The 104,226-nt window shown below is 33.3% G+C and overlaps 8 protein-coding genes across 22 annotated transcripts; 5 read left to right on the top strand and 3 right to left on the bottom strand.

Annotated features, from left to right (window-relative positions):
* Positions 1-1,617: 1,617 nt before the first annotated feature.
* On the bottom strand, positions 1,618-3,824 carry LOC133815825 (GDSL esterase/lipase At5g14450-like). The gene is made up of 5 exons (XM_062248622.1): positions 3,362-3,824; positions 3,065-3,274; positions 2,790-2,962; positions 2,295-2,568; positions 1,618-2,206 (listed from the first exon to the last, which is right to left on the bottom strand). Exons 1-5 carry the CDS (start codon positions 3,606-3,608, stop codon positions 1,959-1,961), a joined length of 1,152 nt encoding a protein of 383 aa, XP_062104606.1. The 5' UTR covers positions 3,609-3,824; the 3' UTR covers positions 1,618-1,958.
* A 4,761-nt stretch (positions 3,825-8,585) lies between these two features.
* On the top strand, positions 8,586-28,785 carry LOC133817195 (ATP-dependent RNA helicase drs1-like). Of its 4 annotated transcripts, XM_062249628.1 has the most exons (6): positions 8,586-8,798; positions 8,901-9,038; positions 15,047-15,406; positions 27,523-27,852; positions 28,474-28,534; positions 28,653-28,785. In XM_062249628.1, the coding sequence occupies exons 3-6, from the start codon at positions 15,199-15,201 to the stop codon at positions 28,732-28,734; spliced, it is 681 nt and encodes a 226-aa protein (XP_062105612.1). In that variant the 5' UTR covers positions 8,586-8,798; positions 8,901-9,038; positions 15,047-15,198; the 3' UTR covers positions 28,735-28,785. The 4 variants fall into 4 exon arrangements, with proteins under 4 accessions (XP_062105612.1, XP_062105615.1, XP_062105614.1 ...); XM_062249631.1 differs by lacking the exon at positions 15,047-15,406 and having other exon boundaries at positions 8,590-8,798; positions 8,937-9,038; XM_062249630.1 differs by lacking the exon at positions 15,047-15,406 and having other exon boundaries at positions 8,590-8,798.
* Positions 10,255-12,632, top strand: LOC133813893 (uncharacterized). The gene is made up of 5 exons (XM_062246926.1): positions 10,255-10,342; positions 10,435-11,663; positions 11,739-11,985; positions 12,097-12,192; positions 12,382-12,632. Exons 1-5 carry the CDS (start codon positions 10,255-10,257, stop codon positions 12,630-12,632), a joined length of 1,911 nt encoding a protein of 636 aa, XP_062102910.1.
* Positions 28,786-35,911: 7,126 nt separating the features above from the next.
* Positions 35,912-37,249, top strand: LOC133815824 (uncharacterized). Of its 3 annotated transcripts, none has more exons than XM_062248620.1 (2): positions 35,912-36,306; positions 36,977-37,249. In XM_062248620.1, the coding sequence occupies exons 1-2, from the start codon at positions 36,092-36,094 to the stop codon at positions 37,056-37,058; spliced, it is 297 nt and encodes a 98-aa protein (XP_062104604.1). In that variant the 5' UTR covers positions 35,912-36,091; the 3' UTR covers positions 37,059-37,249. The 3 variants fall into 3 exon arrangements, with proteins under 3 accessions (XP_062104604.1, XP_062104603.1, XP_062104605.1); XM_062248619.1 differs by lacking the exon at positions 36,977-37,249 and adding an exon at positions 36,455-36,970 and having other exon boundaries at positions 35,918-36,306; XM_062248621.1 differs by having other exon boundaries at positions 35,986-36,306; positions 37,008-37,249.
* Positions 37,250-45,999: 8,750 nt separating this feature from the next.
* On the top strand, positions 46,000-53,753 carry LOC133817194 (uncharacterized). 8 transcript variants are annotated; one of them, XM_062249621.1, is made up of 9 exons: positions 46,000-46,105; positions 46,225-46,326; positions 48,468-48,571; positions 48,710-48,788; positions 51,564-51,936; positions 52,085-52,182; positions 52,389-52,718; positions 53,340-53,400; positions 53,519-53,753. In XM_062249621.1, exons 5-9 carry the CDS (start codon positions 51,719-51,721, stop codon positions 53,598-53,600), a joined length of 789 nt encoding a protein of 262 aa, XP_062105605.1. In that variant the 5' UTR covers positions 46,000-46,105; positions 46,225-46,326; positions 48,468-48,571; positions 48,710-48,788; positions 51,564-51,718; the 3' UTR covers positions 53,601-53,753. The 8 variants fall into 8 exon arrangements, with proteins under 8 accessions (XP_062105605.1, XP_062105608.1, XP_062105611.1 ...); XM_062249624.1 differs by having other exon boundaries at positions 48,464-48,571; XM_062249619.1 differs by having other exon boundaries at positions 46,006-46,105; positions 46,189-46,326.
* LOC133813892 (uncharacterized) lies at positions 46,322-48,845 on the bottom strand. Its single transcript, XM_062246925.1, has 3 exons — positions 48,642-48,845; positions 46,872-47,107; positions 46,322-46,755 (listed from the first exon to the last, which is right to left on the bottom strand). Exons 1-3 carry the CDS (start codon positions 48,843-48,845, stop codon positions 46,458-46,460), a joined length of 738 nt encoding a protein of 245 aa, XP_062102909.1. The 3' UTR covers positions 46,322-46,457.
* Positions 53,754-56,138: 2,385 nt separating the features above from the next.
* LOC133817192 (probable methyltransferase PMT9) lies at positions 56,139-60,310 on the bottom strand. 2 transcript variants are annotated; one of them, XM_062249618.1, is made up of 8 exons: positions 59,910-60,310; positions 59,463-59,627; positions 59,191-59,373; positions 58,326-58,920; positions 57,927-58,039; positions 57,605-57,825; positions 56,655-56,987; positions 56,139-56,499 (listed from the first exon to the last, which is right to left on the bottom strand). In XM_062249618.1, the coding sequence occupies exons 1-7, from the start codon at positions 60,159-60,161 to the stop codon at positions 56,672-56,674; spliced, it is 1,845 nt and encodes a 614-aa protein (XP_062105602.1). In that variant the 5' UTR covers positions 60,162-60,310; the 3' UTR covers positions 56,139-56,499; positions 56,655-56,671. The 2 variants fall into 2 exon arrangements, with proteins under 2 accessions (XP_062105602.1, XP_062105601.1); XM_062249617.1 differs by having other exon boundaries at positions 56,139-56,454; positions 59,910-60,308.
* Positions 60,311-78,856: 18,546 nt separating this feature from the next.
* On the top strand, positions 78,857-82,989 carry LOC133817191 (E3 ubiquitin-protein ligase RGLG2-like). 2 transcript variants are annotated; one of them, XM_062249615.1, is made up of 12 exons: positions 78,857-79,063; positions 79,778-80,159; positions 80,605-80,689; positions 80,779-80,919; positions 80,998-81,111; positions 81,220-81,317; positions 81,427-81,506; positions 81,581-81,686; positions 81,789-81,916; positions 82,024-82,216; positions 82,370-82,426; positions 82,533-82,989. In XM_062249615.1, the coding sequence occupies exons 2-12, from the start codon at positions 79,845-79,847 to the stop codon at positions 82,611-82,613; spliced, it is 1,398 nt and encodes a 465-aa protein (XP_062105599.1). In that variant the 5' UTR covers positions 78,857-79,063; positions 79,778-79,844; the 3' UTR covers positions 82,614-82,989. The 2 variants fall into 2 exon arrangements, with proteins under 2 accessions (XP_062105599.1, XP_062105600.1); XM_062249616.1 differs by lacking the exon at positions 78,857-79,063 and having other exon boundaries at positions 79,190-80,159.
* Positions 82,990-104,226: the final 21,237 nt, after the last annotated feature.

Raw genomic sequence — 104,226 nt, 5'->3', positions numbered from 1 at the left:
TGTTGACCACGTCTCTTATGGACAACATTTGAAGATGTTCAAGGTTATTATCACATATCTCCAATGCCTTATTCTCTCAGGTCTCACATCTACTTTCGAGTTAATGACATCTCCCGAGGTCACATGGATTTCGAGATCGTACTCGCATCAGGCTCGGAACCCCTGATACGAGGTTATCCCTGAGGATAGATGCATCTCGGGTGCTACCCTTCGAGATCGTGTGGATTTCGAGGTCACCATATTCGAAGTCGTCTCAGCTTTGCAGGCTCGACGTCTAGCCTTGGAACATACTTCAGACTACGAGTTCATTCGCTGCGAATCCAGCTTTCGAGGTCACACTTCTCATAGCTCGAAATCTGGGTATAACAGTTTTTGCTTCAAAATCTTGAGAAATTATAGAGTAAGAAAATAATGTTTAGTAGGACAATAATCGTGTGCATTTTATTTTGTATTTTTTATTTTGTAGTATTTATAAGTTTTTACCGTCAAATTTTTTCTATTAATTGTATCCAAAAACTATGGTATTTATAAACATAGCTTTTATGGTCCATTTTCTACTGTGATGTTTCTTGGTTGGATACTTAATGAGATTTTTTTCTACTGATTAGTATCTAAAGCACATAATTCACCTTTTAGTCTAATTGTTTACTCTTTTGGTATACTTTTTGGTGTTAAAATTTTCTACTATTCAGTATTCAAAACATACTATTGATTGGTTTTTGTCTATTTTTTACTAACTTGCTTTTTAGTATTTTTTATATAAATGAATTTTTGTTGTTCTATTAATTATAAAATCTATTTTATACTCTTTGAATTTATTGTTCTATTGTGTATATATCCCTAATTACAATGGTGATATATTGATAATAGTCAAACCATTTAATGGCAATCTCTTGCTATTCACGTTTAGGACCTGTAAATTTCGTAATAAAATAATTTGTTAATATGTCATTTAAGTATGATAAAAAAAACCATTTAAGGAATTAGATTAAAAAAAATATATTTAAGGAAAGTTGTTATAGTAAATTAAATAATTTGGAAAAAGTAAATTATTTATTAAATTAAATAAAATCAGTTATATATAATATTAATTAATATGTTGTGGGTATATTATTTTATTCAAAGAAAAGTTGTTATTATTTACTTATATTAGTATAGATGTGTAAATTGCCATTTTAAAAATTACTTTAATTTGAAATAATACCAGTATCGAAGCGGCAAGGGATATATTATTCTATTATGAAGTAATATGATACAACACTATCAATACAATGTATTCCTAAATTACTTCAAGATTACTATAAATTATTTCCAAATGGAACCATAAGACTATTGGATGTATTGTGAAACACGCTCATTTCAGTAAAAATTTGCAAGAAACATGTTCATTTTGTTTAGAACTCAAGGAATTTGAATTGATGAAAAAGCTATAGACGGCCCAAAATCCTACTTCTTGACCTATTGGACCCGTCCCTGGCTCCTCTAAATGGGCTACACTCTGATCCATGGCATTGTCGGGCCCATGTCGGGCCCAAAAGTTGCAAATGTCGTTTTCGCCGATATCCATCGTTTATCAACAAAAACCAAGTTAAGAGTTGACTTGGCAAAGACGCAAAGTGTATCATATTCATTGTATATATACTATAGTTTACTAAAATTAGCACAAATGGGTTTAAAGATAAAGAGTGCAACACTTTTAGTGAGGTTTGCTTGGAGAGATTAGTACACATTTTCCTTGTTTGGCAGCTAAGAAAACCGAGGAAAACAACAATAGGGTAATAATGCTTATCAATTTACACTAAACAAAACTAAAACTTTCCTCTCAAAACCAAAAGCAGCCATTTAACACTTTCTTTCTAGGCATGTTAAAAAATTTCGTTTATTGCTATGATTTTGGTGTGTAAAGCTTTATAAACATCATACATAGATGATGATCATGTTCATGAATTAGAGGTCAGTCAATGCTTGTAACAAGCATGTGTGATTGGAACCTGAGGATCAGAGAATGAGCCATTTAAGATATGATTAGCAATCCAATAATTTGCAGCCTCAGTATAGTGTACACCATCCCAGCTTATATTCAAAGAAGGGTCTTCACAAGAATCAGCATAAACTTCACTACCATTATATTTTCCCTTATTCCCACACCACACTTGATCTTTATCTTTATGATATCCACAGCAGATTGAGGCCTTGTCTAAGAACCCTGCAAAATCATACAAGTCACACTTAGTTTAAAAAAAAAAAGTTAGAAAAACCAATTGTTAAATCACTATTACACATGATTTTTTCACCTAACTTCTCTGCATTAGCTATGAGTTTATACTTGGCAGAGAATAGATCAACATATGTTAATGCAGCATCAGGGAGTTTTTCCCTTAACTTAGTGACTTTCTTCTTGAGTTGTCTGTTGAACTCTTTTGACATGTCGTTTTGAGCCTTGTCACAACCAATGGGATCATAGGTGTTAGGGTCTGGACTAGGGCTGTAATTAAGGGTCACTGCCAAGCAGCCAAGGGGACCTGTGTTGTGTATCCAGAATGACCTGGCCCCTTCTTGGTATAGATTCTGCCAGGTAACAAAATCAATGAGTTCATTGCTAAGGTTAAACACTTTGATTAATACAATACAAAGTTCTTAAACAGGGCACCAAACATACCTAAAAGTGTACCAAACTGAGAATATTACTAATACAATCCTATCCCATTTTCCAAACAAGACAATACAGTGCACCAAACATCAGAATATTACTCAATGAGTTTAAACCAGATAAGTAATATGCTACTTACTTTGACTGCTTCAGCAAACTGGTTGATTATATCAGGTATTTGTTTTTTGAACTGTTCAATAGTCATTGACCTGAACCCAGCAGCAATATCATTTTGGCCAATATCAAATGTGTAAAGAGCCTTTGAGAAGTCCTCTGCTCTTGGGAGATTTCTTCTGTGTGAGGCTTTCTTGTCTATATACATATATATATATATGCATACATATCAAATCATTCATCAAAAGGGTATATTATTAAACAGTAATCTTATCACTATCCTTCAATTTTTTTTTTTACCTTTTTTGAAAAACCAACCGGTCCGGGACTTGAACTGGCTAAACTGCACAACTTGGATATCAAGTGGAAAAGGGCTGACCCCATTGAGGAAAACAGACTCATTTTGACGCCTAATGGTTGCTCCTCCTGTGGCAAAGTTAGCACCATGCTTGAAATTTGCACCAATTGAGTTCAAGTATGCACTCAAGTAAGGCAATCCAAGTTGTTTTGCTGCATAAAAACAACTTTTTCTGATTAGTTTTTCCTTTATAAACTCATGAAAGTGGTAACTTTTGAAGAGTAGTAGTGAGTTTGTACCAATAAAATCAATGATTAAACGACCATCACAGCCTCTTCCAGATGGTCTATGGAAGAAAGTTTCTCCACATTGAGGAGCCATTTGGTAAAAGGCAGCTGCTATACCACCAGTATCTGAATTAGAATCCCCAAAGTTGTAAATTGCAGGAAACTTACACCCCAATTCATCTCTCATTTCTTTACCTCCCACACTCAAAACCCATGTAAGTAAAAAGCTAGTGAACAACAATCTTGCTCTAAACTCCATTTTACTTGATCAAGGTTATATTTAGTTTTGGCTACTCATTTATATACACATGTTTTGGAGAGTATATAAAATAAAATAAACTATACCTCTCAATAAAGACTACACTCCTTTCAAAAAGCAACAATAAATCTCAAATTATATATATAAATTAAAAAAAAAAAACCCATTTGACTATAATTAAATAATTGTTTGTTCAACTTAAATTTGTCGGTGTACAACTTAGATAGCTGTCTTTATTTGCTAAATACAACCTAGCTTGCTGCAGTTACTTGGTTCTTTTCACTCATCTGTTTTTGTGTTTGTAACCATCCACACTACCTACTAGATAAGGCAAATAATAATCTTCAAAATTAACAAGTTATTTAGTGCAGATTGAGTCATGTAAATTTGTATAGTTCTTTCACTTTTTTGTATGTTGATTCCTGTGATGGTGCCTCACTTTATGGCTTAGAAAAAATTGGTCCCATATTTCATGGTTTTCTTAATGAGACAAACACTCTTTAGTGGAAAGTGCAACTAATAAGTCTTAAGCATTATTTAATTGAATCTATTTTGACTTAAGTTCTCATTTTAGACCCCCAAAAGATGGAGCCTTTTTCTCAATGGTTGAAAACATAATCATGTATAATGTACACTAAATGAGGATACTAGCACTTGAGTTGTTCACCATGTATTCAAAAGTATATAATATATATAGGGTATTTTTATGATCCACCCTTTTTTGTGTTTGCACCCCGCAAACAGTTTTCAGTGCAATTTCTTTTTATAATCATTTATATGTAGTTATTTATATTATTTTGCAAATTGTCAGAAAATTTCAAATAATTTAGAGTGCCGAAACAAGGTTCAAACAGGTTGTTGCACGGTTAACTGTTTTTTTTTATGCGGTAGAAAATAACTTATTTGGACTTAATTTTCGACATTGTAAATTATTTGAAATTTTCTGAAAATTTGAAGATGCTCTAAATAATTACAATATACAAGATCATAACAAAATAAAACAAATCGCGCCTTTTTTCTAGCCCCTACCATAGAAATACCCAATATATATAGGAGAATTCTCCTATAGGCGCTTTACTTTAAGCCCTATCGGTGGGGCTCTAAGTATTCTCGACCCGTGAATAGTTTTCGGCGCAATTTTTTTTATGACCGTGTATATTGTAGCTATTTAGAGTATTCTGCAAATTTTCAGAAAATTCCGAATAGTTTACAGTACCGAAAACTAAGTTCAAACATGTTGCACGCGTGACTAATTTTTTTTACGCTTGTGGAAAGCAACATGTTTGAACCTAGTTTTTGGTACTGTAAACTATTCAGAATTTTCTGAAAATTTGCAGGATGCTCTAAATAGCTACAATATAAATGATCATAAAAAAAATCGCGCTGAAAACTGTTCAGGGGTTGAGAAACACTAAGAGTCCCACCGGTAGGGCTTAAACGCGTGGAAAGCAACATGTTTGAACCTAGTTTTCGGTACTGTAAACTATTCGAAATTTTCTGAAAATTTGCATGATACTCTAAATAGCTACAACATATACCGTCATAAAAAAAAAATCGCGCCAAAAACTATTCAGGGGTCGAGAAACACTGAAAACCCCACCAGTAAATGAAGCCATGTAGAAAAATGGTCTATAAATATAAATATAAATATACAAATGCCCATGGTTTTAGGTGAGATTGCTAGCTAGGGAAAAAAATGCATGTAATTAGATAACATGTGATAAGTGCTTTCATATTAAACAATTTTAAGGCATAAACTTTTTTTAGTCAATGAATTGAAGTATGGAATCAAGAGAATGATTGTCTTGGCATGAACACCAGTCAGAAGAAAACAAATAAAACCATAATATATATACATTGTATATATAGAATCAACCAAAACCATAATATTGCCATAAATATATAAATTATTAATTTATTATATGATTATGCTTATGCTTATACATATGGGTTTCTCTCATCTTGACTGACAAATCAAGTTAATCTCGTGATTATCAGAGTCTGATTCACGTGTGATACTTTTTTCTCATATGGAAAGAAAAAAAATCTGAATTTATTATTAATATACAAATTACTGTTTGATTCTCTTTAGCCTATACTTATTGGATGATATTTGCATTTTTTTTGTATGGAAATAAATTAACAATAATGGTGATAATAGTCCAGCCATTGGGCTCAGGGCACGTACCTAAGGCACTTATACTCAATTATTTTTAGAAATATTATATTTTTTCATGTACAAAGGTGCCAAAAAAATTTGAAAAATATCATTTTATATATAAGGGTAACTAAAATTTATAATTTATTCAATTCTACACGCATTTAATATAAATTAGATACAAGCAACGTGCAATATGCACGTTTTGCTTAGTTTTATTTGTAGAATTTGCTAATTATTTTTATTAAATTTATATTAATGTCATATAAATTTCAAATAAATATCTTATTTTAATTAAATAATTTATTTACTTTTGTTTAAGTTTATGTTTGTTCTAGTTTTTTAATTTGAGTCACAACAAGAGATTATATATTATATATTTAATGTAATATTAAATATTATAAGTGAATTTTAAATTTAAGTTTCTTACTAATTTTTTTTAAAAAAGTAATTTGTTGTTAATTGACAGCAGATAATATTATATTTTTAATATGATATTATTCTAATAAGTAAGTTTAAGTTTAATTAAATTTTATTTAAGTTATAAAACATATGATTTTATTATTTTTAAATAATTATCATTGTAAAATATCTCAAAAATATCATATTTTAATTTGTTTAATTATTTATTATTTTTATCATTGTAAAATATCTCAAAAATATCTTATTTTAATTTGTTTCATTATTTATTATTTTTAAATGATTATTATTTTAAAATATCTCAAAAATATCATATTTTAAAATTTGTAATTATTTATTTTATTTTATTTAAATTTAAGTATTTACAAACTACCGTTAAATATAATAATATTCCGTTAAAGTTAACATTAAAAAAAATAAAAAATCGTTAAAACCAAAAATTTTCGTTATCTATACACTTATTATATAGAAGAGATATATGTTTAATTGCTAATGTGTGAATAATTTGGTAAAAAAATCTAATTTAGAGTAAAAAAATTAATATACAAAGACAATGGTAAGATAATTAAAAAAAAATCATTTATAAGAGTATAGACAATTTGGTCAAAAAAATAATAATTATATTCCATTTCTATTGCAATTACCATTACCATTTCATTTAGAGGAAATTGCATTTTATATGAGATTTTTAATAAAGTTTGAAAAAATGTGGCTTTTTTTTAAGAATTTTCACTTTCATGGGTTTATTTTTCCATATTTTTGTATAAAAGTTGATTTATTTTTTCCATATTTTTGTATAAAAGTTGGTTTATGACATAGTTTTACTCTTAGTCAAGTTTTATTAATTTGGAAGGGTGTGTTTGTAATTTGATTATTATTTTTTTAGTTTATTTAATTTTTTTATATTAATTTTATATAACTATTTTTATATTAAATATTTTCTTTGGTTGTTTTGCAATTTTTTTAATATGAATTGTGTTTATCATTTTTGTTATTTATTATATACATTTTTTTTTCTTTTTTTAGATTGTACGTTTTTTTTTTAAAGTATGGGTAAGGTAACCAATTACTTGATTGATTTTTCACAATTATGTAAAAAAAAAAAAATCCTAGAACTAGGTTAAACAACATGTATCAAGAGGGGTAACCAGTTACCCTAAAAGGAGTAACATTCTGTCATAAGAGGGGTAACCAGTTACCATTGAGGGGTGACGAGTTACTTATATTAAATATGAAAAGAAACATTAAATTTGAAGGAAAAAAAAGACATCATCTGATCTTATAACCCATAAATATACACATATATCAGAACGTGGAGGTAATCGGTTACCATAAAGAACCCATAAATATACACCTACACCAGAACGTGAAGGTTCGGATCCCATAAAGAACCCAGAAATATAGACACATATCAGAATGTGAAGGTAACCAATTATCTATTGCAAACCTGAAGATAGAAAAAAAATCAAATCCAAAGAAAATAAACAAGTTTTGATTTGTAACTTAAGAAGATGAAAGCATATCTGTAATAATATGAGCAATTATTTACCTAAACTTAAAAAAAATTACAAGTTAGTTCCAAATCTTAAAAAAAAAAAAGTTTAGACCTAGAAAAAAAAAGATTTGAAAATTGAGAAGAAGAGTAAGAATAGTTGGTCGAAGATGGAAAATATTGCTGCAGAACACGACTGGAATTGATTTGAGTTCTGGAGAAGAGGATCACGAATTTTCTTGCCGGAAGGGAGGTCGTGGCTGAGTTGTGGTTAATCAGATCTTGAGATGGCGCTGGAGCTGGAACGGATTTGTGCCGGAGCTGGAGGAGATTTGTGCCGGCCGGAGGTGGAGGGGATTTGCTGACTGGGTTTTGAGAGAGAAGAGGGTTTGTGCATGGGTTTTGAGAGAGAAAATGAGTTTGAGAGAGAGAATAGTGGAATGCTAATTTACAACAGTACTCATGTTTGGCTCATGTGTTTTTGTTTTAAATTTAGCTCCCACATTTAGTTAACTAGTAATTGTGTTTCACATACTTTATTTTTTATTTAATAAATATTCCCATAAAATTAGGAAAAATATAATTCCCATATTTTTGCACAGTGATGGCATAAAGTCATATTTTTGAAAAATTCCCTTCCATTTACCATTATATGAGTGAATTTGCAAAATGACATTTTTTTGGAATCTAAACAAGGTGTTGAGAATTTCCAACAGGGTGTTGGAGGTATTTGGAAGGTCATTTTGGAAAGAAAAAAATGTCAAAACAAAATTATTATGCAAAATGACAATAAAAAAAGACTATTTTTGCCAAACACCTCTAGAATTTATGATTTTTATTCCTCTTACCCTTCTTAGGGCCCGTTTGGTTGATGGTAATAGGCCAGAAAGGAAAGGAATAGAATGTTAATGGGCCGGATTCTTTTGTTTGGTTGGAAATAACAAGTTTGGAATAGAATTCCATTGTAATGCTTATTCCCCAAAACTAACGGAATAACTTTTCCAATTTTGAGTCAGTGGAATTATAATTCCATTCCACTGCTTATCATCATCTCTCTCCATCATCTGGGTCTTCGTCTTCTTCTCCAACTCGCTCCTTTGTCACCGACTGAGTTCCTCAGGTACGGCTTTTCTCATGCCTGCAATTTATTTATTTATTACTTATTTGCTTTATTTATTTTGATATCTCACTCTCCTCTTGCTCAACCCCTGAAAACCACAAGCAATCCGACACAACCATCTCTCATTCTCACTCTCAGCAAGCAACACACCCAGTCGAAGGTAGCTGCTCGTCCTAGTCGGAGGTCCGTGTCAGAGACACTCTTCTCTTCTTCCTCCTGCTTTTCTAATCTGTTGCAGAGGTACTCTCTCTTTATCTCTCTTTCTATGAATTCAGTAAGAGCACCAAATGTTTGATGGAATGCCTATTTGCATAATTTTTTCTTTTTTTTTTTCGTGTAAAACAAAATGGATCGAATCTATATCACGAGTTTAAGACTTAAACATGTAATTTGCCTGGAGTGGCGTTTTGAGCCATGTATTTTCCATTCTAATGAAAAAAGCATTTGATATTAATGATTATATATGGGCATAACTTGTTAGGTTGTCTGTTACCAGTGGACAAGAACGTGACCATATAATAGCCCATGTCAAATTTTGAAGGTTTGTGTATACACATCAGAAATTTGCTAAAATTTACCAAACAAAATCTAAATTGCTAAAGCATACACACATCAGAAATTTTCCCTCCCTTGCTTTTAATAACTTGTACATAGTAATTTTCTTCACTTCCATCTTCAGCCAGTTGAAAGCATCCTAATATGATGCTATCTGGACGAACCCACCTGATGTCAAAAACATGGTTTTAAAAAATGGTTGAGGCGTACGCCTCGAGGCGCGCCTTGAGGCGAGGCGGTAAAAAAATGCATCTGAGGCGCCGCCTCATAGGGTGGCAGTGAGGTGGACCGAGGTGACCGTGTCTGAGGCGAGGCGGGCTGAGGCGGACTGAGGCGTATGCCTCATGGTTTTGCTCTTTTTTGGCTGTTTTATTGCCTCACACGTGAGGCTTTTTTTATAATAGTGTTTTGGGCTTTTTTTTAAACTAAATGGGCTTAAAATTTGGTCTTATTTTATTAGATTTTAAGTTAAAAAAAACCCTAAGTTTCTTCTCTTTTCCTTCTATTTTCTGATTTCACAGCAATCCCACGGCAGCATCTCCCCTCTCTCTCTCTTTTCTTTCTCCTTCACGGCAGCATCTCCCCTATCTCTAACTTCACAGCAGCCTCTCTCCATCATCCCAGCTCTCCCTCACACTCTTCATTTCTCTCCTTTTCAAGCAAGAAGCTCTCTCCTCTCACTCATCATCTTTTTTTTTTTCACCTCTTTTTCGCAAAGTCAAGGCAACTACCAGCCTTCAATAGTTCAATCTTTTTCTCAAAGTTGATTGTTTTAGAGAGGTAAATAATTTCTTTAATCTTCTCTGTTTTTTGTTTTTCAATTTCCTTAGTTTTTGTTTTAAAGTTGCTGAATTTTTAATTTTATTTTATGCTTTTAGTTGCTGAATATAAGTTGGGAAGGATGAGTAGAAAAGATCCTGCTTGGAAGTATAGTGTTGAAATAGAAGTGCCGGAAAAAGGTGGAAAAAAAGGATACAAGTATTTAAAGTGTAATTTTTGTAGTAAGATATTAAGGGAGGGGTGAAGAGAGTGAAAGAACATCTTGCTTGCACACACAAAGATGTAAAACCATGTCCTAAAGTACCTAAAGAAGTCAAGGATGAGATAAGTCAATGTTTGAAAGACTATGAAAATACAAAATTTATTTCTCAACGAAAGTTTGATGAGGCGGTGGATTGTGGATCCTACTTTGGTGATGGACCTAGTGGTTTTGGTAGTGGCAATCCTTTGGAGGGCGTGAATTCTTGTCCTAGCGGTAGTTCTAGAGGTGTTAGAGGGCCTATGGATCAATTTATGGAGAATAAAGGAGATGATGAAAATGAAAAAAATACCGCTGCCACAAAAATGACTCCAACGAGTGCTAAAGAGCATCGAAATCAAGTATGTTTAGATATTGGGAGATTCTTTTTTGAGAATGGGATCCCATTTAATTGTGCAAGAAGCCCATCATATTTCAATATGTTGCGTTCGATTGGGAATTATGGTCGAGAATTGAAAGCTCCAACAATGCATGAAATAAGGACTTGGATACTAAAAGAAGAAGAGAAGACAACATCCGAAATTGTGAATGAGATCAAAGCAACATGGAAACGAACATCGGTTTCATTATTATCAGATGGTTGGTCAGATATGAGAAATAGGAGTCTGATCAATTTTCTAGTTAACAATCCCTATGGGACTGTTTTTTTGAAAACTATTGATGCATCAGATTGTGTAAAAGATGCACAAAAATTGTTTGAATTGCTTGATGATGTTGTTGAAGAAATTGGTGAAGATATTGTCATTCAGGTGATCACAGATAATGCAAGTGCATACAAGGCAGCTGGAAGATTATTAATGGAGAAGAGAAAAAGTTTGTATTGGACTCCGTGTGCTGCTCATTGTATTGATTTGATGCTTGAGAAAATTGGAGAATTGCTACAACATAAAAATGCTTTGCTTAAAGTAAAGAGAGTTAGAAATTTCATCCATAACCATCCATGGGTGTTGAGTTTAACAAGAAAATTTGCAAAGAAAGATCTTCTTCGACCAGCTGTCACACGATTCTCCACTGCCTTTCTAACTTTAGAAAGTATGCATCAATTGAAGCAACCACTACAAATGATGTTTGTTTCAAAAGAATGGTCAAGTTGTGCATGGGCAAAGAAACCTGAAGGGAAAGCTATGAAGAAAATCATAATGAATGATAATACATTTTGGCCTAGTGTGGTTTATTCCATAAAAACCACAAAGCCCCTTGTGAATGTTTTAAGAATAGTTGATGGTGAGAGGACACCAGCAATGGGATTTATTTATGGTGCTATGGATGAGGCAAAATAAAAGATAGCAAAGAACTTAGATGGAGACGTGTCTTCATATAAGGAGATTTGGGATATCATTGATCAGAAGTGGGAGTTTCAATTGCATCGCGACTTGCATGCAACTGCATATTACTTGAATCCTCGATTCAGATGGAGTCCCAATGTTTCCGAGCATCCAGAGATTAAAACTGGTTTGTATAAGTGCATGGATAGACTCATCAAGGACCAAGAAACATATGTGAAGGTCGATGCCCAACTTGATGAGTATAAATACAAGCGAGGATTGTTTGGCTTCAGATCATCCTTAACATCATACTTAACACGTCCGCCTGGTGAATACTTAAACTTTTATCTCATTTTTTGCTTTATTATAGTTTATATTAATATTATAAAATAAATTATTCATTACTTTGCTTCTTTTTTCATGTCTTTAATTTGTATAGTTGAATGGTGGGACAACTTTGGAGATGAAGTTCCAGAACTCAAGTCATTTGCAACAAGAGTTCTAGGTCTTACTTGTTCAGCATCGGCATGTGAACGTAATTGGAGTACGTTCAAGCAAGTGCACACAAAGAGAAGAAATCGTCTGAGCACAAAAAAGATGAATAGTTTGGTGTACATTATGTACAACAAAAAGTTGAAGCACAAATTTCTTAAGAAATAATCACGAAGAGAGGAAGATGATCCTTTGATTGTTGAAAATGTGTCTTCTGATGATGAATGGGTAGCCAATCCAAATGATGAAGAGGATGGTGATAGTAGAGCAATCAAAGTTGGTGGGGAAATTGAGATTGAGGATGAGGGTGGAAGTTTAGCACCGAGGAAGAGGAAAAGAAATCAAGCACCAATTGAAGTGAATTTGGATGAGGAAGATGAATTTGAAGGAGGAGAAAATGATAGTGAAGATGGAGATGATGGTCGAGCTATACAATTTCATGAGAGTGATGATGAAGAAAGTGAAGAGTTCTTGGAGATTTAATGCATTTATTTATGATTTTAAGACTTATAACTAGAACTTTTATGACTTTGATATGGACTTATGTGTTGTTTGTTATGAATTCTATGAATTTTATGAAATTTCATGAATTTTAGGATATTTTATGAATTTTATTATATTTTAAAAATTTTATTTGTTCTTATAGTTGAGGCGTACGCCTCGTTGCGCCTCGAGGCTTACGCCTCGCGATTTCGCCTTTCAAAACCTTGTTATTCATATTACAAGAGTGAGTGTTTTCTTGAGAGAGTAAGCAAAAGTTTTGTAAGAGAAGAACATTGTTCTTCTTGGGTGTTCTTGCTATATGTATATATATATATCTTTTACTTCTAGCTAGTCTGTCACTTAATAAGGTGTTCTTCTAGTTTATAGCCATGGTGTATGTTGGATCAAATTTCTTCTGGTTTGGACATCGATTATGATATATAATGAGTGTTCTTGCAGGGGAGTATATATATATATATTTATATCTTTTCTTTTCTTTTTTCTAGTCTATTACTTAATATAGAGAAACCAATGGTTGATTAATATAATGGGTTTGACTTGGATTTGATTTTAATAATACTTGTCTTTTTTATATGCCTTCATTTTCTTGACTACTTTATTAATATTTACTTTACTTCAATTTCCTGCAGCTTCCAACACTCATATAAATATGCATTGATTGAATTGAGTGATATATTAGAGTAACAATAAGTTTCAAGGGTGTTGACAGGTGAGACTCTTGACATCTATAGTTTATTGTTATTTATAAGAAATTGCTAGTTGAATATTAAATGGCAACTCATTCTTACATTATATTTGGCTGGGAGGAGAGCAAAACTTGATTAAGTAAAATTATAATACAATGATAGGGACACATTTTTTTCTTACTCATTGAATTATAATTTTTTTTTGGTTAACCGTGAGACTTGTTCTTGAATAATAAGAATATTGTTGGTTTAATTAGTGTTTTGAGTCATCCAATATGTCTAATTTTCTCTGAAGTAGTGGCTATTTCATATTGAGTTTTACAATTAGTTAAGAATATTGGTTATGCAAAATAGTGAATAAATTGACTTTGAAGTCTAAAGATGTGTTCTTTGCTCCTGTTTTAAATATTTATTGTTTAAATTGTTCTTAATATATCCTCAATTAATTACTATAAGAATTTCTTTAGATGACCAAAAAACTCTATTTTTTTCCAAAATAGTGGAGAGAGAGAGAATCAAAACGAAGATAGAGTATTATATACAATCTGTTTATTGTTTAAATATATTTCTTTGTATATATATTTATTTAATAGGGCTTTGCCTTGCAAATAGCATTATTATATACACTATATGATCTTTAAAATGGATTGTTATTTGTTTTGCCTCATGCTCTTGACATTGACACTCGGTGGGACATTTTGAAACAGAGGATTGGGGAGTTTTCTTCTTGTTGTTTTCTGGCTTTTTCTAAATTTTGTTTGACCAAAAGTTTTGATATCTTTCTTTTTTATTTAGGTTTCTTATTTATTTGTATGTGATGATTTATTTGCAATAAGTTGTTTGATTTAGTTATGAAAGTTAGCTTTCTTAGCATTAATTTAGTTATGAGTATATACATGCACTCTTGTATCTATTGGGTTCTCTTTTTATGATGCAAATCAGGTATTTGTGATATTGGATTTTGAAGTGTGATGTGTGAAATTTATGCAAGTTTCCCTTACTACAGTAGCTAGTGACGGCTTGGGGAAGATTAGAAAAGTGTGAACTGGATAATTATGGGTAGAGTTATAGTCAACAAAAAAATGAAAGTCGGATATTTTTATGGTCTCTGTAACTCAACTAAGTTGAATTTTATTTATTGTATTTTTGGATAGGCTTTTGGGTCATAGCAGTATCTAATAGAGCAAAAAAGTGCGTCTGTATAAAGGAAGTTGAAGAGCTATGGAAGCAGGTATAAGTATAACTTAGTACTCTTTTCATGTTAACCTTTTCATCTTTTTTTTTTTTTATCTTTAAGAAGTTGTTCAGGGAAATGTTTTTCAAATAAATGAGGTGTTGCTTTCTATTAGACAATTTTTTTCCATTAAGGATTTTTGAAACCATTTCAATAAAAATTGACCCCTAGTCTAGTTCCTCATCCATGATTTATGAGTTACATGGCATTATATCAAAATATTTATTCAAATCTAACGTAGCGCTTGATATCTATTTTTAAACTTAGTGGATAATGTCTTATTCTGAGTTTGTCTCTTAGCAATAGAACTAGTAATTGATTTGATAATTATGTTTTCCATACCTATTTGAAACTCACCTATTTGAAACTTCCTTACTCGTTATTTTGAAATCTCGTGTTTTGTATATATAAGTCATTTCAACAAATAACAAAAAATATTGACATTCTAACATATAGAGAATAAAAATTGACAGTATAACCTGGACCAGTCCAAAAGAGGCCCAACAATACAAGGACGGCCTTCGGGGCCCTAGCCCACCTGCTCCTTTCGCCAATTGTTGTCTTCTCTCTCTAACAGCGGCACGGGTTCTCAGAGTGAAAGCTCGAGTAGAAGCAAAAATGGCTGATGAGAAAGAAGGGACCGACCTACTGGGTTCTCCAACTTTCAAAGTTCTCGATAATGGCCGCTTCAAGTGTGTTGAGACAGGCCATGAAGTTTTGGACAAAGACAAGGATTACTCCAGCAGCAAACAGTGTCGTTTGGGCCTTATCGACTATGCCGTCTCCCATAATAAGCCTCCTCTTAACGTTTTCAAGCAAGACCCTCTTTCCCGGTATCTGATTTTTCTTTGCCCTGGTTCATCAAGTTCAATTTTTTATTTTTTATGATGCTTCTTTTGGGGTTAGGAAGTGAGAAATCATAAAGCTATTTCATTCGATTTTGCTTTTAATTAAACTTATTGTTAGGAAAATAATATTGCCTCAATGGAAATGGTAAGATAATATTACAACTCTAGACAATATATTACAAATAAATATTGATTGATTAAAAGTGTTACAACTCTATGACAAAAGTTACATGTAAATATAGAGAAAGAGGTAGAAGATGATAGAAATAGAAAATACAACTCTAAGACAAAATATACAAATAAACTAGAAGTAGTATAATGAAAAGATATAGATGAGATTACAACTCTAAAACAAAAGATACATGTAAAAGAGTGAATAATAGAAGAAAAGAAAAGCAATATAATAAAAGAACAAGAATAAGAACAATGAACAAAGAACTCTCACTCACACAACCAAAGTGAAGAGTATTGGGGATCACCAACTTGAACAAGGTTTGAAACCTTTGTCCAAAAGCTTATTTCCCCCTAACTCAAGCACTAAGGGATCTCTCACAGATTTTGGAAATGCTTTCTGGAATAATCAAGCCTCAAGGTGTTTCTAGCCAAGTGCTCTAGCGGATAGAAATTGTGTGTCTTACAAGTGAGCATTAGGCTCCTATTTATAGAGTTTAGAGACACCCTTTGAATTTCAAATTCCACCAACCCCCATGGTTGTTACCAATGATTAATTGGGTGTTTTATGGAATTAAAATAGAGATTTGGGAGTTACTTGGCTGTTGGAAACGTTCAAAATTGGAAAAAACCGAAGTATGGAAAATGGTGTCAGCCGCTCAGGCCGCGGCCTGAAAAACACGAGCCGCGGCCCACGGTTTATTTTTTGCCTATTTTGCCTCTTGAGCCGCGGCCTAAGATGTTTTTTCAGCAACCAATTTTCCAACTTTTCCAAAACGTTCCAAATTCATTCCCACTTGATTTTGTAACTTCCATACACATTATGGGAGTTAAAATCACATCTCTATCAGTCATTTCTCATATGGCTTTAAGAAATTCATCTCAATATTGTGTAACAACAAATCTACACAATAATGGGTGATATTTAGGAGTTACAAATTTGTGATGAATTTGTAACACCAAATATGTTACATGTTTGGATATTTCACATATATCCAAATAATGTAACTCTCTATTATATGTTACAATATGTGACACTCTATGTCACATTTATTTAATCTAAAACATTATATTATAATATAATATAATTTTACATTATATTATAAAATAATATAACACTTATGTGTTTGGAATTTTCTTAGTTCGAAGCTAGTGTGAAATATAACTGGAAACACAGTCAATAAATCCGAGGAACGTATCTGGAAACATATAAATGGAAAACGCTTCCTCAATAAAATAGTTTTGTAAATTGTAACTATCTTTTTGTTTGTATTTATTGAAAATAAATTCAAAGTTCAGAGTTTTGGATTTGGAGTCTGTTGACGCCGTTTTTCGTCAACAGATAAAAGAAGAGAGCACGCAAACAATTAAAGACAATGGCCAAAAGAAACAAACGAATCAAACACACGGTTTTTTACGTGGTTCAGCAGTTGTAATGACCCACTAATCTAGACTAATTGGACCATTATCGAAACTATACATAAAAACTTACATTTTACGAAAATACCATAATTTATTGAGTAACTTGAAAATAAGAGTTATTTACAAAGAAACAGAATACTAAGAAGGATTTTGGGATCCCATTGTCTTTAAAACCAAAACATGATTTAAAAATAAAAGACATTACATAATAATGCGGAAAATACATGTAAAACCATAAAAAAACATAAAAGGAGACTACATCCTCGAATCGATAACGCTCGGCCCCTTGACTCCATTCATCATCGATACACATCCTCCCAAGCATCACGAATCTTACCGCCTCTAAGCTTATTTTCCTGCACATAAACAGAAAGGAGTGAGCCTAATGCCCAGCAAGGAAAAACCTAACACATAGTCATATACACAATTTCATAAGAAAACATAAAGACTTAACATAATACATATAACATACACTTATTATAATGGCCATTATTACTTGGGGTCCCATAGACTAAACAAGCATATGCCCATGGGGTTAATGGGGTCCTACTAGCTAAGTAGGTCATATGCCCATAACCCATTTGGGGTCTTGTTAGTCATATGGGTCATATGCCCAAGCCTACATACACATATACATATCATAACACTTTTAATAACATAAACATATAGATAACATAAGCACATAACATATTAATTCTAGCCTATTTTCCTTACCAAAGTTACCGGGATAAAATGGACTGAGTTAGGACTTTTGGAACACTCCTAAAACCACAATGAACAAGGGTGAGTCTAAAGAAAGGAGATGAAATGAAAGAGAATAGGAAGACTAAACCATTAAACGAAAATATGCTTACCACCACTTAAGTGCTTAAGAACTTGGATTCCCTAACCAAAATAAGAATAAGGTTAGGGGACTGAGTAGAAGGTTTTGAGAAAAGAAATAACATAGAATACAGAAAGGACTAGAGTTTTGGGTTTACCTCAAAGATTGCAAGATCAATCTAACATCTACCGAAATACTATAGCACTCACTTACTTCCCAAGTGTTTGATAAGCTTATGATGTTTAAGCTTATAGTTTTTCCCCAAACCAAGTGTTTACACTCTCTCACTCACTTAACACTAGCAGCCTCTGAACTTAGAGCAAATGGTGAATAATGGCTGGGTACTAGGTCCTATTTATAGAGTTTGGGAATGAAAATATCTTGATTTTACTTGAATAAAAATAATGGCTTTTTAGGTGAAAATCATTTGAATAATCGTTCAGCAGAGGCTGAAGACTCGTTCAGAAGATGCTGGACTGTTGAAGGAGTTTGAATGGCTGAAGGGAAAAGAATTCAAATGTATTTGAATTCATCCTGGTGGAGGCGATATATCGCCCCCTATAGGCGATATATCGCCTGGACCTTTGTTCCCGAGGCGACCGTGCATCGATTCGTGTTTTCCGTATCTACGTGCTGCGACATATCGCCCCCTATAGCTGCGATATATCGGCATACGCTGAATATTTAAACACGAATTTACACATTTTTAGCTGAGTTTGAATGGAGTAAACAGCCTTGACTAAGCCCTCAACGTGCTCAAAGCTGTTGACTGACCCTATACATTCAAACTTTTACCCTTATTTAATTTAATCCTCAAAAATACTAAATCCTTAATTACCATTCAAAACATGTGCTTAAAATCCTATTGGTTGATGTCTAAACCTTATAATATAATAATATATTCCTTAATATCAGACACATTAATCAAACCTTAGGTTATACTTAATATTCTTAAACTATAGGTTAAACTTAGAAAATCTATAAGTACTACTATGAGTGTCCAAATAACTCCCGGTCTGAACCAAAAATCCAAAGTAACAATGATAACACTCAACATACTATAATACTACTAAACAATTAGGTAAGTAAAGTTCTTGGACTCTACAATTCTCCCCTACTAAAAAGAATTTCGTCCTCGAAATTTACTTACCAAATAATTCCGGATACCGGCTCTGCATGTCCTCTTCCAACTCCCACGTTGCCTCGCGTTCAGAACTATTGCTCCATAGGACTTTAACTATAGGAAAGCTCTTGGACCGTAACTGCTTCATCCCCCTATCTAGGATGCTAACCGGTCGTTCCTCGTAACTTAAGTCTTTCTGGAGTGCTATGGTATCGTACTTGAGGACGTGAGATGGGTCTGACACATACTTGCGTAACATCGAGATGTGGAAGACGTTGTGACTATCGGCTAGTGCTGGCGGTAGGGCTAGTCTATACGCAACTGGTCCCACTTTGTCCAATATCTCAAAAGGACCTAAGAATCGGGGACTGAGCTTGCCTTTCTTCCCGAACCGCTTGACACCCTTCATAGGAGATATCTTCAGGAAGACTTGATCTCCAACTTGGAACTCCACATCGCGTCTCTTGGTATCTGCATAGCTTTTCTGTCGGCTTTGAGCAGCAAGCATACGCTGTCTAATAAGCGTTACTGCTTCTTGAGCTTGCCTAACAGCTTCGGGCCCTAGAAGCTGCCTTTCTCCTACCTCGTCCCAGTGCAACGGTGATCGGCACCTTCTTCCATATAGCAACTCATAAGGTGCCATCTCGATCGTCGACTGGTAGCTATTGTTGTACGAGAACTCGATCAGCGGTAAGTACTTGTTCCACGATCCTCCGAAGTCAAGTACACATGCGCGTAGCATATCCTCTAAAATCTGAATCGTACGCTCTGACTGCCCATCTGTCTGAGGATGGAAAGCTGTACTAAGACTTAACTTAGTACCCATGGCTTTCTGTAAGCTTCTCCAAAATCTTGACGTAAACACTGATCCTCTATCTGATACTATCGTCTTGGGGATTCCATGCAATCGTACAATCTCTTGGATGTAGATGTCTGCATATTGGTCTGCCGTATAAGAAGTCTTAACAGGCAGAAAATGAGCCGACTTGGTTAGTCTATCTATGACTATCCAAGCAGAATCATGCTGCTTATTTGTCTTTGGCAGACCCGTCACGAAGTCCATGGCTATATCGTCCCACTTCCACTCCGGTATGCTAAGCGGTTGCAATAATCCTGCAGGCCGCTGATGCTCCGCCTTCACTTGCTGGCATACCAGACACTTAGATACATATTCTGCTATGTCCTTCTTCATCCCTGGCCACCAATAGACTGCCTTGATGTCATGAGTCATCTTGGTAGACCCTGGATGAACCGAGTATGGGGTGTTGTGCTCTTCTTCTAGGATCGTCTTCTTAATACTTTGATCGTCTGGCACGCATACCCGATCCTTATATCTCAATAAACCTTGACTGGATATTGAGAAATCTGTAGTCTTGCCTTCTCTGACTGCATCCATGTGCGTTGCTAGTGAATCATCATGTCTCTGACCATTCCGTATGTCTTCTAGCATATTCGATTGGATAGACAAGTTAGCCAACTTGCCTACAACCACTTCTATTCCGGCACTGATAAGCTCCTGCTGTAGTGGCTTTTCTATTCCGGATAAGGCTGCTAAGTTCCCATAACTTTTTCGGCTAAGTGCATCGGCAACTACGTTTGCCTTCCCCGGGTGGTATAGGATTTCGCAGTCGTAATCCTTTACTAATTCCAACCACCGGCGCTGCCTCATGTTAAGCTCCTTCTGAGTGAAGAAGTATTTTAAACTTTTGTGGTCCGTATAAATCTCGCACCGTTCTCCGTAAAGATAATGGCGCCAGATTTTTAACGCAAAGACCACCGCTGCCAACTCCATATCGTGAGTTGGATAGCGTTGTTCATACTCCTTTAACTGACGTGACGCGTAGGCTATCACCTTGTCATTTTGCATCAGTACGCATCCCAATCCTAACTTTGATGCATCACAGTAGACAACGAACTTGTCGTTGGGTGTTGGGACACTAAGTACTGGTGTTGAGCAAAGCTTATCCTTAAGCAACTGGAAGCTTTCCTCACACTTATCATTCCAGTTAAACTTTTGTTGCTTCCGGGTCAGGTTGGTGAGTGGAGTGGCTATTTTAGAAAAGCCCTCTACAAACTTTCTATAGTAACCTGCTAGCCCTAAGAAGCTTCTTACTTCCGACGCGTTCTTTGGTCTAGGCCAATCTTTCACGGCCTCTACCTTCGATGGATCTACTGCAACTCCGTCTTTCGATATGATGTGCCCGAGGAACGCCACTTGTGAGAGCCAAAACTCGCATTTCTTGAACTTCGCGTAGAGTTGGTGCTCCTTCAATCGCGTCAAAATTATCCTCAAGTGTTCCTCGTGGTCCACTTCATCCTTGGAGTAAATTAAAATGTCGTCGATGAACACAACGACGAATTTATCCAAGTAGTCCTTGAAGACCCTATTCATTAAGTCCATAAACGCGGCTGGCGCGTTAGTAAGACCAAAAGACATAACCAAGAACTCGTAATGTCCATAACGAGTCCTAAAGGCTGTCTTAGGAATATCTTCCCCCTTTACCTTGAGCTGATGATACCCGGACCGTAAATCGATCTTAGAGAATACAGTCGCGCCTCGGAGTTGATCAAACAAATCATCAATCCGAGGTAGTGGGTATTTGTTCTTAATCGTTACTTTATTCAGCTCACGGTAGTCTATGCACATGCGCATACTTCCGTCCTTCTTTTTCACGAATAGTACCGGAGCTCCCCATGGTGAATGGCTTGGCCTAATGAAACCCAAGTCTAGGAGTTCTTGTAGCTGCGTCTTTAACTCCTTGAGTTCCGTAGGTGCCATCCGGTATGGTGCCTTAGAGATAGGCTCGGTGCCCGGTACTAATTCTATCGTGAAGTCTATTTCTCTAGTTGGCGGCAATCCTGGCAAGTCATCGGGGAAAACTTCTGGAAATTCTTGTATGACTCGAACATCTCCAACTTTGAGTGATGTCTCCTTCTCCACATTCGTGATGTTGGCTAAGAATGCTTGACATCCTTTCTCCATCATTCTCTGAGCTTTGAGAGATGATACTAACGGTGTGCGTAGTCCTGAAGCTTGTCCCATGAAGCACAGTTTCTGGCCGTCAGGAGTATCGAATGTCACCTTCTTGCGTCTGCAGTCGATCGTTGCGCCATGCCGTGCTAGCCAATCCATGCCTAGTATGACGTCGAAGTCTTTGATCACCAGCTCTATCAGGTCTCCTTCTAGTTCCTTGTCCTCAATCTTGATTGGTACGCCTCGTACAATTCGTGATGATAGAACTACTTTGCCCGAAGGCAACTCGGTTGCAAACCTAGTTCTAAATCTTTCACTAGGTTTGTCTAGTTTATCTATCATTCCTAACGAAATATACGAATGGGTGGCTCCCGAATCAAATAATACATGACATAATTTATTGAGGATGGAAACCTGACCTGTGACCACCTTGTTGCTAGCATCCGCCTCTCCTTGGGTTAAAGCAAAAACCCGAGCAGGAACCATCTTTTCGTCCTTCTTTCCTTCCGGCTTTTGCTGAGGACAGTCTCTTTTACGATGCCCTTCTTGACCACAGTTGAAACACTCCTTGGTGTTGGCACGGCATTCTCCAGGATGCTTCTTCTGACATTTGGCACATGGCGGGTATTCCACGTAGCCCGACCTATTTCCCCCATTACTTGGTCGTGCCCTTTTATTGTTGTCGGCTTGCTTGTTGTCAGGATGCCTTCTCTTCTGTCCGTTACCGTTGTTGTTGGACTGACTGTTGCTGGACTGATTTTTGTTCCGACTGGCCTGAGGTTGGCTCTGCTGCCTAGGTTCCGGCTTGCTGGCTTCTTCTTTGCTCACGTTGGCTTGCAACCTTTCTACTTCAATTGCCGTCTCAAGAACGTCGGCATATGAAGTGTTTCCCGGGTTTGCTAGTTTAACCCCCATCTCGATCTTCGGGCGAAGTCCTCTAACAAACTTGTTCACCCTTAGATAGTCGGTTGGAACCAACTCTGCTGCGAACTTTGCTAAGCGATCGAACTGACGAGCATATTCCGCCACTGTTAAGTTCCCTTGCTTCAGATTGGTGAACTCCTCAACTCTCGTAGCAAGCACTGCTGAATTGTAGTACTTCTTGTGGAAGAGCTCCACAAATCGGGTCCACGTCATAGTGGCAGCATCGTGGGATTGCTGGACCAAATCCCACCATATCCTGGCATCTTTCTTGAGTAAAGATGAGACGCAGGATATGCGGTCTGCATTACTAAGGTTCATGTGAGCTAGGATCGGCTCCACATTCCTTAGCCATTCTTCTGCTTCAAAGGGGTCCGTAGTCCCTTCGAAGTTCGGAGCGTGCTGCTTGCGGAACCTCTCGTACACTGGCTCCATGTGCTGAACAGGATAAGGAGCGTAGTTCGTCATAGGCCATCCCCCATACGGACCAACTTGTTGGGGTGCTGGGGCCATTGGCTGTGGCTGCGGCTGCGGCTGTGGCGGAGGCTGAGGCTGAGATTGAGCCTGTTGGCGTTGTTGCTGCAGAAGTTCCTTGACTTGCTGTCGTAGTCTGGCAATCTCTGCAGTGTTGTCAGCTGGCTGTGCCGGTGCGTTGCGGCGAGCAGTAACACGTACTCTCCTTCGGCGAACGGTAGGGACCGCATTGGTCGCTGGAACATCGTTGGAAGCGTTCCCGTTGGTGCGAGCAGATCTTCGGAGAGACATCGTAGCAGAGTTCTAACAGTTAAAAGAAACATGTTAGAACTTTTTCCTAATAGGCTCTAAGGCAAAAACTTATTCTAAAACAAACATATCTCGGACCTATTTATTATGACTTTTTATGAAAAATTATATAGGTCTTTATTTATTATTAGAGTGGGTTTCTATACTTAGAAAAACAAGTCATATTTATTTTCTAAGTGTGTTTCTAATCATCCTATATGACTTAATTCTCAGGCTCGAAACTTATCTTTGTTCCAAAGTTAACCATATTGAGGGAGGGCTGGGATCAGTAAAATCGTTCCCACTACTAAGGCCCCCTAACTCTCAACAAGGAAACCAGGTTCATTGATTCGTATCCACCCTCACCGAACTCAGTCATTATTCATTTTATTTAGTATTTATTATGATTGTGAAAAAAATTTCAAACTCACACATGATATTCAAATAGCATGTTTATTCATTTGGAAAACAATTTCACTTATTACAATCATAACATAAAAGTAAATAAAACAAATAAAAACTACTAATCTAAAAATCGGGATCTTCTACATCCGATCCGTCATCTAACATATCATCATCTATAGCCTCATAGTCATCATTATCATGAGCATCAAAATGCCCTCTAGGAAGGTTTGTGAGAATCCTATTCTTTTGCTCCTTGGTGAATTGAAATTCAAATTTTGCGGTGAACCTAACTAAGAGGAAATAGTATCTCATTGCTAATGGTGATTCATCCTCATCATTCATTTCTTCCCATATTTCTTCTAAGGCTGCTATTACAGGATGGAAATCTTTAAACAACCTAATCACTAATACATATTGTTCTGTTGATCTTAGCATTATTTGTTTAGCCTCTTGAAGGCCACCTATTGCTTGGTGAAACAAAAGCAACCTTCGTGTAATCCTTTCTAAGGCTCCTACGGTGTTTCTTGGTTCCCTTATTCTTTTTAAGGCCTTAATGGCTCGGATATCTTGGTAGGTTAAAGCTCCATTCATTTTTAACTGAAACATAAACACTAAAGTTGTTAGCTATACACATAGACAAAGTAACTTGTAACTTGTAACTTAAACACTTACTTGGCGGTCCGATTCGGAGCTTTGAGCATGTGTATCGAGGAGAACTTCATGCGAAGGAACCGTTTTCTCTGATACCAACTGTAATGACCCACTAATCTAGACTAATTGGACCATTATCGAAACTATACATAAAAACTTACATTTTACGAAAATACCATAATTTATTGAGTAACTTGAAAATAAGAGTTATTTACAAAGAAACAGAATACTAAGAAGGATTTTGGGATCCCATTGTCTTTAAAACCAAAACATGATTTAAAAATAAAAGACATTACATAATAATGCGGAAAATACATGTAAAACCATAAAAAAACATAAAAGGAGACTACATCCTCGAATCGATAACGCTCGGCCCCTTGACTCCATTCATCATCGATACACATCCTCCCAAGCATCACGAATCTTACCGCCTCTAAGCTTATTTTCCTGCACATAAACAGAAAGGAGTGAGCCTAATGCCCAGCAAGGAAAAACCTAACACATAGTCATATACACAATTTCATAAGAAAACATAAAGACTTAACATAATACATATAACATACACTTATTATAATGGCCATTATTACTTGGGGTCCCATAGACTAAACAAGCATATGCCCATGGGGTTAATGGGGTCCTACTAGCTAAGTAGGTCATATGCCCATAACCCATTTGGGGTCTTGTTAGTCATATGGGTCATATGCCCAAGCCTACATACACATATACATATCATAACACTTTTAATAACATAAACATATAGATAACATAAGCACATAACATATTAATTCTAGCCTATTTTCCTTACCAAAGTTACCGGGATAAAATGGACTGAGTTAGGACTTTTGGAACACTCCTAAAACCACAATGAACAAGGGTGAGTCTAAAGAAAGGAGATGAAATGAAAGAGAATAGGAAGACTAAACCATTAAACGAAAATATGCTTACCACCACTTAAGTGCTTAAGAACTTGGATTCCCTAACCAAAATAAGAATAAGGTTAGGGGACTGAGTAGAAGGTTTTGAGAAAAGAAATAACATAGAATACAGAAAGGACTAGAGTTTTGGGTTTACCTCAAAGATTGCAAGATCAATCTAACATCTACCGAAATACTATAGCACTCACTTACTTCCCAAGTGTTTGATAAGCTTATGATGTTTAAGCTTATAGTTTTTCCCCAAACCAAGTGTTTACACTCTCTCACTCACTTAACACTAGCAGCCTCTGAACTTAGAGCAAATGGTGAATAATGGCTGGGTACTAGGTCCTATTTATAGAGTTTGGGAATGAAAATATCTTGATTTTACTTGAATAAAAATAATGGCTTTTTAGGTGAAAATCATTTGAATAATCGTTCAGCAGAGGCTGAAGACTCGTTCAGAAGATGCTGGACTGTTGAAGGAGTTTGAATGGCTGAAGGGAAAAGAATTCAAATGTATTTGAATTCATCCTGGTGGAGGCGATATATCGCCCCCTATAGGCGATATATCGCCTGGACCTTTGTTCCCGAGGCGACCGTGCATCGATTCGTGTTTTCCGTATCTACGTGCTGCGACATATCGCCCCCTATAGCTGCGATATATCGGCATACGCTGAATATTTAAACACGAATTTACACATTTTTAGCTGAGTTTGAATGGAGTAAACAGCCTTGACTAAGCCCTCAACGTGCTCAAAGCTGTTGACTGACCCTATACATTCAAACTTTTACCCTTATTTAATTTAATCCTCAAAAATACTAAATCCTTAATTACCATTCAAAACATGTGCTTAAAATCCTATTGGTTGATGTCTAAACCTTATAATATAATAATATATTCCTTAATATCAGACACATTAATCAAACCTTAGGTTATACTTAATATTCTTAAACTATAGGTTAAACTTAGAAAATCTATAAGTACTACTATGAGTGTCCAAATAACTCCCGGTCTGAACCAAAAATCCAAAGTAACAATGATAACACTCAACATACTATAATACTACTAAACAATTAGGTAAGTAAAGTTCTTGGACTCTACAGCAGTTAAATCTGCCTAGTCCACGAGTCTCTGTTATTAATCTCAAGATTATCTCTGAACAATTCTTTAGCATGAATTCTCCAGAGTTTCTCTCAAGGATCAGAATTTTCGGTCCTTTACAATGGTTCATGACTTCTCTATTTATAGAGAAGGATGCAGAATACTATCCCACATATTTTGGGTAGTTACTCTTTTGTGAATAAAAATAAATGGCTTTAAATGCCAATAATCAGATATAAAAGGAAACGTCCCCCAAAGATCAGGAAACGCATAACTGACTAAATAATATCCCACGATTCTTGGGGATTTATATCAATAAATGAGGATTACTTCTCATGCTTACAATACTTGTAGATATTCAAGGTGGTCATAGCGTATCTCCATGGCTTCAGCATCTCAGGTTTCACGTCATTGTGCGAGCCACTGACATCTCCCGAGCTAACATTGCTTTCGAGATAGTACATCGAGCTCGATATCCCTGCTCTGAAGTTGTTCCTGAAGATGAGGGGCTCTCAGAGCTACCTTTCGAGATCGAGATCATTTCGAGGTCACTACATTCGAGGTCATGTATCATACTTTGCAGGCTTCGATTTACAATCGTAGAGCATACCCTAACCCTCACGAAACCATTTAACGCGAACTCAGCTTTCGAGGTCATATTTACTATGGCTCGAAATCTGGGTATAACAGAGTCAGTTTTATTGATATTCTTTTGGCATTTGAGTGTGAATTATGTATAGTAACTCCTTTTGTGCGTGTGAGTTTATGAAATTTGATGTTGCCCAAAATGTGTATAATTAAGATATATGTTATGAATTTTGTATAAACAGAGGAAATGGAAACACAAAAGCTAAAACCCAATGGCATGGTTGAAGAAGTGGGTGAGGAAATTACCCCAGAAGGGTCTAAGCATGGCAAAGATGTTGAGAAAAAAAAGAACAAGAAGAAGAAGAAGAAAAAGAAAAACAAGAAGGACAAGCCTGTTGAGGAGATTATATCTGAAATCAGAGAGTCTTCTGGTGTAGAAAGTGATTTAGAAGAGGCTGACTTTTGGATGCCTCCTTTGGGAGAACGTTGGGACTTCGATGATGGCGGCAACCGGTGGGGTTCAGATTCAGAGTCAGAGTCAGAGCATGAAGGTGATGTCGTTGATGAAAATGGTAAGATTCACATTCATTTGAATTGATGGTTTGAAAGCTTTGTATACTTTGTTTTGTTATCTGCTTGGAAATATTGTTCAGCTACCAAAATGTAAGTACCTTGTATTCTAATGTGTCTACTTGATGTAACTTCTTTGGTAATTGCATCAGATGAGGCTTGTGCTATAAATCCATTTGTAATTGGTTCAAGTTCAATTGAGATTTTAAATTATGTCAAACCCCTTGTGCTGTTCCTATATATCCATGTTTTTAATGCATCTATTATTTGAAGACAGAGATAACCTTTACATCACATGGCTTTTGGAGCCAACTCCATTCTTTAATTAGTTTCCCTTCCCTGCATACATTTGATGTTCATCAAGGATTTTAGGATGATTGAATAGGGAAAAGTGGGTCTTTGTAAACTGTTGATATGTTAGAATGACCCAACCAATCTGGAAAAATACGGTACTTTGGTCTGCATGGTTTTTGGAGGTGATTTGATCTTACTTTTGTGGGCTGACTCGTGAGAGAACTGTTTTCAATTCTATTACCCATCAAATATTATTTTGCACAAAGTATGAAGTTTCGTCCCTTATCCTGAAAATGCATTTTCCTTCTGATGGTAACTTCCTTCTCCAGGTGATGCAGTTGAAGATGATGATGATGATGATTGTAAGGAGTCGGAAGAAATTTCGACGCGGTATGTTGCCTCATAATCTGTGTTGTTTTATACCTTCAGTATTGCTTCTCGATTGTAGTTTAAGTTGATGCATAAAACTCTTTTGTTCAATCTATTAATTTATTATCATGTTCTGCAGAACCAAAAGAATGTCCATAGAGATTGGACCGAGCAACTTTGCCTCAAGAAAGAAGAAGATTAAGAAGAATACTGAGAGTTGATATTCTGTATTTTCATAGCTTAAATTATTTAATTTCTGGTGTAAAACTTTTTCTTATTGACAGAAGGAATCAGAAAATTGTATTGTATTCCTTAGACCAAAAGGGTACACGGTACAGGGTATTTATAATACAAGGAAAACAGGTACAAAAGGGACCCTTGTCCATACAACAGCCAATAGAAATAAAGGACTAAAACAGAGAAATAATAAGGAAAAAGGCAGTAGTAAATTCTATTGTTTAACAGCCCCCCGCAAACACACGGTGCTAGGAAGAACCGTGAGTTTGGTTCGCAATTCTTGAAACCGAGACGTGACTAAAGGTTTGGTGAGGCAGTCGGCAACCTGGTTGTCTAAAGGAGTGAAGCAGAGTTGAAGGTGCCCAGTTTTCACCTTTTCCCGAACAAAGTGATAGTCAATTTCGACGTGCTTTGTGCGAGCGTGAAGTACAGGATTTGAGGCAAGATGTAGGGTGCTCATATTATCACAGTGAAGGGTCGGTGATGCCTTGAGGGGGAAGCCGAGTTCAGTCAGAAGAGATTGAATCCAAAATAATTTAGCTGCGCCATTTGCTAAGGCACGATATTCAGACTCGGTACTGGACCGAGAAACAACTTTCTGCTTCGCGGAGGACCAGGAAATAAGATTCAGACCAAAGAAGACACAGTAAGCACTTGTACTACGTCGATCATCGGGGCAAGAGGCCCAATCTGTGTCCGTAAAACAGTGGAGCTCAGGGTGCATATCCGGTTGCAAGAGTGTACCAAGGTGAGGAGTACCTTTGAGGTAACGAAGGACTCTCTTGGCTGCTTGAAAGTGAACATCAGTGGGAGCATGAAGAAATTGACATAACTTGTTGACTGTAAAGGAGATATCTGGGCGAGTGAGAGTACAGTATTGCAAAGCGCCAACCAAACTGCGAAACAGTGTAGGATCCGAAAGCAACTGACCATCATACAGAGATATGGGAGCTAAAGCCATTGGAGTGGCCACTGGTTTTGAATCCAGCAGCTGAGTCTTCGTGAGGAGGTCCCGTATGTACTTGGTCTGTGATAAATGAAGGCCTCGAGGAGAGTGGTGAACCTGAATACCAAGAAAAAAATGAAGAGGTCCAAGATCCTTAACCGCAAACTTGGTGTTCAGGAAAGATAATAAGTTGGCAAGAACCACATCAGAGGAGCCTGTAAGGATAATGTCGTCGACATAAATGAGCAGGATGAGGATGGCTCCGTTTTTCCTGTAAATAAACAGGGATGCATCGGCTTGAGAAGCAACAAAACCCCATTCAAGTACAGCAGTGCTTAACTTGAGAAACCAAGCGCGGGGCGATTGTTTTAACCCATAAAGGGACTTTGACAGCTTGCAAACATGAAGAGGAGAAGAAGAATCCACAAATCCCGACGGCTGTTTCATGTATACGGTTTCAGCGAGATCACCATGGAGGAACGCATTTTGAATATCAAGTTGCTTGATGGACCAGCTGAAAGACACGGCCAGAGAGAGCACAAGCCGAATGGAATTCGGTTTTATCACGGGACTGAATGTTTCATGGTAGTCGATGCCTTGTGTTTGATGGAATCCCTTGGCCACCAAGCGAGCCTTGTATCGTTCCACAGAACCATCTGCACGAAGTTTAATACGGCACACCCATTTGCAACCAATAATTCGGGTACCAGTTGGAGGGGGAACAAGTGTCCAAGTGCCCTGTGATTGTAGAGCAGTAATCTCAGTAGTCATCGCCTCAATCCAGCGAGGATCCTTACTTGCTTCAGCGAAAGTAGAGGGCTCAACTGGGGTACCTGCAGCCACACTAACAAATAAACGGGGCTTATGGATGCCCGATTTAGCTCTAGTAACCATAGGGTGCAAATTAGTATGAGCAATGGGAAGTGGATGTGGGTTAGGCATATCAACAACCAGTGGATTCATGGGGGGTGAGCGAGAGGTAGAGGCTAGCGGGCAAGGACTCGAAGACGGGGGAGAATGAGGGGAAGGAAAGTTGTTGGGCGTTGGGACGGGTGAAGGAGAATGAGTGACGAGTGGAGATGGTTGTCGGGTGGGGGTTGGTGACATGGGGGCCGTGGAAGGAGAGGAATGAGTAAGTGGTGAGACGAAGCTGCTTGGTGGAACCGAGAAGGGGAGACATGGGACAAGGGAATGAGGTGGTTGAGGAGGTGGAGGTGAGCTCGGTAAAGAAGAGAACGGAAAATTAGACTCATTAAAAATAACATGACGAGTGATAAAAATTCTACCAGAAGATGGATGAAGGCACAAGTAGCCTTTGTGTTTGCTACTGTAACCAAGAAAAATGCAAGGATGAGAGCGGAATTGGAGTTTATGTTGATTAAATGGACGGAGAAAGGGGAAACATTGACATCCGAAGACTCTAAGCAGGGAGTAGTTGGGAACTTTCTGGTAAAGACGTGCATAGGGGCTTGAGTATTGGAGAACCCGAGTAGGAAGGCGATTGATGAGGTAAGTAGCTGTGGAGAAGGCATACAGCCAATAGGACAAAGGCAAGTGAGCATGAGCAAGCATAGTGAGACCGGTTTCAACTATATGGCGATTTTTGCGTTCGACTCGACCATTTTGTTGGGGGGTGTGGGGACAAGAGAGTTCATGTTTAATCCCATGGGTAGTGAAAAAATGAGAAAGGGGTCGGTATTCACCGCCCCAATCTGTGCGAACAGTGGAAATAGTGGATTGAAACTGTGTAAAAATAAGTTGTTTAAAAGTGAGAAAAGTAGAGAAAACTTCATCGCGATTAGTGAGCAAATAAAACCAGGTGAACCGAGTAAAATCATCAATAAACAGAAGAAAATATTTGACACCAGTAATAGATGAAACCAGGGCCGGACCCCAAACGTCTGAATGTATTAATTCAAAAGGCTTGGTAGCCTGAGATACAGAGTTAGGAAAGCTCAGCCTATGAGATTTGCCTAATTGACAGGAAGTACAAAAGGATAGACAATCTTTTCTTGGAAAGGAAAAATTACAAACAGCAGAAACATGAGAAATAACATCAGAACTAGGGTGACCAAGCCGAGAGTGCCACAGGTCGACGGAGGACTTTGCGGAAAAGAGTAAACTGGGTGAGGTCGAGCAAGGGGAGGTGGTAGAAGAAGCGACTCGATAGATGCCTTGATCAAGCAGACCGGTGAGAACTACTTGATGACTGACCTGGTTTTTAACAAGAAAATGAGTAGGGTGAAATTCAACATAGGCATTATTATCTTGACAAAGCTGAGAAACACTAAGAAGATTTTTAGACAGTGAGGGAGAATAGTAAAGACGACAAAGCTTAAGAGAGGGAAAAGATAAGGACGGAAGATATGCAGAACCCACATGAGAGATAGGAGCGGACTTACCATTGCCCATAGTAATTTGGTCATTACCCGTATATGGAGCGGCTGATTCCAGGAGGTTAATGTCAGGAGTGAAATGATGGGAGGCCCCCGAGTCCATATACCAAGCTGGATCCGTGAGTGAGGAGGGAGGAGGAGGGGTAGGCAGTAGGGGAGGTGCGGGTTGGGAGGAGGAAGGATAAGTGGCAGGTCTTTGTTGGGTGAAATAAGCATTAAATGGTCGGGGAGAGGGTTGGGGTTGGAAGGTTAGGTTGGCACGGTGATAACAGTTGAAGGCAGTATGACCAACTTTGAAACAAATCTGGCATTTAGGTGGGCGATGGGAGGGGCGTGGTGGAGTAGAAAGCCAAGGGGATGGTGGTCGGGAGGGTCCTCGATGGGAATTATATTGAGGTGGAAAATGGGTATTATTATTTGGGTTAAATGTTGGACGTGAGGGATGAGAAACTGGTGGGGATTTAGGCGATGGTTTGGGAAATGGAAGTTTGGCGAAATTGGCTTGAAGGGAGCTAAGAGATGCGGCAGCAGTTTGACGTTCTAAACGAGCTTCATAACTGAGAAGTAAGGCATGAACCTCTTCAATCGTAGGAGGAATAGGCCGAGCTAAAATGGGCGTAACAAACGCATTATATTCAGGACCCAGGCCATTAAGGAGGTAAGAGAGATGTTCCTGTTGTGAGATCGGTTCTCCGACAGAGGCCAAAGTGTTGCAAAGAGACTTCATCTTCTGTAAATAGGCTGAAGCAGAGAGGCCGTCCTTGCGAAGGGTCTGCAAGGTGGTGCGAAAATCAGAGCTGCGAGCAAAGGAGGCAGTCGTGTATGTGCGTTCCAGAGAGACCCAAATGTCAGCTGCTGTGTTGAAGCTAACAATCTGACCAAGCAGAGAATCTGAGAGAGATGCATACAACTAGCTCATGAGAAGACGATTGCAGCGATGCCAAGTTTGAAAAGCTGGGTTTGGTGTGGTAGAATCGGCACCAAGAAACTGAGATGGACAAGTCACCGAGCCATCAATATACCCTTCAAGGCCATTAGCAATAATGATATTCTGCATCTGCATACGCCAGACTAAATAGTTGGAATCATCCAACTTCACTGAAATGGAATGAGTGAAGGTGGGAAGGGAGGAAGAAGAAGAAGGAGAGTAGGGAGAAAAAGAAGAAGAGGGGGCGGCGGCTGTAGAGACATTTTCTGGGTTGATGATAGTAGGGTTTAGAGGGGGGTTTGGGGTATTTTCGTCCTCCATGGGTGGGGTAGAGCTAAGACGCCCTTCGGATGCCATTTGTTTGGCCTGATACCATGACAGAAGGAATCAGAAAATTATATTGTATTCCTTAGACCAAAAGGGTACACGGTACAGGGTATTTATAATACAAGGAAAACAGGTACAAAATGGACCCTTGTCCATACAACAACCAATAGAAATAAAGGACTAAAACAGAGAAATAATAAGGAAAAAGGCAGTAGTAAATTCTATTGTTTAACACTTATACATGTGGCTTGCAAACAGTTCTTTTTAATCAAACACATTCAATACCCAATTATGAGCAAATTTTTAACAAGTACAATAGATCTGTTGAATTAAAAGTGTTTTCATTGTCAGGCTTTTGTGTTATGTACACTAAAAAGACAGGTAAGAAAATTGGTAGAATTTTGTACTAAATGTAATCAACAATTTCATACAAGGCAATTCCCGTTAAGTTCATATCAACCACATATTTCAAGAGTTGATTATCACCTTTGTGGTATACCACAAATCACACCAAACTAATACTTTAACAACACCAATTTTAGTTTTAAAATGGGGAACTATGCCTAATGAGTCCACCAATTACATGAGAACTTAATTGAAAATAATACCTTTCCCATTTGGAGGTTAAAGATCTAGTTCTAAAGCAGGTTATCTTGAAGAATATCACCCCCATCAGTTTAGAGAGAGAGTAACTAGTATGCTAAAATATTTTAGCTATGGATTAAAATTATTTTAAGCTAGGTAATGTCTTGCTTACGTATCTCAAGGTTTTTCTGTTGATTATTAATTTATAATCGAGTACAGTCAATACCTATCTTATGAAATAATCCGCACCATAGATTGAACAAGAGCAGCATAATGACTGGTTCAATCTTAGTTTGTTTTTGTTAATCATGGCTTCTTAACAAATTAAGTTAATTCAACTTCTTAAACACTATCATTATTATGCATGTTTCAATGTGACATTTTCCCTAAGACTAGAAGTGATCAATCTTTATCATTGTCTAGTTACACGTAACTTTTCCATGCACACAAAAGAAATATATGAATATTGATTTTGAGCATCAGATACCTTAGAACACAAGTAACTTCTGTTATAAAGCAGAAAACATCATCAAGTACAGTAGACAAAATCTCTAGGAAAAACGTGAAATTGTTCTTTAGAACAACTATACAACATATTGAAAGGAAAACAAAGAAATTTGACAGGGAAAATCCCAGATATAATTTATAATAGAAGGTTTATCTCTTATGATGACACATCCATTTGGCCGTACAATCCGGTCCATTTTTGTTATTGTGCGAGCACATTCAACAATATATAAGAACGTGAGTTAATCCACTTGTCACGAAAATATTTTGAGATGAAATCTCATGTTACTTAGACATTTCACCCCTATGCTTGTATTTTCTATAATTACTATCCACATCTATTGTCTATACACTTTCACCTGTTATGTGTTGGAACATACTCAACACATTACAGGTGAACTTCAAATTCAGAGTCAGAGCATGAAAGTGATGTAGTTGATTGAAATGGTAACATTCACACTCATCTGAATTGAGGGTTTGAAAATTTTGTATGGTAAATTCAATAGGGAAAAGTTGGTCTTAGTAGACTCATGATATTGAGGATAACTCGACCAATCAGGCAAAATACAGTAGTTTGGTCTGCATGGTTTTTTGGTGGTGATTTTATTTAATTTTGTGGGGTGACTAAGACTTGTGAGAGAACTGTTTCTCAATTATACTACCCATCAAATATTTTATTTCATGAAGTATGAAGTTTCTGTCCTTTATCCTTAAAATGCATTTTCAAGATGACAACAATGTTTTTGAGCAAAAAAAATAGATGACAACAACGATAGTAAGGAGTTGAAGAACTTTCTACGTCGTATGTTGCTTCATGATCTAAATTGTTTTATAGCTTCAGTATTAATTTTCGATCATGCATAAAACTCTTTTATTCAATCTATTTATCCATACTTATGTTCCCCAAAAAGAATTCCATAGAAATTGGGCCAAATAACTTTGCCCAAGAAAGAAGAATATTGAGTGTTGATATGTTGTGATTTCATAACTTTAATTATTTCATTTCTGGTGTAAGCTCGCTTTAGTCAAACACATTCAGTACACAAATGGGGCAAAGTTTTGATCCAAAAACGATAGTGACTTTCGATCTTAGCAAATGAAAAATGAGAATTTTGAATATACTGAATATACCTCTATAATTGTATTGCTCAACTTAAGGATTACAAAGGTACCGAGTACCATATATATAAACAGAAAGAATTGTACTGAATGAAATGCTATTGGATAAAGAATAACAAAAAAAATATTCATAAGGGGACCTCTGTCTTGATATTGTGGAGTGGCAAATCATTTTGATGATTGTATAGTGGAGTGGCAAACATTAAATCAATGTTTTCAACAATTCTAAACCATCCATAAAAAATAAATAAAAAAACTCACGTATTTGAAACTTCCTTACTCGATATTTTGAAATCTCGTGTTTTGTATATATAAGTCATTTCAACAAATAACAAAAAATATTGACATTCTAACATATAGAGAAAAAAAATTAACAGTATAACCTGGACCTGTCCAAAAGAGGCCCAATCTAGGCCCAACAATATAAGGACGGCCTTCGGGGCCCTAACCCACCTGCTCCTTTTGCCAATTGTTGTCTTCTCTCTCTAACAGTGGCGCGGGTTCTCAGAGTGAAAGCTCGAGTAGAAGCAGAAATGGCTAATGAGAAAGAAGGGACCGACCTACTGGGTTCTCCAACTTTCAAAGTTCTCGATAATGGCCGCTTCAAGTGTGTTGAGACAGGCCATGAAGTTTTGGAAAAAGACAAGGATTACTCCAGCAGCAAACAGTTCCGTTTGGGCCTTATCGACTATGCCGTCTCCCATAATAAGCCTCCTCTTAACGTTTTCAAGCAAGACCCTCTTTCCCGGTATCTGATTTTTCTTTGCCCTGGTTCATCAAGTTCAGTTTTTTATATTTGATGATGCTTTTTTTTTGGGGTTAGGAAGTGAGAACCCATAAAGTTATTTCATTCGATTTTGCTTTTAATTAAACTTATGTGTTTGGAATTTTCTTAGTTCGAAGCTAGTGTGCAATATAACTGGACACACAGTCAATAAGTCCGAGGAACACATCTGGAAACATATAAAGGATTGTATAGTACAGATATTCTAACAGTAGAATATTCTTAGCTGTCAAAATATTCTTCATCTTCTAAGATGATTCCAATCCTTTCATTTCAACATGCCCCCTTAAGTTGTGCTGTGATGAGTGTGAAACAGTAAGTTTGTTCTTGGGTTTATGAAAGATTGGAATAGGCAGAGACTTTGTTAGATTGGGTTTATTATATCTGATTTGTTATTTTTAGTTATGATTATGATATATGATCTATAGTTATGATTATGAGTTATGAACTATGATGTATGATTTATGACCTATGACTTTTGACTTAGAGTATGACCGATTTATAGATTATGATTTAGAATTATGTCTTAAGATATGATATGATCTAGATGTTTGTGTTTGTATGACTTTGGTGAATATATGTTATGTTTGATTATATGACTAACCATTGTTTGTATTTTTCTTACTGGGCTTAGAAGCTCCCTCCTTATGATGTTGTTATTTCAGGAAATTAAGGATAGAAAGGCCGGTAGCGAGTGGGATCTAAGAGCTTCGTGATGTATTCGTTGGGGACCATATAGTCGAGCAAGATCAAGCAGACCAAATTATTTATTTATTTATTTTAAAGTTTGTTTTATTTAAATGTTGCTCATTTTTATGTTAAATACAAGTATTTTATTTTTATAAAACCATGGATCCATATATTTTTTTTAAGTTTTTATTAAATAAAATAGCAATATTTACGATTATGACCCAACGCTGTGTTCTCGGTAGTCTATGAGAAATTAGGGCATTACAATTTAATGTTTCTAAAATTTAAAGTATGTAAATTTTTTTATTAAAAACAATAAACTAATAGAAAATAATAATTTTTAAAGTGATATTAAATATTTTAGAAGTATAATAGAAAATAAATTTTTAATACTTGATAAGAATATTTAAGTAAGTTTACCAAATTAATATATTTAGCAATAATTAATTAATTAATTTGGTTAAAAGAAAAAACAAATGGATGCTACATTTTTTTTGGTTAAAAATATAACTTTACTCTTATAAATTAGGTTTTATTCAATAAAATATGACATTGAGACCTATGTGAACCAAAATATAAAAATTGAGATCTAGTTACTACAAAAAAAAAAAAATTGAGAACTTAAGTATTACAAGTAGTAAAGCTTTGAGAGCCAGGAAATATTTACCCTAAAACATATCCAAAATTGGGTGCTTTGGGTCTAAACATAACACTTATTAGATAATATTTGGTTGATTGGACTGGTTAAGAAAGGAATGAAAATGAAAGAATTTTTTGTCCTTCCTTTGTTTGGTTCATAAAGTCCCAACGAAAAAGTGATTCGGAAGGAAACATTATTCATTTATAGTCATTCAATTTTATTACAGTAAAACCTCTATATAAGTATAATATCTATTTTATTATAAAAATAATTGGTCTCAATTGGAGTCAGTTATAAATAAGAATAATCTCTAAAATATAATTAGTTATACATTTTTTAAGTCCCGCATAAAGAAAGTATACCTCTATATAGTAATAATTATAGGGTTTATATTTTTTTGGACCCTGTATTTTTTCTCATTACCTAATTGGACTCTGTGTTTTGACAAATTACTTTTTGGACCCTATATTTTGTAAAATAGTTAAAATAGAACAGTAAATCTAATTTTGGTCAATGTTTTCTCAACTAAAATTACAAATAATTTATCAAACTAACAATTCAAAACAAAAATAAAATCATTCTGCTTAAAAACTGTGTTGTTATATTCAATTTTTTCTTCATCAAAATTGAGTTTAGAGTTCTATTTTAACCATTTTACAAAACATAGGGTCTAAAAAATAATTGTCAAAATACAGGATCCAAACAGGTAATAGAAAAAAACACATAGTCTAAAAATGTATTAACCCATAATTATATATACAGTCAAATATATATGGAAAAATTCTCAATAATTATTACTCATAGATGGTTACCATAAATTACTAAACAAGTTTTTGATGAGGAATTATTATAATGATAATGAAAATAAATAAATAAATAAAGTATATAAAATTAATAATTTCGATTTTTTTAGATTAATTAAACAATAAACATTAGTTGGAAAGATAATTGTCACATTAATTATTCTCATTAATTCAAAAATGATTTTTTTTAATCATGGAATTGATAAAATGAATGAATAAAGATCAAGAAAGAATGGAGAATGAATATTAAATAAGATTTTTTTTTATTTTTTAATTAATAAATATATGACCGTCATGTCATTAGGTACTCATTCCAAAAATTTATTTTTAGAAATATTAATTACTAATTATAAATATGAATCATTAGTCTTAATCTAATAATTAATATTAAAGTAATCATTTATATGTAGTAACCATTAAGAGTCTCATATATATATTATGTAATTTATTTGTGAACAAGTAAGAAAATCAAACATTTATTCTATATTTGAATTACTTAAGTTTTATTATTATTGTTGTTAAAGTTGATACTTTTTTGTGTTTGAAATTTTTTTATACTAATAAATCTAATAAGTTATATCCTCAAAGTTATTCTTATATAAAAGTTTTACTGTATTTACATTTTTGTTCAATATCCCTTTTTATTTCTCTTTGAATTTTTTTTTCTACTGCCCTTTTTTTTATTAAAAAAAGAACCAGATAGCTTTTTTTTTGTCTCTACCATCAATATTTCTTAACAAATTTTGTCAAATAATTAATGTTTTTTTATTTAAAAATTCACTAACTATTATAAATTAAATAATAACTTTAATATTTTACTAAATATTTCTTCTTTGAAATTTATTGTCGTAGTTTATGTATATTGTTATCATTATTTAGTTTTATAAATATGATTATAACATATAATTTAATTATAATTTTTAAGTATTAATGATATTTTATTGTACAACTTCTTTCTACAAAATATTTATGTATAATATATATAGTTTATTTATTTAATTTTCCCATAAGGATAATTTAATAATAATAAAAACGATAATTATAATTTAGAATAAAAATAATAATTTGGTATATAATAAAAAGTAACATTAAATAATAATAATAATAATTTAATTTTAAAAAAACATTGAAAAAAGTAGAATAAAAGTATTTTAGTCAAAATAATATAAATTCTATTACATTATTCTATGTTATACCAAACTTAACAAAAAAATCAAAATTCAACTTTATTTCATTCGATTTTTGTTTTGCAAACAAATGTGACCTTAATTTGTGCAAGTTTATAGCAAATGGCATCAAATCAAAGCAAAACAAAATAAATATACACACCCTTAAAGTAAGTGTCAATGGAGAGTGTGAACTCTGAAAGTGCTGCCAAGTTGCACTAGTATGTTCGGTCATTAGCATCTACTTGTTCAAATATGGCACATCTCAAAAGCAAGGACCACCCAAGACTTCAATGCCTCCTATGAAAAAGATAAGATATATTTCTCATTCATTAGACCATGAAAATTTCTAATTATCATGCTTCTAGTATCGTTGACATTGCAAGTTGACTAAATACAGACTAAAGTTTAAGGAAAACTAAATCAGTATTAATACATTAAAAACAATTTTTAACTGCTTGCACAGCCTCATTTATATTCACACCAAAAATAAAAATTACACAAGAAATGCTAAATACACTCTATATTACATTATTTTTTTGTACTTTCTTAAATCAATTAATGACATGTAGATTCCATTAATGATTTGAAAAAAATATTAAAATATAAATAAATGAATAATATTGACATGTCATGTATGAACGAATGAGAATGTTAAAGAAAGTGCAATAAAAAATTTCCTTAGCAGTTTCAAAACAACATTAGAGTATGAAAAATGATACATACAAAACGCTAGCTCGAAGTAAAAATGGTGTGTTATAATATATTAGGGGTACACATTCTCTAGGTTCATCCCACATTACTTTAGTAGTATGATGCAAACTTTATTGAATGCTCTTCAAACTTATGCTTCAACCTCTCCTCGTATAATCTTCACAAAATGCATTAATAACTATAGATTAGAGCATTCATTGGCTTCCAATTTTAAAAGAATGTTCTAAAGCTAGCCAAATTAGCCTTTAAATGAATAATACATTTATTAGACAAATGCTATTCGATCATATATCAAAGACATATTGACAAGAATTATGTGACTCCATTTAGAAATAAATTAGTGATTAGTGGAGTTACTCATCTTCTTATTATTGGGTTAATATTCTTACACTTATTCTATGTGGCTTAGCTCACTTTTGGATCCATGTGGATCGAATACCCGCAAATGAATTAACTCATGATATCATGACAAGAATTATAGGACTCCATCTAAAAATTATTTGGTTATTAGTGAAGTTACCAATATTTTTATTAATGACTCAATATTATTACACTTGTTCTAGGTGTGATATCATGCTCCAATTAATACATACAAATTTAAGATGTTTCTAATCATGCCATTGAGACTCCTCCACATTGATTTTAGCTCAAATTCCTCGACTATCGTTTCATTTGCAAAGAACAAAACACAGCATAAACCACTTTTACTCTTTACACAAATTTACATACAAAAGTCTTAACTATACGAAATGCTATCAACTAGTTCCATAATACCAAAATAATATGAATGGGACGCGTGACAACAACGTATAATTGCTTGAGTTCATACCAAAAGAGATCAATCGTTTCTCTTTTCTCTCTCCATTTTCACAATTAATTATTAGGTTCCAATACAAACTTCTTGTAGAATAGATATGGCTCATGTCTTGGAACCTAAAATCAACTCCCATGGCAATAGTCTGTGATTTGACTCATTGTAAGATCTTGCACCTCATCAATATAAACCAAATCCATTTCTTTCATACTTAGTCGAGATTAGAAATCATATCAGGATCAAAATTAGAAATCATTCAATCACAATCATCGACTTGGGAAAATATTGATAAGTTTCATATCCATCCACACCCTATGGTTTCATTCAAATCCCACTATACTTATAATTCGAGTATGTCAACATACATATATAGACAGATGTGTTATAACCATTGTTGTTTCACAATCTCAATAAGAGCACTCACAATAGATTTGTTATTTATTTTTCTCATTTTACATCACTAAAATTCTAAGTTTTGTAGTTTACCTCCCATGCATACATAAATTACCTCCCAATCACACTACTATATGATAAATTATAGTTATAGTCAACCTCCCATACATTTTCATAAAATTTTAAATAATAAATCATGCTGAAATTATGGTTCAAACAACTTATTGTATGTGTACATGTTTCAATTTTTATGTGCGCGTGAAAACATAATGTTTGTACCATAATTTCAACACAATAAATTATTCAAAAAAATTTGAAAACATACATGAGGTTCGCTATAATTATAATGTACACTATCATATTAAAGTTTTTGGATTATAACTTCTCCACGTGTCAAAAATAAAACAAAAAAAAAACCTAATGCAATCATGTCCTAAAATCATAAATTAAAAATAATAGAAATAATTATATATATAAATACTCATAAATCAATTTAAATTATTAAGAGTGGTTCTAACTAGATTGTATTTGTGCAACAATGCACAAAATACACTTCAATCGGATTATTATTCTATTCAAAAAAATAAATAAGATTCGTATTTGAAAATATTTTTATAAATTTAAAAATATTAAACATTTGAGACTTTAAAAAAAATAATCGACTATCTATTTTTAAAAATATTAAAAACCAATTTTTTTTAAAAATATAATAAAATGAAAAACAACATTTAATAAAAAGACTAAGGTCCGGTTTTGGAGTATTTGGATAAAAAATAAAAAGTCGTATTTTAATTTAAAATATTTTTTTGAAAAGTTAGGATTTGTAGCTTGTTTTTAAAAGACCTTTTTTAGAAGTTATTTTTTAAACTAAAATAATTTTATTATTTATAATTTACTTATAAAAGATTTTTTTATTCATATCCTGAAAAGAATTTTTCATTTAAAGAAATCTTTAAAAATAAATTAAAACTTTTACTTATACTATGCTTTTAGCTATAAGTGAATGAAAAAGCTTTGCCAAACGACAGCATTTGATAATGTTTTTGTTTTATATTTTTTTAAATACAAAAACAAAAATATTTATCATATTTTTATATTTTGACTATATTACAAACAAAAACGTGTTTGGTAACTTACATTTTTATTTTTTGTTTAATAAAATAAGAAACTTTAACATAATTGGTAATTCATATTACAAAAACATATTTGGTAACCATAATTTATTATTTTCAAAATAAATATAAAAAAAATTGATAAGAAATTCAAATTAAAAGATTATTTTGAGAGTTTGAATAGAAATGTTAATATAATTGGAGACATTAAAAAAATCTAATATTATGAAATATATTAATAATTTCCAAATGATTCTTAATCTTTAAACACATTATTGATCTACTAGACTAACATAAAATTAATAAATTCTTATAAGATTAGAACATATAAACTAATAACTGTCCAAAATTAAAAAAAAAAAAAAGTAATTTAAAGATAACAAATGTTTGAGGTACTGATCAGGCTGCATTGTTCATATCTTCATGAATACATTCAATAGCATACATCAATTTTTAGTAGTTCAAGTGTTTAGTCAACAAGTACTAGTTCCAACAATTTTTTCTTAAGAAGGATAAATATAATTTTGGTCATAAATAAAGGGCCCGTTTGGTTGATGGTAATGGGCCGAATTCCATTGTAATGCTTAGGAAGATTTACACTGGGAAGTAAAGGGAAAAGTTGAAAACTACCCAATTTTAGAAGTAGTTAACTAAAATTAGACACTAAATATATTTAGTTGAACTTTACCCATTATTATCATGAGACTTCCAAAATTACCATTATTTGAGCACATAGTTTTAAGTGTTATTGTAATTTGTACTATATGTGTCATATTATAGTTAAATTAGAAATACATTCTAATTGTAGCGTATTTAAGGAAAGAAAAAAAAAACATGTAATTGAAGGGGTATAATGGGTACATTAATTGAAATTTTGGGTACTAAAATAAGAATTAAAAATAGTGGGTAAAAATTAAAGTAGATCATTTAAAATGGATACCGGGTCTAATTTTCACGGAAGTAAGTTATAGAAATTAATTACACTTTTGTTAACCACATTTTAATATACCTAATTACTAGCATTATTATTATAAATAGCAAAATTTTGTAATATATTATCAAATTAATGATACCGATTGATTGTAAAATATATTTTTAAAAATAACAAATTAAAGTTTATTCTATTTCCTTTTTTATATTTTCTTTATTTATGAAGGTGTATTTTGAATTTCAAAGAACTAAATCCCATATTTCTTGGTTGTGATTGAACATTTTGTGATCAAAGTTTGGACAGCCAATAATAATGGTTGAAATTAAAATGTTAGTTTTTTTGGTTTCCTTTTAGTAGAGTTTTATTTTAATGTTGTTGTTTTTTTTTTGTAGCCATGACTTGTATTTGATATTATGTACACCATTGTTTTCATTTAAATATATAAATTTGATAATATTTATTTGTACCAGTATCCAAAAGCTGCCTTGAAAATTGGTATGTATGATCATGATCATATACAATACAAGGCGTATATTCTTAGTAGTAGTAGTAGCTAAATTTATGAGTTATTTTGGATACTTAAATGTATCAATCTAGTAGCTAAATGTGACATATTTGGCTTTTAAAAATTTCAGTTTGAAATTCTTTGTAGTAGCTAAAATTTACTGTCAATTTAGTAGTTAAATATTATATCTTTTCATTTTTTGGAATTGAAGATATTTCAATGTGATTACTAGTTTTGTGCACCTCTATGTGATTATAGCATCACCTTGTTTATTCCGTTGCTAGTTGATTCATATAAATGGACAATTTTGAGTCCATCATTAGAAGTAATTTAATTTTGCACCATGTCGAGGAGTTGTGTTTTCATTTTTGTATATTCGAATAATTATATACTTTCTGGTTAGCAAATTTGAACAATAAATTTATTAACTCTCTTTTATTTTTTAAAGTTATTAGTTTGATATGTCACCAATTAATCAGTTTTAAATTAAAAATGTTGGATACTAATAATATTTGGTATATCTTTTTATATATCTTAGTTTTTATTTGTTTATGATTATTGGATACTATTAAGTAGTTCATTCTTACACATTAATTATAATTTAAATTTTGGATACTATTTGGTATATTTTTTTATATATAGTTTTTATTTGTTATGTTTGTTATAGGACACTATTTTGTAGTTACTAATGTTGTATGTATGTTGACTCTTCAATATTCAAAATCAATCAATTTGAATACCTTTTGATATAATCTTCTTTTATTATTAATTATTATCTGGATTTATTATATTCCTTTAAAATAACAAAAAAAATTATATTCTTTTGTTTAGTTTTATTTTTCAAGCTAGAGGAGTACTGGGAGCTCAAATTTTAAGTTCAATGGGTGCTTGGACTGGTGTATCAGCACTTACATTGATGGTGAATATCTACTTTATGTGTTTAGGGTTGTTAGAATATAAAAAGAGGTCTAGAAGTAGAATAAGTTGCATGGTAAGAAACATAAATAGCTACTTGTAGAAAACCCAAAATAGATGCAAATTGGATACTATTTCGTATATCCTTCTCTAATTGTTATAATATATATTTATATTGGATACAACTAAATAGTTTATTTTTATTTAAAACTATTTAACCATGTTATTTACTTCGATTTTCAAAATTATTTATTTGGATACTACTTGGTATCTTATTTTTCATGTTGTTACTATTTATTATTTTTAGTGTTGGATATATATGCATTATTGTAAGTTGTATCTACACATATTTCAAGATAATCATCACTAGATTTTAATTAGATATAGATATTGTAGTTTCAATCTAGTTTGAATATGAAATTATATTTCAAATTTATATGATCTAGAATCAATTCCAAAACATAATCAATTGAGCTTTTAAAAAATCAAATGAGCTACCAAATGACATCAAAATCCACTACTCATTTCATAATCATTATAGTTGATAATCTATCTGTTCAATTCTTGAGAACATAATGACATAATTAATAAAATGATACTATATAATAATCCATATAGTTTGATACTTGTTGGTATTCTATAGAATCTGTTATTATATAATATATTATCTAATAATGTATTCTACCATATATTTAAACTTAACTACTTAATAGTAACCTATATGAGCTAGTATATTTTCCGAAACAAAATAAAAGAAAATCTTTATTATTAATAATTATTTTATTGAGGGTTCGATATTTTAGGAAAGTTATTATTAATATTTAGGATATACAATTAGTTATATGAGATATTTACTTTGAATATAGAATTCGTTATATATAATATTATTATAATCAATTTGGGTATATTTTTTTATCATTAACAAAACTGTTATTATTTATACATATTAGTATAGATATGTAAACTCAATTTTGAGTCAGTCGAATTATAATTCATTCCACTGCTTATCATCACCTCTCTCCATCTAGGTCTTCCTCTTCTTCTCCAACTCCCTCCTTTGTCACCGACTGAGTTCCTCAGGTATGCCTGCAATTTATTTACTTTTTTGCTTTATTTATTTTGATATCTCACTCTCCTCTTGCTCAACCCCTGAAAACCACAAGCAATCCGACACAACCATCTCTCATTCTCACTCTCAGCAAGCAACACACCCAGTCGAAGGTAGCTGCTCGTCCCAGTCGGAGGTCCGTGTCAGAGACACTCTTCTCTTCTTCCTCCTGCTTTTCTAATCTGTTGCAGAGGTACTCTCTCTCTCTATCTCTCTTTCTATGAATTCAGTAAGAGCACCAAATGTTTGATGGAATGCCTATTTGCATATTTTAGATTTTTTTTTTTCGTGTAAAACAAAATGGATCGAATCTATATCATGAGTTTAAGACTTAAACATGTAAAAAACATATGGTATATGAGATGAATTATAGGAAACCTGTTCTTTGGTGTATCCGAATTTGGAGAGGTAGTCCATGGCATTGAGTACTGCACGCTTGTAAGCCACAGTTGCGTCAAGAAAATGCTGTCTCCCACTCTCATCAACGCTTATACCCTCAAAGACAAGCCATTCTGAGAATCTTGGTTCAACAGGGCCTATCTCAAATATTGGGTTTACATGAAGTGAAGTTGGCCCCATTGGTGTCAGATACTCTTTCATTCCACCCCTTATCATTTCACACCTGATAAAGAAAACCAGTGAGGAATAAAAGATATCTAGTTTTGATACATCTCCATTGTTTACTCAATTTTGATGCTTACAGAAATGGTAAAAGATTAAGGTATTGGAATATAGTACTTGAGATCGAGAAAGCCGCTCATCTCAATTGCCCCACAGAATGAGACTTCACCATCTCCCTTAGAAAAGTGCATGTCACCAGTACTTAGATTTGCTCCCTCTACGAATACAGGAAGGTAGATCTTTGATCCTGTACTTAGGTGTTTAATGTCACAGTTCCCACCATTTTCTCTTCCTGGTATGGTCCTTGCAGCCTCCCTAGCTATCTTCTCCCACTCTGGAGTCCCCTCTTGGATCTTTATATGCATGAAAACTGTGTTAGATGTTAGATTGTAGAAGCTACAAACCTATGCATATATTTTTATCTTCCCAATAGTTCTGTTCTACTACTCAACTTTGAAAAGTCTTTTCACTTTTCAATTTAACTCGGATTCTCATGTTCTTGTCACACCAATGATTTATTTACTTTATTTTTTAAAAAGGGTATGTGTTGAAAATAAATGAAACTCATCAATGTTGTGAATGAATTATCTAATCCTTGTTTTAATTTTGTTTAGGTTAATAATAGCTAAAACCGTTTTTGATATACATTAATGATATAGATAGTTTATGAAATTTAAACTCAGCTCAGTAAGTACAGTTTTTCCCTTTTGAAAAAAATGAACACAGAATTTTTTTTGAAAAACAACATTCAAAGGTGGATTTGTAATGTTTCCACATAAAACAAAACAAGGAAATATAGTACTAATATATAATAGTTACAAAAAACAAAGGATCATCACATAATACAATTTTGTACCAGTTTTTCTTCTAAATTGTTACCGTATGAGGCTTCTTTGAGTTAAATTTTGTGCAGTAACCAATACTTATTTTTGTCTTCTTTTACTATCGAAGCTGGAAAACTGTGCTTGCTTGTCATCTTGGAAACATATAATGCAGCTTCTGTATTTGAGTTATATTTATATAAATATGGTAACCATGACAGTATTCCATTATTTTTGAATCATATATATATATATATATATATATTGTCATGGTCAAAAATCTAAATCAAATTTCAGACCATGTATGGTTACACTTACATGTCAGACTTATCATATCTACTACATTGTTTAATAATCTACAACTGTTTTTAAATACATTGATTCATTGTAAATTTTCTTGATTTCAACTATACCCGACCTAAAATTATGTTCATATACATATTATACTGTTATATATGTGTGTGTGCATGGAACTCTGTGTATGTTTTGATCCTTGAAATAGGGATGTCATTTTTTGCAATCCACAATTAAAAAGAACATAATTAATGCAACTCATTAGGTTTAATTGTTCAATGAAGCATGTCTGTCAGTATGATTTGAAAAATTAACATAAAATAAACAAATTTCTTATCGATAATCTGATAATTTTGGCATTGAGAAACTGACCCATCTGAGTAGTACAAAGAAATTTGGTTAATAGGATAAAAGAGAGGATTCATGGTTTATATATTAGGGTCTGTTTGGTTGATGGTAATGGGCCAGAAAGGAAAGGAATGGAATGTTAATGGGCCGGATTCTTTTGTTTGGTTGGAAATAACAAGTTTGGAATAGAATTCCATTGTAATGCTTATTCCCCAAAACTAACGGAATAACTTTTCCAATTTTGAGTCAGTGGAATTATAATTCCATTCCACTGCTTATCATCATCTCTCTCCATCATTTGGGTCTTCGTCTTCTTCTCCAACTCGCTCCTTTGTCACCGACTGAGTTCCTCAGGTACGGCTTTTCTCATGCCTGCAATTTATTTATTTATTACTTATTGGCTTTATTTATTTTGATATCTCACTCTCCTCTTGCTCAACCCCTGAAAACCACAAGCAATCTGACACAACCATCTCTCATTCTCACTCTCAGCAAGCAACACACCCAGTCGAAGGTCCGTGTCAGAGACACTCTTCTCTTCTTCCTCCTGCTTTTCTAATCTGTTGCAGAGGTACTCTCTCTCTATCTCTCTTTCTATGAATTCAGTTGATGGAATGCCTATTTGCATATTTTTTCTTTTTTTTTTTCGTTTAAAACAAAATGGATCGAATCTATATCATGAGTTTAAGACTTAAACATGTAATTTGCCTGGAGTGGCGTTTTGAGCCATGTATTTTCCATTCTAATGAAAAAAACATTTGGTATTAATGATTATATATGGGCATAACTCGTTAGGTTGTCTGTTACCAGTGGACAAGAACATGACCATATAATAGCCCATGTCAAATTTGAAGGTTTGTGTATACACATCAGAAATTTGCTAAAATTTACCAAACAAAATCTAAATTGCTAAAGCATGCATACATCAGAAATTTTCCCTCCCTTGCTTTTAATAACTTGTACATAGTAACTTTCTTCACTTCCATCTTCAGCCTGTTGAAAGCATCCTAATATGATGCTATCTGGACGAACCCACCTGATAGAATCCACTGATGATTACAGAAATATTTCAGTGCCATAGGCGCCTTCCCCTTTATATCTTGAAAACAATTTAACAACCGTATGCTATACATCAATAGTGTAACAAATATAACAACTAACTAGAGTTATACAGCTGAAAATCATAAAATAATTATGATTTAACATAGACAAATAATTAATGATTGCTTAATAAAATTTGACAAAATATTAGTATAGATCAAACTTGTTCAAACAAGTGAGAATACTAAAATGTTGAGGAACCATATAAAATACAATTAGAAAACAATCAACTCCACTCATTTCATATCATTTTCCCAACTTCAGGTTCTTAAGCTTATATCAAAATCAAATATCCTTAATATACTCAAAGTATTACAAAAGTGCATATGCTATACAAAATCTATTGAAAGACACGCTGAAAATCGGTCATTTTTCATGAGTCGAGTCATGCATATTCTTTATCAAGAACAACTACTTTTTAATTGGAAACATGTCAAAAATTAATCTCATACTAGACATTTATCAAACAAAAGGAATAAAACATTTTAGGAACCATAACCCATGGTGAAATTCTAAGAGTTAGATTCCCCCTCCTAGTACGTTCAACTCATCTCCAGAAGTTTAATATCATCATCCACATAAACCCTTTCTAACAATATACCAAGAAAACTCACAAAATAAAATAATGCAGTAGTTCTGTCAAGTGACTGATTGAAAAAAAGAGAAAATTATGGCACAATCAATAATAAAGGAAACCACTTTTGAATGCATATCAATGATCACATATGAAAGTTAAGTACAAAGAAAAAATAAATATGCACCTTTCACATTGCAATCCGCATCAGAGTCACCAATCCAAGACTTGAATGGAAGTACCACGTGTGATTTTTCCTTAAACTTAGATGACAAGATGTTAAGCATATCCTTTCTTGCCAAAGCAATATAATTTCCTTTCGCATTCCACTCAACTACAGGCAAACATATATTAGAGCTAGCATTAGAAAACCTCTGTAAGGAATAAAAAAGGAGTAAACATATATTACAACAATTTTTTTTAATTGTAAATTCAAACTTTCAGTCAGAACAGCTACTTCTCAATTCATATCGGTGTTAGTTTTCTCGCTATACTAATTTTTTCTGCAAATTTGGATATCCCAGCTATGCCCACTGATAAATAACATATCATAGAGATAATATTCTACACTTAGATTCTGACTATGCATAGAGGTCCCAAATATGAGTTCCAGAAGATAATGAACCATTCATATCAAACAATGAATAAAAAAAAATAGCTTGACTCGTCCACCGAGCACGAGAAAGCTAAAGGGTGGCTTTGTATTGATTTCTTCTCTGATTGTTAGGTTGTCTGTAAGTCTGTCGTGAACAAACATTGCCCAGTTTGGCAATTAACCAGCCTGTTTGATACTCTGTTTTCCTTTTTTCTTGATGTTAAGTATAGTCTATTTTGGATTCCTAGAAGGTAGAATGATGTTGCCAATAGCTTATCTAAATGGGGTAATGGTACTGGTACTACTTTGTATGGACAACTATCTTTCTGGGAGATAGCCCCCATTGTGGTTATCAAACTCTCTACTTTAATTTAAATTTTCTCTTGTTTCGGATTAAAAAACACACTTAATATGCTTAGCCTAATTTCAATGCATAAAAGAAACAAGGAGCCCACCTTTCCCACTTTCTCCATCTTCTAAATAACTCAACAAACTTTCAATTTATTACAAATTAGATAGGAAAACATAATCTCTGTCTGTGTTTCTTCTAATATGGGAGGCAAATTTCTGATGTAGCGAAAAACTTGTGGTTTTTTTTTTATTGTAGCTACCATTTAGCTTGGCTTTTGTCGTTTTGGGACTGTATAACTGTAATAGAAGTTTCTGTACTGAGCTGCTGCTCTTCAATTCCAAGGTTACTGCGTCAATTTTTAATACTACCTCTCAGTGATTAACAATGGCCATCCCCTAACCTCTAAAATCTGATACACCCACACACACTTACACACCTATACCTACATAAATAATATATATATACTATCCAGAATAGGAATAGGAATAGGAATAGGAAGGAATTGGAGTTGGAGTTGGAGTTGGAGTTGGAGTTGGAGTTGGAATTGTTGAAAACATTGATTTAATGTTTCAACAATTCTAAACCATCCATAAAAATAAAAAACTCACCTATTTGAAACTTCCTTACTCGTTATTTTGAAATCTCGTGTTTTGTATATATAAGTCATTTCAACAAATAACAAAAAATATTGACATTCTAACATATAGAGAATAAAAATTGACAGTATAACCTGGACCAGTCCAAAAGAGGCCCAATCTAGGCCCAACAATACAAGGACGGCTTCGGGGCCCTAGCCCACCTCCTCCTTTCGCCAATTGTTGTCTTCTCTCTCTAACAGCGGCGCGGGTTCTCAGAGTGAAAGCTCGAGTAGAAGCAGAAATGGCTGATGAGAAAGAAGGGACCGACCTACTGGGTTCTCCAACTTTCAAAGTTCTCGATAATGGCCGCTTCAAGTGTGTTGAGACAGGCCATGAAGTTTTGGACAAAGACAAGGATTCCTACTCCAGCAGCAAACGGTGCCGTTTGGGCCTTATCGACTATGCCGTCTCCCATAATAAGCCTCCTCTTAACGTTTTCAAGCAAGACCTTCTTTCCCGGTATCTGATTTTTCTTTGCCCTGGTTCATCAAGTTCAGTTTTTTATTTTTGATGATGCTTTTTTTTTGGGGTTAGGAAGTGAGAACCCATAAAGCTATTTCATTCGATTTTGCTTTTAATTAAACTTATGTGTTTGGAATTTTCTTAGTTCGAAGCTAGTGTGCAATATAACTGGACACACAGTCAATAAGTCCGAGGAACATATCTGGAAACATATAAATGGGAAACGCTTCCTCAATAAACTAGGTTTGTAAATTGTAACTATCTTCTTGTTTGTATTTATTGAAAATAAATTCAGAGTTTTGGATTTGGAGTCAGTTTTATTGATATTCTTTTGGCATTTGAGTGTGAATTATGTATAGTAACTCCTTTTGTGCGTGTGAGTTTATGAAATTTGATGTTGCCCAAAATGTGTATAATTAAGATATATGTTATGAATTTGGTATAAACAGAGGAAATGGAAACACAAAAGCTAAAACCCAATGGCATGGTTGAAGAAGTGGGTGAGGAAATTACCCCAGAAGGGTCTAAGCATGGCAAAGATATTGAGAAGAAAAAGAACAAGAAGAAGAAGAAGAAAAAGAAAAACAAGAAGGACAAGCCTGTTGAGGAGATTATATCTGAAATCAGAGAGTCTTCTGGTGTAGAAAGTGATTTAGAAGAGGCTGACTTTTGGATGCCTCCTTTGGGAGAACGTTGGGACTTCGATGATGGCGGAGACCGGTGGGGTTCAGATTCAGAGTCAGAGTCAGAGCATGAAGGTGATGTCGTCGATGAAAATGGTAAGATTCACATTCATTTGAATTGATGGTTTGAAAGCTTTGTATACTTTGTTTTGTTATCTGCTTTGAAATATTGTTCAGCTACCAAAATGTAAGTACCTTGTATTCTAATGTGTCTACTTGATGTAACTTCTTTGGTAATTGCATCAGATGAGGCTTGTGCTATAAATCCATTTGTAATTGGTTCAAGTTCAATTGAGATTTTATATTATGTCAAACCCCTTGTGCTGTTCCTATATATCCATGTTTTTAATGCATCTATTATATGAAGGCAGAGATAACCTTTACATCACATGGCTTTTGGAGCCAACTCCATTCTTTAATTAGTTTCCCTTCCCTGCATACATTTGATGCTCATCAAGGATTTTAGGATGATTGAATAGGGAAAAGTGGGTCTTTGTAAACTGTTGATATGTTAGGATGACCCAACCAATCTGGAAAAATACAGTACTTTGATCTGCATGGTTTTTGGAGGTGATTTTATCTTACTTTTGTGGGCTGACTCGTGAGAGAACTGTTTTCAATTCTATTACCCATCAAATATTATTTTGCACAAAGTATGAAGTTTCGTCCCTTATCCTGAAAATGCATTTTCCTTCCGATGGTAACTTCCTTCTCCAGGTGATGCAGTTGAAGATGATGATGATGATGATTGTAAGGAGTCGGAAGAAATTTCGACGCGGTATGTTGCCTCATAATCTGTGTTGTTTTATACCTTCAGTATTGCTTCTCGATTGTAGTTTAAGTTGATGCATAAAACTCTTTTGTTCAATCTATTAATTTATTATCATGTTCTGCAGAACCAAAAGAATGTCCATAGAGATTGGACCGAGCAACTTTGCCTCAAGAAAGAAGAAGATTAAGAAGAATACTGAGAGTTGATATTTTGTATTTTCATAGCTTAAATTGTTTAATTTCTGGTGTAAAACTGTTTCTTATACATGTGACTTGCAAACAGTTCTTTTTAATCAAACATGTTCAATACCCAATTATGGGCAAATTTTTAACAAGTATGATAGATCTGTTGAATTAAAAGTGTTGTCATTGTCAGGCTTTTGTGTTATGCACACTAAAAAGACAGGTAAGAAAATTGGTAGAATTTTGTACTAAATGTAATCAACAATTTCACACAAGGCAATTCCCGTTAAGTTCATATCAACCACATCATTCAAGAGTTGATTATCACCTTTGTGGTATACCACAAATCACACCAAACTAATACTTTAACAACACCAATTTTAGTTTTAAAATGGGGAACTATGCCTAATGAGTCCACCAATTACATGAGAACTTAATTGAAAATAATACCTTTCCCATTTGGAGGTTAAAGATCTAGTTCTAAAGCAGGTTATCTTGAAGAATATCACCCCCATCAGTTTAGAGAGAGAGTAACTAGTATGCTAAAATATTTTAGCTATGGATTAAAATTATTTTAAGCTAGGTAATGTCTTGCTTACGTATCTCAAGGTTTTTCTGCTGATTATTAATTTATAATCGAGTACAGTCAATACCTATCTTATGAAAGAATCCGTACCATAGATTGAACAAGAGCAGCATAATGACTGGTTCAATCTTAGTTTGTTTTTGTTAATCATGGCTTCTTAACAAATTAAGTTAATTCAGCTTCTTAAACACTATCATTATTATGCCTGTTTCAATGTGACATTTTCCCTAAGACTAGAAGTGATCAATCTTTATCATTGTCTAGTTACACGTAACTTTGCCATGCACACAAAAGAAATATATGAATATTGATTTTGAGCATCAGATACCTTAGAACACAAGTAACTTCTGTTATAAAGCAGAAAACATCATCAAGTACAGTAGAAAAAATCTCTAGGAAAAACGTGAAATTGTTCTTTAGAACAACTATACAACATATTGAAAGGAAAACAAAGAAATTTGACAGGGAAAATCCCAGATATAATTTATAATAGAAGGTTTATCTCTTATGATGACACATCCATTTGGCCGTACAATCCGGTCCATTTTTGTTAGTGTGTGAGCACATTCAACAATATATAGGAACGTGAGTTAATCCACTTGTCACGAAAATATTTTGAGATGAAATCTCATGTTACTTAGACATTTCTCCCCTATGCTTGTATTTTCTATAATTACTATCCACATCTATTGTCTATACACTTTCACCTGTTATGTGTTGGAACATACTCAACACATTACAGGTGAACTTCATATTCAGAGTCAGAGCATGAAAGTGATGTAGTTGATTGAAATGGTAACATTCACACTCATCTGAATTGAGGGTTTGAAAATTTTGTATGGTAAATTCAATAGGGAAAAGTTGGTCTTAGTAGACTCATGATATTGAGGATAACTCGACCAATCAGGCAAAATACAGTAGTTTGGTCTGCATGGTTTTTTGGAGGTGATTTTATTTAATTTTGTGGGGTGACTAAGACTTGTGAGAGAACTGTTTCTCAATTATACTACCCATCAAATATTTTATTTCATGAAGTATGAAGTTTCTGTCCTTTATCCTTAAAATGCATTTTCAAGATGACAACAATGTTTTTGAGCAAAAAAAATAGATGACAACAACGATAGTAAGGAGTTGAAGAACTTTCTACGCCATATGTTGCTTCACGATCTAAATTGTTTTATAGCTTCAGTATTGATTTTCGATCATGCATAAAACTCTTTTATTCAATCTATTTATCCATTCTTATGTTCCCCAAAAAGAATGTCCATAGAAATTGGGCCAAATAACTTTGCCCAAGAAAGAAGAATATTGAGTTTTGATATGCTGTGATTTCATAACTATAATTATTTCATTTCTGGTGTAAGCTCGCTTTAGTCAAACACATTCAGTACACAAATGGGGCAAAGTTTTGATCCAAAAACGATAGTGACTTTCGATCTTAGCAGATGAAAAATGAGAATTTTGAATATACTAAATATACCTCTATAATTGTATTGCTCAACTCAAGGATTACAAAGGTACCGAGTACCATACATATACACAGAAAGAATTGTACCGAAAGAAATGCTATTGGATAAAGAATAACAAAAAAATATTCATAAGGGGATATTGTGGAGTGGCAAATCATTTTGATGATTGTATATTACAGATATTCTAACGGTAGAATATTCTTAGCTGTCAAAATATTCTTCATCTGAGTTTCCAATCCTTTCATTTCAACATTAGCTTATTTTTTTAATCATGATTTCTTGTTGGATCGAGTTAATTCAGCTTCTTAAGCACTGTCATTATGATACCTGTAACAATGTGACGTTTTCCCTAAGACTAGAAGTAATAAACTTTCAAATGATGAGCATTTGTCTAGTCACGTGAGTTTGCTATGTACACTAGAATACATACGAATATTGATTCTGAGCTGTTTATCACGAGTCACCATGGTTTTGGGCCCTTTGGCCATTAACAGGTGAAAAATCCCATGAAAAAAGTAGCTTAAATTATAAATTAAGCACTGCCAGACAAGAAATTACAAGATTAACCATAAATTTATGCATACATTTCCCAATTACTTATGATTTAGGCTAGTTAAAAAATAATGCAACCCATATACAAAACCAGAAAACCACAAAAGAATCCCTAGTTTATGCAATAGCTAATAGGTATAATTCATTCCTTGTTTGATGTATACACAGCTGCATCTCTAACTGGTCGCATATAATCCATAAGCGTTTCCATCTCTTAGTCTCTATAAGTTGTCTAGTCTCCTCTACCAGATAAAAACACGACACGCCGAACCTAAGCATCATTTATGAGAAAAACACCTTAGAACACAAGTAACATCTGTAATAAAGCAGCAAACACCATCATGTACAGTAGACAAAATCTCTAGGGAAAAGGCAAAGTTTAGAAGGGGAGGGGTTGAAGATTTCCACAGGTCAGCCCAATTTATGTACAACATATTGAAAACAAAGAAACTTGACAGGGAATGTATTTACCTGAGAACCAATGTAGATCACATAAGCATCAGGTCCTCATCCCACAACTTTTTTCTAGCAATCAAAACTCTTTCTTCACTCGAGGACAGAGCATCAATACTTGGTTCTACTTCGGATATCCAACCATCCCACCTTAGTGCAGTAACAAATTTCCGAATATAATTTATAATAGAAGGTTTATCTCTTATGATGACAAACCCATTTGGCCGTAGAATCCGATCCATTTCTATTAATAAATCCTCCATACTACATCCACGCTCACTAATCTCTGAAAAGACCGCCCATGCATGTAGAAGATCATATGTACGTGGGTACGTGGAAAATGATTCACACCTATTACGTGTTTGAACATAATCAGATCTCAGAAACAGGAAAAACTATAATAACATATGACATAACAAAAACAAACAAAATGTATTCTCATTTAGGAAAATAAAATAAAGTAGCACTTACCTATATGACAAATTTGGGCCCAAGTTTGAGGAAAAATCTAAAGCTGAAACTAGCTAAGCTAATATTAGTGGATGGGTGGTTTACTGCCTAGCATCACTTTTTTAACTTTTACACATGGCTAACAACCTTTTCGGGTACTGGTCTCCATAATGAACGTACCATTATCTCAGAGAAAACCGCATGGCGTGACAATTTGAGCAATGCCTCAGGTTTATAATAGAAGAAAGGAGTTAGAGAGGAATAGCTATAGGCTATAGCAAGTTCTTTTCGTAGTCCTAAAATGTGGATAAACCATAAAAACATAACAGTGTTCCAAATCCATCAAATTTCATACATAAAAGTGCAATGACTTACACTAGGTTTGACTTATTGATGTCCACTACATTTATCAGTGAAAACTCAAGTAGCTAAGACAGAGCTGGTTCATAATTATGTAACTTATTCTACATGATTAAATTTTAGACTTTATTCTCACATCACTAAGTTAAAATGCATACCAGTCGTGTACAGTTCCAATTAAGCCTCGGTCATATATAATCTTCAATTTTGCAGATGCACGGACAGGAGCAACATTCATCACCCAGACATCTCTATCACTTAGGCCAGCAGCAAACCCACCAAGGTTTGAGTTCATATCCATAACATTTCTAATGGAGTTCCTCTGCATCACTGACTTCATTTGCTTCCAGTACTCAATGACTCGAAAATGCCATATGCTCTAGGCCAAAAAAATTCTTGAGTAGTTAGAAACGGAGAAAGGTTAAACATCGTAACTTCACATTTGTCTAATAAGACTGCATCTGCAAATTAAAAACTTACAGTGTCTTCTGAGAATTCTTCAGGACTGACACCTAAATCTTCCAGGCGAGGAGGTGCTGCAGTAAGCCTTTGAGGCCAAGGAACTAGTCCACTCCCTTTTACCTTGTGCATTTCTGATTTTTAGTGTAAACAGTAGAAAAGTTTAGAATGACAGATCCAGCAACACTAAAGCAACCAACATTATATTACTATAACAAATGACAAGAGACCAACAATACCAACTAGCCTTTTCCAAACAAAATAAGAATAGCAACGTATTCATAACCTTGCTTCTTAGTTAAACATAATACATGATTCAAAAGCAATAGCTTCGTCAATTGCAAGAAAAGATTTCTTCATTGGGGAACTAAAAAAAATTCAAACAAGAAAAAATGCACGATAAGAATGAGTAAGACTTACTTTTAGAGTATCTAGAAATACAAGGCTTCATGCTCACATTCCAGGTTACATCTGGATCATCATCTGCACCACACAATGGGGGATAGGTTCCAGGATCTCTCTTTAAATAACAACTATTTGAAACTGGCTTAGCCCATATAACACTCTGCTCTTTCTTTGTAACAACTCTCCAGCACATTCTCTTCAAAAGATCATACATAGCATTCCAAATCCTCCGATTTTCAGGATCAGTTGCATATGCTTCAGGAGAAGAATACACGAAATAACCTCCCGGTCTTAGTAACCTATCAAGTTCTAATAAAAGGATTCCCCCTCTTTGCAGCCAATCAATACGGCATCGGGAACAATGAGCCAGTTCAAATGACCTGCTTGGATACGGAAGCCTTTTTGTAGCCAAGATCCCTAGAGTTGCTGGAATCCCCCTCTCTAGTGCAAACTGAATTTGATTCTCATGCACATCATTAGGCGCAAGAGACATAGCTATGATGTTGTGAGAAAGTAGATAGGCCCCAAAACTTGCAACTCCACAACCCACATCAAAAACATTTCTGATATTTCCGGCATTGTTGAGTTTATCACCAGGAAATTTTAGCATCTACACCAATACGTAATAATAATGTTTTCAGAATAACAACAAACTAGTAATGGCATGATGCATTATTTATTGGCAGGAAGGGAAAAAGAAACATTTATACTGAAAAAGCAAGTCATCTGCAACAGTTTTCTCATATGAACACCATGTTGCTGATTGTTAGTTTTCCCAACTTCTTCTCTACTAGATTTAACATACATAATCTCTTTCATTAATTATTTTTCCCAAAAAGAAAAACAGACATGGAAAGAAAGAGGATTTAGTGTATCATACCCTAGCAAGAGAAACAATGTATTTATCAGCTCCGTCGTGGAAATGAGTCCCTCCACCTGGAAAATTAATCTTGTCCCCATTGACAACCATCCAATTCTGATCTGACTTCTCCTGTGCAAGGTGTGTGTGGGGGATGTTGGCCTTCCACACTTCATCTCTACTTGCTGGCCACCTTATAGGTATCTGAAGTTTTAGCATTAATTTTGTCGGAATCAAAATCAACTGAAGCCAAAATATAATAAAGTTTCAGGCAAGCTGTAACTGCTACCAACCTTATAACCCAGTGGAGGTGGTATCAAGCAATTGTAACGACGTTCTGGTGGCGGACAATGTCGTTCATAGTGCTCCATTACAGCTAAATTGGGCTTCAATTTCAATTGGTATATAAGGTTTCTATCTAAACAAGGTATCAACTCCGAAAACTTCATATCACATATCTGTAAATTACCAAGAGCCAATGCCACCAGTTTAGTAAAAGAGCATATATATAAACAAGCAAAATCTCCATAAACACATTCTATAAGTACAATAACTTCATGGACATTATATCATTTCATAAAAATTTCAAAGGTAGTAACAATTCACTCAGTTCATTACCATTAAGAACACATATTCGTTAACCCTTTAACTAAATTGTGTTCAACCCAAATTAACGTATGGAATTATATACGTGTATACAAATGAAAAATATATAATAGCTAAGACAATGCGTCACCAACCGGTATACTTTTGGGAATTTCAGGATTATGCTCTTGATCTTCATGCAACTCATCGAAATCCCTACTCCGAGCGAATCCGCCATAAACCGGGTCGGTCCCATCGGAGGCAGAGGATTCCTCGTCGGATCTCCGAGAGCCCGGAGCAAAAGACGAACCGTAGTATAAACAGACCAATCCCAAGCACGCAATCAAAGCGATCAAGAAGTACTTCACTTGCTTAGCCGAGGGACTGAGCTCGTTCCTGTGCTTCATCTCTCTCTCCCTCACCTTGAATCGGATACTGGATGACCCGACCCGAATATATTCTATTCCGGAGCATAAAAACCTAAAACCCTAATCGAAGCTGAGCCGTGGTGGTAGAGGTAGTGGTGGTGATATAGTTTTAGATTGCACGGACAGTCACGGCAATCTTGTCTTGTCCCTACGCGGGAGGAAGATAGCAAAGTTTAATCAGCTGTGGTCCAGCCTAGATACATACGCCGACTTTGACTGATTTAGTCCATTTTTATTATGCCACGTGTATATGTTGAGATTATGAGTAATGTTGGGATTTGGACATAATTTAATACTAAGAAGTGTAAGAGTTCTTCTAGTTAATTATACGCGCACATTGAGAAAATGTAAAGCACGCGCTTATGGCATGGGAACAAATAATGTTGATGGCGCCTCACGCGAGCAGTTTTTGGTGACTTTGTTTCAAAGTTGTTGATTCCAAAACTCGAGGGGGTACGTGTGGCGGTGGGACTTTCCTATCTTGGACGATTTGGTTACGGGAATTGAACTGGGCTTGTTGGCTCACGGACCCGGCCCAGGGGACTGTGCCCTGACTTAAGTCTGCAACCATACTTTCTGAAAAGTTTATGAGGAAATTACACAATTTATTGGGTTAAGTGAATAAATTAAAAAAAAATATACAATTATACAGTTAATTATTTTGAGATTTTAACAATAATATTTTATATTATGATGATATTAATTTCATTTTTATATACAAATTTTAATATTTTTTTATATTTTAATTGATAAATTTTTTTTTATTTATAATTTTATTTTATTTTTTTAAAATACAATTTATTGTTAAAAGGGAAATTTGAGATTTGTAATTATAACTTCTTATTTTAATAATCATTCCACATTTGCATTTATTAAAAAAAAAACAACACATACATGTCAAAAACTAAATCAAAATTGTGACCCTTTCTCTCGTTGTTATTCATTATTTTATGATGTGAGTTTATTTTAAAATTATATTTTCGTTGTTATAAACAAATATGGTTTTTTTAATTAAATAAATATATTTATTAATATTTTTAATATTACCATTTGTTTATTTTTCTAAACTGAATAATATTATTTTATTTTAAATTTAATGTCTTGGTTATTGTTGATAACAATTTTGTTATTTTTATGTTTGTGCTCGTGATGTCATTTTTAATTTTTTGGATTGTTTTGTGGGTTAATTTTTTTTTCCTTTTTATGAAAATATTGTTATGTTTATATTTATTTTTATGAATATTTCTTGCTATGAATATACATATAAGTTTATGTTTATTTTTTATAAAACAATGTTATTTTGTCAATGTTGAATGAATATATTGTACTTTGTGGTTTTTAAATGTTGTTGATATCAACCTTCATTATAAATTGTTATGTTTATGTTTACTTTACTTTTTCGGGTTTTTTCCTAATATACTCATATACTGCCAAAAAATAACAAAAATACTGCTATACGGAAAAAATAACTTACAATTTTTTTCCAACACAAATACGTTTTGTTCCTCATCACTCTCTCAGAGACGGATGAAGTTTCTCCTTCCCGTATCACCCAAGACACCGATCTCAAAGCAACAGAAAATCACCGTAGGTGCCAACGATCTCCATCTTACAGCAACAACAACAAGTTCTAGATCCATAAATAAATAAAAACAACATTCAATTTCAAGTGAAATTGAAAAGAAACAAAAAATGGGTAAGAAAATTCCCAAATGACAATATGTTATTCAAATCATCATAAACGCCGACGAACAACAATGCGAAATCTACCACAACTTGGAAATCACCAGTAATCAGCAACAAAAAATCACAATCATCAGCCACCATCAAGCTATCAATGAAAAATCAACAAACAAACAAAACCACTTTCAGTAATATTTAGAAGCAAAGATAGAAAAAAAAAAAACAGGAAACAACTTCAAATAAACGAGATAAGATATAAAATATAGTGAAAATAAGAATATTATTTTGAAATTTATATTCATCCAAATATTTTATGTGGTGTTGTTTTCAGATTATTTTTGTATTTATATCACTAAACCTGAGATATAAAATGTATAATTGTTACTGAAAATATTGTAATATATGCATATATTTAAAAAAAAAACTAAGATTATTTACTTTTCAGATAATTGAATCTAATACCGATTCTAGTACAAAGCAATGAACATTGGATGATTAAAAAAACGTTGATTTCAAAGCAAGTGAAGAATTTTATACCAAATGATTGTAAATATGAAAACCTTGTTGAGAAACTATATCTGCATCGACACCGCAACCCAGAAACAACGACCATTCAACTATAGTATAAAGTGTGTACGCCCTAAATATCCACAGGTTATTAGCGAGCTGGAAAATGGCATAATTTTATCCGCCACGTGGAAGCCACCTACCCGGAGCTGCTGTTACAAGTCTCTATCTCTTTAGCTCGAGATGGCCAAAGGTTTAGTGAGATTACTAAGGCATCGGATCAGCAGTGTGGACACCACGAGTTGAGACTACATCAAGCTCAGGGTGCGAGCTAGAGCTGACACCTCCGACCCTTTATAAAGTCAACCACGCAATATAAACGTGCATATATCAGGCATCACGTGTCTGGTCCATTCATGAATTCTCGGACACGCAACATAAACGTGCGTGTTCAGGCACCCCACGACTGGTTTGGGCCATGCGACCCATTATCCCCCTTACCTATTGATTAGACCACACTTCAGTATCAGGTTTTAGGAATTAATCATGAACATCACAGGAGTGGCATGATGGGTAAGAAGGTCACGGGATGACCTCCAAGTGTCCTCTCCCAATAAATATGGAGACCCTGGGAGTTGCAAAAGGTTGACTTATAATTTGTAAAGAAATACCCTGTAAGGAATATCAGAGATATATCAATAATATTGACTGGTGGACTAGAAGGATTTTAACCTTCAAACCACCTAAAAAAGTATTCGAGTTATAATCTTCCTTTGATATCATTCATCTATTTCGGTTCATCATTTAGCACTAATCCATCTTCTTATTCATATAATTATCTGTTGTCGAATAACCGCGTCAACAAAGTGAAATAATGTTATCCCGTCTATTTTTCACCTCTAGATAGTCAATCGCAAAACAATAACATGGCACACAAAATGAATTAATTCATGAATATGAACAACAACAGAAGATCGATATCAAATAAACACCATAACAACTACAGCATAATCCAAAACATATATAGTGAGTGCAAGAGCAACACCAAAGCAACAACAAGTCAATGTTGTTGTAAATATTAGAAGAAGAAGAAGAATGAATATAGAAAAAGATGGAGAGATAGGTGTCACGCTCGATAAAAAAAAAAAAAAAAAACAGATAAATGAGTACTTTATCATTTTGATCTCTGAAAAAAAATGGAAAATGAAGAAGATGAAAAGAAAGTGAAATGAAAAGGAAAAAAATAATTAATAAGTGTAGAAAGAATAAATAGGTAACTTGTCATATCACATGCTAGTTGTTAACTATTTCTACGCATCATATTATAATAATAATAATAATAATAATAAGTGTATAGTGCATCAATCTCCAAATGTCCTAAACATGCACTTTATAATAATAATAATGATAACTCTAGAAATTAGAGTTATTTTACCACACTTTTTAAGCTAAAAATGATTTAGTTCTTAAGTTTTTAATTAAATTATTAAGTTTTAATTACTTTTTGAATTTATTAGCTTTATTTTAATTTTATAGATTTTTGTGTGTTTTTATAGTTATTTTGTTGTAAAATGTTGTAGTTAATTATTTCAATTATTATTGTTTAGTTTGAGGTAAAAAAATGTTGTATTTTTTAATTTAAATGTTAAATATAAATTAAGTTACAATTAACATTTTCAAAAAATTAACTTGATTTATTTTATAGTGGAAATATTTTATTATGATTTAGTTTATGTTTATTTTGTTAGGAAATTTGGTGTATTTGTAGAGGGGATTTCCTACAATTGATTAGATGGGCACCAGCAACCTGTCAATAACAAAGAGAAGAGAGACGAGAGTTCAATTGGGAGCACCGGTGGGGTGTCAGCCAAAGGGACTTCGACGCTCAAGTCAGTCGGGTTGTAATGAGAGATAATAGAAAACAATAAAATTACGATATGAATAATCGAAATAATGATGGATGGAAGAGTCGTAAAATGGTCAGAGTGACGGTGGCGATGACGGAGGGGCCGAGCGACTAGGTCAGGTCCAATTAGACTGACTAACTAGTCTTGCTTGACTGGATCGCTCAGAAATAGAGTAGCCTTTTTTCAATTAGAGAGTCTAGAAAGTCCAGTGATTATCTGATGCCTTTTCTCAACCTCTGATGGTCTTATTTATTGTCCTCCTTTTCGTTCCGTCCTCCTCCGTCTTTCTGATTCGTTAGACTCGCTCCAAGTGGTTTCGTTCCGAGATTCTTGGCGAACGTGATGGGAGCCTTGACTGTTTCAAGGTCCCTGGCTGACTGAGTGTATCCAAATTCGGGTCCGGGTATGGTTTTGGGTATTTGGATGGTACTTTGTATATGCGAGTCTATTTTACATGGGCTTGGGCCTTATTGGCTAGTTAGATAGCTTATTGGGCTGACTGACTGCTTGTTGGACTATTATTTATCAAGTATACAGATTTTGTCCACTACAGTATTTTCGCTATTGAAAAGTAAGAATAATGAAGGAGAAGAAATGACATTTTAAAAGAAAAGAAAGTAAAAATTGGCATTTTCCTTCAGTCAAGCCCGAAGCTGCTGAAATTCTCCACCAGGCCCGTTACAGCCCTCAGCCCCAAGGCCCATCATCTTGCCAAGGCCCAATGCCCTTTCTAGCTTCACCATTCCACTTCCCCAGCCAAGCACTTCTTTCCATCTCCAACGAAATCACAAGCTGCCCCACTCCTGCAGCAAATCACCAAGCCAACGTGGGCCAGCCTCCTCAGCAAAGGCCCAATAACTGCCTCCACCAGCCACGCCAGACCCATCTGCCAGCCACCAAATAGCCAAAAATTACATTTTTCTTCTCAATATTTTTTTCTTTTCACTCAAATATCAATTCATTATTCCCTATTTTTTTCTTACCTAAATAAACATTCATAATTCATTTTTTTTACCTTAGTTTTTCACTACTCTTCCATCCAACCAAATATTTCATCTTTCCAATGCCCTTGCACTTACTCTTTTTATCCTACCACTTTCCAACACAATTAAATTAATCAATTTATTTATTTTAATTTTATTAATTTAATCTCCATATTTTGCCTATAAACAGAGTCTTGTAAGACCATTTTGGTAGCTCTTCTTCATATCTTCAACATCTTCTACACTTCATTTTTTCTCTCTATTTTTTTTCACTATTTTCTCTCTACCATTTTCATCTTTTGAAGAGCATGTCAAATATGTTATTTTGTAATTTTTATTTCAATCTAGTTATGAGCTTCTAATATTTTTCAAGATTATTAAGATGATGATGAAGCAAAATGTAACTAGATAGTATTTTTTATTGTATGTTGATTTCCCATTTGTGCAACTTTGTTTATGGATTTTTCTATCAAAGATATGCATTTTTCATCTATTGTTGATTGTTAAAGCATATTACACTTAGTTCTTCATTATGCAAAAATATGATATTTTTTGATTAAATATTTTTCATTAAATTGTTCACATATAATTCTTAGAGCATAAGTATCATATTTTGCCTAAACATAATCTCTTTGATTTTTTGTAGTTTCATTAGGTTGTAACACAACTAATGCCTATAAATTATATCTTATATAAGTGAAGAAATTTTTTACATTTTTTAAAGTAACTTGTGCTTGAATAGAAAATGTATTTTGAAAAAAATATAGTGTGATTTATTTCAACTATATCTAAACTTGGGAATCAATATACTTATAAATATTATTGAACTTGCATTTTGTGGATTATAATATCTTAATAATCTTATTTTACATATCTCATTTGAAAACCATTTTTCTATTTAATCTTAAATCTTTTTATTACTTGTCTTTTATTTTTCTATAGTTTCTTTTGATGTTAGTCAACTCCTATGGGTTCGACCTCGTACTTACATGAACATTATATTCCGAAATGATTCGTGCACTTGCAAGTATAAATATTAAAACACTCTCTTTTGGGCTCAACAAATAATAATAGAGGTACCACATGTGATCGGATAAAAGAAACAAATAGAAAGAAAACTAGTAGGAAAATAAGTGGAGATAGAGTGTTAAGAAATAAGAAATAAAAAAATTGGACTAAAAATTTAATTAAAAATAACATCTGACTCATGACTGCAACATTAAAACAACTAATTAACAATATTAAATTGAACAACAACAAACCAAAAACTAATAAACAAAAATTGTTCTATGACAAAATCATCCTTTTTCTTTAACCACAAAAATATTGTTCAACTCTACTCTCCCCTCCCCCTGAACAACATTCTCAAAAAATAACACATATAAACATTAAAACAACAAAAAAAAAATAAAAAGAGAAGAAAATAACAAGTAAACAATATCAAAAAATAAAACACATTGAACAACACAAAAATAATATGGATAACAATAACAATAATACAACTAATAAACAACACATCAGAAACTGAAAAACAATAAAACAGATACTAAAAGTAAATAATTCACCATTACAAATTTGAAAAAATGGGCATAAAAAAATTCAATAATCAAAAGGGTATGTAATACAATTTAGTGCATTTTCCTCACAATAAAAAAACATAGAATTTAGAAACATATATTATTCTCACCTTTGGATTAGAGAATCGAACCCCATTTATTTTAATTTTTTACAAAAAAAATCACACATTTTTTAGTCTCTCACACACATACCTACAACAAAGATAAAATAATATCCACAAAAACAATCAAACAATAACTCCAAAACATCTAACAAAATGACACAAAGATAATATGGATAACAACAACATTAAAACAACAAACGAAAAACACAACATAAACTCAAAACCTATAAGACGACACCATCCTCTTTCAGAAACACTTTAACCATGTACACCCCCATACAAGAGAATAGTCTTATGGGGCCATTTTAGGAGTTGCATTGTAGAATTCTCTTATATTTTTATACTTTTATACTAATTTCTTAAATTTATGGTAGTATTTTGATATTTATCAAATAAAATGCATATAAGTTGGTGTTTAAATATTTGAATCTCTCTTTCCCCCAATATCATAAAGAAAAAGAGAAGGAGAATAGGAAAGTGATGTCTTCACCAAACTGAATTCAAAATTTGTCAGTGTGTCCCACTCACAGATAAAATATATAAGAATAAGATGCATAAAGTACAAATTGTCTATTATTATTTAAAATTAGATGACAACAATTTATGGAACCTTTATTTTTTATCGAATAATGTATCTTTTGAAATTTGAACATATGTATGTTGAAAGGCATCTACCTTTACCAGCCCTTTTTGACTATTGGATTGTTTATTTATTTTAGTGCTAAAAATATGTATTTTGTTCTTAATTTGTATTACTTAATAAAAATAGGAATAAAGGTTCCTAAATTTTATTCTATTTTATAACCTCCATTCTGTGCTACATATTACTCTTCAAAAGTACTTTTATGTTTTTCTAATAAAATTAAATTACTATGATTTACCAATGGTCCAAATGATAGTGCACATAAAGGTGAAATTTTATCAATAAAATGGAGAATCATAATATTTAAATAAAAATATATTATTTTCTTAATTTTTTTAACTATACATATAATTTTATTTATCCATAGAGTAATTTGTGGCAAAAATTATAAAGTAGTCTAAATAGTTGCACTTAAATTATTGAATAGTTTTTTTTTTACGAAAAATATATTTTACTCCAATTTTATCTTAATTTTAATTCATTAATAAAAACAAAAAATATAGAATTATATATTTTAAAGTTTTTATTAATTAATTAAAATGAAGATAAAATTTGTGTAAAATATAGCTTTTGCAACCAAAAAACTATCTAGTGACTTAAGTGAAACAATACTACTTACTAACTTTTGCCGCAAAAAAAAAAAAAACTAATTAGTAACTTAAGTGTAACATTTTAGATTACTTACTAATTTTTATTGTAAAAAAATACTTATTGATTTATGTGTAACTTTTTAGACTACATGCTAATTTTTGTATCAAATTTCTTATTATAACGTTATTTTTATTAAAGAATAATGTTGGAGGAAATAATCGAAAAGTAAGTTTATTATATATTTTATTTTAAATATTTTTATATTGCTAAATTAAAAATTAATAAGGTGCACATGTAAATGTTTAATTCAAGAATTATAAACAATGTAAATATAAATAAATAACTTTTAAATTTTTTGAAATTGAATAACTTTATTTTTGGAATATAAAATATTTTTATATGAATATATATATATCATAAAGTTATCCTGCTTTATTTTTTGAATTACATATGCTATTTCTTGACTTTTTAATAATTGAGAAATGCTAAATTGAAAATGACATTACATAAGAAACTTCTAAGAAATCATTAACTTTGTGATATGTTCATCTGGTGTGTTTGTCATTATATATTAATTTATTAGTCACAAATTGTTATTTTACCTATTAAAAAATTGTTATACTAGATTTGATCCTTGATTATTTCTTGAATAAAGTTCTAATCTTACATTTTTTTTAGAAAATAACAATAAAATAAAATAATTGACTATTTGGAAAGAAAAAAACAATATAAACAATATTATTGGTCACGATCACATGGGTGCCATTAAACAGTATCTAATCTAGCGAAGTCATAATCATAAAAATAAAAATAAACTGATATGAGTCGATCCAATCACATGAGAAGTTGATATCAATAAATAATAATAACATTTTGTTACCATTGAATTGAAGCATCAATCAATGTCTTTGACAAATTCAACATTTTAAACACACGTTATTCTTTATTTTATCAGTCCCAATCTTAGATTATTATATCCACAAACTTCACTATCCCAACATGATAAACAAAATTTTGCACCAACGATTAATGAACACTAGTCAAATATTCTGTCACCAAATTTTAGGCAAGGTGGCCTAACAAAATTTATTGGGTAGGTAATTATTTTTTTTTTTTTGAAAAACTGACGGGGCAGCAGCACCCCAAGCAAACCAACCCAGAAACTAAAACCAGTTACAAACAAAGAGAGGCTCTCTCTGCCTCAAGGACAGAATGAGCAGCAAGGGGAATGACCCCTCTCCAACAAGCTTCCACACCCATGTTTACGGTGTATTTGGCAACACAATGAGCAAGCAAATTTGCTTCTCTACACACAAAACCCACTCCTTTACACAGAGAATTCTGCATCAGCAGCTTGATCTCCATAATGATACCCTCACTGTCATTGCACCAAATCTCCTCCCTGTTCACAGCACAAACAGCGTTCAAACAGTCAGCTTCAATAATAAAAGCCGACCCCCCCAAATCGATGCCCAAGCTCAGCCCCTCTTTAATGGCCATCAGTTCTGCGACCACAGGGGCTAAGGGACGCCTCACCAGCCTCGATCTAGCACGCACGAATAGTCCCTCCTGGTTCCTGGCCACCGCCGCACACCCCCAGCAGTCCTTAGTTGAAGACAAGCCAGCATCAACATTGATTTTGACAACATTCAGATCTGGCGGCTTCCACTTGATCTCCTTCCTCTTGGGTAGGTAATTATTTGGTACCCTGTATTTTTGCAAAATATCATTTTGGTACCATTTGTTTTCAATAATGCTTATATGGTATCCTGTATTTTAAAATCGTACATATTTTGTATCTTAAACGCAAATTTAATTAATAAAATTTTACCAATTTAATCAAACTGCTGTCAATTATGTAAGTTTCAAATTTAAATTTAATCACTTAATTACATATAACTGATGACAGTTTGATCATATTGACAAAATTTTATCAATCAAATCTGAGTCTAGGGTATCAAATATGTATAATTTTAAAATACAGGGTATCATATGAGCATTATTGAAAACAGAGGGTACCAAAATGATATTTTGCAAAATTATAAGGTACCAAATAAGTAAATTCCCTTATATATATATAAAAAAAAATCTGAATCTTAACATCATTTTTTTAGTTTAACGAATTTTGTTATAATTATGTTAAAAAAACACTTTTACCATAATTAACTAATTATTTTAAAATTTTATTTTGCTAAATAATATAAATTAAATTATTTATATTATTGATAATATTATAATTTTTCATTAGATTTGAAATGTTTTTTAGATAAATAATTAAAATATTTAAATTAAATTATTTATTTCATTGTTTATATTAATAATTTTTTATTAGATAAAAAATGAGATAAATAATTAAAATATAGTTTGATAGAGAGATTGATTAAAGACTCCGACCTATATTTTTTTAGGTGGAGATTGACTATGAGATTGAAAAATGAAATTGATCGTAGCACTCTTCTAACTCAAAATATTAAATTCATAATTTTATATTTTGAATTTTTATTTATTTAAAATTTATAGACACTTTTCAATATAATACAAAATATTTAATTAATTTAAAATTTTAAAAAATTATATATTATATGAGTTACAATAGAAAAATTATACAAATTATGCAAATAAAATTGAAATAAATAAAAATAAACTGTAGCTTTTAAAAAAATATAAATAAATAAATTATAACACATGTTTTGCATGTATTTTATCTTTATAAACTAAAAGAAGTAAAGAAATAAAAAACAAGTGGTGCCCTTATTTCTTCTTAGTTCACGATTGTCATAGGTGAAAGAAATCCAAAGCATGACTTTACTTTTTTTTTTTTTCTTTCAATAAAAATTAATTATAACCAAAACGTATGTAAGAGAATATCTGGTTGTGCCAGATTTCCATACTAAGAGCACTTACATTAGATTGGATGATTTAAAAGAGTAAAATATATAAAATTTACATAAGAAATGCTAAAACATTGCTCCATTGGGTGATGTATATTAACTTTTTTTTTACCTCCAACTACAATGCATAGTTAAATATAATGAGTACTGTTTTTCCTTCAAAATATTATTTTATTAATTAATCAACTATCTCTCCCCCTTTCTTTGCATATACAAAGAATGTATATATATATATATGTCTTGGTAACTATTATTCTATTTACCAACTATTAATAAATAACTATTATTATAATAATAAGTATCAACTATTTTTATATTTAATTTTTTAATATATTTAATTTTTATTTTAGCACAACATTATATATACTTAATATAAAATATAAGATATTTATAAGTTGATCATATAAATTGATCATATAAAATATACTTAATATAAGTTGATCATATATTTTATAATATTAATAATTAAAATAAAAAATTATAAATTGGTATTGGAAAATATATAAATTAATAGTTATAAAAAATATTTGAAATGAATAAAAAATGTTTGAAAATATAATATTTAAAAGATATAGAAAAACAAATAGAGAAGCTGATGTATGGTATAATATAAAATTTAGAGGTAAAATCGAAAAATGTGCGTTTTGAAGAGGTATTTTAAAGGATGGAGCAGAGCACCCAATGAGAGTGCTCTAAGAGCACTTATAATGAATGAGTTATAATAGCTAAAATTATAAAATTTAACTCAAAATCATTAAAATTATGTTCTATTGGATGAGCTAAATAACTCTTCTATTTTAGCTCACCATAATTTACTTCACATATAGCTAACATTTACCTCTCCTTTAAATATTTTTTATTATTATTTTTCTATTATTCTAAATTAATTATTTGTTTATTCTTTATCTCATTTTTTTATTATTTTAATTAATAAAGATGTTTAAAAATATAATATTTGAATAATGTAGAAAGAAAATATAGAAAAACTGATATATGATGTAATGTAAAAGTTTGAGGTAAAATAGAAAAAATGAGGTTTTAGTGAGGTAATTTGAATGATATAAAAGTAATGTATAACTATTTTTTAATTCATCTTCATAAAATTGAACTCCAATGATTTAAATTATTTGACAAATTTGTCACATACTAAAAGTTGTACCAAAATAACATGAGTCAAATTTAGCCCACAATAAATATCACATTTTTTTAATTATTTATTTGCCACTCATTAATACAAATTTTTAATTTTTAATTTATATTTTAATAAAAAACATTAATTATTTTTGTATATTTTCAATAAATATTAATATTTGTATTGACTTTTTTTTAATTAGTTTGCGCCTTGTGCATTATAATAAAAATACAAGAAATGGCCCAAATAAATTATTGACATAAATTATACACCATCCATTAGAGATGGTCTAATATTATATTTAATAATTGGAAGAAAAAAAATCTTCTCTACGTTATAAAAAATTACGAGAAATTCAACATAAATTAAAAATTAAGTCAAATTTAACATTAAATATAGTATATACTAAATTTGAAAAGTAATAAATGCTAAATTTTAATAAAACTTCATTCAACATCTTCAATGAACGTTACTATGTGTTTCTTAAATTTTATTATTTTTAAATAGTATTGTATATAATATGACAGTTTCATTGTTATTTTTAATTTCTCTATTAGAATAAAATACTATATATTATTTCAAATTGTAAAAAATATAAAATATTATGCAATTAATTAAAGTATGCCTTATTTTAATAGTCATTAAGCATGAAATAAATATATGATATGGCAGAAACATTACCTTATAAAAAAATCGGCATGGTTGGCAATATATATCGATATAATCATCTTGCATAATACCTTTTTTTTTGATATATAACTCTACACCTTTTTAACACTAAAAAAAATATCTATTTTCACCCATTACTAAAAAAAAAAATTATTGAACATTATTATAATATTTAATTATTTTGGGTTTAATAAAGTTGACATTATCACTTAACATTAATTGTAACAATAATGCATAAAAACTACTACTAAAAAATAATTGGTCAATTTAATATGGAAAAATAAATAAAAAAGACCTATTCGATTATTTGAAAATGCCAAATTAAATAGCTTTAAATAGGAATTAAAATGAAAAAAATAAATATTTAACCATTTCTAAATACAATTACAAAAAAAATATGCAAGATAAAAAAGGAGTATTAAAATATTAAAGAGAAAATCTCCAAATTAATTGAATTTGTCTAGAAAAAAAAAATATAAAAGTAATTGTACGTAATGAGAAATAAATTGCTTCATAAAAACATATGGAGAATAATTATGGAGAAAAGATTCTTTCCATAATCAATACACAAGTAATAAAAACTAAGACACAATTGTTATAATCTTTGATTCAAAACGAACAAAACCAAAATAAAATAAACCAAAACGTCTAGAAATCAATACACCAACTAAAATAAACAAATTATTGTTATAATCTATTTTTTTTTCATCGAGAACAAATAAAATGAAAGGAATGTAAATGAATTTACCAATAACCAAATAACAAAATACTAAGGGGTTGTTTGGTAACACTTTAAAAAAATACTAATAACAAATATGATGGCAAAATGTATCTATAATCAAATGAAGAAATAACAAAAAATGAAAGTAAAATTATAAAATTAAAATCCATCAACAAATCTAATGAAAATCAAATTAAAAATTCTCAAGTTAAATCAATAAAAAAAATCAAAATTTTAATCAAAGCAAATCAAAATTCGATAAAGACAAACTAGGAAAAATACAGGAAAAAACCAACTCTAGAAATCTATGGGTACAAAGAAAATTGAGTAGGATTAATAGAATAGAAGTGACTTGTGACTTATGAGAGAGTGATCTTTATCTAGAAAAAATAAATAAACAAAAGTGCTGAAGAGGAATTGGTTAACGCTCAAACGTGACTTCCATCAACGGTAGTCGTAATATAAATGGACGGTCGATTCTACAAGGAGTTAAATAACTAATGAGACAAATAATCAGTTAATGAGATAAGTAATGTGATGACAGTAACAAGAATAATATTTTTGTGTTTTTGAGGGATAAAAATAACAAGAAAATAAATGATAAAATGCTTGGTGAGGCATCGGGGTTCCACAATATATTTTGGTCACCTATTTACTTTGATAATTTACATATGTATTTGAGTAATAAAATCTCTTAGTTGAAGTACATGCATAGTTATTGTTACGAGAAACCTAGAATCGACATAATATTGTTGACAATTATGCAGTAAAAGACTACTCACAAAATAATAAATTAATTTCTCTCTCATACTAATATTATTGTTATGAGAAATCATAAATCGACATTATATTATTTTGGCGATAATGCAGTAAATGATTACTCACAAAATAATAAAATTAATATAAATTATTTTTGTATTACATAGAAAAAACTTGATTGAATCTATATAAAATTAATAATAAATATTATTTACATAAACAAAATAATGGAAGAAATTATAAAACTCAAACATTTAGGAATAAATAGATATTACAAAATACAAAATACAAAATTTCACCCCTAACCTCACCAAAATTACCCTAGCCTATGTAAATAGTCATTCTCACAATTTTGCTATAAAAATTTGAAATAACCATTTTTCCAAACTTAGAGAGAGAAACTAAAGAAGAGTGAGGGAGGTGTGAGAGAAAAGAGTGTTTTACAAATGAAAATTACATTCTATTTATATGTGTAGAATACAAATAAACTATGGTAGAAATGACATGCGGTAAACTATCATTGGTTAAGAAGGAAGCACATGAATTGCTAATTTTTGTTTAAAATAAGACACTCTTATTAGTTGAAAATGAAACACATAGATTGTCAATGTTTGTTTGAATGTGTTGTAATTGACATCTTTTATTAGTGGAGAAGAAATTGCATGAATTGGTGTCATGTCATCTTCATGAATTGGTTTGAGTTTTTTCAATTTTGGATTGACTTATTCAAAATGCTAATTTTCTTCATTTTCTTCCACTTTTATTTTTTTTACTTTTTGCTTTATTTTATTCAACAAAAAATGTATCATTTTCATATAAAATGAAAACAAATTAAATATTTTTATTTATAAAATATATCACATTAATTTCATGAAAATATTAATTAAAGCTTAATTTATTTTGACAATTAAAATAAATAAATATATATTTTTGACCCTTAATCACAACCACAACTAGTTTATTGCTAGTCCCTAGCAATTCTACTTAACAAGCAAATCTATTTAACAAATTGAAATTATTTAACTATTAAAGCTGATAAAAATTATTACCAAATTGAAATAATGAATGAAATCATGCAAAACTACTTAACAAAATCTTTAGTGAGAACTTAGAAAATGTTATTTAAAATCATCAAAGTTGTAATCAATAATTTTGTGTGTGTGTGCACCAGACAATATCAATCTTTTCACAATCAATAATGATATGTGAACCAAAATTATGTACCAACACATTACACTAACTGATATGACACTGTCTTTAAAACAATGGGTCCCGTCTGAAATAAATGTAAGTGGTTAAAAGAAACTGCCACGTTAGTTGGTGTAATATTTTTGTACATAAATTTGGTACACATATCATTACTCTTTCATAATTCATAACACAAACAGTTTTGAAAAATCATCAAAAAATAAAGTCTTAACTCCAAATCCTTACAAATATATTGAAAATATTTTTAGGGATTGAGTTGACACTTTTGAAGTTTGAAATATACCAATGAACACTCAAAATGGATATTATTATTTTAGAACAAGCAATTCAAACAAATATTGATCAAAATATATGTTAATTAATTATTTAGAATCTAACTGATATTAATACTTTCAGGATTACTCAAAAAAAAAAAAAAACTTTTTTGGATTTTTTTACAAAATAATACAAAGAGCCAAAAATGGAAAATAAATAAAATACACAACATTTTTTTTTCTTTGGGATAACATAAATTGAAAACAAATGTAGTAATATTGATTTTAATTTTTTTTTATTTCAATAAAACTATAAAACATGGAAAATGAGAAATGTTGCTCTTGTTTTTTTTTGTATATTTTATTTTATATAATTTTTTTTTGACAAGAGACAACATAAAAATAAAAATAAAGAAAAATACAATAGATTAAAGAAAATTACAACAAAACTTTTTTAAACAAAAACATTGGATTGATAATCATGTAATAGTATTCTATGAGACAAAGTAATTAATAAAGTTTCAAATTTGAGCATAAACCATTATGTAGTATTTAAGTTCACATTTTTATACTTGATTTAGCGACTAATTAATACAAATGAGAGTTTTTGTCTTAGTTATTTATCCTTTTTATCTTTACTTTTTTACTTTAATTTTAATCTTGTCTTATCATTGCACTCTTATTTGGGTTGGCTTGGACTAATTTTATGCATTTTGAGGTTAACGATACCATCTTCATATTAAAGGACTTCAAAAATAAGTTTTTATTTTATTATAATAATATTTAATTTTTACACTTTCAATTTTGAAGACTTCATATATAAGTTTTAGTTTGTTCAAAAAATTATTTTGAAAGGTGATTATTCCAATATGAAAATTTTCATACCTTTCATATTCTTATTATCATTATTCAAGATTTGATACTAATTTTTTTTTTAGGTATTCTTTTAATGGGACAAATTGAGCTTATCTTTTTTTTTTCTTTATTTACACGCATTTATTTATCATGTTTTGATTACAATTTATATATTGCGACTCATGAATTAACTTAACAAATTTTAGGCTTTACAATAAATTTTCTTGTATGAAATAAACTCTCCTTCGGATTGCTCATTTAGAGTACTCCCAATGGATAAGCTAAAATATGTTATTCTTTATAATATAGAGAAAAAAATAGTTAAGTAGTCTTCTAATGAGTGATATAAAATTATATATTTTTTATCTCAATGAATAGTATTTATCTATATATTGTGAAACACTATGCATCAAGCTATAAATATTTTATTATTTTTTTTATAAACTTTTGTATATATATATGAGTGTGATACTGTTATATTTAATTATTTTATATCTTAAAATGAATAAAATATTTTAAAAAATATAATATATAAATGATGTAGAGAAAAAATAGAGAAGCAGATATATGATATAATATAAAAGTTTGAGGTAAATTATAAAATTGTATGTTTTGGTGATATATTTTGTAATAGACTTTCTCTATAATATTTAGCTAAAACTCATAAAAACATATTCCATCAACTCCTTTATATATATATTTATAATAGCTATGCACAAACTCTAATTAATCCATATCTACATTTACATATCATTTATATAATATTTTAATATTATTATTTTTTTATAAGATTTTTCTCTCTCATTTAGTATATATTTATTATTTCTTTTTTCTTTATCAATTATTTTATTTTACTTTAATTAATAAAATGTGTTTAAAGATATAATATTTAAATGATGTAGAAAAATATATAGAGAAGTTAATGTATGGTATAATGTAAAATTTAGAGGTAAAATAAAAAAAAAAGTATATTTTTGAAAAATATTTTAAAAAATTGAGTATATCATCCATCGGAATCACAAATTTATATATCTTATATAAAAAAAATTGTACAACAATATAAATAACAAAAGCATAGATTAAAATAAATAAAAATAGAGGCGTGCTGGCCGGCCCAACAATACAATCCACTTATTTTTTTTTAAAATAGATAAAATGTATTTTTCATTAAAATAATAATACCACAAAAGTATATATCACTTTTTCTAATGAATGAGTAGATAGACGTATATTCCTTCTTGGTCCATACCCCACCAAAATTATGGAGCATATCCAATTAGTGGTTACTCCACCAAATAACGTGAGCCCAAATCAACCCCACTAATTTTCAAAACGGTGGGGACCATCTCTCACCAAAAAAAAAAAAAAAAGATTACACCTACCACGGTAAATTTAAAAAAATTTGAAAAGTACGAAATTTTATAAAAATTGTAAAAATACAAATAATAATTTTCCATGGTTTTTAGTTAATCTATAAATATTATTTATAAAATTATAACATTCGGTTAAAAACTTGTAAATTTTTGTTAAAAAAAATAAATTTGTAAACTTTTTTTATAAAAAATAGATATATTTGCGGCATAAGTACCTAATATTTGGGTTTTGTACGCGGCATAGACTTAATATTTATTTTTAGTGGCAATAGTACCCAAAGTCACTAAAAATGTAATTCAGTCTGCCTTCTTCGTTAGGTCTCCGTTTCGTGATGACTGGACCAACACGTGTCACTTCGTGATTGGTCCAGCTCAATAATATTTTAAAAACAATTATGATTTGGACCAATAAAAACGTGACACGTGCCTGCCTAACGGAGGAAACTGACGGAATTACACTTTTATTGACTTTGGGTACTATTGCCATTAAAAATAAACATTGGGTCTAAGCCGCGTACAAAACCCAAATATTGGGTACTTATGCCGCAATTATCACTAATTTTTTTTTCTTATTTAAGTTGATGCCACTCCACATTTTTTGTAATTTTTTACCAATTCTATATTTTTAGTATTTTTTTTAAAACTTTAGTTATTTTTGTGAATTTCTCAAAAAAAAAAAAAAAAAATTGGACAAAAATGTGAAGGACAAAAATGTGAAGGATAATATTACATTTCTTTCTTGTGTATTCTTGAATCAACTAATGATTTAAAATGGATAAGAGAATAAAATAAATCACATTACATGGTTTCATTATCATTCCTGTTCTCTCATTAGGTCCCATGTGATGTGCTACCTCGTGAAAGCACAAACCCCTTAAGTCAAGCCAAAGCGTACACTACTCATCAAAGTCTATGTTCTTTTAACACTAATTTAATAGTGTTTCATAATTTTAGATCCAAAAATAAAAGTGAAACTCACCGGAGAACTGTTTCAGTTACTATCATCATCGTCGCCGTTTAAAGGTTCGATCTTTTGTCCTACTGCTACCTTATTTTCCAATATCAATTCTTGTTTTTCTTCATTAAACACAAAAAAATGATATATTATAATATTAATTTCGTTTACTTTGAATGAATGGTGTAAAGTCCTATTTGACTTTTTATCTGGTTTGAAAGTTTTATGATTTTATCCATTAGTTTTGTAGTTCGAGATTTGTGTTTCATTTTCTAGTAGGGCCTACAAGTTTTGATCTTTCCAATTTGTAGATTTGTTTGGCGGCAAAATTAGCCGTTGCAGGTGTTTTCTGTTTTAATTTTGTTTTTCTAGGGTTTTTGGTTGAGTTCTGCTGTTCTGCACTTTTCTTATTGTGAAGTTTATTGAAAAAAACGAGTTTTGGGTTTTTCTCATATATTTTAATTTTTACATCTATTTTGGCTTTGTTGTCGGCAATCTTGGCAATTGGAGTCGCCCTTTGTAGAAGAAAAGTGTCCATATTCATATGGGGAAGGTTAACCAAACAAGTAAAACTTTGAGGCGGTTACGGCATACAGTCGTGTTTGAACCCATCTCTTTGGTCTTTGTTTGTTTAGAAAGATAATATTTATTTTTGGCTTTCCAGGACACAGAAGAAGAAAGCCACCTTTACCTATACATATTTTTCTTTCTTTCCTTTGTAACTGCCATTGAACGAAAGATATAAGTTTTATTTTCTGGGTTTACTGGCATTTGTCTTGTAGGGTTCGATTTGTATAGATTTGCTTGATTTTTGTGGGTTCCCAATATTGATCAAGAGAAACTGGTTTGATGGGTGGCAAGAGTTCGAAAGACGATAGTACTAGACAGAGGTCATTGCGTTCGAGTGGGAGTTCATCTTGGAGTGGGTATCCTCAATCCCCTTATGATCAAGGGATTGAGACCTACGCATCTCAACAACCATACTACGCACCCCAACCCCAACCCCAACAATCTTACGCTCCGCCAGAATCCTATGCACAACCAGAGTATTATGCTCCCCCACCGCAGGACGTCAGTGTTGGCCATGCGGCTGCCTCCGCTGGTGTTAGGAGGTTGGACAGGAGATATTCAAGAATTGCTGATAACTACAATTCTCTAGATGAAGTGAGTATAATAATATCCAATATCTATGCTCTGTTTTGTATATTTTAGTTGATATAAGGTGTTGAATGTCTAAAGAACATCCCACAAAAAAGTATTTAAAAGACTTAGAATTCATAACATGTTGAGTAATCTTCGGCCCACTTGCGACAGGATTACTATTATTATTATTATTATTATAATTTTTTGTGGTGGGCAATGTTTGCTAGTTTGCTTTAGTAGGTAACATTTTGTAGTGGTAATGGATCGGGTGGGGTGGAAAAGTAAGTTGAAATTTTGTCAGCTAAAAAATATGGGGTCTCAATATTTTCTAGCGATTGGCTGATAATATGCATATGATATAATTTTTTATTATGCTGGCTGCTGTTGCTGCTCAATGATTGACTCGAAAGCAGTAATTTTCTTGAAGAAGCTGTTGGTATCAACTAAAGTTTATTTATATTTGCAGGTGAGTGCGGCTCTTGCCAATGCTGGCCTTGAGTCTTCTAATCTTATTGTTGGCATTGATTTTACAAAAAGCAATGAGTGGACAGGTTAGTCTGGAACTTATTAAATACATACAATATGTTTTATGCCTTGTACTTGTCGTGGAACATTCTGAGTCTTGTTTTGGGAATAATAGGTGCGAAGTCGTTCAACAGAAAAAGCTTGCATCACATTGGAGATACTTTGAATCCCTACGAACAAGCAATATCCATTATTGGGAAAACCTTGGCTGCATTTGATGAAGATAATTTGATTCCTTGCTATGGATTTGGAGATGGTATTTTAAAGCACTTCTTGCTCTTTTATCTCCTTAAAGATTTTTTTTTTTGAATTATAACATTGTTTCTTTTGGCAGCATCTACGCATGATCAAGATGTGTTTAGTTTTTATCCTGATGAGAGATTTTGCAATGGCTTTGAGGAAGTTTTGAGTCGTTACAGAGAAATTGTTCCCCATTTACGACTTGCAGGTTTGGTCATTACTCTTTTACTTCGGTATCATCTCTCTTTTTTTTTTGGAGATACTTTTAATATTTATCTAAACCTCTGTTGTACACGCTTCCTATCATTTATGCCAGGCCCTACTTCATTTGCACCAGTAGTTGAGATGGCCATGACCATTGTAGAGCAGAGTGGTGGCCAGTACCATGTTCTAGTAATAATTGCAGATGGCCAGGTACTCTTTTCTCCATGTGGATATTTAGTCTGGTTTTACAGATATGGCGTTGGCAGACATGTGCTAGTGACTTTTAATCTTCAATTACTAATTAAGAATGGTTTGTTAGGTGACTAGAAGTGTTAATACTGAGCACGGCCAGCTAAGTCCGCAGGAGCGGAAGACTGTTGAAGCCATTGTTGAAGCTAGGTGAGCATGGTTGATTTGTTGCTGCATCATGATTGTTGATTACATCAGTTTTCTGACTGGTTTTTTCATTGCAGCAAATTACCTCTTTCAATAATTTTAGTTGGTGTTGGAGATGGGCCGTGGGACATGATGAAGGAATTTGATGATAATATCCCTTCTCGGGCTTTTGATAATTTTCAAGTGTGTGCTCTGAATTCTTGTCTTTTATGTTTGTAGCTTCTGTATATAATCAATAAACGCATTAAAATGACACTATTTCCTTTTTTCTTTTATGCTCTTCAGTTTGTGAATTTCACAGAAATAATGTCGAAGAATGTTGCCCCATTACGAAAAGAGACTGAATTTGCTCTGGCAGCATTAATGGAAATTCCTTCTCAGTATAAAGCAACAATGGAGCTCAACATATTGGGGTAACTGTTGTTTCTCCCAGTTTTTCTTCATTCTCTTTCATAATACAATTGTAAGGGATTTTGATTCGTTCATAACATAATATTAATTACACTATTTTGCCTTGCAGGAATTTATCGGGTAAATCACCCCAAAGGGTTTCTCTGCCTCCTCCTGTATATGGCGCGTCGTCTTTTACTAGCTCCAAACCCTCCCACGATACTATCTTTAAGCCTACCGAGCCAAGTTTTCCATCTTATCCCGAAAAAAGCACCCCTGTTAGCTCAGCTCCGCCTGCTCCCAGTTCATCTTATGATAACCAGGTGCGTTTAAACGTGAAACTTTCAATAAGGATCGTGAGTTTTGTGATTTGATATGTTCAAGTTGTTTTAATTCTGTTAAAAGAGCCAACCTAAGGTTATTTTAGATGTTTTAACTTTAGTCTGTAGTGATCTTACCTGTTTTTAATTTAACAGGTTTGCCCCATCTGCTTAACTGATCCAAAGGACATGGCCTTCGGTTGTGGGCATCAGGTACGTACTCGTGTTCATTTTCATTTGTGTAATAATCTTTGAAGAAGAAGAATGAAAAAAGTACTAACTGTAGAACTTTGTTGTGTGAATTTTCTTGGTATGACAGACATGTTGCGAATGCGGAAAAGATCTTGAGACATGCCCAATATGTCGAAGCGCGATCAGTACAAGAATAAAACTCTACTAATCAGCTTCAAGTCGAGTTTCTCGTTTGAGTTTTTAGTCTTGTCTACTACCAACATTCTTTTAATTCTTTATTTAATTTTTGTTCAAAATGTTAGTATTAGGTAAGGTTGTCCCTGTAAATCTGGTTTTATGTGATTATTAGTAGGCTGCTGTGGTGGTGCCAAATGTTTAGTTGTACAAAGGTGTTTGCTCTGTTCAATTAATTTGACACCTAGGCTAGTTTTTTGTTGGTACGATCCAGATACAGCTGAATCTAAAATTCCATTTATGTGTTTTATTTTTATTTTTTTATTTTGCCTGGATTCCATTTATGTAAAAATGGTGTTGATAAGTCAGTTTTTGACAACATTATTACTAAAATTTCAACTTGCCTAGTATGAATGAATGGACTTTTGACATAATTGCCAAAGCAGAAAACTTCATTTATTTACAAACCCTTTTTTGGAATGTTTGACCTGTATTTATTCCAGATCATGAAAATTTTCAATGACAAGCTTGATTGAATCTTTTTTCAAACACATTACGCGTATCGTGTAAATGTAAAAGAAAAAGAAATTTTGAAAAGGAAATGAGATACGGGCACAGTTATATATGTTTAAAGGATAACAATAATATTGTCGGAAAATATTACAAATAGAGTGAATCCGAAAAATCATAAATTCATTATTATAAATATAATAAACGAAGAAACTTTTCTCAAAATTAGGATGTCTCTGTACATTTGTAAAAAGGGTATTATTTTAATATTGTTTTTATATCTCATCCAAAGATAAATTATAATAAACTGAATGGTGTGGAAAGAGTTCGAAGGAGACGACGACCACGATGATGATGTTGAGTACTAATTTATAGGCAGAGTTCATCGGCGGAATCGACTGAGTTGTTGTTAGAGGTGTTGTTATAAACAAAGAGAGTGAGAGCCATGCAACATACGACCATCTGTACGGATCCCATGCAGTAGTACTACTACTACTACTCCACTCTAACTCTACTATAACATTAATTCTATCGATCAGTAGATGTTTTGAAAAGTTAGAAGAACAAATGATGAGAAACCACATAGATTCAAACGTGAAACTTATTTCTAGAGGAGGGATTGTGAGTTCAGTTCTGTTAAAAGAGCTAACTTTCTCTAAGGTTATAAATTTCAGATGTCTTAACTTTATTCTGTAGTGATCTTATCAGACATGTTTTTACTTTAACAGGTTTGCCCCATCTGCTTATCTGATCCAAAAGACATGGCCTTGGGTTGTGGGCATCAGGCACACACTAGTGTTCATTTTCATCATCTTTGACGAAGAAGAAGAAGAAGAGTGAAGAAAATAGTGGCACTGCAGTACTTTGTTGTGTGAATTTTCTTGGTACGACAGACATGTTGCGAATGCGGTAAAGATCTTGAGACACGACCAATATGCCGAAGCGTGATCAGTACAAGAATAAAACTCTACTAAGCAGCTTCGAGTGGAGCTCCTCGTTTGAGATTTTCGTCTATTTTCTACTCCCGTTTGATTCTTTATTTAAAGTTTGTTCGGAATGTTAGTATTAGGTAAGGTTGTTCCTCTAAAGTAGTTTTATTATGTTATTTTTACTATGATATATGCTCTGCTGGTGACAAATGTGAGAAATGATATCCACCTAAATATTACCATGACATGATAATTTAATTTAGTCATTTATATTTATTAAAATTAAGATCTATTGTTTAAAAAAGTAATGTTACGTCACTCTATGTAATATTTTAGTGTACATAAAATGTATAATTGTACAAAGGTATTTGCCCAGTTCAATTGGTTTAAGACAAGAGCTGTAAATGTGGGCCGGTCTGACCCATATTTTCGTGCCTCTGATAAATTCGAGCCGAGCCCGTATTCAATTCGTGCTGGGCTGGGCCGACCCATTTTTGAAAGAGTAGGCCCAGCACGGCCCAAGGGCCCGGCCCATGTTGTGTTGTGCTCATGTCGTGTTGAGCCCAAGTTGGGCCAACCCACTTTCTATATTCGGGCCCAAATTTGGGCCCACTTTATTATTGCCAAAAAATGGAGAATTGAACCCTCTACCTCCTCTTTAACCATCAATGGACTTACCACCAAACCAAATGCATTTTTTTTTTAAATTATAATTTTAGATATTCTTATATACTTTTTAACAATATTTTATACAAAATTATATCAAAGATAATTATTAGAATTTTAATACCTACTAATAAATGCTAAAAAACTTAACTCCAAATCTTGAAATAAATTAATATAATTATAAAAATATAAACATTGAGAAAAATAAGACTTCTATTATCATTTTAATTTAATAATAATTGACAAATAAAAATTTATTATGATTATTAATGTCAAAATATCGGGCTTTTTATCGTGTCGTGCTTTCGGGCTAGTTTGTTCGTGCTTTCGTGTCGTGCCGTGCTCAGGCCCATGTCTTGCCGTGCCAATTTTTAATTCATGTCGTGCCTGGCCCAGACCCATATTTTTTCGTGCCGTGTTGTGCTCGTGCCTCCCGGGCTCGTGTCGGTTTTGTGCCGTACTAGAAAGTCCGGCCCGTATTTACAGCTCTAAGAGGGCCGGACTTGGGATGGGTGAGGTCCAAGAACAAAATTGTTATTTTAAAATTTTTTATACATAAAATAATATTTCTCTAAAATTTGAGATTTTTTTTAATGTAAAATATAGTTTTTTTTTTTTTTGAAATTTGGGATCTCTTTAGGTTGAGCTCTAGGTGTGGGCCTAGCTTGCCTATAGTAAGGTCTGGGTGGAAATTAGATTGTGTGCCCAGTTTTATAGTGTGTTATTAGTTTTTACCCATGTTTCAACTTTTTTATATTTTTACCCAGTTTTTTAATCAGTTTCCCCATAATACCCTTTTATATTATAAATTGAGTACTCTCCATTTTTTTCCCACGCTTCCCTCTCACCTTCATTCTGTTTTCAAAGTTTTCGTTTACTATTCCTTTCTCTCTGCCGAGCCCCCCCGATCCCCATCTTCAACATTCCTCTGTCTCCAGCGCCAAAACTCACCCCCCATCCTAACTGCAACGCCAGAGCCGATTGCTTGAACAGTCCTCTGTCTTGATTTTGTGGAACATTTGAAGTTCTTCTCCAAGTACAGAGCCGATCTTCCTTTTTCAAGTGATTGTTGAAGCTTGCTTCTCTTGAGGTATGTAATTGAGGTTTGTTTGATTCTTTGCTCCCCATTTGTTTGATGAAAGTTTCATTGATTTTTGTATGAATAATTTATGTTCTTATGTGTTTTTATTGTTTGTTTTGATGAAAGTCATCATTGTCTGAGGCCGTTCCCCCTGTGCAATTGATTTTTGAAGCTTGCTTTTCTTGAGGTATGCAAATGAGTTTTGTTTAATTCTTTGCACTCCATTTGTTTGATGAAAGTTCCATTAAATTTTGTATGAATATTTTATGCTCTTATATAGTTTGAACCTAGTAGTGAGGTATGTAAAATAAGTTGTTTAATATATTGCACTCTATTTATTTGATGAAATTCCTCATTAAACATCAAATGAAAAATTTCCCTTCTTATCTAGTGTTTTCATTGCTTGTGTTTATTTTGATGAAAATACTCGTTGATGTTCATTTTTTTTCTTTAAATTTGTTTCTTGGTTTTGTATTATGTATATTCATTTATGTGTATGGGAATGTATAGGAGTCGTACTACTCATTGTGTCTTTGATGAAAAAGCAAAATACCAATAGATAAATTGATGTTTCTATCGTAAAAATTAGACGGAGTACCCATTGTTAGAGGACATCTTTAATTTTTAACTAGATTTTAAAATTCTTTCATTTATGCCCAATTGTGGCAATAAATGAGATGGAGTTGAACCAGAATTGGACAATGAAGGTTGCTATCAGGTAATAATGTGAAATTAAGGCACCATCTAATGGAGAGAGTAGATAGGCAGTTTAGGCTATTTAGTAGTGAGCAAGATTCCAGATTATTACAATCATGAACTTCGACATTTCTAATATTGGGGAAGGAATCTAGAGGAAGCATTTTGAAAGAGCTAGATATATATTCAACTGGAAGCTTTCGGAGGGATTTACAATCACAGAGCGGTAGAAAGTCTAGATTGTTGCAGTACCTGAGATACAGGTTTTCCAAATTGATAGGAACACACCTTTCATCAAAATTTTGCAAAGTACTACATGATTTGAATCCTGCAGTCTTCCCACACTGGTCAATTGTAATGACCCACTAATCTAGACTAATTGGACCATTATCGAAACTATACATAAAAACTTACATTTTTCGAAAATACCATAATTTATTGAGTAACTTGAAAATAAGAGTTATTTACAAAGAAACAGAATACTAAGAAGGATTTTGGGATCCCATTGTCTTTAAAACAAAATAAGATTTAAAATAAAAGACATTACATAATAATGCGGAAAATACATGTAAAACCATAAAAACATAAAAGGAGACTACATCCTCGAATCGATAACGCTCGGCCCCTTGACTCCATTCATCATCGATACACATCCTCCCAAGCATCACGAATCTTACCGCCTCTAAGCTTATTTTCCTGCACATAAACAGAAAGGAGTGAGCCTAATGCCCAGCAAGGAAAAACCTAACACATAGTCATATACACAATTTCATAAGAAAACATAAAGACTTAACATAATACATATAACATACACTTATTATAATGGCCATTATTACTTGGGGTCCCATAGACTAAACAAGCATATGCCCATGGGGTTAATGGGGTCCTACTAGCTAAGTAGGTCATATGCCCATAACCCATTTGGGGTCTTGTTAGTCATATGGGTCATATGCCCAAGCCTACATACACATATACATATCATAACACTTTTAATAACATAAACATATAGATAACATAAGCACATAACATATTAATTCTAGCCTATTTTCCTTACCAAAGTTACCGGGATAAAATGGACTGAGTTAGGACTTTTGGAACACTCCTAAAACCACAATGAACAAGGGTGAGTCTAAAGAAAGGAGATGAAATGAAAGAGAATAGGAAGACTAAACCATTAAACGAAAATATGCTTACCACCACTAAGTGCTTAAGAACTTGGATTCCCTAACCAAAATAAGAATAAGGTTAGGGGACTGAGTAGAAGGTTTTGAGAAAAAAAAATAACATAGAACACAGAAAGGACTAGAGTTTTGGGTTTACCTCGAAGATTGCAAGATCAATCTAACATCCACCGAAATACTATAGCACTCACTTACTTCCCAAGTGTTTGATAAGCTTATGATGTTTAAGCTTATAGTTTTTCCCCAAACCAAGTGTTTACACTCTCTCACTCACTTAACACTAGCAGCCTCTGAACTTAGAGCAAATGGTGAATAATGGCTGGGTACTAGGTCCTATTTATAGAGTTTGGGAATGAAAATATCTTGATTTTACTTGAATAAAAATAATGGCTTTTTAAGTGAAAATCATTTGAATAATCGTTCAGCAGAGGCTGAAGACTCGTTCAGAAGATGCTGGACTGTTGAAGGCGTTTGAATGGCTGAAGGGAAAAGAATTCAAATGAATTTGAAAACATGCTGGTGGAGGCGATATATCGCCCCCTATAGGCGATATATCGCCTGGACCTTTGTTCCCGAGGCGACCGTGCATCGATTCGTGTTTTCCGTATCTACGTGCTGCGACATATCGCCCCCTATAGCTGCGATATATCGGCATACGCAGAATATTTAAACACGAGTTTACACATTTTTAGCTAAGTTTGAATGGACTAAACAGCCTTGACTAAGCCCTCAACGTGCTCAAAGCTGCTGACTGACCCTATACATTCAAACTTTTACCCTTATTTAATTTAATCCTCAAAAATACTTAATCCTTAATTACCATTCAAAACATGTGCTTAAAATCCTATTGGTTGATGTCTAAACCTTATAATATAATAATATATTCCTTAATATCAGACACATTAATCAAACCTTAGGTTATACTTAATATTCTTAAACTATAGGTTAAACTTAGAAAATCTATAAGTACTACTATGAGTGTCCAAATAACTCCCGGTCTGAACCAAAAATCCAAAGTAACAATGATAACACTAAACATACTATAATACTACTAAACAATTAGCTAAGTAAAGTTCTTGGACTCTACAATTCTCCCCTACTAAAAAGAATTTCGTCCTCGAAATTTACTTACCAAATAACTCCGGATACCGGCTCTGCATGTCCTCTTCCAACTCCCACGTTGCCTCGCGTTCAGAACTATTGCTCCATAGGACTTTAACTATAGGAAAGCTCTTGGACCGTAACTGCTTCATCCCCCTATCTAGGATGCTAACCGGTCGTTCCTCGTAACTTAAGTCTTTCTGGAGTGCTATAGTATCGTACTTGAGGACGTGAGATGGGTCTGACACATACTTGCGTAACATCGAGATGTGGAAGACGTTGTGACTATCGGCTAGTGCTGGCGGTAGGGCTAGTCTATACGCAACTGGTCCCACTTTGTCCAATATCTCAAAAGGACCTAAGAATCGGGGACTGAGCTTGCCTTTCTTCCCGAACCGCTTGACACCCTTCATAGGAGATATCTTCAGGAAGACTTGATCTCCAACTTGGAACTCCACATCGCGTCTCTTGGTATCTGCATAGCTTTTCTGTCGGCTTTGAGCAGCAAGCATACGCTGTCTAATAAGCGTTACTGCTTCTTGAGCTTGCCTAACAGCTTCGGGCCCTAGAAGCTGCCTTTCTCCTACCTCGTCCCAGTGCAACGGTGATCGACACCTTCTTCCATATAGCAACTCATAAGGTGCCATCTCGATCGTCGACTGGTAGCTATTGTTGTACGAGAACTCGATCAGCGGTAAGTACTTGTTCCACGATCCTCCGAAGTCAAGTACACATGCGCGTAGCATATCCTCTAAAATCTGAATCGTACGCTCTGACTGCCCATCTGTCTGAGGATGGAAAGCTGTACTAAGACTTAACTTAGTACCCATGGCTTGCTGTAAGCTTCTCCAAAATCTTGACGTAAACACTGATCCTCTATCTGATACTATCGTCTTGGGGATTCCATGCAATCGTACAATCTCTTGGATGTAGATGTCTGCATATTGGTCTGCCGTATAAGAAGTCTTAACAGGCAGAAAATGAGCCGACTTGGTTAGTCTATCTATGACTATCCAAGCAGAATCATGCTGCTTATTTGTCTTTGGCAGACCCGTCACGAAGTCCATGGCTATATCGTCCCACTTCCACTCCGGTATGCTAAGCGGTTGCAATAATCCTGCAGGTCGCTGATGCTCCGCCTTCACTTGCTGGCATACCAGACACTTAGATACATACTCTGCTATGTCCTTCTTCATCCCTGGCCACCAATAGACTGCCTTGATGTCATGAGTCATCTTGGTAGACCCTGGATGAACCGAGTATGGGGTGTTGTGCGCTTCTTCTAGGATCGTCTTCTTAATACTTTGATCGTCTGGCACGCATACCCGATCCTTATATCTCAATAAACCTTGACTGGATATTGAGAAATCTGTAGTCTTGCCTTCTCTGACTGCATCCATGTGCGTTGCTAGTGAATCATCATGTCTCTGACCATTCCGTATGTCTTCTAGCATATTCGATTGGATAGACAAGTTAGCCAGCTTGCCTACAACCACTTCTATTCCGGCACTGATAAGCTCCTGCTGTAGTGGCTTTTCTATTCCGGATAAGGCTGCTAAGTTCCCATAACTTTTTCGGCTAAGTGCATCGGCAACTACGTTTGCCTTCCCCGGGTGGTATAGGATTTCGCAGTCGTAATCCTTTACTAATTCCAACCACCGGCGCTGCCTCATGTTAAGCTCCTTCTGAGTAAAGAAGTATTTTAAACTTTTGTGGTCCGTATAAATCTCGCACCGTTCTCCGTAAAGATAATGGCGCCAGATTTTTAACGCAAAGACCACCGCTGCCAACTCCATATCGTGAGTTGGATAGCGTTGTTCATACTCCTTTAACTGACGTGACACGTAGGCTATCACCTTGTCATTTTGCATCAGTACGCATCCCAATCCTAACTTTGATGCATCACAGTAGACAACGAACTTGTCGTTGGGTGTTGGGACACTAAGTACTGGTGTTGAGCAAAGCTTATCCTTAAGCAACTGGAAGCTTTCCTCACACTTATCACTCCAGTTAAACTTTTGTTGCTTCCGGGTCAAGTTGGTGAGTGGAGTGGCTATTTTAGAAAAGCCCTCTACAAACTTTCTATAGTAACCTGCTAGCCCTAAGAAGCTTCTTACTTCCGACGCGTTCTTTGGTCTAGGCCAATCTTTCACGGCCTCTACCTTCGATGGATCTACTGCAACTCCGTCTTTCGATATGATGTGCCCGAGGAACGCCACTTGTGAGAGCCAAAACTCGCATTTCTTGAACTTCGCGTAGAGTTGGTGCTCCTTCAATCGCGTCAAAATTATCCTCAAGTGTTCCTCGTGCTCCACTTCATTCTTGGAGTAAATTAAAATGTCGTCGATGAACACAACGACGGATTTATCCAAGTAGTCCTTGAAGACCCTATTCATTAAGTCCATAAACGCGGCTGGCGCGTTAGTAAGACCAAAAGACATAACCAAGAACTCGTAATGTCCATAACGAGTCCTAAAGGCTGTCTTAGGAATATCTTCCCCCTTTACCTTGAGCTGATGATACCCGGACCGTAAATCGATCTTAGAGAATACAGTCGCGCCTTGGAGTTGATCAAACAAATCATCAATCCGAGGTAGCGGGTATTTGTTCTTAATCGTTACTTTATTCAGCTCACGGTAGTCTATGCACATGCGCATACTTCCGTCCTTCTTTTTCACGAATAGTACCGGAGCTCCCCATGGTGAATGGCTTGGCCTAATGAAACCCAAGTCTAGGAGTTCTTGTAGCTGCGTCTTTAACTCCTTGAGTTCCGTAGGTGCCATCCGGTATGGTGCCTTAGAGATAGGCTCGGTGCCCGGTACTAATTCTATCGTGAAGTCTATTTCTCTAGTTGGCGGCAATCCTGGCAAGTCATCGGGGAAAACTTCTGGAAATTCTTGTATGACTCGAACATCTCCAACTTTGAGTGATGTCTCCTTCTCCACATTCGTGATGTTGGCTAAGAATGCTTGACATCCTTTCTCCATCATTCTCTGAGCTTTGAGAGATGATACTAACGGTGTGCGTAGTCCTGAAGCTTGTCCCATGAAGCACAGTTTCTGGCCGTCAGGAGTATCGAATGTCACCTTCTTGCGTCTGCAGTCGATCGTTGCGCCATGCCGTGCTAGCCAATCCATGCCTAGTATGACGTCGAAGTCTTTGATCACCAGCTCTATCAGGTCTCCTTCTAGTTCCTTGTCCTCAATCTTGATTGGTACGCCTCGTACAATTCGTGATGATAGAACTACTTTGCCCGAAGGCAACTCGGTTGCAAACCTAGTTCTAAATCTTTCACTAGGTTTGTCTAGTTTATCTATCATTCCTAACGAAATATACGAATGGGTGGCTCCCGAATCAAATAATACATGACATAATTTATTGAGGATGGAAACCTGACCTGTGACCACCTTGTTGCTAGCATCCGCCTCTCCTTGGGTTAAAGCAAAAACCCGAGCAGGAACCATCTTTTCGTCCTTCTTTCCTTCCGGCTTTTGCTGAGGACAGTCTCTTTTACGATGCCCTTCTTGACCACAGTTGAAACACTCCTTGGTGTTGGCACGGCATTCTCCGGGGTGCTTCTTCTGACATTTGGCACATGGCGGGTATTCCACGTAGCCCGACCTATTTCCCCCATTACTTGGTCGTGCCCTTTTATTGTTGTCGGCTTGCTTGTTGTCAGGATGCCTTCTCTTCTGTCCGTTACCGTTGTTGTTGGACTGATTGTTGCTGGATTGATTGTTGTTCCGACTGGCCTGAGGTTGGCTCTGCTGCCTAGGTTCCGGCTTGCTGGCTTCTTCTTTGCTCACGTTGGCTTGCAACCTTTTTACTTCAATTGCCGTCTCAAGAACGTCGGCATATGAAGTGTTTCCCGGGTTTGCTAGTTTAACCCCCATCTCGATCTTCGGGCGAAGTCCTCTAACAAACTTGTTCACCCTTAGATAGTCGGTTGGAACCAACTCTGCTGCGAACTTTGCTAAGCGATCGAACTGACGAGCATATTCCGCCACTGTTAAATTCCCTTGCTTTAGATTGGTGAACTCCTCAACTCTCGTAGCAAGCACTGCTGAATTGTAGTACTTCTTGTGGAAGAGCTCCACAAATCGGGTCCACGTCATAGTGGCAGCATCGTGGGATTGCTGGACCAAGTCCCACCATATCCTGGCATCTTTCTTGAGCAAAGATGAGACGCAGGATATGCGGTCTGCATTACTAAGGTTCATGTGGGCTAGGATCGGCTCCACATTCCTTAGCCATTCTTCTGCTTCAAAGGGGTCCGTAGTCCCTTCGAAGTTCGGAGCGTGCTGCTTGCGGAACCTCTCGTACACTGGCTCCATGTGCTGAACAGGATAAGGAGCGTAGTTCGTCATAGGCCATCCCCCATACGGACCAACTTGTTGGGGTGCTGGGGCCATTGGCTGTGGCTGCGGCTGCGGCTGTGGCGGAGGCTGAGGCTGAGATTGAGCCTGTTGGCGTTGTTGCTGCAGAAGTTCCTCAACTTGCTGTCGTAGTCTGGCAATCTCTGCAGTGTTGTCAGCTGGCTGTGCCGGTGCGTTGCGGCGAGCAGTAACACGTACTCTCCTTCGGCGAACGGTAGGGACCGCATTGGTTGCTGGAACATCGTTGGAAGCGTTCCCGTTGGTGCGAGCAGATCTTCGGAGAGACATCGTAGCAGAGTTCTAACAGTTAAAAGAAACATGTTAGAACTTTTTCCTAATAGGCTCTAAGGCAAAAACTTATTCTAAAACAAACATATCTCGGACCTATTTATTATGACTTTTTATGAAAAATTATATAGGTCTTTATTTATTATTAGAGTGGGTTTCTATACTTAGAAAAACAAGTCATATTTATTTTCTAAGTGTGTTTCTAATCATCCTATATGACTTAATTCTCAGGCTCGAAACTTATCTTTGTTCCAAAGTTAACCATATTGAGGGAGGGCTGGGATCAGTAAAATCGTTCCCACTACTAAGGCCCCCTAACTCTCAACAAGGAAACCAGGTTCATTGATTCGTATCCACCCTCACCGAACTCAGTCATTATTCATTTTATTTAGTATTTATTATGATTGTGAAAAAAATTTCAAACTCACACATGATATTCAAATAGCATGTTTATTCATTTGGAAAACAATTTCACTTATTACAATCATAACATAAAAGTAAACAAATAAAAACTACTAATCTAAAAATCGGGATCTTCTACATCCGATCCGTCATCTAACATATCATCATCTATAGCCTCATAGTCATCATTATCATGAGCATCAAAATGCCCTCTAGGAAGGTTTGTGAGAATCCTATTCTTTTGCTCCTTGGTGAATTGAAATTCAAATTTTGCGGTGAACCTAACTAAGAGGAAATAGTATCTCATTGCTAATGGTGATTCATCCTCATCATTCATTTCTTCCCATATTTCTTCTAAGGCTGCTATTACAGGATGGAAATCTTTAAACAACCTAATCACTAATACATATTGTTCTGTTGATCTTAGCATTATTTGTTTAGCCTCTTGAAGGCCACCTATTGCTTGGTGAAACAAAAGCAACCTTCGTGTAATCCTTTCTAAGGCTCCTACGGTGTTTCTTGGCTCCCTTATTCTTTTTAAGGCCTTAATGGCTCGGATATCTTGGTAGGTTAAAGCTCCATTCATTTTTAACTGAAACATAAACACTAAAGTTGTTAGCTATACACATAGACAAAGTAACTTGTAACTTGTAACTTAAACACTTACTTGGCGGTCCGATTCGGAGCTTTGAGCATGTGTATCGAGGAGAAATTCATGCGAAGGAACCGTTTTCTCTGATACCAACTGTAATGACCCACTAATCTAGACTAATTGGACCATTATCGAAACTATACATAAAAACTTACATTTTTCGAAAATACCATAATTTATTGAGTAACTTGAAAATAAGAGTTATTTACAAAGAAACAGAATACTAAGAAGGATTTTGGGATCCCATTGTCTTTAAAACAAAATAAGATTTAAAATAAAAGACATTACATAATAATGCGGAAAATACATGTAAAACCATAAAAACATAAAAGGAGACTACATCCTCGAATCGATAACGCTCGGCCCCTTGACTCCATTCATCATCGATACACATCCTCCCAAGCATCACGAATCTTACCGCCTCTAAGCTTATTTTCCTGCACATAAACAGAAAGGAGTGAGCCTAATGCCCAGCAAGGAAAAACCTAACACATAGTCATATACACAATTTCATAAGAAAACATAAAGACTTAACATAATACATATAACATACACTTATTATAATGGCCATTATTACTTGGGGTCCCATAGACTAAACAAGCATATGCCCATGGGGTTAATGGGGTCCTACTAGCTAAGTAGGTCATATGCCCATAACCCATTTGGGGTCTTGTTAGTCATATGGGTCATATGCCCAAGCCTACATACACATATACATATCATAACACTTTTAATAACATAAACATATAGATAACATAAGCACATAACATATTAATTCTAGCCTATTTTCCTTACCAAAGTTACCGGGATAAAATGGACTGAGTTAGGACTTTTGGAACACTCCTAAAACCACAATGAACAAGGGTGAGTCTAAAGAAAGGAGATGAAATGAAAGAGAATAGGAAGACTAAACCATTAAACGAAAATATGCTTACCACCACTAAGTGCTTAAGAACTTGGATTCCCTAACCAAAATAAGAATAAGGTTAGGGGACTGAGTAGAAGGTTTTGAGAAAAAAAAATAACATAGAACACAGAAAGGACTAGAGTTTTGGGTTTACCTCGAAGATTGCAAGATCAATCTAACATCCACCGAAATACTATAGCACTCACTTACTTCCCAAGTGTTTGATAAGCTTATGATGTTTAAGCTTATAGTTTTTCCCCAAACCAAGTGTTTACACTCTCTCACTCACTTAACACTAGCAGCCTCTGAACTTAGAGCAAATGGTGAATAATGGCTGGGTACTAGGTCCTATTTATAGAGTTTGGGAATGAAAATATCTTGATTTTACTTGAATAAAAATAATGGCTTTTTAAGTGAAAATCATTTGAATAATCGTTCAGCAGAGGCTGAAGACTCGTTCAGAAGATGCTGGACTGTTGAAGGCGTTTGAATGGCTGAAGGGAAAAGAATTCAAATGAATTTGAAAACATGCTGGTGGAGGCGATATATCGCCCCCTATAGGCGATATATCGCCTGGACCTTTGTTCCCGAGGCGACCGTGCATCGATTCGTGTTTTCCGTATCTACGTGCTGCGACATATCGCCCCCTATAGCTGCGATATATCGGCATACGCAGAATATTTAAACACGAGTTTACACATTTTTAGCTAAGTTTGAATGGACTAAACAGCCTTGACTAAGCCCTCAACGTGCTCAAAGCTGCTGACTGACCCTATACATTCAAACTTTTACCCTTATTTAATTTAATCCTAAAAAATACTTAATCCTTAATTACCATTCAAAACATGTGCTTAAAATCCTATTGGTTGATGTCTAAACCTTATAATATAATAATATATTCCTTAATATCAGACACATTAATCAAACCTTAGGTTATACTTAATATTCTTAAACTATAGGTTAAACTTAGAAAATCTATAAGTACTACTATGAGTGTCCAAATAACTCCCGGTCTGAACCAAAAATCCAAAGTAACAATGATAACACTAAACATACTATAATACTACTAAACAATTAGCTAAGTAAAGTTCTTGGACTCTACATCAATTCTTACACTAGTGACAGTTGTCATCACTGGGAGTGAGGAAGCAAGCTTTGAACAGTGAAAAATATGAAGCTGTGTTAGAGATGGTAGGAGGTGAGGTAACTCTCCATTAAGTCTCCGACAACTGCCTATAGTAAGTGATGTTAGATTTGGGAAAACTTCAACATTTGCTTTTGGCATGGACCATTCCTTCCATTTTGACATTTATTGCCAATTATAGTAATAAAGTACATCAAAATGGTCAGCTTCTTCTTCAAATCTGAAACATTTGTTTCCCATAGAGTAGTTAGCATCTTTAGATAAACAAGACCAGTATATTGTCAACTTAAAGACAATGTAGGTAATGCACCCCAAAAATTGCTCAAACTCATGGCCTTTGTACTACTAAGATGATACTAAGAGTTATACATTATTAGTTTTGAAAGTAAAATTCTCTGGAAAAGTTCCAGGAAATGCACACCAGATACCATCTGTACCATCTAACTCAAGTGGCTTTCCAATCTTTTCAACCAATATGCGAACATTCTGAATAATTTTCTCCCTAGTTTATGTAACCACTCCAACCATTTCCATATAGTACCATATTGCACTTCTATAAGACCAAGAAAACCACTAGCAAAAAGTATATATATTGTGTAGTTGGGAAACAAAGAAAATCGCTAAAACTCACTTACTCATGACATATCCATAAAAGGAATTAAGAATGCCCTTTCGAGTGAGTTGTAAAGAATGACATATTCGATGCAGCTGGGTTTAGAAATTGATTTAAAGTGAAGAGTTTTTTTTTTACACTAAACTCCTAAGTAGTGTTTTTAAGGGTAGAATGAGAAATGTGACTAATAACCTGTGTAATATTGAACTAAATAGAATTAGTAGCTAAGTTTGATTAACTATCCTACAAGTAGGTATTTTTCAAGTTATATTAAAAAATTTGTTTCTGAAATTTTTTAAGGACCCTATTACCTGTAGAGATTCTGTAAATAGATTTATGTAGGCAAGGCCTAGCTGAGTAAAGTTGAATGTATAAACATTTTAAATGTTTGTTAGCATTTCAATAAGGCATAGTCTGAGGGGGAAAAAAGCGAGCATTCTCTAGAAAATCGTAAGGATGAATACCAATTTTTAAAAGAAAAATTTTTGCAAATCAAAATGAAGAGAAACAAAATGAATGTCAAGTAGAAAATCATACCAGATTTGAGTGTAAAGGATTTGAAAGGCATGATAGAAGGTCTGATATCTGCATCAGTTTGGTCAGATACATGGTGGGATGAGATTTTGGACCATAAAAGTCCATTGCCTTTTGCCAGTTCCTTTCAGCAACAGATGCATACTACTTGGTCCGTACGAGAGTGTTGCCTTCACATTTAGCAAAGTTACTTTTCTTGTGACCTGTCTCTATAAACTTCTGTAGAGTCCAAGAACTTTACTTAGCTAGTTAGATAGTAGTATTATAGTATTTATAGCATTATCTTTGTAACTGTGGATTTTTGGTTCAGACCGGGAATTATTTGGACACTCGTAGTAGTACTTATAGATTTTCTAAGTTTAATCTATAGTTTAAGAATATTAATTTTAACCTAAGGTTAAAATTAATATGACTGATATTAAGGATAATATTTATTATACTATAAGGTTTAGATAAGGACCAATAGGATTTTAAGCACATGTTATGAATGGGTGATTAAGAATTAAGTATTTTGAGGATTAAATTTAATAAGGAGTAAAGTTTGAATGCTATAAGGTCAGTCAGCAGCTTTGAATACGTTGAGGGCTTAGTCAAGGCTGTTTACTCCATTCAAACTTAGCTAAAAATGTGTAATTTCGTGTTTAATTAATCAGCGTGTGCCGATATATCGCAGCACGTAGATACGGAAAACACGAGATGATGCACGACAACCTCGGGCATACTGGCCCAGGCGATATATCGCCTACAGGGGGCGATATATCACCTCCTTCAGCATATTTTGAAACATTTTGAATTTGTTTTCCATTCAGCCATTCAACCTCTTGATAAGTCCAGCACCTTTTTGAACGAGTCTTCAGCCTCTGCTGAACGATTATTCAAATTATTTTCACCTAAAAAGCTATTATTTTTATTCAAGTTAAATTAAGATCCTTTCATTCCTAAAATCTATAAATAGGACCTAGTATTCATCCATTATTCATCTTTTGCTCTAAGTTCAGAGGCTGCAAGTGCTAAGTGAGTGTGAGAATGTAAACACCTGGGTTGGGGAATCATAAGCTTATCAAACACTTTGGGAAGTAAGGTTCTATAGTATTTCGGTTCGAGGTTTAGATTGGTCTACAAGTCTTCAAGGTATTTCCACACTCTAGTTCATTGGTTTTATGTTATTTTCTTTCTAATAGTCTTCTACTCAGTCTTCTAACCTCATTCTTATATTGGTTAGGAAATCTAAGAACTTACACATAAGTTTTTGGTAAGTATGTTTCTCAAAGGTTTAGTCATTCCATTCCTTCCATTCTTTTCATTACTTTTTCTTCAATCTACTCACCCTGTTATATATGGTTTTAGGAGTGTTCCAAAAGTCCCAACACTGTCCTCTTATCCTGGTAACTTTGGTAAGGAAAATAGGATAGAATCTATATGTTTTATGCTTATGTTATCTTATGTTTTATGTTATGAAATATGTTATAAAATATGTTATGAATATGTATGTTTGTAGGCTTGGGCATATGACCCATATGACTAACAAGACCCCAAATAGATTATGGGCATATGACCTACTTAGCTAGTAGGACCCCACTAATCTCATGGACATATGACTTGTTTAGTCTATGGGACCCCAAGTAATAATGGCCATTATAGTATGTGTATGTAATAAGTGTTATGTTATGTCTTTATGTTTATTATGAAATTTATGTACATGATGTATGTGTTAGATTTTCCTTGCTGGGCATTAGGCTCATTCCTTTTTGTTTATATGTGCAGGAAAATAGCTTTAGTGGCGGTAAGGTTCGTGGATGCTTGGGATTGTGTATCGATGGTGAATGGATTCAAGGAGTCGAGAGTTCGATTTCGAGGATGTAGTCTTTTATTTATGGGTTATGTGTAATTTTTCCGCACTTTCTATGTAACTCCATTATTTTAAATTATGTTTTGTTTTTAAGACAATGGGATCCCATATCCTTCTTGATATTTTGTAAAGTAACTCTTATTTTTACAAGTTACCTAATAAAATTATGGTATTTTCGCAATGTAAGTTTTAGTAAGGATTTGTATGCATAGTTTCATTAATGGTCCAAAAGTCTAGAGTAGTTGGGTCATTACAACTTCAAACTACAATCCCTTTGGTAGCAAGCTCGCTAAAAATAATCATATGCAGCCTCTTGTTTGTCTAATTCTCCTAGTGATTCATACACGGACATGCCCCCCTAATGGCATCATTAGCTGAAATCTCATGCTTTTGCACTTCTTTTCTTGTTCTTCTTTGGTTTACCATTAAAACCAAAGAAGGAATATGTTGCAGTCCCCATTTCTTGTCATTAAGTAATCGTCGAAATTCACTGCAGCCCAGAAAACCAGATCATCACACATTATCATCAAAATCCATTATAATGCTCTTAAATTACTAAGATCGTGCATATTCCTTATATTAGTAAAAGTAGTCATCAAGATAGTGTAGTTAAGTTCACAACGAGAGCTATCAATACTGCCACTCCTAGTAGTGAAAATTTGCACTATCAATCCAATTAAGCATCAATATCTTTGTTCGTTTGCATTTAGACATTAATGATTTTACCATAATGAAAACTAGGAGCTTAAACCCTTCTTTGACTGATTCAACAAGGCACTTCTAATTTGCATAGGTACCTAATTTTGGTTAAAAAAATTAAATATCATAATATTTTGCTCAATATCTTCCAATGTAATTTATTGTTTTAGTTGCAGATTATAACTAAACTAACTTATTTAAATTAGATTGAGTAAAAGGGAAAGGGCAAAATGAAACTAATATACTATAATATAATATTTTGTTGTTCTGTTATCTAAAAAAGATGACATAATTAAAGTCACAAACTACAAACATTTTATAATTCTGATAGTGGCGAAACATGCAAAAAGATGAAACCCAAGTCATATACTCATATATGTGTGTGTGTATAGATTATATTCATATAGTTTCCTTACCAAACATTTGTAGTAAGAATATTAAGTACTAACTAGCAAACCATGAGAAAAAAAGTGGAAACTAGACCCTTTATGCCATCATAGATTATAGGTAGCATAGACAAAATCCAATCTGGAATATAGTTATAATAAGTCAAAACCAGAAAACAAGGGAGAACATTCATCAAATCTGAAAATGACATGGACGTATAAGCACAAAACATAAATAAGCAAAATATGAAAGAAGTCAAAGCATATAACCTCAGGACAAGGCTTTCTATTTTTTATTTTTTATTATTAATTTTGTCGGTGAGCCAATATGTTGAGATCTTTCATTTCAAGTCAGTCTCTCCCAAGTTCATTGTATACCCACCCTATATTTTTAACAACCAGTTGCAGTTTCTCCCAAACTAGATGAAAATTTCAGTCACTGCATTTTTGGCTTCTTTATAACAGCTTAAAGCAGCTGACTAATGGTATTAAACATCTCCAGCTATAGGACCTCGGAGGTACTTAAATATGACCCCATTCTTTTAGGTGTTTCAGTCGAAGGAGATTCTGATTGAGAAGTCCTAGATGATCCCATGTCATGCATTTTCAAAGCATTATTAGAATTGGTAGTTGCCACTCCTTTTACCACAAATTTATTTGTATTAGAAACACTTGTTAACTTGCAGCATCTCTATTGTGGTGCAATTGTCCACCATCAGCAGTTTGTCTGTTTTCCAATTTGCAACTAGTATTGTCATCTTTATGATCTGCCAAAAGTAAATAAACGTTATTCTTTGCATAAGATGTTTTGTTATGTGATAGATTTTTCTTAGGTAAGAATAATTCTATCTTAGTTTCCAAATCCAATAATGAAATTTCTCAAGAACAACTTTATTAATAACAATGAAAGATTTACAAATGAGCATTAGAGTGGCTCAAACTCTCCTAGCACAGCCTTTCAAGAGGGCTGATCTCTCCACCAAAGCTTAATATATAAATCAAGTATCTTTAAACCCTTAGTTTTGAAATTTTAACCACTAAGCTTTAAATTTAAACCACAAGGCTTAAAATTTAAACCACTTGCCTTAAAATTTAAACTGCATGCCTTAAATAACTTAAAATATGAACTACTAAACTTAAATGGCATCAAAATTTAATCCACAAGGTTTAAGTTTTAATCATTTAGGCTCAAACCATAAACATAATCTCTTTAATCTATATAATGTAATGTGTAAGTCTAATCCAAAATCTTTATAATTTTAAACCAAATGGCATCAAATTTTGAACCACAATTTATAAATTTTAATCATAAGGCTTAAATGGCATCAAATTTAAACTACAATTTATAAATTTTTATCCATTTGGGCTTAAATTATAAATGAAGTATATTTAAACCCCTAGTTTTGAAATTTTAACCACTAAGCTTTAAATTTAAACCACATGGCTTAAAATTCAAACCACTTGCCTTAAAATTTAAACTGCAAGCCTTAAATAGCTTAAAATATGAACCTCTAAACTTAAATGGCATCAAAATTTAATCCCCAAGGTTTAAGTTTTAATCCTTTATGCTTAAATCCTTTAAAATTTAAATCATGCATCTTTAAAATGTAAACCACAAATCTTTAAAATGTAAACCACAACCCTTTAAAATTTAAGCCTCAATCATTTAAAATGTAAACCACGATGCTTAAAATGTCAACTACAAGACATAAAATGTAAAACACGTCTCTTTAAAATGTAAATTACAATCCTTAAAATGTAAACTACAACCTTTTAAAATATAATCCATAAGCCTTAAAATGTAAACCCCAACCTTAAAATATAAACCACTACACTTAAAGTGTACCCCACCAGCCTTAACATGTAAACTACAAGCCATTAAGATTTATGATTTTCTCTTCAATTCACTATTAAGGCAGCAAAAGTTGCAAAATTGTCATCAATTTTATTGATAAGCGCCCTTATAGTGGATTTTTGGCTTGGACTCTTGTATAGTTTAGTTAGTTATGAGTAGTAGTCTACACTGTTTGTAAATTTTATATTAGAAACATTGATAGATATTTGGTGTTTGTGAGACTCATCATTTCTGTAATAGAAGCAAGACTACTTGTAACTCTCTTTGTTGTACTTCCTTATTCTCCAAGATGATTTTGAGGTTGTTCTAGGGTCAAGAATTTGGTCTGAATCAAGTGAAGCTTTTGCCCTTTTAGTATGTGTTTGTTCTTTTGTTTGTTGGTTCTTCACAGCTAGTATCATTCAAGCTTTCAATCTTGCTTTGCTCCTTATAAACTCAATCCCAGAAACTTAAAAGTGTATTTGATTGTCTAAATTAGGAAATGATATAATTCTTTTAGCATTTGACATCATAAATATTGTTTTTGTTGACAAAACAAGGCAATTATAATGGTTATATATGCATAAGATGACAGGTCATGTCCCTTTTGCTCATGAGTATATTATTTTAGCATACGATATGTGCTTGATAAAAGTAATCCATTTGAAAAAGGTTTATACTCCAAAAAATAGCGTAGATAAGCATAATATAGGATTCCAAACTAGTATAGAAGAGAGTAGCTATAGCCTATTTCTGTAGCCATACATATAATCCAAGTGTTTTTAAACCTTAATGTTTTAAATTTAAACTACTAAGTTTTAAATTTTTGGCAACTTGGTCTTATAGAAAGAAAACAAATATTTCTACAAGGCAGACATATGTAGAGTTTTTTATTTTTATTTTTAGAAAAATAGAAGTGCCATTAGAAGAAAAACAAGTCTAAGAAGTTTCTCCTAGGAAGAAATAGAAACCTGCTGAACCTTCTAATTGAAGAAAATACCATGAAAGTTCAGCTTAGTATTAGAGAATAATAGTAGTATTATGTGTACGCTTTTATACTTATATTCCTAATAAGTTCATTTATCCTATCTTTTTTCTTTGGTATAGTTGTGCATATTTTTCTAGCTTTTTCATGTTGTTGTTTTTTATTTTAATATAAAGGATGGTGGCTGTTTTGTTGATTTTCTTATTATATTTTCTTCAAGGAAGTTTATTTTTTCTTTACTTATCAATGATTTATTTAAATATATATGTATTAGGAACCAACCACATAGGAAGAGTTAGCATCTATCTTTTTCCCAATTTGAAATGGAATTCTGGGTAGATTGTCTCAGATTAGTGGCGAGGCTAGCTAAATTACCTGAGTTCCTTCGATAATAGATTCAAATGTTAAAGCATTTAAATTTAGTGTGTAGTCAATTTAATCTCAATTAGATATTGGCCTTTCTTTAAAATTTTATTTTTGATGTTGACTTTCATTTTCTTGTAGGGAATTGCTGAATTTATGTTTTGTTTACATAATTAAAATTTTGGGGATCTTATTTTTGTAGGAGGAGGTTTTGAGGCTTAAATATGGAAGAGTTGATGTAGTTCCAACTAGTTGGGTGATTTTGGATTCCCTTATATATCTTAAGAATTAGCACCATTATGATTTGTTATTGATTTGGTTTATGTCTATTAGAGCAGGGAGTTTTAAATTAGACAATTAGAACTTTTATCTCCCTAGAGAATCTTCTTAGAGAACATACTTGTAAAAAGAGCTTAGGTACATACTTTTTCTCTCTACAATTTTTCAAGTC

This window comes from Humulus lupulus, chromosome 2, assembly GCF_963169125.1.
Source record: "Humulus lupulus chromosome 2, drHumLupu1.1, whole genome shotgun sequence".
Taxonomy (NCBI): domain Eukaryota; kingdom Viridiplantae; phylum Streptophyta; class Magnoliopsida; order Rosales; family Cannabaceae; genus Humulus; species Humulus lupulus.
Note: the sequence above shows the minus strand (reverse complement) of the source record. Positions and strands in the feature narration are given on the sequence as shown.

Coding starts and splice junctions, on each gene's coding strand:
- LOC133815825 (XM_062248622.1), bottom strand. CDS start 3,608: ATGGAGTTTAGAGCAAGATTGTTGTTCACTAGCTTTTTACTTACATGG. Junction 3,275..3,361: donor TTTAATCATTGATTTTATTG/GTACAAACTCAC, acceptor GTTTTTATGCAG/CAAAACAACTTGGATTGCCT. Junction 2,569..2,789: donor AGTTTGCTGAAGCAGTCAAA/GTAAGTAGCATA, acceptor GTTACCTGGCAG/AATCTATACCAAGAAGGGGC.
- LOC133813893 (XM_062246926.1), top strand. CDS start 10,255: ATGAGTAGAAAAGATCCTGCTTGGAAGTATAGTGTTGAAATAGAAGTG. Junction 10,343..10,434: donor AGGATACAAGTATTTAAAGT/GTAATTTTTGTA, acceptor CATGTCCTAAAG/TACCTAAAGAAGTCAAGGAT. Junction 12,193..12,381: donor TTCAGCATCGGCATGTGAAC/GTAATTGGAGTA, acceptor ATGAATGGGTAG/CCAATCCAAATGATGAAGAG.
- LOC133817195 (XM_062249628.1), top strand. CDS start 15,199: ATGAGAAAGAAGGGACCGACCTACTGGGTTCTCCAACTTTCAAAGTTC. Junction 27,853..28,473: donor TGATGTCGTTGATGAAAATG/GTAAGATTCACA, acceptor TTCCTTCTCCAG/GTGATGCAGTTGAAGATGAT. Junction 28,535..28,652: donor TCGGAAGAAATTTCGACGCG/GTATGTTGCCTC, acceptor CATGTTCTGCAG/AACCAAAAGAATGTCCATAG.
- LOC133815824 (XM_062248619.1), top strand. CDS start 36,092: ATGGCTAATGAGAAAGAAGGGACCGACCTACTGGGTTCTCCAACTTTC. Junction 36,307..36,454: donor AAGCAAGACCCTCTTTCCCG/GTATCTGATTTT, acceptor GAATTTTCTTAG/TTCGAAGCTAGTGTGCAATA.
- LOC133813892 (XM_062246925.1), bottom strand. CDS start 48,845: ATGCAAATAGGCATTCCATCAACTGAATTCATAGAAAGAGAGATAGAG. Junction 47,108..48,641: donor AGGGGTTGAGCAAGAGGAGA/GTGAGATATCAA, acceptor ATGCATATAAAG/ATCCAAGAGGGGACTCCAGA. Junction 46,756..46,871: donor AGCGGCTTTCTCGATCTCAA/GTACTATATTCC, acceptor TTTCTTTATCAG/GTGTGAAATGATAAGGGGTG.
- LOC133817194 (XM_062249627.1), top strand. CDS start 51,719: ATGGCTGATGAGAAAGAAGGGACCGACCTACTGGGTTCTCCAACTTTC. Junction 52,183..52,388: donor ACGCTTCCTCAATAAACTAG/GTTTGTAAATTG, acceptor TGGTATAAACAG/AGGAAATGGAAACACAAAAG. Junction 53,401..53,518: donor TCGGAAGAAATTTCGACGCG/GTATGTTGCCTC, acceptor CATGTTCTGCAG/AACCAAAAGAATGTCCATAG.
- LOC133817192 (XM_062249618.1), bottom strand. CDS start 60,161: ATGAAGCACAGGAACGAGCTCAGTCCCTCGGCTAAGCAAGTGAAGTAC. Junction 58,040..58,325: donor TATTTCTAGATACTCTAAAA/GTAAGTCTTACT, acceptor ACTAAAAATCAG/AAATGCACAAGGTAAAAGGG. Junction 57,826..57,926: donor AAGAATTCTCAGAAGACACT/GTAAGTTTTTAA, acceptor TTTTTGGCCTAG/AGCATATGGCATTTTCGAGT.
- LOC133817191 (XM_062249615.1), top strand. CDS start 79,845: ATGGGTGGCAAGAGTTCGAAAGACGATAGTACTAGACAGAGGTCATTG. Junction 81,507..81,580: donor GAAGCCATTGTTGAAGCTAG/GTGAGCATGGTT, acceptor TTTTCATTGCAG/CAAATTACCTCTTTCAATAA. Junction 82,217..82,369: donor GTTCATCTTATGATAACCAG/GTGCGTTTAAAC, acceptor TTAATTTAACAG/GTTTGCCCCATCTGCTTAAC.